This window comes from Oncorhynchus mykiss, chromosome 2 (assembly GCF_013265735.2).
Source record: "Oncorhynchus mykiss isolate Arlee chromosome 2, USDA_OmykA_1.1, whole genome shotgun sequence".
NCBI lineage: Eukaryota > Metazoa > Chordata > Actinopteri > Salmoniformes > Salmonidae > Oncorhynchus > Oncorhynchus mykiss.
This window is the reverse complement of record NC_048566.1, coordinates 90782988-90927166: the sequence shown is the minus strand read 5'-3', so window position 1 is coordinate 90927166 and position 144179 is coordinate 90782988. Positions and strand designations below refer to the sequence as shown.

Here is a 144179-nt window from a genome sequence, read left to right as displayed (position 1 = left end):
TCATTTTCATCATAGGTACACTTCAACTATGACAGACAAAATGAGAAAACAAAAAATCCAGAAAATCACATTGTAGGACTTTTAATGAATTTATTTGCAAATTAGGGTGGAAAATAAGTATTTGGTCACCTACAAAAGTTTATCTCAATTCTTTGTTATATACCCTTTGTTGGCAATGACAGAGGTCAAACATTTTCTGTAAGTCTTCACAAGGTTTTCACACACTGTTGCTGGTATTTTGGCCCATTGCTCCATGCAGATCTCCTCTAGAGCAGTGATGTTTTGGGGCTGTTGCTGGGCAACACGGACTTTCAACTCCCTCCAAAGATTTTCTATGGGGTTGAGATCTGGAGACTGGCTAGGCCACTCCAGGACCTTGAAATGCTTCTTACCACTCCTTCGTTGCCCGGGGTGTTAGGGATCATTGTCATGCTGAAAGACCCAGCCACGTTTCATCTTCAATGCCCTTGCTGATAGAAGGAGGTTTTCACTCAAAATCTCACGATACATGGCCCCATTCATTCTTTCCTTTACATGGATCAGTAGTCCTGGTCCCTTTTCAGAAAAACAGCCCCAAAGCATGATGTTTCCACCCCCATGTTTCACTGTAGGTATGGTGTTCTTTGGATGCAACTCAGCATTCTTTGTCCTCCAAACATGACGAGTTGAGTTTTTACCAAAAAGTTATATTTTGGTTTCATCTGACCATATGACATTCTCCCAATCTTCTTCTGGATAATCCAAATACTCTCTAGCAAACTTCAGATGGGCCTGGACATGTACTGGTTTAAGCAGGGGGACACGTCTGGTACTGCAGGATTTGAGTCCCTGGCGGCGTAGTGTGTTACTGATGTTAGGCTTTGTTACTTTGGTCGCAGATCTCTGTAGGTCATTCACTAGGTCCCCCCGTGTGGTTCTGGGATTTTTGCTCACCGTTCTTGTGATCATTTTGACCCCACGGGGTGAGATCTTGCGTGGAGCCCCAGATCGAGGGAGATTATCAGTGGTCTTGTATGTCTTCCATTTCCTAATAATTGCTCCCACAGTTGATTTCTTCAAACCAAGCTGCTTACCTATTGCAGATTCAGTCTTCACAGCCTGGTGCAGGTCTACAATTTTGTTTCTGGTGTCCTTTGACAGCTCTTTGGTCTTGGCCATAGTGGAGTTTGGAGTGTGACTGTTTGAGGTTGTGGACAGGTGTCTTTTATACTGATAACAAGTTCAAACAGGTGCCATTAATACAGGTAACAAGTGGAGGACAGAGGAGCCTCTTAAAGAGAAAGTTACAGGTCTGTGAGAGCCAGAAATCTTGCTTGTTTGTAGGTGACCAAATACTTATTTTCCACCATCATTTGCAAATAAATTCATAAAAAATCCTACAATGTGATTTTCTGGATTTTTTTTCTCATTTTGTCTGTCATAGTTGAAGTACCTATGATGAAAATTACAGGCCTCTCTCATCTTTTTAAGTGGGAGAACTTGCACAATTTGAGGCTGACTAAATACTTTTTTGCCCCACTGCATAGACACCATAAATACTCTGGCAAGTGCGCTAGTCTAGTGTCACTTTGATTATGCACATCATGGATCACCAGCAGCCCTAAACATCTAAAGAATAGGCTTCCAGCCAAACAAGCTTGTAAGAATTGTACTTAAACTTCCCACTCATACTCATCTGGAGGTTGAGAATTGTTTTGTCTATCTCTGTAATGTGTCTGTATCTATGTAATTGTATGTGTATCTATGTAATGTGTATCTCTGTAATGTGTCTGTATCTCTGTAATGTGTCTGTATCTCTGTAATGTGTCTGTATCTATGTAATTGTATTTTTATTTATTTCACCTTTATTTAACCAGGTAGGCAAAATGAGAAAAATGTCTCATTTACAATTGCGACCTGGCCAAGATAAAGCAGAGCATTTAGACACATACAACAACACAGAGTTACTCATGGAGTAGAATAAACATACCGTCAATAATACAGTAGAAAAATAAGTCTATATACAATGTGAGGGATAAGGGAGGTAAAGGCAAAAAAAGGCCATGGTGGCGAAGTAAATACAATATAGCAAGTAAACAAGGGAATGTTTGATTTGCAGTGGAAGAATGTGCAAAGTAGAGATAGAAATAATGGGGTGCAAAGGAGCAAAATAAATAAATAAATGCAGTAGGGAAAGAGGTAGTTGTTCGGGCTAAATTATAGATGGGCTATGTACAGGTGCAGTAATCTGTGAGCTGCTCTGACAGCTGGTGCTTAAAGCTAGTGAGGGAGATAAGTGTTTCCAGTTTCAGAGATTTTTGTAGTTTGTTCCAGTCATTGGCAGCAGAGAACTGGAAGGAAAGGAAGAATTGGTTTTGGGGGTGACCAGAGAGATATACCTGCTGGAGCGTCTGCTACAGGTGGGTGCTGCTATGGTGACCAGCGATCTGAGATAAGGGGGGACTTTACCTAGCAGGGTCTTGTAGATGACCTGGAGCCAGTGGGTTTGGCGACGAGTATGAAGCAAGGGCCAGCCAACGAGAGAGTACAGGTCGCAATGGTGGGTAGTATATGTGGCTTTGGTGACAAAACCGATGGCACTGTGATAGACTGCATCCAATTTATTGAGTAGGGTGTTGGAGGCGATTTTGCAAATGACATCGCCGAAGTCGAGGATCGGTAGGATGGTCAGCTTTACAAGGGTATGTTTGGCAACATGAGTGAAGGATGCTTTGTTGTAAAATAGGAAGCCAATTCTAGATTTAACTTTGGATTGGAAATGTTTGATGTGAGTCTGGAAGGAGAGTTTACAGTCTAACCAGACACCTAGGTATTTGTAGTTGTCCACATATTCTAAGTCAGAGCCGTCCAGAGTAGTGATGTTGGACAGGCGGGCAGGTGCAGGCAGCGATCGGTTGAAGAGCATGCATTTAGTTTTACTTGTATTTAAGAGCAATTGGGGGCCACGGAAGGAGAGTTGTATGGCATTGAAGCTCGCCTGGAGAGTTGTTAACACAGTGTCCATAGAAGGGCCAGAAGTATACAGAATTGTGTCGTCTGCGTAGAGGAGGATCAGAGACTCACCAGCAGCAAGAGCGACATCATTGATGTATACAGAGAAGAGAGTCGGTCCAAGAATTGAACCCTGTGGCACTCCCATAGAGACTGCCAGAGGCCCGGACAACAGACCCTCCGATTTGACACACTGAACTCTATCAGAGAAGTATTTGGTGAACCAGGCAAGGCAATCATTTGAGAAACCAAGGCTGTCGAGTCTGCCGATGAGGATGTGGTGATTGACAGAGTCGAAAGCCTTGGCCAGGTCAATGAATACGGCTGCACAGTATTGTTTCTTGTCAATGGCGGTTAAGATATCGTTTAGGACCTTGAGCATGGCTGAGGTGCACCCATGACCAGCTCTGAAACCAGATTGCATAGCGGAGAAGGTATGGTGTGATTCGAAATGGTCAGTAATCTGTTTGTTGACTCGGCTTTTGAAGACCTTAGAAAGGCAGGGTAGGATAGATATAGGTCTGTAGCAGTTTGGGTCAAGAGTGTCCACCCCCTTTGAAGAGGGGGATGACCACAGCTGCTTTCCAATCTTTGGAAATCTCAGACGACACAAAGGAGAGGTTGAACAGGCGTGGCAACAATTTCGGCAGATCATTTTTTAGAAAGAAAGGGTCCAGATTGTCTTGCCCAGGCTGATTTGTAGGGGTCCAGATTTTGCAGCTCTTTCAGAACATCAGCTGACTGGATTTGGGAGAAGGAGAAATAGGGAAGGCTTGGGCGAGTTGCTGTGAGGGGTGCAGTGCTGTTGACCGGGGTAGGGGTAAGCAGGTGGAAAGCATACCGTAGAAAAATGCTTATTAAAATTCTCAATTATTGTGGATTTATCGGTGGTGAAGGTGTTTCCTATCTTCAGTGCAGTGGGCAGCTGGGAGGAGGTGTTCTTATTCTCCATGGACTTTACAGTGTCCCAGAGCTTTTTTGAGTTTGTGTTGCAGGAAGCAAATTTCTGCTTGATAAAGCTAGCCTTGGCTTTTCTAACTGCCTGTGTACATTGGTTTCTAGCTTCCCTGAAAAGTTGCATATCACGGGGGCTGTCCGATGCTAATGCAGAACACCATAGGATGTTTTTGTGTTGGCTAAGGACAGTCAGGTCTGGAGAGAACCAAGGGCTATACTGTATCTGTTCCTGGTTCTAAATTTCTTGAATGGGGCATGCTTATTTAAGATGGTGAGGAAGGCATTTAAAAAAAAAAAAACTAGGCATCCTCTACTGACGGGATGAGATCAATATCCTTCCAGGATACCCCGGCCAGGTCGATTAGAAAGGCCTGCTCGCTGAAGTGTTTCAGGGAGCGTTTGACAGTGATGAGTGGAGGTCATTTGACCGCTGACCCATTACGGATGCAGGCAGTGATCGCTGAGATCTTAGTTGAAAACAGCAGAGGTGTATTTTGAGGGCAAGTTGGTTAGGATGATATCTATGAGGGTGCCCGTATTTACGGCATTGGGGTGATACCGGGTAGGTTCATTGATAATTTGAATGAGGTTATCAAGCTTATATTGTAGGATGGCTGGGGTGTTAAGCATGTTCCAGTTTAGGTCGCCTAGCAACACGAGCTCTGAAGATAGATGGGCGGCAATCAGTTCACATATGGTGTCCAGAGCACAGCTGGGGGCAGATGGTGGTCTATTGCAGGATATAGAGAGCATATGGAGCAGAGTATATGTATCTCTGTAATGTGTCTATATCTATGTAATTGTATATGTATCTATCTATGTATTGTGTCTGTATCTCTGTAATGTATCTATATCTATGTAATGCACATCAGCACATCTGCGCTGCAGCATTGTCATCGCTACCCCCCCTCTCCGGTATCTTGTAATGTGTCTGTATCTATGTAATGTGTTTGTATGTATTTAATGTGTCTGTATCTATGTAATTGTATATGTATCTTTGTAATGTGTCTATATCTATGTAATGTGTCTATATCTATGTAATGTTTCTATATCTATGTAATGTATCTATGTAATTGTATATGTATCTATGTAATGTATCTATGTAATGTGTCTATATCTATGTAATGTGTCTGTATCTATGTAATGTGTCTATATCTATGTAATTGTATATGTATCTATGTAATGTGTCTGTATCTATGTGCCTTGACACAACACTGTCTTTGAGCTCTACAAACAATTTGTTCGACCTCATGGCTTGATTTTTGCTCTGACATGCACTGTTAAATGTGGGACCTTATATAAACAGGTGTGCCTTTCCAAATCATGTCCAATCAATTAAATTTATCACAGGTGGACTCTAGTCAAGTTGTAGAAATGTCTCAAGGATGATCAATGGAAACAGGATGCAACGGAGCTAAATTTCGAGGCTCATAATAAAGGGTCTGAATACTTATGTAAATAAGGTATTTCTGTATTCAAATGTTATAAATTTGCAAACATTCCTAAAAACCTGTTTTCACTTTGTCATTCATTATGTGTCACATTCGTAATAAGGACGGAACCAAGGAGCAGCGTGTGTCGAGTTCCACATCTTTATTTGCAGTGAAACTTCTCAAAAAAACAATAACCAAGCAACGAAACATAACCTCAGTGGTGCTACAAGCACAAATAATATCCCACAAACACAGGTGGGAAAAATGGCTACCTAAATATGATCCCCCAATTAGAGGCAGCGAATACAAGCTGCCTCTAATTGGGAACCATACAAAACACTAACATTGAAATATTGAACTTGAACACCCCCTAGTCATGACCTGACCTACTACACCATAAAGAACCAAGGGCTCTCTATGGTCAGAGCATGACAATTATGTGTAGATTGATGAGGAAAACTTTTAATTTAGTTAATTTTAGAATAAGTCTGTAACGCAACAAAATGTGGAAAAAGGGAAGAGGTCTGAATTCTTTCTAAATGCAATGTATGTCTTTTTTTTTACTGACAAATCAGATCAATCAATCTATCCAAACTGTGCAGTGGCCAAACCTTCGATACTGGGTAAGCTTACAAGTTAGGGAGGGATGTAATTTATTTTTGTCGATAACCTTTAATCAGGTCTGCATATGTATTTTCCTATTTACTGTGTTGTTGAAAACACAAACCATGTAATTGAATTGACAAAAGTTGTTAAGCTTTATTTTGAGTTAATTCTATGAGGGGAGGGTGGTACATTTTATTTATGACACCTTGAGTTGAACTAGCACCCCCCCAGTACATGTCCCCAACTATTTAGCAGTCGTATGGCTATTTATCTGTCTTATTGGCCTGTTGGTATGAGAGCCGATGCACCGGTGCCATGTGTCAGACAATAGCAGAGAGAACAGTCTATGGCTTGAGTGGTTGAAGTCTTCGGCAATTTTTCGGGCCTTCCTCTAACATCGCCAGATATAAAGGTCCTGGGTGGCAGGGAGCTCGGACTCAGTGTACTGGGCCATCCGCACCACACTCTGTAGAGCTTTGCGGTTGGGGGCGGTGCATTTGCCATAACAGGCGGTGATGCAGCCTTGTCTTCTCACCTCTTGCTTTCTTAATTGCTCTTATTGACTCTGTGCTGTTGTTACGTTCCCCAGTTTCTGTGTTGTGGTTTGTGTATTTGTATGTATTTCAGGAAATGGCTTCCTGGAATCCCCCAAGCAGCTGATTGGTCGACTCCATGGCTAATTGGAGCTGACCCCGCCCCCTCGTCAGGATACAGCTGTATCCCATTAGACTCCTTCTCCAGCTATAAAAGCCAGTGTTCTGTTGCTCAGAGGAGAAGATTGCTGAGAGAAGAGGGTAGTATCATGTGTTGGGTGTTGGGTGTTGGGTGTTGGGTGTTGGGTGTTGGGTGTTGGGTGTTGGGTGTTGGGTGTTGGGTGTTGTTAGGCTTGAGCTGATTAGTGTGTCCTGTGTTGATTGAGCTGATTGGTTGTATGTCAATAGGACGCAGTGATTTGATTATACGTTGTTTTAGTTATTCTGTTTTTGTTCCCAGGGGGGAAGGGAAGGCACCTTGGGAGAGCTTAGGCAAGAGGCCTGCGGGCATACATATACCTGTAGTACATACTCTATGTACACTAGGTAAGACCCGGGTGGACCATCCCCTGTATTTTGGTTAGTGCACCAGGTGGTGCTAGTTTGGTAAGTAGTGGGTAGGCAGGTAAGGTAGGAGAGGGGGCTTTGATATTTACTTTCTTTGCTTAGGTTCCGTTCAGCTTCTTTTCCCCAACGTTACCATGTAATGGAATCAATTCCTAGTAAATGGTCAATTCTCTGCCTTTTGTCATCCTTACTCGCACCTACAGTCCCATACCTCTTTCACTCCATGGGGAGTTGAGTTGTAGCAGGGTGTTGCGTTCCCTCTTCCTAGAGGCATACGTAACAGCTGTCATGTTCGGTCAGCCCAGCAGACCATCGCTATCTGGTCAACATAAACAATCAAACACATTTGGAGTCAGCCTTTGGTTAATTGTTGCTCAGCCTCGAAACACATGAGGGCACATCAGGATTAGATGTGACAAGGATAGATTGTGGTTGGGGGGGGAGGGTGTTGTGTCCTTTCTTGCTGGTAATAGGCTATAGCTACTTCAATAGTTGTTCTTGATGCTGCAGCTTTTGAGGTCTTCCGGCACAGCCTCGTGCAGTAATGTAATCTTTAAGACCTGAAGTTGTCCTCTGTTTATTGGCAAGAATGGGGTAGTAAAGCTGGACAAGGAGCTAAAGTGTTCACCACTCAAATCAAATGTTTGTCACGTGCCGAATACAACAATCTTACAGTGAAATGCTTACTTCCAAGCCCTTAATCAACAATGCAGTTAAGAAATATAAGTAACAAAAAATGTAAGTGCAGCAGTAAAATAACAATAGTGGCTCCCGGCTGTGCTTCCCTTTGTAGTCTGTAATAGTTTGCAAGCCATGCCACATTCGACGAGCATGTAGTACAATTCGATCTTAGTCCTGTATTGATGCTTTGCCTGTTTGATGGTTCGTCAGAGGGCATAGCGGGATTTCTTATAAGCTTCCGAGTTAGAGTTCCTCTCCTTGAAAGCATCAGCTCTACACTTTAGCTCATTGTGGATGTTTCCTGTGATCCATGGCTTCTGGTTGGGGTATGTACGTACAGTCACTGCGGGGGCGAAGTCATCGATGCACTTATTGATGAAGCCAGTGACTGATGTTGTGTACTCCTCAATGCCATTGGAAGAATCCCGGAACACAGTCCAGTCTGTGATAGCAAAACAGTCTTGTAGCTCAGCATCTGCTTCATCTGACCACTTTTTATTGGCTGAGTCACTGGTGCTTCCTGCTTTAGTTTTTGCTTGTAAGCAGGAATCAGGAGGATAGAATTATGGTCAGATTTGCCAAATGGAGGGCGAGGGAGTGCTTTGTAGGTGTCTCTGTGTGGAGTAAAGGTGGTCTAGAGTTTCTTTCCTTCTGGTTGCACATTTAACATGCTGGTAGAAATGAGGTAAAACTGATTTAAGTTCCCCTGCATTAAAATCCCCGACCACTAGGAGCGCCACCTAGATGAGGGTTTTCCTGTTTGCGTATGTCCGTATACAGCTCATTGAGTGTGCCAGTCTCGGTTTGTGGTGGTAAATGGACAGCTACAAAGAATATAGATGGTGTGGTCTACAGCTTATCATGAGATACTCTCTACCTATGCGAGCAAAACCTTGAGACTTCCTTAGATATCGTGCAGACAAATCAAGTTTGTTTTTTCTTTTTACAAAAACGAACATGACATCAACAGGCATAACAATACTGTGGCTTCACTTGACTTCAATTGAACGACTAACTCATTGTCATTAGTCTGTCGCTGAGATGAAATGGGTACAAAATATCATTAATAAAGGCTCAAATACAGTGAAAGTATATTGAACCAGGAGGCTCCGACAGCACAGTGTAGTTAAGCGCTGCAAACTCTTTATTGATAAATTCTGCAAACTGCTTGCTCACTTTCAAAATCCGGGTTACTAGTACAAATCTATCAGAGAGACCAATAACAAGAAGGTTAGATTACAGAAAGAAACATAACAACTGATACCACAGCATAGAGATGTACACAGTTGGCTATGCTTAAGGAAACTTGTATAACCAGACTTCATGCCCTCCCTGTTAATGTTGATGGCAGTGGGCCGACTGCTTAACTGCTTAAGAATAATCTGATTTCCCCACAGGGGAAAAGTAACAGGTTACATTAGGGCAACAGTTTTATCATGAAATGTGAAATACATTCTTCTATGTTACATAATAACTGTGGGGTGCTGGAGGGATCTTGGTATTGAATCCAGGTAGGGATGGTAAATGGCATGCCACACCATGTCCCTCAAACGAAGAAAGTCTAAATGCCGGTGATGGTAAGACACAAGGAAATGCCTAGAGTTTTCAGTGGCAGCCTTGTCAAGCCTTGTCCAGAGTAGTAGTCTATATGACTCCATAGTAGGAGTGCCAAGTCTAGGACAAAAAGGCTTCTCAACAGTTTTACCCCCAAGCCATAAGACCCGGGCTATTTGCATTGTGTGCCTCCCCCAACCCCTCTTTTACACTGCTGCTACTCCCTGTTTATCTTATATGCATGGTCACTTTAACTATACAGTCATGTTCATACTACCTAAATTGCCCCGACCAACCAGTGCTCCCACACATTGGCTAACCGGGCTATCGGCATTGTGTCCCACCACCCGCCAACCCCTCTTTTTACGCTTCTGCTACACTGTTCATCATATATGCATAGTCACTTTAACGATACCTACATGTACATACTACCTCAATAAGCCTGACTAACAGGTGTCTGTATATAGCCTTGCTACTCTTTTTTTCAAATATATTTTTACTGTTGTTTTATTTCTTTTACTTACAGTACCTACACACACACACATTGTTTTTCTTTTTTTTTTCTTTGCATCATTGGTTAGAGCCTGTAAGTAAGCATTTCACTGTAAGGTGACTCCAGAGTAGGATTGCCTATGACTCCAGCGTAGGATTGCCTATATGACTACAGAGTAGGATTGCCTATGACTCCAGCGTAGGATTGCCTATATGACTACAGAGTAGGATTGCCTATATGACTGCAGAGTAGGAGGCGGCAGCGTAGCCTAGTGGTTAGAGTGTTGGACGAGTAACAGAAAGGTTGCAAGATCGAATCCCAGAGCTGACAAGGTAAAGGTAAAAATCTGTCGTTCTGCCCCTGAACAAGGCAGTTAACCCACTGTTCCCAGGCCATCATTGAAAATAAGAATTTGTTCTTAACTGACATGCCTAGTTAAATAAAGAAAAAATGACTACAAAGTAGAATTGCCTATATGACTCCAGGGTAGGATTGCCTATATGACTCCAGGGTAGGATTGCCTATATGACTCCAGGGTAGGATTGCCTATATGACTCCAGGGTAGGATTGCCTATATGACTCCAGGGTAGGATTGCCTATATGACTCCAGGGTAGGATTGCCTATATGACTCCAGGGTAGGATTGCCTATATGACTCCAGGGTAGGATTGCCTATATGACTCCAGGGTAGGAATGCCTATATGTGTATTTGTTGAAGCTAAAGCTACACCATATCTCTCAAGCAGTGGTGGAAAAAGTACTCGACTGACATATTCAAGTAAAAGTAAAGATACCTTCATAGAATATGACTCAAGTAAAAGTCACCCAGTAAAATACTACTTGAGAAAAAGTCTACAAGTATCTGGTTTAAAATGTACTTAAATACAGTACTCAATTCTCATACTTAAGTAAAAGTAAATGCTATTCATTAAAATAAGAAAAACAGAAGGCATTTCCTTGTTTTTTTTATTTATATACACACAGACAGGGGTACACCAACACTCAGACATCATTTGCAAACAGTATTTGTGTTTAGTGAGTCCGTCAGACATCATGTTTGCTGGTAGGTGCGGGAATTGGACCATACTTCTATTCTTTAAAGAGTACTTTTTGGTGTCAGGGAAAATGTATGCAGTAAAAAGTAATTTTTTTTTTTAGGAATGTAGTGGGGTAAAAATTGTCAAATGTAAATAGTAAAGTACAGATACCCTAAAAAAACTACTTAAGTACTTTTACTTAAGTACTTTACGCCACTGCTCTCAAACAAAATCAATATGAAAAGTGACAGAAAAACAGTACAAGTCAAAGCTCAGAGGGAGAAGGGTTGTCAAAATACTACACACACACACAGTAGGGTTGCCTAGGCCCTATATGTATACAAGGAAGTGGTGCATTAGAGTCTATTTACATTGAAGGTCCCGATATCACCTGTCTTAACCTAAGCAACCTAAGCCCAAACCTAGCACACAGAAAGCCCACAGTATAGCTGGCATGTTAAAAAGCACGAGTGACGATAGGCACCTGGATGCAAAGAGTAAACACTGAACACTCCTCAAAGACACAAAGACAAAGAGTTTTTGTGTTGCCCATCCCAAGAGGCTGGGTTGGGCAACAAAGCCTGACGCACATGTCATCCCAATGACCGTGAGGAGGAACTCTTCCTTTAACGTTTGTTTCAGAGGGCATTTCTCAAACATACTGTACTTCATATGTTTCTACTGAGCCATTTACTTTATGATGGTATTCTTATCTTGTATTATTTCTTATTGTTGTTGCATTGTCGAGAAGGAACCTGCAAGAAAGCATTTTGTTGGACAATGTATACCTTGCGTATCCTGCACATACAACTAATAAAACTTGAAACTTGCATTTGTATGCCAGGGATCATGAATGCATGGACTATGTAGAGATGACATGCACCCTAATCAGGTGATCAAAATGTGAGTGAGTTAATGAATGCACAAGCGGTTTCTGGGGGAGAATTCCCATGAAATGTAGAGGGGAGAGTTTCCGCCACAGGAAAGGACGATCCAGAATGACCTCTGCTGCGGAGGATAAGTTCATTAGAGTTACCAGCCTCAGAAGTTGCAGTCCAATTAAATGCTTCACAGAGTTCAAGTAAGAGACACATCTCAACATTAACTGTTCAGAGGAGACTGCGTGAATAGGCCTTCATAGTCAAAATTCTTGCAGAGAATCAATTACTAAAGGACACCAATAAGAAGAAGATACTTGCTTGGGCCAAGAAACACGAGCAATGGACATTATATCTGTCCTTCGGTCTGATGAGTCCAAAATTGAGATTTTTGGTTCCATCCGCTGTGTCATTGTGAGACGCAGAGTAGGTGAACAGATGATCTCTGCATGTGTGGTTCCCACCGTGAAGCATGGAGGAAGAGGTGTGATGGTGTGGGTGTGCTTTGCTGGTGACACTGTCTGTGATTTGTTTAGAATTCAAGGCACACTTATTAACCAGCATTGCTACCACAGCATTCTGCAGCGATACGCCATCCCATCTGGTTTGGGCTTAGTGGGACTATCATTTGTTTTTCAACAGGACAAGGACCCAACACACCTCCAGGCTGTGTAAGAGCTATTTGACCAAAAAGGAGAGTGTTGGAGTACTGCATCAGATGACCTGGCCTTCACAATCACCCGACCTAAACCCAACTGAGATGGTTTGGGATGAGTTGGACCGCAGAGTGAAGAAAAAGCAGACAGCAAGCTCTCAGCATATGTGGCAACTTATTCAAGACTGTTGGAAAAGCATTCCAGGTGAAGCTGGTTCAGAGAATGCCAAGAGTGTGTACAGTTGTCATCAAGGCCAAGGATGGATACTTTGAAGAATCAAAATATAAAACATATTTTGATATGTTTAACACTTTTTTGGTTGCTACATGATTCCCTATGTGTTATTTCATAGTTGTGATGTCTTCACTATTATTCTACAACATAGAAAATAGTAAAAATAAAGAAAAACCCTTGAAAGAGTTGGTGTGTCCAAACTTTTGACTGGTACTGTATGTAAACGTGTGGTATGCACGATCAAACTTTTGACTGGTACTGTATGTAAACGTGTGGTATGCAGGATCAAACTTTTGACTGGTACTGTATGTAAACATGTGGTATGCACGATCAAACTTTTGACTGGTACTGTATGTAAACATGTGGTATGCAGGATCAAACTTTTGACTGGTACTGTATGTAAATGTGTGGTATGCACGATCAAACTTTTGACTGGTACTGTATGTAAACGTGTGGTATGCACGATCAAATATTTGACTGGTACTGTATGTAAATGTGTGGTATGCAGGATCAAACTTTTGACTGGTACTGTATGTAAACATGTGGTATGCACGATCAAACTTTTGACTGGTACTGTATGTAAACATGTGGTATGCACGATCAAACTTTTGACTGGTACTGTATGTAAACATGTGGTATGCAGGATCAAACTTTTGACTGGTACTGTATGTAAATGTGTGGTATGCAGGATCAAACTTTTGACTGGTACTGTATGTAAACGTGTGGTATGCAGGATCAAACTTTTGACTGGTACTGTATGTAAACGTGTGGTATGCAGGATCAAACTGGACGGCAGTGGGTGAAGGGAGTTTTTTCAGGAGTTACAGAAATTGTTAACATGAAAGACATAAAGGACCACTTGAAGGAGGCTCTCTTATTGAGGCAAAACGCCTCCAGATGACATGAGAGTGGAAGTAGGTGGATAGCCTGTCAGTGCTACTAAACTTGAGGATCTGGTACAGCCAGAAAAAGTTAGGATTGGGTATATGAGTTACCATGTGCCAGCATATGTTCCGAAACCATTGTGTTGCTATAACTGTCAAAGGTTTGGGAATGTAAAGGCAAAAGGAGATGTGCGAAGTGTGGGGGAGAACATGCATATGGGGAATGTGGATATGGGGTCCAGTTAAAGTGTAGTAACTATGGGGGTTGTTCAGTGATGAAAAGACAGGTGGAAGTGCAGTAGGTGAGGAGTGAGTGAAAAATCTTGCATGCAGAAGCAGTGAGGGTAGAACACGCGGAAACAATCTGGGCACCTAGAAGAGCAGGCATTCCAGGGCAGGTCAGGATGCAGGTTGGACGTGATGTACAGAGAAGAATGGGGGAGAACACAATAATGGTAGTAGACATGAGGAAGGTTTGTTACATTTGGGACTGTTGCAATTGCATAGAACAATTACAATCAAAGACTAAGATACAGATCATAGTGGGGGAGGCAATGAGTTATTTTGGGATCACAGGACTGACAAAATGACCTCAATAAGATTGAGAATCAGTCCAGCCAGGAATCATGTACTGGTTCATTTTCATAATAATCAAATCAAATTGTATTTGTCACATGCGCCAAATACAACAGGTGTAAACCTTACAGTGAAATGCTTACTTACAAGCCCCTAACCAACAATGGAGTTTAAAGAAAAATACCCCCCAAAAATACAAAATAAACTAAACAAATAATTAAAGAGCAGCAATAAAATAACAATAGCGAGACAGAGTCAATGTGTGGGGGCACCAGTTAGTGTAGGTAATTGAGGTAATACGTACATGTAGGTTGAGTTATTAATGTGACTATGCATAGACAATAACAGAAAGTACCAACAGTGTAAAAGAGGGGGGGCAATGCAAATAGTCTGAGTAGCCATTTGATTAGATGTTCAGCAGTCTTATGGCTTGGGGGTTGAGGCTGTTTAGAATCCTCTTGGACCTAGACTTGGCACTCCTGTACCACTTGCAGTGCGGTTGCAGAGAGAACAGTCTATGACTAGGGTGGCTGGAGTCTTTGACCATTTTTAGTGCCTTTTGGACCTTTAGGGCCTTTCCTCTGACACCGCCTGGTATAGAGGTCCTGTATGGCAGGAAGCTTGTATTGCCTTGCGGTCGGAGGCTGTGCCGTGTTAATCCTTCAATGGAATGCCAGAAGTTTGATGACTAATGGGCAATAGTTCAAACAGTTTCTTGAGGAGTTACCAGCCAAACCTGATGTGATTTGTCTCCGGAAGACATGGCTTAAACCTACTCTAAATTTTGTAGAACAAGGTTATGTTGCAGTCTGTAGAGATAGGGTGGTAGGAGGAGGGTGTGCTACCTTTATTATGTGGGGGATCCCATATAGGTACACTACCTTTCAAAAGTTTGGTGTCACTAAGAAATGTCCTTGGTTTTGAAAGAAAAGCACATTTTTTGTCCATTAAAATAACATCAAATTGACCAGAAATGTTATAAATGACTATTGTAGAAATCAGCTGATTTTTTTTAATGAAATATCTACATAGGTGTACAGAGGCAGAGGTTTATAATTTTAAAAGGCTAATTGATCATTAGAAACCCCTTTTGCAATTATGTTAGCACAGCTGAAAACTGTTAATTAAAGAAGTAATAAAACTGGCCTTCTTTAGACTTGTTGAGTATCTGGAGCCAGTTTGCGCTGTTCTGTGAAGGGAGTAGTACACAGCATTGTACGAGATCTTCAGTTCCTTGGCAATTTCTCTCTTGGAATAGCCTTCATTTCTCAGAACAAGAATAGACTGATGAGTTTCAGAAGAAAGTTCTTTGTTTTGAGCCTGTAATCAAACCCACAAATACAGATACTCAACTAGTCTAAAGAAGACCAGTTGTATTGCTTCTAAAATCAGCACAACAGTTTTCAGCTGTCCTAACATAATTGCAAAAGGGTTCTAATGATCAATTAGCCTTTTAAAATAATAAACTTGGATTAGCTAACACAACGTGCCATTGGAACTCAGGAGTGATGTCACACCCTGACCATAGTTTACTTTGTATATTTCTATGTTGTGGTTGGTCAGGGTGTGATCTGAGTGGGCATTCTATGTTTCATGTCTAGTTTGTCTAGTTCTATGTTCGGCCTGATATGGTTCTCAATCAGAGGCAGGTGTTCGTCATTGTCTCTGATTGGGAACCATATTTAGGTAGCCTGGGTTTCACTGTGTGTTTGTGGGTGATTGTTCCTGTCTATGTGTTTTTCACCAGATAGGCTGTTTTAGGTTTTCGTTACGTTCATCACGTTCTTTATTTTGTAGTGTTTGCATTGATTCGTGTTTTACGTTTGTTCATTAAAACATGGATCGCAATCTACATGCTGCATTTTGGTCCGACTCTCCTTCACACCTAGAAAACCGTTACAGAATCACCCACCACCAACGGACCAAGCAGCGTGTCAACAGGCAAGAACAGCCCAAAGTGGAGTACAGTATGGACTATACTTCTTGGGAGGAGATAGACAGGTGGGCGGTCGACCCAGGGAGAGTGCCGGAGCCCGCCTGGGATTCGATGGAGCAGTGCGCGGAAGGATATAGGAGAATGGAGTTTGCGAAGCAAGCAAGGCGGCGCGGACGGAGGCCCCATAGTCAGCCCCAAAAATTTCTTGGGGGGGGGCTCAGGGAGAGTGTGGCAGAGTCAGGAGCCAGACCTGAGCCAACTCTCCCTGTTTATCGTGAGGAGCCAATGAGGAGACCAGAACCAGAGCCGGTGTTGGAGGTGAGCGAAACAGAGACTGTGAAGGAGTTAATGGGGAAATTGGAGGAGAGAGAAATGAGGGAGTTGCTGTGTTGGTGTTTTAAACATGGAATTCGCCCGACGGAGCGTGTCGGGGATTTGATGGCACCTGGGTCAGCGCTCCATACTCGTCCTGAGGTGCGTGTTAGTCGGCTGGTGAAGATGGTGCCAGTCTCACGTACCAGGCCTCCTGTGCACCTCCCTAGCCTTGCACGTCCTGTGCCAGCACCGCTCTCAAGATCTCCAGTACGCCTTCACGGTCTAACCCATCCTGTGCCACCTCCACACCCCAGCCCTCCGGTAGCAGCTCCCCGCACCAGGCTTCCTGTGCGTGTCCTCGGCCCAGTACCACCAGTGCCAGCACCACGCATCAGGCCTACAGTGCGCCTCGCCTGTCCAGCGCTGTCGGAGCCCTCCTCCTCTCCAGCGCTGTCGGAGTCTCCCGCCTGTTTAGCGCTGTTAGAGCCTTCCTTCTCTACAGCGCTGCCGGAGTCTCCCGCCTGTTCAGAACTGCCAGTTAGCATAGAGCTGCCAGTTAGCATAGAGCTGCCAGTTAGCATAGAGCTGCCAGTTAGCATAGAGCTGCCAGTTAGCATAGAGCTGCCAGTTAGCATAGAGCTGCCAGTCTGCAAGGAGCTGCCAGTCTGCAAGGAGCTGCCAGTCTGCAAGGAGCTGCCAGTCTGCAAGGAGCTGCCAGTCTGCAAGGAGCTGCCAGTCTGCAAGGAGCCGCCAGAGCTGCCTGTCTGCAGGATGCCGCCAAAGCTGCCAGTCTGCAAGGAGCCGCCAGAGCTGCCAGTCTGCAAGGAGCCGCCAGAGCTGCCAGTTAGCATGGAGCAGCCAGGGCCGCCAGTCAGCATGGAGCAGCCAGGGCCGCCAGTCAGCATGGAGCAGCCAGGGCCGCCAGTCAGCATGGAGCAGCCAGTCAGCATGGAGCAGCCAGTCAGCATGGAGCAGCCAGAGCTGCCAGTCAGCATGGAGCAGCCAGAGCTGCCAGTCAGCATGGAGCAGCCAGTCAGCATGGAGCAGCCAGAGCTGCCAGTCAGCATGGAGCAGCCAGTCAGCATGGAGCAGCCAGAGCTGCCAGTCATCATGGAGCAGCCAGTCAGCATGGAGCTGCCAGTCGACCAGACTCTCCCAGATCTGCCAGTCGATCAGACTCTCCCAGATCTGCCAGTCGACCAGACTCTCCCAGATCTGCCAGTCGACCAGACTCTCCCAGATCTGCCAGTCGACCAGACTCTCCCAGATCTGCCAGTCGACCAGACTCTCCCGGATCTGCCAGTCGACCAGACTCTTCCGGATCTGCCAGTCGACCAGACTCTTCCGGATCTGCCAGTCGACCAGACTCTTCCGGATCTGCCAGTCGACCAGACTCTTCCGGATCTGCCAGTCGACCAGACTCTTCCGGATCTGCCAGTCGACCAGACTCTTCCGGATCCGCCAGTCGACCAGGATTTTCCGGATCCGCCAGTCAGCCAGGATCTTCCAGAACCGCCAGCCAGCCAGGATCTGCCGGATCCAACCACCTGCCTGAGCTTCCTCTCAGTGCTGAGCTACCCATCAGTCCCGAGCTACCTCTGTCCCGAGCTGTCCTTCTGTTCCGAGCTTCCCCTCTGTCCCGAGCTGTCTCTTAGGAGGGTCACCTATCTAGGGACGCTAAGGAGGTGGACAAAGACTATTATGGAGTGGGGTCCACGTCCAGCGCCAGAGCCGCCTCCGCGGACAGATGCCCACCCAGACCCTCCCCTATAGGTTCAGGTTTTGCGGCCGGAGTCCGCACCTTGGGGGGGGGGGTACTGTCACACCCTGACCATAGTTTACTTTGTATATTTCTATGTTGTGGTTGGCATTCTATGTTTCATGTCTAGTTTGTCTAGTTCTATGTTCGGCCTGATATGGTTCTCAATCAGAGGCAGGTGTTCGTCATTGTCTCTGATTGGGAACCATATTTAGGTAGCCTGGGTTTCACTGTGTGTTTGTGGGTGATTGTTCCTGTCTATGTGTTTTTCACCAGATAGGCTGTTTTAGGTTTTCGTTACGTTCATCACGTTCTTTATTTTGTAGTGTTTGCATTGATTCGTGTTTTACGTTTGTTCATTAAAACATGGATCGCAATCTACATGCTGCATTTTGGTCCGACTCTCCTTCACACCTAGAAAACCGTTACAAGTGATGGTTGCTGATAATGGGAGTCTGTACGCCAATGTAGATACTCCATGAAACATCTGCCGTTTCCATCTACAATAGTCATTTACAACATTAACACTGTTGACACTGTATTTCTGATCAATTTGATGCTATTTTGATGGACAAAAAAATGTGCTTTTCTTTCAAATACAAGGACATTTCTAAGTGACCCCAAACTTTTGAACTGCAGTGTATGTGGGAGAGGGAGTTGAACAGGAGTATGTCAAGGTGTGGTTGGGAGGGGGGAATATGGTAATGGTGAACTTTTACAACCCGTGTAAAAGACTGGAGTTGATGGCCCTTGGAATGTAGAAGGTCAAGACAGGAGACGGATAATGTGGTGTGGGGATTTTAATGCTCATAGTACACTCTGGGGAGGGTTATGGACTGATGTAAATGGACAAGTGTTGGCGGAGCTACTGGATGAGAAATGTCTCATCAGTCTTAATAATGACCGGGGAACCAGGATTGACCCAGTAACTGGAATTGAAGCTGCTCTGGATCTTACTTTGATCTCAAGTTCAATGGCAGGCAGATGTAGTTGGGAGGTTTTGGAGGAATCTACAGGGGGTAGATTGAGGGTGGAAGATTCAGTAGGAAATCGATTGAGGAGATTGGTATTTGGGAAAGCGGAGTGGGGTCAGTTTCATGAGTTGAGTGAACAGGAGCTGTCTCAGGTTGATCTCAATTCAGATACAGCATATACAAATAGTGAATGATGGAGTAATAGTAGGGGCCGCAAGGTAGGTGATTCCTATTGGTACGGGGGAGAAAGAGTAACACAGTTCCCTGGTGGACTGAAGAGTCTAGAGAAGCAAGGAAGTGTAGGAACAGGGTTTTCAGAATGTTGAAAAGGTCCCACAAGCACAAGCAGTAGTATGGAGGATCATTAAGACAGCTAAGAGGGAGTATTGGCACCAGTTATGTGGAAACATAGGCAGGATCACTCCTGTGGGAGAGGTATGTGGAAAGATTAAGAAGATAGGTGGGGTCAGATGAGATTGGGATATCTCTATGCTGAAAAGTGTGGAAATTGCTGCAGTGAGAGATATAGAGAAGGCAGGTGAGACCTGATATTGAGAGATCATTGTTTGTGGATTATGGGGCACTGTGGAAGATAGTGAGAAATATTACCCATACAGCCAGAAGAGTTCATGAAGTGATTAGTGAAGTTGAGCAGTGGTCCCTCAGGTGGGGCTTGTTTTCAGTTGAGAAAACACAGACTGTGTTTTTTTTGTAGAAGGAAGGTTGGGAGGGGGGATATACTTGAAGGAATCTGGAGAGGGTGTGAGGGTTTAGGTTCCTGGGGGTCTGGTTTGACACTCGATTGACATGGGCGGCACATATTAACAGAGTAGTTGTCAAAGGAAAGAAAATACTGAATGTGATGCGTTGCCTGTCAGGAATGGAGTGGGGGGCAGATAGAATGGTGTTGAAAATGTTATATATAATGCTGTTAAGGTCAACACTGGATTATGGAAGTATAGCATATGGAACAGCAGCTCAGACATCTTTTAAAAAGCTAGATGTAATCCTGGCCCAAGCCCTAAGAACCTCTCCGCTCTCACGGCCTCCTCTGTGGCAGTGATGCAGGTAGAGTTGGGAGAGATGCCGATAAAATTAAAACAACAGCTAGCCATGACATATTCCGGAAATCTACAAGGACATAAGGTTACACATCCTACAAAAAAAGGTTATCTTAGAGTGCTGGGAAAATGAATGAAATCTGAATACAAGCTTCGGGTGGATAGGCAATGAAAGAGATGGGGTTGTTTGGGAGGGAGTTTATCCCTTCTGTGGTTCTTCCTGCTATCCCACCTTGGTTTCTTCCTCAACTAGTGATATATCTAGGGTTGCTTGAGAGGGTAAGAGATGTTGAGGAAGGAGTAGATTCAGTTGTATGTGAACATTTAACAACACAATACTATGCTTTCTTGAATATATTCACAGATTGATCTAAGGACCCTAAAACAGGGAGGACAGGTGCAGCTTTTAGTGTTTCTGAGTTTAAGGTGGCAGTGAGAAAAGAGCAACAGATAATTTATCTGTTTACACAATGGAATTGTTGGCCATACTATTGGCTGCAGAGTGGGTGGAGGAGGTGAGGCCAAAATGAGTAGTCATCTGGTCTGACTCCTGTGCAGCACTGATGAGCTTAAATTAATTTGTCTCAGAGCAGACATAATGTATTGTATGAGGTTATGCAGTGCGTGTATAGGGTGAGACAGATGGGGGTAATTGTGATGTTCCTCTGGGTACCAGCTCATGTGGGAGTAGAGGGGAATGAGGAGGTGGATGTTATCGCCAAGCAGGCTCTTAAACATCCTAATGTTGAGATTGAATTATCAATCAGTAAAGCAGAAGCCAAGGGTTTAAGAAGAATAGTGCTTAAAAACAAATGGCAAGAGCTGTAGAACAAGGAGAGAAAGGGAAGTCACCTGTATAAGATCCAGGAAAGGTGGTGGCAGGGAGGTCCTCAGGCCGAGAGAGAAGGGAGGAAAGTGTAGTCACAAGTCTGAGATTTGGACACACAAGGCTCAATAGTACATTGAAATTGGTGGGAAAACATCAGACTGGGAGGTGTGATCATTGTCAAGAGGAGATGGAACATGTTCTATTTCAGTGACAGAAATATGGGAGGGAAAGTGCGATTGTTATTAGATTTGATGAGTAATAGTGAACTGCTGGGGAAATCTTCAGGGGATGTAGTATTTAATTTTGTATTTAGTTTCCTTAGGGAGATGAGAATATTTGGTAGGATTTAGACCTTCACTGTCTCTGGTCCACACTCCAGTCCAGTTGGTGATGGTAATGCACCTTAAAGATGGTTGCCGACCGCCATATAAAATCCACAGAAGTAGAAGAAACCACACGCACGCACACACACACACACACACACACACACACACACACACACACACACACACACACACACACACACACACACACACACACACACACACACACACACACCGCCCTAAATAATTCCTTAAACAGCATCCATCATCTGAGGACCAGCAGTATGCGTCATTGACCAAAAGAGAGTTATTATCTGATGTTATTGTCTTACTTTTTACTTTAAGGACTCCCGAGTAGTGCAGCAGTCGAATTTGTTCTTAACTGACTTGCCTAATTAAATAAAAATGTCATTGTTCTATAGTTTCTAATTTATCAGATTGTGTTTGACCCTTGCTTTACTGCCCCAGTGTTTGCCTATTGCTACTTAGCCTTTAACATTTAGCATATTGTTGATTCAAGTAATGCTACTTATTTATTTGTTGTAGAATTATGTGAGATGTTATATTGTTGTAGCATTTAGCCTTTATCCTTTAAACTATTGGCCACTTACGTTACTGCAATTTACTTATAGCACTTTTGAGGTAGCATTACATGGGAAATGTGTATTGTTGAACTGTGTAAAGCCAGGATATTTGAAGCCTGATTGATGTTTTTGTGATTATGTTGAATACGATAAGTGCCACTTGTTTCCTTTCATTCTCAGAAGCATACATACAATTGTCCTCTGAAGATTGTACTGGCAAAATAAAGCTGATCAAAGTGATCAAAGAGAAGTCCTGAATTTGAGTAGCTCTGACAGGAGCCCTTTGGCGGCCATCACCATTCACACAACCAGCTATACAGTCCTTTCAAGCTGGACCATTTCTTACGTGGTACTTCAAGATCGATTTGGTGGCTACCAAAAAGGATAGATTCCGGACATTCACATTCAGCCGGCTCTCTGCTAGACTTATGGGCAGGACGTCCAGTTCAACGGCTCCAACCACCAAAGCGGTTAGGCTATGAGCACCTTCACCTGGAGGTTGGCAACCTCCTCAGAGCTGATGCACCTACCAGCTTACCACCAGTATGACCAGTGCACAGCAGGGAAGCTGAACCAGCCACAAGAGCTGACGGGCTAACCCCCTATGCAACAGGCAACTCTGAACATGTAGTCACTGAGTGAGCTTGTGGAGTCAGTGTCTAAAGTTGAAATGGAGGAGACGGCAAAGGCTAAGTAGCTTAGAAGCCAACTGCTCCAGTACGAGAGGCGCCAAAAAAGGTGTCAGGAGATGCTGGACCACATTACTTCATTCCTCTTGGAGGAGAGTCACAGTCAGTCAAACCCTGGTCATAGTCAGGCCCAAGCCTCAATGCCAGTACAGATAGCACAACCTCAGCCATCAGGCAACTCAACTCCAATACAGTTAACTTAAAGGGGAACTGCATCTGCTGATTTGACCTCGTTTTTTGGCTTGCTCCTCAAGAAATGCTGGCGGTCCTGACAGAACCCAAGAGTGAATTGCTTCGCTGTTGTGGTTTGATGTGGGTGTTTCTCGGGTGTGTCCTTGCCACCACCAAGACACACCCATCACACCCATCCTCGCTAGCATTGTCAAATGAAAACGTTACATAACCAGCATTATCTAGACAATACACCATAAACTTATATGAGATTCTACCCAAAATCGTATATTTTACTGAGTCATGGCTGGACTGTTCTATTAGTTATTCTGAATTTTAAATTGAGAATGACATGATTTTGTGGAAAGATGGCTTGAAGGGGGAGAAGTCTGTGTACATAAGAGCAGACATTTTTTTTAACCATACTTGATCTTAAACATGAACTTGTTGAGGCTGTTTCTGACAGGTCCATGATATCCCAGAGTGGGGTTGTGATATGAGCAACCACTATCATTTATTGCACAAGGAAAAGACAGAGAAAGTTGTTTAATCAACATAAAACAATCAAGGTCAAATCATTCAAGAATTACAACAAGGACAATTTCACCTGTTTAAATGAAGTTGACTGGTCACCCATACTGCAGTGTATGGGATGTTAAAGGATGTTTTTAAATGTTATTGACTTTGTTGCACCCATGAAGCAGATGTCTGGACCATGGATGAATAATGTCATTTTTTATGCTATCAACAAGAGATATAAGGCTTTTTAGAATTCAGGAAGTCTACAGATCAGTCTGATTTGATTTTTTTCAAGAAATTGAGAAATGAGGTGAGAAAAGTTAGAGGCAAAGAGGTTATACTTCCATGACAAAATTTAATAACACAGGAACAATCCAAAGACACTTTGGCACTCTCTGAAACAGCTGGGCAACAGCAAAAGGCTCAAAACCAAAGTAAGTAATGTCAGTCTGAGCAGAAATGGGGAGATTTTATCTGACAGGATCAAGGTTGCAGACAGCTTTAGGGGGTGCTGGAGGACTCATTTTATTTAGGTAAGGTTTCACAATGCAAAATAACTAAGCGCTTAGCTGAACTAAAATATTCTAAAGCAACTGGTCTGGACAATATGCCTGCCAGGTTTGTAAAATACACCGTTGAACATATGTTCCCTTGCATCACCCATATCATAGATCTCTCAATAGAACAAGTGAGGGTTCCATATGACCTGAACCTTGCTAGGGTTATACCGCTACACAAGAAAGGTAGTAAAGCAAAGCCTTAGATACTGTAGACCACCAGATACTACTCTACAAGCTAAGGGACCTAGGTTGAAGCAGCAAACAAATAAAGAATAAACGAACCGTGACGACCTATAGTGCTCACAGGCAACTATACATAACAACATCCCATAACCCACAGGTGGACAAAATTCTACTTAAGTATGATCCCCAATTAGAGACAACGATAACCAGCTGCCTCTAATTGGGAATCCTACAAATCACCAACATAGAAAATCAAACGTAGAACCCCACATAGAAAATATAAACTAGAACAACCCCCCAGTCATGCCCTGACCTACTCTACCATAGAGAATTAAAGCTTTCTATGGTCAGGACGTGACAAGTTGAGAACCAGCTCTGTGCAGAACTGACAAGTATCACTATCTGGCTATCAGGCAACAAGCTGTCTTTATTTGGGGAAAACAGAGTCAATTTGATTTGGCTCTGAGATTAGGTTAGGCAGATCACCAGGCTTTAGAGTCATGGTTGGTGACAGCAGTTACAGCCAAGAACTGTGTTAAATACTTAGGCTGTGAACTAGACAGGTTCCTGACAGGGGAGAGCATGGGGCAGAAAGTACCTGCAAAGGTCAACCAGAAAATGACATTTCTGGTTAAAAAAAGCCACATTTCTATATAAAATAACATTCAAAACACTTGCAGCTGTGTAAGTGCAGCCTCACTTTGACTATGCATGCATTACTTGGTACAGTAGCTCTTTCTAAATTAATCAAGAACAAGGTACAGACAGCTCAGAATAAAATGTCAAGGGTAATTCTGAATCTTAGCCCTCTGGCTCTTGTTTGCCCTTCTCAGCTCCGTGAACTCCATTGGCTACCAGTTTATAAAAGGGTCATTCAGCTGAAGCTGGGATTGGCCCATAAAAATCATGTATGATACCGTCCCCCAGTATCTAAAGATCCATCTTACTGCTGTTAGGGACTCTCATTCCTACTCCACGAGAGGCAGTGCCACAGATTTTGTGCCATGACTATTCAAGAGCGGTACTGGCCAGAAAACGTTTGTATATACGGCAGTGGTAGAGTGGACCAGTTTCAGCCCGTCTTAGGTTGAAACACTCCTGCAACGCTTGGTTAATGTTACGATAGACTCCTAGCCAAGTGTAAAGCCACTATGCGCTAGTGGAGTGATTTGTTAGATGTAAATATTTGCTTTTGATGTGTAAATCTAAGTATGTGGACATTGTGTATGATTGAACATATGGCACACAGTGCCCATGACATTTGTTTTGCCATGCAGCCACTTGCCTACTAATAGACGACCACAATCAAAGTCTGACTTTTTTTTATGCGTAATCCTATGCAATTTTGATACTGTATTCGTTCCCTGGTGTGGCGCCTTTATTATTTTTTAATTGTAAAAAAATATATATATATATATAATCAAACCTAGTAGGTAACCCTACTACAGGTACAAAAGACAATCCCCCTCTGAGAGCGGTCCGCCTGAAACTAGGGGCTTCCCACTTGGACTCTGAAGTCCTACAACTGGGTAAAACTCAACCACAAGTTAGCAGTCCTAACCTGGAAGTTGTTCCAACTTCCTACACCTTCAGACTCAGCCAGGCCTTCAAATGAGCAACCTGCCCTGTTGAGAACAGACCCCTTCACCCTATCCAGACTGCATATCCAGACAGAGGAAAATAGTGCAACAGGTGACAGTTCAGCAGAGTGCAACACTGACACTACAGCAGAAACCCAAGCCTATCCAACATACAGTGGGGAGAACAAGTATTTGATACACTGCCGATTTAGCAGGTTTTCCTACTTACAAAGCATGTAGAGGTCTGTAATTTCTATCTTAGGTACACTTCAACTGTGAGAGACGGAATCTAAAACAAAAATCCAGAAAATCACATTGTATGATTTTTAAGTAATTAATTAGCATTTTATTGCATGACACAAGTATTTGATACATTAGAAAAGCAGACCTTAATATTTGGTACAGAAACCTTTGTTTGCAATTACAGAGATCATACATTTCCTGTAGTTCTTGATCAGGTTTGCACACACTGCAGCAGGGATTTTGGCCCACTCCTCCATACAGACCTTCTCCAGATCCTTCAGGTTTCGGGGCTGTCGCTGGGCAATATGGACTTTCAGCTCCCTCCAAAGATTTTCTATTGGGTTCAGGTCTGAAGACTGGCTAGGCCACTACCGGACCTTGAGATGCGTCTTACGGAGCCACTCCTTAGTTGACCCAGCCACGACCCATCTTCAATGCTCTTACTGCGGGAAGGAGGTTGATGGCCAAGATATCGCGATACATGGCCCCATCCATCTTCCCCTCAATACGGTGCAGACGTCCTGTCCCCGTTGCAGAAAAGCATCCCCAAATAATGATGTTTCCACCTCCATGCTTCACGCACGGTTGGGATGGTGTTCTTGGGGTTGTACTCATCCTTCTTCTTCCTCCAAACATGGCGAGTGGAGTTTAGATCAAAAAGCTCTATTTTTGTCTCATCAGACCACATGACCTTCTCCCCTTCCTCCTCTGGATCATCCAGATGGTCATTGGCAAACTTCAGACGAGCCTGGACATGCGCTGGCTTGAGCAGGGGGACCTTGCGTGCGCTGCAGGATTTTAATCCATGACGGCGTAGTATGTTACTAATGGTTTTCTTTGAGACTGTGGTCCCAGCTCTCTTCAGGTCATTGACCAGGTTCAGCCGTGTAGTTCTGGGCTGATTCCTCACCTTCCTCATGATCATTGATGCCCCACGAGGTGAGATCTTGCATGGAGCCCCAGACTGAGGGTGATTGATCGTCATCTTCGTACATTTTCTAATAATTGCACCAACAGTTGTTGCCTTCTCACCAAGCTGCTTGCCTATTGTCCTGTAGCCCATCCCAGCCTTGTGCAGGTCTACAATTTAACCCTGATGTCCTTACACAGCTCCCTGGTCTTGGCCATTGTGGAGAGGTTGGAGTCTGTTTGATTGAGTGTGTGGACAGGTGTCTTTTATACAGGTAAAGAGTTCAAACAGGTTCAGTTAATACAGGTAATGATTGAAGAGCAGGAGGGCTTCTTAAAGAAAAACTAACAGGTCTGTGAGAGACGGAATTCTTACTGGTTGGTAGGTGATCAAATACTTATGTCATGCAATAAAATGCAAATGAATTACTTAAAAATCATACAATGTGATTTTCTGGATTTTTGTTTTAGATTCCGTCTCTAGCAGTTGATAAAAATGACAGACCTCTACATTCTTTGTAAGTAGGAAAACCTCGGCAGTGTATCAAATACTTGTTCTCCCCACTGTATGCAAGATGGACATCTGACCCACCATGGCACCACCATGCATGCCCACAGTGGTGCATTGGACTTAAAACTTCTTAAGTCTAGGTGGCACTATTTTCATGTCCGGATGAAAAGTGTGCCCAAAGTAAACTGCCTGCTACTCAGGCCCACAACCCAGGATATGGATATAATTGATAGAAAACATTCTAACGTTTCTAAAACTGTTAAAATTATGTCTGTGAGTATATCATAACTTATTTGGCAGGCGAAACCCCGAGGACAAACCATCCAGGAAAATGTTTTTTTGAGGTCACTCTCTTTTCAATGGATTTTCTATGTGGATCTAGATTTCTTTCAGGCACTTGCTTGCAGTTCTTATCGCTTCCGCTATATTTCAACAGTCTTTATAAATTGGTTAATGTTTTTCCTTTGAGAAATTAAGAAGTAGGGCTGTTCAGAACAAGGGTCGAGTCTAGTGTACTGTTGTGGTTGGGGCGCACGACCTGAAAGCTCACTTCACTTTGTTTTCGTCCGGTATACAGTTTATCCCGTCTTAAATTTGATTGATTATTTGCGTTTAAAAATACCTAAAGATGGATTAGGAAAGTTGTTTGAAATTTTTGGATCAAGTTTAGATACTTTGTAGTCATGTTGCGCGAGTTGGAACCAGTGTTTTTCTGGATCAAACGAGCCAAATAAATTTACATTTTGGAGATATAACGACAGAATTTATCGAACAAAAGGACCATTTGTGATGTTTGATGGACATATTGGAGTGCCAACAGAAGAAAATCTTCAAAGGTAAGGCATGAATTATATAGTTATTTCTGACTTTTGTGTCGTGCCTGGCGGGTTGAAATGTGATTTTCATGTGTTTGTTTGATGGGGTGCTGTCCTCAGATAATAGAATATTTTGCTTTCGCCGTAAAGCCTTTTGGAAATCTGACTTCTCAGAAAACTGTGATAGTATCTCGGGGACAGCTTCATAGAGTTCCGACTACTGAAGGGTAAACTAAACTCAACAAGCCTTAATCCCTACCACTTGAAAGACCTGTCAAGGTGGCTTCAAGATAAGGCTCAGCAGCAGCGAATCTCAACCAGACTTGTCCAGCACAATCATCAAGAACAGTGGTAGAGCACCCGCAGAGAGAGGCAGACCCCCAGGTTCAGCATTACATCCCCAGGTGTCCAAAGATCAAGGGAGAATTCAAGAGCAAGACAGGTGAGTGGATTAAAGAGGGCAAACAATGCTGGAGGAATGGCAAAACCCACTTGCCTGAAGAGTGTACCACGAAGAAGCCATGTCACGATTGTGGTGGGATACATTTACAGGTGCTTCATAGAGTGGCCCAGAAAGAATCCTCTGCTCCCCCAATAATTTATCTCCAATGGCAGCGTGTACCTCCCCATTCCAACCAAGTTGGTTGGGTTCTCCAGAATGTGGTTCCAGTGCTCTTGAGAAATGGTCACTCAAGACTTTTGCGATTCTGGACGATGGAGCAGAGAGAACAGTGTTACTGCCTGAAGCTGCCCAACATCTCCAACTGTCAGGAGACCAGGAGACCCTTATCCTCCCCACTGTCCATACAAGACTAGGGTGGAACCTACAAGGCTTTGAGGGCCTCCCTACCAGTCACACACGACGCCAGTGCAACAGTGCCATCTAACTTCCACTGTCATGCCCTTTTGGACTCGATACCGTCAAGTGGAGAAGCCAAGCTCATAGGTCCTTGATGACCCTGCAGATCTAAAATGACAGCTTTACTGTCACAGACTTAAAGAATCATATCCCAGATGCTGATCAGTGTGTTTCTAAAGGCACAAAAAACAGCTCCTCGGAGTAGCCGGCTCCGTAACCCTGTTCCTGAGCTGGATCACACAACTGGTCTCCAGAGAATGCAGGGAAGACTCAGCCGAATTGTGGAAAATAGCCTGGAGGAGTTACATTCAGTCATATTGGACTCATGCTGTTCAGCCACAAGGCTCCTTATCAAAGACTTTGATGACCAGTTGCTGCATCCAGGATCTGACCAGGTCTTGGCAGATATTTGTCGGCAGTATTGGATTTTACACGGAACACCACACAAAATCCAGATGTGCAGGTCTGGTCTAGTCTAAACTGTTCAGGTATCTGATGGTTGCCCCAGAGATGGGATTTAAAAAAAAATGTTGCTTCTATCTGCTTATTGTAACATGTTTGATTTTCTTTTCTTCAGCGTCGTTGTTGTGTGTTTTGTGTATGAGGTGTATGTGTTATGTTGTTATTGTTGATAACTGTGGTATGCTGAAAATATTAAATACGATGTTTGAAAAAAACGGTAGAGAAACAGACTGTACCATCGTCATTGTTGAAACCTCAAACTCAACTCTGGACCTCAAGCCAGTTCGACTGCATTTTTGCATTGTTCCCCTCTAATCAGGGACATTTAGACCAGGGACACCAGGTGTGTTCAATTAATTATCTGGTAGAACAGAAAACCAGCAGGCTCCGGACCTCGTAGAATTAGGTACCCATTAAATTGCACTTTTACTGTAGCTATACTGTAGCAAAATGATATCAGAAATCATGTTGTCTGCTATATATTATAATAATGATTACATTGAAATAAATGGTTGAAACATTTATAAAGTAAATTCAAGTTTATGCATGGTGGTTGAAAAGCTATGCACCACTGTACCCATAATGTCATGGCTAGCAGTACTTACTGTCCATAGTTCGAAAGAAAGTATTAAGCAGCTCTCAAGGTTCACAACCCTTCAGGTCATTGCATGGTACAAGGAAATAGATGAATCAATTAGATTGGATTAGTGAATGCTTTGTCTCCCCTGGACACTTTCAGTCAGAGCCAGTCTGTGTGGAGTCGTCTAGCTCTTAGTTGGGCCTGAGGCTGGCCTGGCCCATTGGGAGCGCTCCCGACTCCTGACTATATACAGTACCCTCTGGTGACAGGGATTCAAGACCCACCATTGCTGCTCACCTGTGAATAATTGCCTGTCTAATAGTACTACAGGTACTTAGCTCACTGCAGGTACGCATTCAGAATAGTAACATGTTGCCTTAGCTTCTCTGCAAATATGCGTTAAATTAAAACAGTGAAAGGTGGCAAAATAAACACCCATGACCTGATGCTGTTTAAGATTTGTCAGTAACTTCAAAAGCTTTATTTCTTGAGATGCTGGCTAAATTTGGCATAGTTCAGAGAAATGTGATTGACAACAGGAAAGTTCATTTACAACCATCAAATACGTTAGTTTACGGTGCACTAAGTGCCTGTAAATGAAACCTTCCTTTACAAACTGTAGAAAGGCTTCAAGGGTTCATCAGTTTCAAACATACCGTAATCCAACATTAGGCTTTCACTAAATTACCCTGGCATATGGAGCTAGTTTCCAAGTTTTTAGAATTATATTCACTACTACTGTGCTCCTGCCAAATGTCCACGTTGATGCATTCTGTATGTTACAGTGAGCAATACCATGTGTGTGGAGAGAACACGGTGAAGGAGAGGTACGATGAGGCAGCCAATAGAACAGGTCAAATCTAAGACTGGGTAACGCTTTACCATAAGTTGCTTTTTTCCCCGTGTGTATTTACACAGTAATGATTACAGTGAGCCTAGTTTGTGACACAGTGGTATTATGTTATTACACCAGTGGAATAAGCTTAAACTGCTCAACCCTTTAATTATGCAATTTTAATTAGATTACTAAGTAGCTACCATAACATGTTAACACTATGACGCCCTAACGACAGGATTAAGCTTGGAATGAAGTTTATGCTCCTCTTGCCTAACTGTAAACTGCTCAACTCCTTTATTAAGCAATAATAATGGGATTACTAAGTAGCTACCACAACATGTTAATACTATGACGCTATAGCGACAGACACAAGCCATGCACTCTGAACTTCCAAGTGAAGGAAATCCAATGCCCAACAGTACAGTTGAGATGGTTTCTAGGAGAGATCGTCCACTCTTTTTTTTTTTGCCTGTTCCAAAGTTCCGGACTTCATTTTGCCATCCAGACAGACATGGGAGTGGGTGAAAATATACACTAGACCACCACTTTCATGTATGGCCATCATTGTAAATAATAATTTGTTCTTAACTGACTTGCCTAGTTAAATAAATAAAGGTTAAATAAATAAAACATGAAACAAAATGTATGGGAGTTGCTATCATCTTTCCAGGAATCTACAATGACTATACTAGATAAGCAAAAAGTGAAAACCTTTAGTAACACCGGCCGACTCTCTTGAAAACAATTTCTTTGTTTTTGATCTATTTTATTATTTTTTTCTGAAAGTGATACACTAGTCAAATAACCCTAAACTATCATAATGCGTTCAAGACATTCTGATTACTGAGGACCTTTGTGGGGTCAAAGGTCAAACAATACACCCAGACATCTAGGTGGCAACTGGTCCAGCTGTGGGAGGACAGGTGACTTTTGCTCTCAGCATGTCTATTCACATACCGTAGTATTTGTTTTTTTCCTGAACCCAGTATTCTTTTTTTCACTTTTCCTTGCTTCATAATTGTAAAATGATAGTGTTATTTGAGATACATTATAGAACTGTTTCAGACATGCATACAGTCCAGTTGAGTCACACTGAAAACACTCAAGAGGCTGCGAATACATTAAAAAGGATAGCAAATTGCAACCCTGGGAAAGCAACATCAATGTATTGTATCTCATATTGTGAAAATCATCGCATCATCCATCTTTGCGGTCCCATTCACACACTCCCTCATCCTGCTAGCATGGCCTCTGGGAAATGTAGGAAAACCTATTGCCTGTCTAGGAAACTAATGGAAAATGGGAAAAAAATCTATATAGCCTCTAATATTTTATATTCCTGTGTGAATGGGGAGTGTTCCTTTGTACTCTTACTGGAAGCAGAGAATCCAGAGGCATTGATACATGACCACAACAACAATGTTTTCAGTTCATGGTGCTATTTCTTTAATTTTTTTTTTATAGCTAAGAGTCCTATAAGGGTCAATAAAGGGGGACTAATTAGGGTGTCATGCCCAACCATATGCGTCTCTGGCCAAATATTCCCAGTGTTTCATAAAAACAGATTAGTTTGTGGTGCATGTCCAAAAACCAACTGGTTATACTCATACTGTACCAGGACCTCTCCTGGTCATACCACTGGTTATACTCATACTGTACCAGGACCTCTCCTGGTCATACCACTGGTTATACTCATACTGTACCAGGACCTCTCCTGGTCATACCACTGGTTATACTCATACTGTACCAGGACCTCTCCTGGTCATACCACTGGTTATACTCATACTGTACCAGGACCTCTCCTGGTCATACCACTGGTTATACTCATACTGTACCAGGACCTCTCCTGGTCATACCACTGGTTATACTCATACTGTACCAGGACCTCTCCTGGTCATACCACTGGTTATACTCATACTGTACCAGGACCTCTCCTGGTCATACCACTGGTTATACTCATACTGTACCAGGACCTCTCCTGGTCATACCACTGGTTATACTCATACTGTACCAGGACCTCTCCTGGTCATACCACTGGTTATACTCATACTGTACCAGGACCTCTCCTGGTCATACCACTGGTTATACTCATACTGTACCAGGACCTCTCCTGGTCATACCACTGGTTATACTCATACTGTACCAGGACCTCTCCTGGTCATACCACTGGTTATACTCATACTGTACCAGGACCTCTCCTGGTCATACCACTGGTTATACTCATACTGTACCAGGACCTCTCCTGGTCATACCACTGGTTATACTCATACTGTACCAGGACCTCTCCTGGTCATACCACTGGTTATACTCATACTGTACCAAGACCTCTCCTGGTCATACCACTGGTTATACTCATACCAGGACCTCTCCTGGTCATACCACTGGTTATACTCATACTGTACCAGGACCTCTCCTGGTCATACCACTGGTTATACTCATACCAGGACCTCTCCTGGTCATACCACTGGTTATACTCATACTGTACCAGGACCTCTCCTGGTCATACCACTGGTTATACTCATACTGTACCAGGACCTCTCCTGGTCATACCACTGGTTATACTCATACTGTACCAGGACCTCTCCTGGTCATACCACTGGTTATACTCATACTGTACCAGGACCTCTCCTGGTCATACCACTGGTTATACTCATACTGTACCAGGACCTCTCCTGGTCATACCACTGGTTATACTCATACTGTACCAGGACCTCTCCTGGTCATACCACTGGTTATACTCATACTGTACCAGGACCTCTCCTGGTCATACCACTGGTTATACTCATACTGTACCAGGACCTCTCCTGGTCATACCACTGGTTATACTCATACTGTACCAGGACCTCTCCTGGTCATACCACTGGTTATACTCATACTGTACCAGGACCTCTCCTGGTCATACCACTGGTTATACTCATACTGTACCAGGACCTCTCCTGGTCATACCACTGGTTATACTCATACTGTACCAGGACCTCTCCTGGTCATACCACTGGTTATACTCATACTGTACCAGGACCTCTCCTGGTCATACCACTGGTTATACTCATACTGTACCAGGACCTCTCCTGGTCATACCACTGGTTATACTCATACTGTACCAAGACCTCTCCTGGTCATACCACTGGTTATACTCATACCAGGACCTCTCCTGGTCATACCACTGGTTATACTCATACCAGGACCTCTCCTGGTCATACCACTGGTTATACTCATACTAGGACCTCTCCTGGTCATACCACTGATTATACTCATACCAGGACCTCTCCTGGTCATACCACTGGTTATACTCATACCAGGACCTCTCCTGGTCATACCACTGGTTATACTCATACTGTACCAGGACCTCTCCTGGTCATACCACTGGTTATACTCATACCAGGACCTCTCCTGGTCATACCACTGGTTATACTCATACCAGGACCTCTCCTGGTCATACCACTGGTTATACTCATACCAGGACCTCTCCTGGTCATACCACTGGTTATACTCATACTAGGACCTCTCCTGGTCATACCACTGGTTATACTCATACCAGGACCTCTCCTGGTCATACCACTGGTTATACTCATACCAGGACCTCTCCTGGTCATACCACTGGTTATACTCATACTGTACCAGGACCTCTCCTGGTCATACCACTGGTTATACTCATACTGTACCAGGACCTCTCCTGGTCATACCACTGGTTATACTCATACCAGGACCTCTCCTGGTCATACCACTGGTTATACTCATACTGTACCAGGACCTCTCCTGGTCATACCACTGGTTATACTCATACCAGGACCTCTCCTGGTCATACCACTGGTTATACTCATACCAGGACCTCTCCTGGTCATACCACTGGTTATACTCATACTAGGACCTCTCCTGGTCATACCACTGGTTATACTCATACCAGGACCTCTCCTGGTCATACCACTGGTTATACTCATTCCAGGACCTATATATCAGGCGGTGTGAAAGGAAGGCCCGGAAAATCATTAACGATTCCAACCACCCAAGCCAGAGACTGTTCTCTCTGCTTCCTCACAACCAGCGGTACCGGTGCGTCAAGTCTGACACCAACAGGCTCCTGAACAGCTTCTATCCGCATGCCATAAGACTGCTAACTAAATAGCTAACAAAATGACTATCTGAGTTGACCTTTGTATTCTATTGTTTGTTATTTTTTTTTAAATCTATGCACACTCACAGGGCCCTACACACTACACACACTGATAATCCAACACACATACAAACACTCACTCCATCATTTGCTCACAGACAAACAATATGCACATACATTTATACTGACTCTACACACACACACACCCACTCACATACAATCATTATATATATATGCTGCTGCTACTCTCTTTATCATACAGTACATCCTGATGCCTAGTAACCTTACCCCTCTATGTATCTACCTCTATCGATCCAGTATCCCTCCACATTGTACTATCGTGTTCTTCTTCTTTCTCAATGTTATATCTTGTGTGTTTTTGTTCTACCCTGTTATTTTTAGTACTACATTGATATTGATTACTGCATTGTTGGGTTTAGAGCTTGTAAGAAAGGCATTTCACTGTACTTGTGCATGTGACATTACAACTTGAAACTTGGTACGTGTGGCTACTTTCCAACATATGCACTGTGATTATATGGCCAGAAATACATATACTGTATGTCTAGATGCAAGACAACCTAAAGATTTACCCTTTAAAATGGATATATCCGTTTTGAAGAGGCTGCACTGTTGTGAACTCCCAAGGTAAACAATGTTCAAGTACTGAATTAAAGATGAGTTCGCCTAAAGCAGACTGATTGGTTAGTGTACGAACTCGGGAAAACAGACAATTGCTAGCAAAAAGATAATGACAGAGAGCCAATGGTGTAATGCTCAAGAAAATAGGACTTGTTGCCTTCTCTCTGAATACTTTTTCTACTCTTCAAGGTCTGATTTTTATAAGAAATACATCTGATATGTGTGACGTGTAAGACTACATTCTTCTGATTAGTATAGGCCCATGACTGAATTCAAATTCAAATTTGTTTCGTACTGTGTAAGTATTGTTTTGTAGAGTAAATGTGCTTTCCTGCTCTCCACAAACAAGGTTGTTTTTCCACATTCTTTAAATCTTTTTATAGGCTTTGATTCAATAAAGTAGTGTACAACCAACAGTCCCTTTATTAATCTATTTACAGTTAGGTTCACTCAGTGTGCTCGGATCAATGCAAATGCCCATGTACACAGAATTTGAACAAAAGAATGACTTGTACACATTTGCACATTGTAAAATGTTCTTAATGACCAACATATGCCAGCGATTTCTTGTATGGTAATTTATGAGTGCTTGTCAAATGGTCAACTTGTGAAGGATGTTTTCTTTTGTCTTGTATTTTATTAGGATCCCCATTAGCTGTTGCGAAAGAAACATGACATAATACATTAATTTAAAACAAAAGGACAATTTAGGTTCACACATTGTGCTCTCTCTGATCTAACCAAAACTCTATGAGTATCGTTCTTAACGAACAACATACAGGGCCTATAGAAAGTCTACATCCCCTTGAACTGTTTTCACGTTTTGTTGTGTTACAAAGTGGGATTCAAATACATTTAATTGTCATTTTTTGTCATTGATCTACACAAAATACTCCGTAATGTCAAAGTGAAAACAAATTCTACACATTTTTACAAATGAATACAATTAAATAAAACAATAGTTGTGAAATAGTTATTCAACCTCTTTGTTTAGGCAAGCCTAAATTAGTTCAGAAGTTACATTTAGCTTAACAAATCACATAAGTTATATGGACTCACTCTGTGTGAACTAATAGGGGTTGACATGAGGTTTTAACTACCTCTTCCTCTGTCCCCCATACACACAACATCTGTGAGGTCCCTCAGTCAAGTATTGAATTTCAAGCACAGATTCAACTACAAAGACCTTGACAGAGCTTGAGGAATTTTGAAAGAATACTGGGCAAATATTGCAAAATACAGGTGTGCAAAGCTCTTATGAGACTTACCCAAGAAGACTCCAAAGGTGTTTCTTATTTGTATTGATTCAGGGGGGTGAATACTTATCTAATCAAGGTACTGTATATTAGTGTTTTATTTTTTCATTCATCTTTTTTTTTAAATGTTAAAATTTTTCTTCAACTTTGACATTACATAGTATTTTTGTGGATAGTTGACAAAAAAAGACAAATCCCTTTTAATCCCACTTTGTAACGCAACAAAATGTGAAGGAAAGAGGGGTGTAGACTTTCTATAGGCGGTTTAGGCCCGAGATTTCTCCACCAGTGTATGTGGTAATATATGCAGGTGTGTCAAATGGTCAGCTTGTGCTTCAGGATAATTTTCCTGCTCCATGTTAGGCTGTGAGCTTCAATGCTCTCCGAGGAGCTATCAGTCCAGTAGAATCTATCATCGGCTGATGTGTGCTAACCTTGCTACCTCCTTTATAAGCTGAATCACAGCCTGGTTCCTCTCTAGGTTTCTTCCTAGGTTTTGGCCTTTCTAGGGAGTTTTTCCTAGCCACCGTGCTTCTACACCTGCATTGCTTGCTGTTTGAGGTTTTAGTCTGGGTTTCTGTACAGCACTTTGATGTGTCAGCTGATGTACGAAGGGCTATATAAATAAATTTGATTTGATTTGAATCATTAATTTGTTGTCTTTAAACCTAAAAATAATTTATGACATGAAACGGACCACAGACATGTCCTTGTTTGATGGAAACCTGAATCTCTCCTAACTTTCTCCCTCGCTCAAAATTCTCTCTCTCCCCTTACCTCTACAGTATGTGATTTAAGTCCTCATTCGTTCTCATTCGGACCTACCAATCAACAAGATATTTGGGTATAACTTATGAGGGCTGTGAAAAACAGGTGTAGTAGACAGTACTAATCAATGCGTATGGGCAGATACTAGCGTGTGAAGGTTTTGGGAGGCGGTAAGAGATAATAGTGTGAATGTAAATCACTGAACCTGTTGGAGCAAAGCCAGATAACATTGTGCCTCTAGTGAAGTGGAAAGTTTCTATTCCACTGGGTGCATGCCAAAAGCCCCGCGTCTATGACACAGTGTGTATCCCAAATGCACCCTATTTATCATTTAGTGCACTACTTTTTTTTAAACCAGAGCTCCATTGGCACTGGTCAAAAGAAGTGCACTACAAAAGGAATAGGGTGCCATTTCAGATGCATACCATTTGTGCTGGATGGGTTAGCATTGATTTACAATTGCCCCGAAGTCTAATGTCTTTAAGGTGATGGTAACACAGCTCGTAAACTACGTTGATATCTTGACACAAGGAGAGATAGTGGAAAAAGTTGCAGCTGGATTTAAAGACCCAGTGCAGTCAAAATTCTGTTTTTCCTGTGTTATATATCCTATTGTACAACAGTTGATGAAACTAACACTGTAAAAGTGTGAAAAAAAATGTGTCAGTGTTATTTCCTGATAGTTTATGGGAAATTACAAAATACACAGGACCTTGTAATCAGCTTCGCATGGGCGGGAGGGGCGGGAGTTTCAGTTTTCCATGGTGACATCACCATGCGGTAAATTGGTTAATAACCAAGAGTTCCAAAACTGTCTGCCAATAACAGCTAGTTTTCAATTTCCCCTTCCCAACTCAGACCTCTCACTATCAACATTCTTGCTTGAGAAATAGTTTTTGGTACTTTTTAAGGTACTTAATTGTAACCCAGAAGTGATTTGATATTAATACTTATGTATGATCTTAATTGGTGCCAGTTTTCTACAGCAGGAAAATAATCCTGTTGCAACAGGAAATGTGGGAATGTGGATTTTTAGTAGAGGGTGATTATTGTTTTGTTAACAGCAAATTAAGTCCAAAATGGAAATTACAAACTTTAGAAACCTGTTTAAACCTCAAATAAACTACAAGTTAGCTTTTCCTGCTTAGCAGGAATATTCTCAGCAACCCAAAAAATGCCTAGTTAAATAAAGGTTAAAAAAAAGGAAAAAAAATCATAAAAAAGAGTGACCTTACTGGTTTAATGGGATGCGATGTACAGTGTAGTTTATAACACGCACATTCAACCCTTGGATTACTCCTTTGCCCTCAGTACACTGGGTCAAGGGTTAATTCCATTTGTATGTTGGTGTTCATCATTCACTCTGTTACATCCAAGACTGTAGACTAGATGTGGGTAAAGTAAGAACAGGCAAATCTTGGAGATCTGGTGCATTCCAAAAAATGTAGTCAAAGAAAATGACATTAGCGACATTAATGACATATTCCGTCCCCCTCCTCCCACCGGCTTAAACTTTTAGAACTTAATTATTGCCAGCTACCTTTGGAAATCCCCACATTTTACATGTTCACATTTTACTCGTTCCGTATAATACCCAAGTTCTTCCTTTTGGTGAACAGTGGAGGTTTGTCCTCAGCCCAAATCTAATAGGATCACTTACAGACAATTGAAGCCATGCCAGGAGCATCATGACTCGTTTAAGGAAGAAATTCCAGCTGCCAACCTCTAGGCCAGCGGCCAGTAATTCAATATGATGTACTTTTGGGCACAGTAAAGCTGGATAAAGGTGCTTAACATAGCCCAAGAGGTACAGTAGTTAAGGCAACAGCAGCCCAATGTTTTAAGTGTTGTTCTCCTGCCCTGTAAATATGTTGTTCACCTGCATTCGATGGCAGGTTGTCTTCCTCATTGTGGTTTTAGAGACATGTGTAATACGATTTATGTATAAACTCCTATTTGAATATTTATGAAATGCACATTCTTATAATTGGCAACACGGTTCTTTTTACTTTTGGCTCCAGACCTACTGTATTCGCTGCACTAAACGGATGTGGGTGGAGCAATACCTACTTATGGGTGCAAATAAGAAACACTCACAAAAGCTCAGACGAATGCCAAGAGGCTGACATATACATTTTTAATAAAATAAGTGATACTAGTAAGAGTAGTGTGCAGGTTTCTCTTTTCTTAGAAGTGGTCCTATGTGTACTGTACATAACAATAAGGTGGAAATGGTAACTTATGACATGCTCTGTATTATTGATTGGTATGGCATGTAACAATTGTTTGATTGCTGCCATCCCGGAAATAGGTATTTTATATGACAGATATATTTCAATGTAACATATTGAAATTGCTTAATTCAATCTAATATTCATGATGAACTTTCTCTAATACCTCATGTTCCGAACTCTATTTTCATATCGTGGCAGGAGCTTCTTCACTTAATGAACCTATGCATATGTCGATAGGGCACAATCTATTTGTGATTAGGATGGCTATAATCCTGTTAGATTTGTGCCAGCACTGTTGCTAGGCTGGACAACCAGGCACCACCATGAAGTGGAGCGAGGCTAAGACACACACTAGCCACGTAAATCAAGGCAAATTGTCTAATCTGTATAAGCGTTGCAGAGAAAAGCTGAGAGAACTAAGAGAAGACTGAATCCTAAAATGCACGTAACTCTAATGTTTCACCATTTTCCCACAATATCCTACATAATATACACAAAAGTCAGATACAACACAATATATTCCTAAATTGTCCAATGTAGCCATTTTTATCTCAATATCAAATCACTTCTGGGTAACAATTAAGTACCTTACTGTGATTGTTTTCAATTAAAATGTTCAAAAATAAACAGAAATATACTAGGACTGTCTGGGAGTGGTCTGAGAGAGGGGCCTAATTGAAGGAGCCTAATGGGGGGGATGTGTAACCTGAAAAGGAGCTGTAATCAAACCTTTTCAAACGGCTACTGCACTAAAAGTGCATTATCATAATTTTCACAATTTCACAGTATTATTCCAACCTCATAGTGTGGAAATAAATATAAAACACAGGGAAATCGTGTTTTTGACTGGACTGCTCCTTTAAACAATGAATTGGCAATGTAAGACCTCACACTTCATCCCTTTGCCAAGCATGCGTTGCAAAATCTGTGTGTATGCTTTTATGACAAAACCAATTAAGCAATATTTATCGGTGACCTGGATAGATTGTAGAAGGGTGTGCACTCTTGATTGCATGTTCATTGATATTTTTTTGTGCCAGTTTATTCATTGTAAAAGGAATAAGTAAGATATAATAATTGGGTCGCTTATAAGAAATCCCGCTACGACGATCCATTCAACAGGCAAAGTGTCAATAGAGGACTAAGATCGAATCTTATTAAGCTGGCTCTGACACTCAACGGATGTGGCAGGACTTGCAAACTATCACGGATTACAAAGGGAAACACAGCCGTGAGCTGTCCAGCAATCCGAGCCTACCAGACGAGCTTAATGCCTTCAATGCTCGCTTCAAGCATGAGAGCACCAGCTGTTCCGGATGACTGTGTGATCTTGCTCTCCGTAGCCGAGACCTTTAAACAGGTTCAAATTCACAAGACAGCGGGGCCAGACGGAATACCAGGACGCAAAGTCAGAGCATGCGCTGAACAGCTGGCAAGTGTCTTCACTGACATTTTTAACGTATCCCTGACTCGGACAGTAATAACGACTTGTTTCAAGCAGACCACCATAGTCCCTGTGCCGAAGAATGCCAAGGTAACCTGTGGCCGCACATGATTCCAACACCATTATCAAGTTGCTGACGATACAACGTCGGTAGGAGTGAGCACCGATGATGATGTGGCAGCTAATATAGAGGAGGTCAGAGACCTGGTAGTGTGGTGCCAGTCAACCAACTTCTCCCCCAACGTCAGAAAGACAAAGGAGCTGATCGTGGACTACCGGCAATGGAGAGGCAAGCACGCCCACATTCACATCAATGGGGCTTTAGTGGAGCGGGTCGAGTGCTTCAAGTTCCTCAGTGTCCACATCACTAAGGAATTAACATGGTCCACACACCCACACAGTTGTGAACACCGCCTCCTCCCCCGCAGGAGGCTGAACAGATTTGGTATGGGTCCTCAGATCCTCAAAATGTTTTACAGCTGCACTATTGAAAGCATATTGACTGGCTGCATCATCGCTTGGCTCTGATGCCGAGCTCCCTGCCTTCCAGGACCTCTATACAAAATTGTCAAAGACTCCAGCCACCCAAGCCATATCCTGTTCTCTCTGCTACCGCAAGGCAAGCGGTACCAGTGCACCGAGTCTGGAACCAACAGGACCCTGAACAGCTTCTAGCCTCAAGCCATGAGACTGCTAAACAAGACTGCTAAATAGCTAATCAAATGGCTACCCGGACTACCTGCACTGACCTTTTTGTGCGCTAACTTGTGCACAAACAGATCAATAAAAACAATGTTATCTGATACAAAATAAAAAATTGGCGAAATAGCCAATTGTTTTTTTGGGGCATCATGTATTAATTGTGATAGGCTCACGTTTTACCAGTACCTCGTTCCCCCCTATTTATTTTGATGGGAGGCCATACCGGACAGTACAGCCTTACTTTCACCCCTGACTAACTCTCTTGCACTGACTCTATGCACACACACTGGACTCTACCCACACACTCATACATACTTACACGGACACCCCAACACACACATACACACACACACACACACTTTCACACTCACCACATATGCTGCTGCTACTGTCTACTATCTATCCTGTTGCCTAGTGACTTTTCCCCTACTATATGTACAGTACATAGCTAACTCAATTACCTAATATCACTGCACATCAACTCATACTGGTGCTCCCGGTATATAGCCATGTTATTTGTACTCGTTATTGCTATTCGTTATAGACTCGTGTCACTCTTTCTATTTTAATTTTATCTTTAACTCTGCATTGTTGGAAAAGGACCTATAAGTTAGCATTTAATTTTTAGTCTACACCTGTTGTTTACAAAGCATGTGACAAATAAAATATGATTTGATTTGGTAATTGCATTTTGTAAGATAATTTGTTCCATATCTTCAACACACACACATTTTTTCAATTTTTTTGTTTTTTTATTTCACCTTTATTTAACCAGGTAGGCTAGTTGATAACAAGATCTAATTTACAACTGCGACCTGGCCAAGATAAAGCAAAGCAGTGTGACACAAACAACAACATAGAGTTACACATGGAATAAAGAAGCAAACAGTCGATAACACAATAGAAAAAAAGAAAGTCTATATACAGTGTGTGCAAATGGTGTGAGGAGGTAAGGCAATAAATAGGCCATAGTAGTGAAGTAATTACAATTTAGCATTTTTTTTATTGATACCCAATGGTAGAAAGGAACCCCACATGTGCCAGTAAAAGAATGGAACAGCCTAAAATAACCTTACACTGTATGGTAGATTGTGTGAAGGCTAGAGACCTGTGGGGTTTAAGTCCTGCATAGAGTTCAGTTCACCAGAATAATGTAATGAGGACAGCATGCAGTCAGAAAGATGTTTTGTCATTTGAATTACACTATATATACAAAGTATGTGGACTCCCCTTCAAATTAGTGGATTCCAATATTTCAACCACACCCATTGCTGACATTCGAGCACACAGCCATGCAAACTCCATAGACAAACATTTACAGTAGAATGACCTTACTGAAGAGCTCAGTGACTTTCAATGTGGCACCGTCACAGGATTCCACCTTTCCAACAAGTCAGTTCGTAAAATTCCTGCCCTGCTAGAGCTGCTCCGGTCAACTGTAAGTGCTGTTATTGTGAAGTGAAAAGTCTAGGAGCAACAATGGCTCAGCCGTGAAGTGGTAGGTGCAGCGCATAAAAATTGTGTGTCCTCGGTTGCAACATTGACTATCAAGTTCCAAACTGCCTTTGGATGCAACTTCAGCACAAGAACTGTTCGTCGGACGCTTCATGAAAGGGGTTTCCATGGCTGAGCAGCCACACATAAGCCTAAGATCACCATGCTCAATGCCAAGCGTCGGCTGGTGTGGTGTAAAGCTCAGCTGGCCATTGGACTCTGGAGCAGTAGAAACGCGTTCTCTGACATTATGAATCACGCTTCACCATCTGGCAGTCCGACCGGCGAATCTGGGTTTGGCGGATGTCAGGAAAACGCTACCTGCCCGAATGCATAGTGCCAGCTGTAAGTTTGATTGAGGAGGAATAATGGTCTGGGTATGTTTTTCATGCTTTAGGCCACTTAGTTCCAGTGAAGGGAAATCTTAACGCTACAGAATACAATGACATATCAGATTATTCTGTGCTTCCAACTTTGTGGCGACAGTTTGGGGAAGGCCAATTCAGCGAGGTCAATACAAATATTGTTTGTTAAGATCAGTGTGGAATAACTTGACTGGCCTGCACAGAGCCCTGACCTCAACCCCATCAAACACTTTTGGGATGAATTGGAACGCAGACTGCGAGCCAGGCCTAATTGCCCAACATCAGTGCCTTTTCTCACTCATGCTCTTGTGGCTGAATGGAAGCAAGTCCCCCCAGCAATGTTCCAACATCTAGTGGAAAGCCTTCCCAGAAGACTGTTATAGCAGCAAAGGGAAACCAACGACCATGTGTCCATATACTCTTGGTCATGTAGTGTATCTGTAGGCCCCCGTCTCTCAGGAAATTAGCCTCTGCATCTACAGGTTCATTTACAGTAATAGATCCTGCTCCCTGCTGGCTGCATTTCCTCCCTTACTGGTTCCTATTAGCTTGAAAAATGCAAAACCTACAGGAGTAGGTCATAAAGCCTCAGGAAGCAGTAGCTTCTTTAGGAAAGGCAAAACATGACTGAGGAATGGGTGCGTTGTAAGCCAAAAGAAGACAAGTCTACTGATTGCAAACCTTGAGTCGCTAAGTTCTCAGGCTTCAGGATGAATCATGTATCTTTTTTGGGGGGTCCAGTGACGTCAAGTGCAAACTTCAAGGATCCACATTGAATTTAGAAATTTGACACAGCTGCACTCAACAGCCACATTAAATTTGTTGTGATGTTTATTTTTTCTGGAAACAATATAATCATAGTTCTTTTAGAAGATTTTACCTACCTACTTGGGTCTGTCAGAAACCCCTAAATGCTTTTGTTGCTGTTGTTTTATGCGGTCAATGTCAAGAGTAGATATCAGATGCCAGTGCTAGTAGGGCCTGCCTTTTGGGATGTTTTATTAGCTCTATTGATGTTATTATTGTGACCTGACTAACTTTGCTTTGTTACATATCTTCCCGTTATGCCCTATGAATCAACTTTAGTTGAGTTTAGCCTTGTGATACTGGAGGCCTATGCAGGCACAAAATCAGACGAGTCAAGAGACCTTCTAAAAATACAATTGTGCATTTGTCTTGAGACAGAGATGAAAGGTTTTGCAGACTCTCGGATGTCACACTAGATTTTGGGATCAGGGACAAAATATTCCATTGCATCCAAGAGCGCTTGTTTGATACGTAACCTTGCCTAAGAGCTGAAGCTGTGCGCTAACGCAAACTCGCGCCTTGACATACAGGAGAGCCAAATTGTGTCTTCATTATAAGCTAATATAGTTTTGATAAATTGGTACAGTATGTATGATTACTGCACCATAATGCAATATATCAGCACAGATATCCTATTTAATCATAATTCATGTAAAATCATGGCATGATTCTATATGTAATTCTATCCCTATCAGTTTTAAATAAAGCTAGCTTATTCCTATGGTTTACGACTGAACTGCTGACAAGGTAGGCCCACTGAATGATGTGTGTCTTGATAAATCCCTGGTTTTCATCCTCATAACTGTTCCTAAAACCAAATTCATTTTGCTAGGCTCATAGGCCCCAAGCCGAGTTGATGGTGCTAGAAGATAAATCCTTTGAAATCCAAATTTCTTCCTGCAGCTTAAAAAGCATTGGAAAGCATGGAAGAAAGTCTTAAATACCTGTGAAGATTGAGGGATGTGACTTGAATGGGCTACATGTTGTAACAAATACTGTCAACACCTCATTAATACTTTTCAATGATATTAAACAAGAGTGGCACTTATCTTTTCTACAGTCTCATGTAAAAACAGAGATTTGTGAAGAACCCTTGTCATGACATAATGCCAACTCGGTGGCTTTGTGGTTAGAGTGTCTGCCCTGTGATTAGAAGGTTGGGAGTTTGATTCATAGCCAAGTCATACCAAAGACTGTCAAAATTGGTCCTAATTTGTCTCTTCCTGGCACTCAGCAAAAGGAGATGGATTGGGGGTGTACTTGAACATCATGCTACAGTTGTGTCAAGTTGGCAAGATGTCTTTTGGGTGGTGGACCATTCTTGATATTATATAGGCTCTGGCTTGTGCAATGCTACTTACTTACTTTACTTGTCATAACATAAGGAATATATAGTATATCAGGTTTATTGATGACACATGCATTAGTCAACCAATCCCCTTCCATCTTGTTAGTCTCAGTTCAAAAACATATACAAAAGGTCATTTGGAAGAGTAAAGTAAAACGGTATAAGAACTCAACTGTACAAAATAAGCTGCAATGATAAAATCCACAATGGAATGTTTAGAGCAGTGTTTATTATGGTTGGATTCAACCCTTATCGCAGAAGAACCGCGTTAAAATGTAAAGCTAATTTATGATTGAGCTGACATATGCAGTGTTTACCATGAATGCAGTCTGTGCGAACGTGGGAACATTGCCTTTATATTTCAAGCTATAACGTGGATCTTCCGCAATACTTCTGTGATACGGATTGAATCCCGTCCTTAATCCTGGTCCTGGGAACCCAAAGAGGTGCACATTTTTGTTTTTACCTTAGCACTACATACCGTGCTGACAAGATACAAATCTGTCGTTCTGCCCCTGAACAGGCAGTTAACCCACTGTTCCTAGGCCGTCATTGAAAATAAGAATTTGTTCTTAACTGACTTGCCTAGTTAAATAAAGGTAAAATAAAAAAATTAAAAATTTGAGACATGAATACTCTTAATACACATTTCAGATGCACCAATCTTAGCCCTTCATGTGACTTGAAAGTTCGTTTGAATGATGATAATGGATACATCTGTCTTCAAGTCACATAAAGGGCTAAGATTGGTGCATCTGAAATGTGTATTAATAGTATTCATGTCTCAAATTTTTAATTTTTACCTTTATTTAACTAGGCAAGTCAGTTAAGAACAAATTCTTATTTTCAATGACGGCCTAGGAACAGTGGGTTAAATGCCTGTTCAGGAGCAGAACGACAGAACAGCTCGGGGATTTGAACTTGCAACCTTTCGGTTACTAGCCCAACACTCTAACCACTAGCTACCCTGCCGCCCCAAATGGACTTGACATTTGTGTACAGGATGCAAATCCTGACATCTTGGTATTGTTTGAAACTTGTCTAAATGATTTGATTGCTGATAATGACAGCTAAATTCTTATAATGAATTTACATGTTACAAGATAAAAAGTGGGTGGAATGTCCATCTATACTAAGTGTACAAAACAAGCTCTGTCCAAGACATAGACTGACCAGGTGAATCCAGGTGAAAGCTATGATCCCTTATTCATGTAACCTGTTAAATCCACTTCAATCAGTATAGATGAAGTGGAGGAGACAGGTTAAAGAAGGATATTTAAGCCTTGAGGCAGTTGAGGCATGGATGTGTACGTGTGCCGTTCAGAGGGTAAATGAGCAAGACAAAATATTTAAGTGCCTTTGAACAGGGTATGGTAGTAGGTGCCAGGCGCACCAGCTTGAGTGTCTCAAGAACTGCAACGTTTCTGGATTTTTCACATTCAACTGTTTCTCGTGTGTATCAACAATTGTCCACCACCCAAAGGACATCAAGCCAACTTGACACAATTGAGGGAAGCATTGGAGTCAACATGGGCCAGCATGCCTCTTGAACGCTATCGACACCTTGTAGTCCATGTCCAACAAGTTGAGGCTGTTCTTGGGGCAAAAGAGCGTGCAACTCAATAGTAGCATAGTAGCAAGATGTTCCTAATGTTTTGTACACTCAGTGTGTTTTATATATTGTTGAGAAAACATTCCATTAAAGAGGACTGAACTGGCTGATTTAGCCTCGGTTTCAATCATCCTCAATGAGAAATGCAACTGTGAACGAGATTTGGGACAGTATTTTCTATAAATTCTCTCATTAAATGCTTTCAATATTTGTATACGAAATCTTACAATTTATAGTTGGTTTGATGTTTTAATATTGTCCCATGTACATTGTGTAATTTACTGCTCGTCCCGAACTAGCCACATAGGGATATCCAAAGTCAAACCAAATTTACCACGGGCATTACGATCGGGTTGCTTGCAGCTGTGCTCCGAAATCATATAAAAGTTTATTGGTAGCGTACCCAGTTTAGAAGGTGTTATAGTGGGTGCAGCGAAATGCTTATGTTACTAGCTCCTAACAATGCAGTAGAATGTCAAACAAGTACACAAATAATTAAAATGTTACAAAATATATAATACAAAAGAAACAAGAATCAAGAACGGTGGGATGAATCCAATTAACAACGCAAATAACACTGTAGCAGTTGTCAAAATGCAATCTACACATACAGTGGGGAGAACAAGTATTTGATACACTGCAGGTTTTCCTACTTACAAAGCATGTAGAGCAAAGCAATTTTTTATCATAGGTACACTTCAACTGTGAGAGACAGAATCTAAAACAAAAATCCAGAAAATCACATTGTATGATTTTGAAGTAATTAATTAGCATTTTATTGCATGACATAAGTATTTGATACATCAGAAAAGCAGAACTTAATATTTGGTACAGAAACCTTTGTTTGCAATTACAGAGGTCATACGTTTCCTGTAGTTCTTGACCAGGTTTGCACACACTGCAGCAGGGATTTTGGCCCACTCCTCCATACAGACCTTCTCCAGATCCTTCAGGTTTCGGGGCTGTCGCTGAGCAATACGGACTTTCAGCTCCCTTCAAAGATTTTCTATTGGGTTCAGGTCTGGAGACTGGCTAGGCCACTCCAGGACCTTGAGATGCTTCTTATGGAGCCACTCCTTAGTTGCTCTGGCTGTGTGTTTCGGGTTGTTGTCATGCTGGAAGACCCAGCCACAACCCATCTTCAATGCTCTTACTGAGGGAAGGAGGTTGTTGGCCAAGATCTCGCGATACATGGCCCCATCCATCCTCCCCTCAATATGGTGCAGTCGTCCTGTCCCCTTTGCAGAAAAGCATCCCCAAATAATTATGTTTCCATCTCCATGCTTCACGGTTGGGATGGTGTTCTTGGGGTTGTACTCATCCTTCTTCTTCCTCCAAACACAGCGAGTGGAGTTTAGTCCAAAAAGCTCTATTTTTGTCTCATCAGACCACATGACCTTCTCCCATTCCTCCTCTGGATCATCCAGATGGTCATTGGCAAACTTCAGATGGGCCTGGACATGCGCTGGCTTGAGCAGGGGGACCTTGCGTGCGTTGCAGGATTTTTATCCATGACGGCTTAGTATGTTACTAAAGGTTTTCTTTGAGACTGTGGTCCCAGCTCTCTTCAGGTCATTGACCAGGTCCTGCCGTGTAGTTCTGGGCTGATCCCTCACCTTCCTCATGATCATTGATGAGATGAGATCTTGCATGGAGCCCCAGACCGAGGGTGATTGACCGTCATCTTGAACTTCTTCCATTTTCTAATAATTGCGCCAACAGTTGCTGCCTTCTCACCAAGCTGCTTGCCTATTGTCCTGTAGCCCATCCCAGCCTTGTGCAGGTCTACAATTTAACCCTGATGTCTTTACACAGCTCTCTGGTCTTGGCCATTGTGGAGAGGTTGGAGTCTGTTTGATTGAGTGTGTGGACAGGTGTGTTTTATACAGGTAGCGAGTTCAAACAGGTGCAGTTAATACAGGTAATGAGTGGAGAACAGGAGGGCTTCTTAAAGAAAAACTAACAGGTCTGTGAGAGTCGGAATTCTTACTGGTTGGTAGTTGATCAAATAGTTATGTCATGCAATAAAATGCAAATTAATTACTTAAAAATCATACAACGTGATTTTCTGGATTTTTGTTTTAGATTCCATCTCTCTCACAGTTGAAGTGTTCCTATGATAAAAATTACAGACCTCTACATGCTTTGTAAGTAGGAAAACCTGCAAAATCGGCAGTGTATCAAATTCTTGTTCTCCCCACTGTATGTACACCGGGAGAATTTACACAAGATATACAAAGAATAATAGGTACAGCTACAGTATGTCAAGAATCCAGTATATAAATAAATAAACAGTGTAACTAAAATACGATGTACAGTAGTAGAAATATTATAAGCAGCTTTGTCGGGATGTAGTATTTTAATACACCATGTGAAACAGGAAGTGTCCAGTAGTTCAATGTCTCTATAATATGTGACACGAGCATCGGCTGTGTGTGTGTGTATGTTAGTGTGTTTGTGATTATGAGGTGTGTGTGTGTGATAGTTTGTGTGTTTTGTGTGAGTGAGTGTGTATGTTAGTGTGTTTGTGATTATGAGGTGTGTGTGTGTGTGATAGCTTGTGTGTTTTGTGTGAGTGAGCGTGTATGTTAGTGTGTTTGTGATTATGAGGTGTGTGTGTGTGTGTGTGTGTGTGTGTTAGTGTGTTTGTGATTATGAGGTGTGTGTGTGTGATAGCTTGTGCGTTTTGTGTGAGTGAGTGAGTGAGTGAGTGTGTATGTTAGTGTGTTTGTGATTATGAGGTGTGTGTGTGTGTGTGTATATGTTAGTGTGTTTGTGATTATGAGGTTTGTGTGTGTGTGTGATAGCTTGTGTGTTTTGTGTGAGTGAGTGTGCATCACCTGGCTAGTGATGGCTGTTGAAAAGTCTGATGGCCTGATAATAGAAGCTGGTTTTTGTCTCTCTGTCTTGGCTCTGATGAACCTGTACTGTCTCCGTCTGTCAGACGGTAGCCGAGTGAACAGTCCGTGGATCAAGTCATTGAGGTCCTTAATGATGTTCTTGGCCTTCCTTTGACATGAGTGCTGTAGATGTCTTGGAGGGCAGGCAGAGTGTTCCTGGTGATGCGTTGGGCTAATGGCACCACCCTCTGGACAGCCATGCGGTTGTGGTCTGTCTACTGTGGTCCACAATAAGCTCCTTTGTTTTGCTGATTTTGAGGGAGAGGTTATTTTCCTGGCACCACTCCGCCAGTGCTCTAACCTCCTCACTGTCATGTCGTCAGTAAACTTGATGATTGAGTTGGAGTCGTGCGTGGCTATGAAGTTATGGGTGAACAGAAAATACAGGAGGGGGCTGAGCACACACCCCTGGTGGGCCCCCGTGTTGAGGATCAGTGTGGCAGAGGTGTTGTTGCCTAACCTCACCACCTGGGGTCGGCCTGTCAGGAAATCTAGGATCCAGTTGCACAGGGAGGTTAGTGCTTAGTGACGAGTTTGGATGGGAACTATGGTGTTAAAAGCTGAGCTGTAGTCAACAAACAGCATTCTCACGTAGATAATCCTCTTGTCCAGGTGAGATAGGGAGGTATGCAGTGCAACGCTGATTGTGTCGTCCGTGGATCTGTTTGGGTGGTATGCGAATTGTAGTGGGTCATGGGTGTTGGGTACGGTGGAGGTGATATGGTCCTTGACTTTCAAATATCATGATGACAGACGTGAGTGCTACAAGGTGATTTTATTTTTATTTTATTTTATTTGGATCTCTTTTAGTCCCCATTTGGGCTAATCTTCCAAGAGACCTTAAACATTAAAATACAATGTATAATACAAACACACTTTCACATTTAAACACACTATTACAAACATACATAATATACTAGCATAATGACCCCAAAAATATTGATTCTTCATCTACTATAGTCCCACAACATTTCTATATACTATATTTAAATTGTTTTAAAATAATGTTGAAATTTATATATTGAAAGGTTTCTAGTTTGCTCAGTTAATTTATTCCATTTCTGTATTGCTCTAAATCTAAATGTTATTTTGCCTATTTCTCTTTTCAGTCTGGATAACGCATAGATGTTGGACAATCTATTCCTAGTATTTACGGAATGTCTGTCTCTTACCAACTGAATACCGTTGTGAATAGAACTTGGCCGTTTTAAATGATGTATATGATAAAATAAAATAAGCATGTTTTTTTCAATGACCTTGTCGATTGATGACCAACCAAGAACACTGCGCATGACTGCAACAGAAGAACCATATCTTCACATTAAAACAATCCTTGCTGCTTTATTCTGTGCATTCTGCAGCCTACTAACTTTACTTGATGATGCATTTCCCCAGACCACCGAACAGTAGTTCACCTGACTCTCAATTAATGCTTGTGTTATTTGCTGAAAATTTTTCCTGGTAGATATTTAGCTATCCTTCTGATTATGCATGCTGTTTTATTTTTTAAAGATTTTTTTTTACATAGATTAGTTATTTGAGACGACCATGATAAACAGTTGTCTAGCTGCACTCCCAATAGTTTGGTTTCTGCCACTTCTTCAATTTGTACTCCTCCCATACTTAATTGTATCCCATGCTGTTTTAGCCTTTTCCTAGTTGAACAGACCAACATAACTTTGGTTTTCTTGGTGTTTAAAACAAGTGTGTTTTGGCAAACCCACTTCCTGATATTCTCAAAATGTCCTTGTAAAACCTACTGTACCTGTTGAACTGATTGTCTTGCTGCATAAATTGTAGTATCATCTGCAAATATAGTAGAATGAGTTTCAACCAAGGCATAGGGAAGGTCGTTGGTATATATTAAATGGAGAAGTGGTCCAAAGCAGCTGCCCTGCGGTATTCCACAGTTTAACACATTAGGGGAAGAAAATGAACCATTGATATAGGTGGACTGTTTCCTGTCAGTTAGATATGACTGTACCTCCTTAAAACCATAATGCATTAATTTTGTCAAAATTATTTTGTGATCCACTAAATCAAATGCTGCACTGAAATCCAAAAATAGTACACCTACATAGTACATTTTCCATTATCCATAGCATTGAGCCACTGGTCAGTCATGTCAACCAATGCAGTGGAGGTGGAATTGTTTTTGCGATAAGCATGCTGATTGGCTGTTATCAGATCATTCTTTTCCATGTACTCCCACAATTGTCTACACACAATACCCTCCAATATCTTACTGAGTGTAGGGAGTAGACTAATTGGTCGACAATTGGCAGGAGTAATGGGTTCTTTGCTGTCTTTCGGAATAGGACACAGTTTCGCATGCTTCCATACATTTGCAAACATCCCCTTTTCCAGTGACCAATTAAATATGTATCTCAGTGGAACTGCAATCTGGGGAGCAGCAGAGCGAAGCAAAAAAATGTCCATAAGACCAGGTGATAGTCATTCAGTTCAGTTACCTTAGCTTGCTTGGGTACAGGAACAATGGTGGCCATCTTGAAGCAAGTGGGGACGACAGACTGGGATAGTAATAGGTTGAAAATTCCCATAAAGGAAAAAGAGGACCGAGCACGCTCCCATTCTCATCGACGGGGATGTAGTGGAGCAGGTTGAGAGCTTCAAGTTCCTTGGTGTCCACATCACCAACAAACTAACATGATCCAAGCACACCAAGACAGTCGTGAAGAGGGCACAACAAAACCTATCCCCCCTCAGGAGACTGAAAAGATTCGGCATGGTTCCTCAGATCCTCAAAAAGTTATATAGCTGCTCCATCTAGAGCATGACTGACTGGTTGCATCTTCTGCCTGGTATGGCAACTGCTCGGCCTCCGACCGCAAGGCACTACAGAGGGTACATCACTGGGGCCAACTTCCTGCCATCCAGGACCTCTATACCAGGCGGTATCAGAGGAAGGCCCTAAAAATAGTCAAAGACTACAACCACCCTAGTCATAGACTGTTCTCTCTGCAACCGCACGGCAAGTGGTACCGGAGCGCCAAGTCTAGGTCACAGAAGCTTCTAAACAGCTTCTACCCCCAAGCCATAAGACTCATGAACATCTAATCAAATGGCTACCCGGACTATTTGCATTGCCCCCCCTCTTTACACCACTGATACTCTCTGTTGTTATCATCACTTTAATAATTCTACCTACATGTACATATTACCTCAATTACTAACCGCTGCCCCCGCACATTGACTCTGTACCAGTACCCCCCTGTGTATAGTCTCGCTATTGTTATTTTACTGCTTCTCTTTAATTACTTGTTACTTAAATTTTTTATTCTTAATCATATATATTTTTTTAACTGCATTGTTGGTTATGGGCTTGTAAGTAAGCATTTCACTGTTGCATTCAGCGCTTGTGACTAATAAAATTAGATTTGAAACACTCCAGCCAGCCGGTTTGCTCATGGTCTGAGAACGCGGCTTGGGATGCCGCCCGGGTTGAGAAAAAGTTGTGCATGGAAGTGCAGAGCAATGTCGGCGGGTGAATTCAGATGTAGTCCTTGGAAAAATGATAGGATATAAAGACGACACTGTATAAAAAAAAACGTATTGCAACTTGCAAAACATGCGGGAAGAAAATTATAGACGGAGGCGCAACAATTTCTAACTTTGTTCGACATTTGAAGCTGCACAAAGAACATTAAGTCATGGCTCATATAGCCGACAGCTATATAATTTATAACTTTGCTAGTGTAGCATGTAGGCTAACGTAATGTTAAATCAATGAGCCTCCACACAGTCAGTCAGTGCAGGAATGTGATCATTGCACCCAAGATTGAGCTACAACTGGCTAGGCAGTTGGTAGCCTAAATCCTGCCTGATGTTACTGCTGTTCCTAAAACCATTGACATACGTTAGCCTACTGTAACCACACACAGAGATTGTGTGTGTGTGTTAAGGTTGGGCGATTGTGTACAAGCCTACATCGCCCGATTGCGCCCCATAGCGATCCTCGATAGTCGATCACTATTGGGTGGGGGGTATGGGGTCTTTCTCAAGGCTACCCATGTATTTCCATGGAAATATAACATTTATTTGGAAAGTAATAAATATATTGATATTTTTTAAATCATTCATGATTTGAGTAAATGTAATAATCAGACTATTACTCTTGTTAAAAATGTGAAATGGTATTACATTTGGCGAAGAGCACATTATGACTTGTTTAGGACTCGAAACTCAAAGTTTAGGACTTGAGAATTGACTTGATACTTGCCTGTCTTGACTTGGGACTTGACTTAGGACTTGAGTACTAAGATTTGAGACTTCCTTGTCACTTGTAAAACAATGACTTGGTCCCTCCTCTGCACTTGCGGGGGATTTACATGGCTGTGACGATAACCGCGGAGAGTTCTCTTGGGAGATAGTACGATCGACATTGATTGTGAGGAATTCTAGGTCAGGTGAACAAAAGGACTTGAGTTCTTGTACGTTGTTACAATTACACCATGAGTCGTTAATCATGCAACATACACACCTGCCCTTCTTCTTACCAAAGAGATGTTTGTTCCTGTCGGCATGATGCACTGAAAATCCCGTTGGCTGTACGGACTCCGACTGCATGTCCCCAGCTAGCCATGTCTCCGTGAAACAGAGTATGTTACAATCCCTGAATGCTGGATGTAACTGAGACAGATGCTGGATGTAACTCTGAGCCGGATGCTGCATACTGGATGGAACTCTCAGTTGGATGCTGGCTGTACCTCTGAAACAGATGCTGGAATGTAACTGTGAGCGGGATGCTGGATACTGGGTGTAACTCTGAGCCGGATACTGGGTGTAACTCTGAGCCGGATGCTGAATGTAACTCTGAGCTAACTGCTGGATGCTGGATGTAACTCTGGCTGGATGCTGGATGTAACTCTGATCTGGATGCTGAATGCTGGATGTAACTCTGAGCCAGATACTGGATGTAACGCTAAGCTGGATGCTGGATGTAACTCTGAGCTGGATGCCTGATGTAACTCTGAGCTGGATGTTGGATGTAACTCTGAGCTGGTTGCTGGATGTAACTCTGAGCTGGATGCTGGATGTAACTCTGAGCTGGATGCTGGATGTAACTCTGAGACAGGTGTTGGATGTAACTCTGAGCTGGATGCTGAATGTAACTCTGAGACAGATGCTGGATGTAACTCTGAGCTGAATGCTGGATGTAAATCTGAGACAGATGCTGGATGTAACTCTGAGCTGGATGCCTGATGTAACTCTGAGCTGGATGCCTGATGTAACTCTGAGCTGGATGCTGGATGTAACTCTGAGCTGGATGCTGGATGCAACTCTGAGCCGGATGCTGGATGTAACTGAGACAGATGCTTGATGTAACGCTGAGCCGGTTGCTGAATGTGTCTGAGCTGGATATAGCTCTGAGCTGGATGCTGGATGTAACTCTGAGCTGGATGTTGGATGTAACTCTGAGCTGGATGCTGAATGTAACTCTGAGACAGATGCTGGATGTAACTCTGAGCTGAATGCTGGATGTAAATCTGAGACAGATGCTGGATGTAACTCTGAGCTGGATGCCTGATGTAACTCTGAGCTGGATGCCTGATGTAACTCTGAGCTGGATGCTGGATGTAACTCTGAGCTGGATGCTGGATGTAACTCTGAGCCGGATGCTGGATGTAACTGAGACAGATGCTCGATGTAACGCTGAGCCGGTTGCTGAATGTGTCTGAGCTGGATATAGCTCTGAGCTGGATGCTGGATGTAACTCTGAGCTGGATGTTGGATGTAACTCAAAGCTGGATGCTGAATGTAACTCTGAGACAGATGCTGGATATAACAAGGCTCTACTCTGAGACAGATGCCGGATATAACTCTGAGCTGGATGCTGGATGTAACTCTGAGCTGGATGTTGGATGTAACTCGGAGCTGGATGCTGGATGTAACTCGGAGCTGGATGCTGGATGTAACTGAGCTGGATGCTGGATGTAACTCTGAGACAGATGTTGGATGTAACTCTGAGCTGGATGCTGAATGTAACTCTGAGACAGATGCTGGATGTAACTCTGAGCTGAATGCTGGATGTAAATCTGAGACAGATGCTGGATGTAACTCTGAGCTGGATGCCTGATGTAACTCTGAGCTGGATGCCTGATGTAACTCTGAGCTGGATGCTGGATGTAACTCTGAGCTGGATGCTGGATGCAACTCTGAGCCGGATGCTGGATGTAACTGAGACAGATGCTTGATGTAACGCTGAGCCGGTTGCTGAATGTGTCTGAGCTGGATATAGCTCTGAGCTGGATGCTGGATGTAACTCTGAGCTGGATGTTGGATGTAACTCTGAGCTGGATGCTGAATGTAACTCTGAGACAGATGCTGGATGTAACTCTGAGCTGAATGCTGGATGTACATCTGAGACAGATGCTGGATGTAACTCTGAGCTGGATGCCTGATGTAACTCTGAGCTGGATGCCTGATGTAACTCTGAGCTGGATGCTGGATGTAACTCTGAGCTGGATGCTGGATGTAACTCTGAGCCGGATGCTGGATGTAACTGAGACAGATGCTCGATGTAACGCTGAGCCGGTTGCTAAATGTGTCTGAGCTGGATATAGCTCTGAGCTGGATGCTGGATGTAACTCTGAGCTGGATGTTGGATGTAACTCTGAGCTGGATGCTGGATGTTACTCTGAGACAGATGCTGAATGTTACTCTGAGACAGATAGTGGATGTAACTCTGGATGTAACTCGGAGCTGGATGCTGGATGTAACTCTGAGCTGGATGCTGGATGTAAGTCTGAGCTGGATGCTGGATGTAACTCTGAGCTGTACAAGGCTCTATGTGATCTCTAGTCTGCCTTAAGTGATTTTGAAAAAACTATTAATGACCTTAAGTTTGTATTGAACGTGGGAAAAACTAAGTATATGTTGTCTTCCGGACCGCATAAAAAATGACAAACTATTATCTCGGATGGTGCCCATTGAGATTGTGTCCTTGCTTACAAATATCTGGGCATCTGGATAGACAACGGGCTGTCTTTTAGAAAGCATATTGATGAGTTAGTGAAGAAATTAAGAATAAAAATGGGCTTCTTCTATATAAATAGGTCCGCCACTCACTTAACAGTAGAAAGAAGGTCATTCAATCGACATTCCAATCGGTTCTAGGCTATGGTGACATCATCTATATGAATGCAGATGCCACTTCATTAAAGCCATTAGATGCAGTTTACCATAGCACACTTCGTTTTATTACGGGAGACAAATTCAGTACACATCATTGCATTCTTTACCAAAAAGTAGGCTGGCCCTCTTTGAAGTCACGCAGGTTGATTCATCGGCAGGCTGTATCACATCCAACCGTGATTGGGAGTTCCATAGGGCGGCGTACAATTGGCGCAGCGTTGTCCGGGTTTGGCCGGGGTAGTAAATCATTGTAAATAAGAATTTGTTCTTAACTGACTTGCCTAGTTAAGAAAGGTTAAATAAAAATACAAAAATCGCCCTATTTTTATTTAAAAGCGCTCTTACAAAAACTCCTGCCATACCTTAACTCCGTCTATAACCATTAGACATACGAGTTACCATACTCAGTATCAGGGATGGCTAAATCTAGAAAGGCCTCCAGTCTCCTCAGAGTTAGGTACAACTGCTTTTAGTTTCTTTGCACCCCATGTATGGAACAATCTACTGAGTTCCCCACAACTGAATGTTATGGTACCTCAAATGTTGATTGGGGACCTGAATGTGATTGTTTTTCTTTAATAAATGTGTATTTTTAAAATTTGTATTAGCAGGTGATATGGACCTTGTTCCCAATGGGAATCCCTGTTAATATCAAATTAAATAAATGAAAAAAATGAGTTTAATATTTGAATCAACGGTGTAGTGTCAGGGCAAAATCAGTCTGAGCCCTTTACGTGGTTTGAAGACAGATGGAATATCCGTGATCATCATCAAACGTTGATCATCATCAAGCTGGTATGGTATCCAAATGGTATCCATCATCATCATCATCATCATCATCCTCATCAAGCTTTGATGATTTGAATCAGGTGTGTAGTGCTAAGGGTCCCCAGGTACAGGGTTGAGAAACATTATTTAGAAGAATAGCCCTTTATCAGCGAAGTTGATCAATTGCAGAAATAATGTGCAATGTCAAGGTGACTAGTACATATAATATCCACACTAGCATATTACTAAGTATACTTGTCCAACACATCACTTAATACTTTGTAGTGAATGAGTTTGGATATTGTGAGAGTATCTTTTTTTTGTGTTTCAGGTTCAACAAGGTTCAATTAGTTGGCAGACGCCTTCTTTTCACAAAGATTTGGCTGATAAGGCACATTCATTTTGAGGTATATGACAACCAACATAACAAAATGAAATTGACAAAGGACCAAAGTCTTGACTTAAATATGTAATTTATTTGCATTTGCGAATTGCATTGGATTTTGACAAATAAGAGAGAAGAACCAGGTGTGTGACAGTTCCAAGTCTGTACCCACCACCCTGTGTTATGATGCCATTGGCAGTAAAGCCACAGCTGCTGGCAGACTCAGTCTAAAAGTGTGGTGGAGAATACTAGTGATGCAAACAGTGTGCTAATCACAAGTTCTTTGTTCTTTATTCTTCAGATCTCCATTAGTTGGCACCTTAGCCACCGCTAGTCTTCCTGGGGTCCAGTTAAGTCTGGAGACATTCTTATGTTCTAAGTTCTGGAGACTTGTAAGATGGAAGGAAAGGCAGGTACCGGAAGAACTTGAACCTCTGTAAACAGTTAGTACAAAAAGGTATATCGTAGCAGGACCGTTCTGTCATCGTGCTGCCTTCCTCTGTCACTTTCTTACGCCAACTTTTAATGCCCCTCTCTTTTTCAGTGCCTGTAAAAATTAAAATGATTGCAACTTCCTCATGAATCCATGTAAATCCAATTGTGGCCATAACATGACTGTGAAATCAGTGTCTGGATGATCTTTTAAGCTTGCACATGTGGAATGTAATCATATGGATGTATACTGTTGTTGTATTGGCTCACCTGGAATCGTATTGTCCAATACAAATCCAAAGAACCCACCGATGAACATATGCGTAGTGAAGAGAACAACTATAACTTGGTCGAGTTCTTTTACCCCTGTGAATACAAAGATATGGTTAACTACAGTACAAACCAGCTTTGTTTCACCTATCATTGCATGGTTCTCCGCCTTACTGGTTTCAATAGATGATTTTGGAACAAGAGAACCAGGATATTGCTTTGGGGGCATTTGTGCCTTACCTGGAAATCAATCTAGCAGAATGTCTAATGTGGACAACATGTTCAGTACCTTCAGAAAGTATTCACACCCCTTGAATTTACTGCCTGAATTTCAAATTGATTCAATTGAGATGTGGTGTCACTGGACTACACACAATACCTCATAACGTAAAAGTGTAATTATGTTTTCAGAAACGTTTACAAAATAATTAAAATGAAAGCCGAAATGTGTTGAATCATAAGTATTCAACACCTTTCTTATGGCAAGCCTAAATAAGTACAGGAGTAAAGATTTGCTTAACAAGTCACATAAATGGCATGGACTGACTGTGTGCAATAATACTGTCTTAACATGATTTTTGAATGACTACCTCATCTCTGTACCCCACACATACAACTATCTGTAAGGTCCCTCAGTTGAGCAGTGAAATTCAAATACAGATTCAACCACGAAGACCAGGGAGGTTTTCCAATGCCTCGCAAAGGGCACCTATTGGTAGATGGGTAAAAATAAATAGAGAAAACATGGAATATTAATTTGAGCATGGTGAAGTTATTAATTACATGTTGGATGATGTATCAACACACTCAGTCACTACAAAGATACAGGTGCCTTTCCTAACTCAGTTGTCGGAGAGGAAGGAAACCACTCAGGGATTTTAAAACTGTTACAGAGTTTATGGCTGTGATAGGAGAAAACTGAGGATGGATCAACAACATTGTGGTTACTCCATAATACTAACCTAAATGGCAGAGTAAAAAGATGGAAGCCTGTACAGAATAAAATATTCCTAAACATGCATCTTGTTTGCAATAAGGCACTATAGTAAAACTGAAAAACATGTGGCAAAGAAATTAACTTTATGTCCTGAATACATATAATTGTGTTTGGGGCAAATCCAACACAACACATCGCTGAGTACCACTGTTGATATTCTCAAGCATGGTGGTGGCTGAATCATCTTATGGGTATGCGTGTCATTGGCAAGGACTAGAGAGTTTTGTAGGATAAAAAGAATAGAGCTAAGCATAGGTAAAATCCTAGAGGAAAACCTGAATGTCTGCTTTCCATCAGACACCGGGAGACAAATTCACCTTTAGCCAGACAATAACCTAAAACACAAGGCCAAATATACACTGGAGTTGTTTACCAACATGACATTGAATGTTCCTGAGGCACCTAGTTAGAGTTTTTACTTAAATCGTCTAGAAAACCTGTGGCAAGACTTTGCTGTCTAGCAATGATCAACAACCAACTTGACAGAGCTTGAAGAATTATTTTAAGAATAATGTGTAAATATTGTACAATCCTGGTTTGCAAAGCTCTTAGAGACTTATCTAGAAAGACTCACAGCTGTAATTGTTGCCAAAGGTGATTCTAATATATTGACTCATGGGTGTGAATACTTCTCTATTTAACTTTGAAATAATTTGCTACAAAAAAAAATGTAAACCATGTTTTTTCTTTGACATTTTGGGTTATTGAGTGTAGATGAGTGAGAAAAAAACCCACATCAAACGGATCTGTACAGTAAACAATAATCCGGGAAGGTGGTGAGGCATCAGTCAATAGTTCAGATACACGGCTTAGCTCCTGTAATTCCCAGGGGTGTACTTTGTGCATGTAACAAGATCCTGTATAATAACCACCATGTTTAACCAATGCAGCAGCTGTGCTGTGAGAATCCTAACAGGATGGTGAAGGGGGTGGGAGGTGAGGACAGGTGAAGTCAATAAGTAGCACTAGTAAGCCGGCTGGTCGTCGTAGCCGACTGTCCAGGTGGCGCCTAAACCGAGTCAACTGCCAGATTTTTGTCACGCAGTGACACTGAGGTTGGCCAAGAGGATTTGGAGGTAAGCAGTCCTGACCTGATGAAACCAGACAAGACTGGTGCGTATGTGTGTCATCGCATACAGTCAGCTTATCCCATATATTAATCCTATATACTACAGTGATAAGATGGCGCCAAAGAGGATGGCTGACTTTTTACATGCCCGTAACAAATTGTGCTATTTTTGTGATTTTTGTATGTTGCTGCTACCGTCTCTTATGAGCAATAATAACATCCGGACATCAGAACTGGAATTACTCACGAACTGGAAGAAGCTTTTTCCTTTAACGAATCCGACGAGAAGGATATACTGCTTTCCTGGGAACAGACCCAGATCCCCGTCATTTGCGTGAAGAAAAGACGGAGGAAAAGAGGATACTGATCGGGCTGCCTTTTGAGAATCCGTAGGCAAGCGAGTAAACTCCCACTGCTATCAATTCTACTTGCTAACATGCAATCATTAGAAAATAAAATTGATGACCTACAATTCCAATTATCCTAAAAAAGGGACATTAAGAACTGTAATATCTTATGAACGACGACACGGATAATATAGAGCTGGAGGGATTTTCAATGCACCCCCTGCAGAACAGAGAAGCTACGTCTGGTAAGACGAGAGGTGGGGGTTTTCTGTCTTTCTGTCAATAACAGCTGATGTAGTGGTCAGATGACGCGAATGTTACGCTACAGGACAGTTTTGCTAGCACAGTCTGGAATACGTTCTGGGATTCATCCAATGGCATTGAGGAGAATACCATCTCAGTAATCGGCTTCATCAATAAGTGCATCAACGACGTCGTCCCCACAGTGACCGTATGTACATATCTCAAACAGAAGCCATGGATTACAGGCAACATCCGCATCAAGCTAAAGGCAAGAGCTGCTGCTTTCAAGGAGTGGGACACTAATCCAGATGCCTATAGGAAATCCCTCTATGCCCTCAGACAAACCATCAAACAAGCAAAGTGTCAATACAGGAATAAGATTGAATCCTACTACACCGGCTCTGACGCTTGTCGGTTGTGGCAGGGCTTGAAAAATATTACGGACTACAAAGGGAAACCCAGACACGAGCTGCCCAGTAACAGGAGCCTACCAGATGAGCTAAATGCCTTTTATGCTCGCTTTGAGGCAAGCAACACTGAAGCATGTACAAAAGCACCAGCTGTTCTGGATGACTGTGTGATAACGCTCTCGGTAGCCGATGAGAGCGAGACCTTTGAACAGGTCAACATTCACGAAGCCGCGGGGCCAGATGGATTTTTTTTCTTCAACTGACTGAGTTTGACTGAGTCTGACCATAGTCCCTGTGCCCAAGGAAGCAAAGGCCACCTGCCTAAATGATAAACCGCCCCGTAGCCATAAAGTGCTTTGGAAGGCTGGTCATAGCTCACATCAACAGCATCATCCTGGATACCCTAGACCCACTCCAATTCGCATACCACCCCAACAGATCCACAGATGACGCAATCTCAATTGCAGTCCACACTGCCCATTCCCAACAGGACAAAAGGAAGACCTATGTGAGAATGCTGTTCATTGACTACAGCTCAGCGTTAAACACTGGCATCTGATCATAAGGTGCTACAGAGGGTAGTGCATAGAGCCCAGTACATCACTGGGGTCAAGCTTCCTGCAATCCAGGACCTATATAACAGGCAGTGTCAGAGCAAAGCCCATAAAATTGTCAGAGACTCCAGTCGCCCAAGTCATAGACTGTTTAAACTGCTACCGCACAGCAAAGCGGTACCGGAGCGCCAGGTCTAGGACCAAAAGGCTCCTTAAAACAGCTACTACCGCCAAGCCATAATACTGCTGAACAATTCATCAAATGGCCACCGGACTATTACATTGACACCCCCCCCCCCCCCCATTTCTTTTGTACACTTCTGCTACTCTCTGTTTAATATCTATGCATAGTCACTTCACCCCTACCTACATGTACAATTTACCTCAACTAACCTGTACCCCCGCACACTAGACTCATTATTGTTATGTTATTGTGTTACTTGTTTTTATTTTTTACTTTAATTGATTGGTAAATATTTTCTTAACTCTTCTTGAACTGCACTGTAGATTAAGGGCTTGTAGTAAGCATTTCACGGTAAGGTCTACACTTGTTGTAGTCGGCACATGTGACAAATAAAGGTTGGTTTGATTTGATGCGACATAATCACCTGTGTCAATGATGCCTGGGTTTGAGTGGAACCAGGTAGGCAGCACCAGGCCACTGAAGGTTGAGAAGCCCAAGATGAGTAAGTTCCTGGAGGAGTTCAGGTCCACGTACTGTGGGGAGCAGAGTAACCCATTAGATTTGTATCTACTTCAACTTTAAGTTAAGTTCTTGAGAAAAATCATATTCTCTTAAGCAATAACGACTTGACCAAGAGTTGTCTGATTTTACATCAGCCTTATCCTGGCTTCCTGATCATTTCACCACTCTACTGAATTAGTGACAGGTCAGCTTCTCCGGTATCACTTGCTGTGCGGTAGCAGAGAGAACAGTCTGTGACTTGGGAGGCAGTGATGCTCTCGACGGTACAGCTGTATAACTTTGGAGGATCTGGGGACCCATGCCAAATCTCCTAAGGGGGAAAAGGTGTTGTCTTACCCTCTTCACAACTGTCTTGGTGTGTTTGGACCATGATAGTTTGTTGGTGATGTGGACACCAAGGAACTTGAAACTCTCGACCCGCTCCACTATAGCCCCGTTGATGTTAATGGGGGCCTGTTCAGCCCACCTTTTCCTGTAGTCCACGATCAGTTCCTTTGTCTTGCTCACATTGAGGGAGAGGTTGTTGTCCTGGCACAACACTGCCAGGTCTCTGACCTCCTCCCTATAGGCTGTCTCATACTTTTTTGGTGATCTGGCCTACCACTGTTGTGTCATCAGCAAACTTAATGATGGTGTTGGAGTCGTGTTTGGCCATGCAGTTGTGGGTAAACAGGGAGTACAGGAGGGGACTAAGCATGCACTCCTGAGGGGCCACAGTGTTGAGGATCAGCGTGGCAGATGTGTTGTAGCCTACCCTTACCATCTGGGGGCGGCCCGTCAAGAAGTCCAGGATCCAGTTTCAGAGAGAGGTGTTTAGTCCCATGTTCCTTAGTTTAGTGATGAGCTTTGTGGGCACTATGGTGTTGAACGCTGAGCTGTAGTCAAGAAAATTCTCACCTAGGTGTTCCTTTTGCTGAGGTGTGGAAGGCTAGTGTGGAGTGTGATTGAAAATGTGTCATCTGTGGATCTGTTGGGGCGGTATGCAAATGTCAGTGGGTCTAGGGTTTCCAGCATGATGTTGTTGATGTGAGACATGACCAGCCTTTCAAAGCACTTCATGGCTACCGACGTGAGTGAGGGCGGTAATCGTTTAGTCAGGTCACCTTCACTTTATTGAGCATAGGGACAATGATGGTCTGTTTGAATCTTAGTCCTGTATTTACGCTTTGCCTATTTGATTGTTCATCTGAAGGCATAGAGGGATTTCTTATAAGCGTCCGGATTAGTGTCCCGCTCCTCTAGCCTTTAGCTCAGTGTGGATGTTGCCTGTAATCCATAGCTTCTGGTTGGGATATGTATGTACGGTCACTGTGGGGATGACGTCATCAATGCACTTATTGATGAAGCCGGTGACTAAGGTGGTATACTCCTCAATGCCATTGGATGAATCCTGGAACATATCACAGTCTGTGCTAGCAAAACAGTCCTGTAGCATAGCATCCACTTCATCTGACCACTTCCGTATTGAGCGAGTCACTGGTACTTATGGTCAGATCTGCCAAATGGAGGTCTAGGGAGAGCTTTGTATGCATCTCTGTGTGTGGAGTAAATGTGGTCTAGAGTTTTTTATCCTCTGGTTCCACATGTGACATGCTGGTAGAAATGAGGTAAAACGGATTTAAGTTTGCCTGCATTAAAGTCCCCAACCACTAGGAACACCGCTTCAGGATGAGCATTTTCTTGTTTGCTTATGGCTTTATATACTGTAGCTCGTGGTGAAGAAGGCGCAACAGCGGCTCTTCAACCTCAGGAGGCTGAAGACATTTGTCTTGGCCCCTAAGACCATCACAAACTTTTACAGATGCACCGCTGAGAGCATCCTGTCGGGCTGTATCCCCGCCTGTGTATGGGGGAAGTGTCATACTGAAACAGGAAATGGCCTTCCCCAAACTCACAGTTGTAAGATAGCATTCTACTGGCATCCTCTAAACCCAGATTCATCCGTCAGGCTGCCAGATGGTGAAGCGTGATTCATCACTGCAGAGAATGTGTTTCCACTGCTCCAGAGTCCAATTCTTGGCAAGCTTTACACCACTCCAGCCGACGCTTGGCATTACGCATGGTGATCTTAGGCTTGTGTGCGGCTGCTCCACCATGGAAACCCATTTCATGAAGCTCCCGACAAACAGTTATTTGCTGACGTTGCTTCCACAGGCAGTTTGGAACTCAGTAGTGAATGTTGCAACAGATGATTTATATGTGCAACGTGCTTCAGCACTCGGTGGTCCCATTCTGTGAGCTTGTGTGGCCTACCACTTCGCGACTGAGCAGTTGTTGCTCCTAGACTTTCCACTTCACAATAACAGCACTTACAGTTGACTTGTTGGAAAGGTGTCATCTTATGACAGTACCACGTTGAAAGTCACTGAGATCCTCAGAAAGGCCATTCTACTGCCAATGTTTGTCTTTGGAGATTGCATGGCTGTGTTCTCGGTTTTATACACCTGTCAGCAATGGATGTGGCTGAAATAGCCGAATCCACTAATTTGAAGAGGTGTCCACATACTTTTGTAGATATAGTCTATTTATACTCCGGACTCTGACATTGCCGTCCTAATATTTCTATATTTCTTAATTCCATTTGTTTGCTGTTTAGATTTGTGTGTATTGTTGTGTATTGTTAGATATTACTGCACTGTTGGAGATGGGAACACAAGCATTTAGCTAAATATGTGTATACGACCAATACAATTTGATTTGATTTGTGGTCCACAGGAGACCCAGGTTCAAACTCATCAGGTCATAACGGCTTACAACTGGATCCTGGATCATAAAAATATAATTTATGTTTTCTTGGAAAGACTCAATACAAGTCCATAAGCTTTGGGTCACAGACAGTACAGAATTCTTTGAGGAACCACTGCTCTAGTTTGCCTTATAGCAGCCACGCAGCTTGACAGCAAGCGCACAGCAGCCCCAGACCCCTGTTCAGGTGCTAATGCTTTATCAGTGCTTCGTGGATGAGCTGATTAGAATAATGGTTAGAAAATGTTTCAGTGTGAGAGGCTGCCCTCCCTAAACTCGCTTGCCAGCGGCATACCATCCTGCATACCGCTGCTGGCTTGCCTCTGAAGCTAAGCAGGGTTGGTCCTGGATGGGAAACCAGATGCTGCTGGAAGTGGTATTGGAGGGCAAGTAGGTGGCACTCTTCCCTCTGATTTAAGGAGATCCCAGGGCAGTGAAAGGGACATTGCCCTGTGTAGGGTGCCATCTTTCAGATGGGATATTACACGGGTGTCCTGACTCTCTGTGGTCACTAAGATCCCATGGCACTTAACATAAGAGTCCTGGCAAAATTCCTTACCTGGCCCCATTCCATCATGGCCACCTAATCCTCCTTCCTAATTGGCATATGTCACTGCTTACCTCTCCTGCTGAGGGTTGAGGCTTACCTCTACTCATGGTTGCCATGAGGTGAGTTTCCTCCTTACTATGCAAAGCACTTTGAGTACCTGAGTTGGTAGAAAAGCTCTATATAAATGCAATCTATTATAACCTCTTCATGACGCTTCTGTGATGTTTGATAATACAGTCAGATCTAAAATGATTGGCACCCTTGATAAAGATGAGCAAAAAAGACTGTATAAAATAAATAATATAAATACTGAGCTATAATTTGTAAGCTAAAAAAAATTGTGGAATTATATTATTTAAAACTAATATAATTAAAATTTAAATAAGTTTGTTTTCAAAACTATTGGCGCCTCTAAATATTGTTATAAATGAAATCAAACAAAATCAAATCTGCATTACAATTAAACTTTTTTAAGTTGTAGCTTAAAGAAGCTTAAGGGACTCTATTGTGGCCTTCCATGGCTTCCTGTTTCACTGGGGAATAAAAATGAGGTAACACGCATGTAAAATCCCTTTGTCATTCATCACCATGGAAAAAGGGAAAGAACTCATAAATGAAAAGAAGGAAGTCACCCCCCTCCACAGACAACATATAATTATGAACACATAAGTTACGGCAAAAACATTTTTAGAATTACACGACGCCACTGCCTGACAAAGGACAGAAGTCTTGTAGAGATTTATGATTCATAATGATATTTTAAGCATAAACATATATCTATGCAGGTGTATTTTATCCTTGATGATACTTCATCAATAAACAGATGTATTGATCTAAACAGAACTTCAGTCAACCCATTTTTTCTATTACATGTTTTTTACCTGAAGGTTGGAGATTCCCACAGCTGCAATCATTCCAAACATGACGAGGAACATGCCTCCGATGACCGGGTCTGGGATGGTGATGAAAACGGCCCCGAACTTCCCAACGAGTCCTAGGATAATCATCAGGAGACCAGCGGTCTGAAGGACCAGTCTGCTGCCAACCTGGCATGATGGACACAACGAAGAGGGCACAGCATTACAAGTCATTAATCATTAAAGTATGGGGGCTATCAGTCATGATATCTGTGGCAGGCTGACAGGCTGGCAGACTTATTTGGGCCCTGAGACATCAGGGCCCAAATAAAAAAGCTTAGATAGTCCTGCATGTTTTATCAAGTCATCATCACATTCCTATACTAAACGTGGCACAAAATAGTCTATGGAGGACATACTTTAGTGATGCCCAGTGCTGCAATGTTCTGGCTATAGGATGTGGTGCCGTTCCCGCTGCCCCACAGCGCTGCCAGGATGCAGCCAATGCCCTCCACAGCGATACCCCGGTTGATTGCGTGGGTGGGCGGAGGAGGGGCACCGGACAGACGGGCACAGGCATAGTAGTCCCCAATGGACTCCATGGTGGAGGCAAGGACGCCAGCCATCATGCCTAACACCGAGGACACACTCACTGTGGGCATGCCCCATTGGCCTAAAGGGACAGAGAGTAGACAGATTATCACACACACATTCATCTGCACACACATACACACACAAAATATGTATGTTTTCAAGCACATACTGTACATATCCTTTTAAGGAAAATTATTTGGTGACACTGACAGAAATATTACAGTTGTCTACAGTTTTTTTGTTGTTGAGACTTTCAACATTGTAATGTATTCTTTGACAGGTGCAAATGCTACAGAACAGAAGAGGTGAACTGAGAGAGATAAACTATGAATTCCTTGCTCTTTGTGTGGTTTGCTCACAAATTCTTTGAGGCTGGGACACATAAACATATACTGCATGCTAATTAAACTGTGTAAACAACTGCCAAATGATGAAAACCAATAATTAGTTGGAAGTCATGTTCTATTCAAAAAGGTTGTGGTAGGCGACAAATAGTTTATTTTTGTTCCATCCAATACTTTCATAGCATTTGTATCACTTGCAGTTGCAGGAATGCTTGTTTAATGAGCTAGGTTATCTTGTTTGGCAGGTTCTAGGTTTGCGTCCAAAATGGCACCCTATTCCCTACATGGTGCCCTACTTTTGACCACTAAGGGCCCTTGTCAAAATTATTGCAGTATGTAAGGTAAAGGGTAACATTTGGGACACATACCTAGATGAAAGAGGCTAACTACAGTAGGTGAACTGACAGACAAGCCTCGATTACCTACCCTATTTTATGCAACAATCTCTCACAGTGTCACCGCATAATTTTTCCTATCCAGAAGTCACATTTCAAAGTGTTTTTGACACTTTTGAGTTGCTCCCTCTGCTCAGTATCGTTCTGTTTCTCCAAACGTCAAATTTTGAAGTTGCTCCAATCGTGAAATTTAAAAGTTTTAAGGTTTAGGATAGGGTTAAAACTTTAAGATTAGGCATTCATCCCAAATGGTTAAAGAAGGGTTAAAGGCCCAGTGCAGTCAAAAACATGATTTCTCATGTTTTACACACTATGAGGTTGGAATAATACTGTGAAATTGTGAAAATTATTATAATGCCCTTTTAGTGTAAGAGCTGTTTGAAAACATTTCTGCCTGTTTTGGTGGGATAGAGTTTTGGCCTAGCTGGATACATTACCAGGCAATAAAATGCTTAATAGAACAATAAGAAAGTGTTCCAAACTTCTCTGCCAACAGAAATTCTTGCTTGAGAAATTGCTCTTGCTAAGAAGGTATTTTTGCTTCTTTTTGACCAATTTAATTTAAAACAGTCACAGTAAAATACTTAATTTTATATTGAGATTAAAATTAGGCCTTGAAGGTTTGGGATATATATACACACACAAAAGGAGGGGATGGTAATAGAGGGGAGGTACGTGAGGCGACGTTGACTCTCTCTGCTGGGAATACGGGACCTGGGAACCACGATACAGACAACTCTAAGTGGAGGTAATTAGAAGAAAGTGCCAACCAGCCGTGGAAAAGTGATTTTCTTTGTTATGTTTATTTTCTGTCTTAGTAAAGTTGTTTTTGCAGACTAAAACCTCGCTGTCTCTGTGTCAATCTCTGCAAGCTCAACCAAACTCCCCACGGTTTACCAGATTTGGTGGAGAATGCGGGCATCTCAGTAGCTTTGGGTGCCGTGGGGTTGAGTGTACGGAGATTACCATGGAGGAGCTGGTGGCTCAGTTCATCCTCAGCCAGCAGAAGCAACAGGCTCTCCAGGAGCAAGCACTGGAGGAGCAGCACCAACAAAACCGCAGACTGGTTGCGGAGGTAGAGTGCCTTGCGAAAGTATTCGGCCCCCTTGAACTTTGCGACCTTTTGCCACATTTCAGGCTTCAAACATAAAGATATAAAACTGTATTTTTTTGTGAAGAATCAACAACAAGTGGGACACAATCATGAAGTGGAACGACATTTATTGGATATTTCAAACTTTTTTAACAAATCAAAAACTGAAAAATTGGGCGTGCAAAATTATTCAGCCCCTTTACTTTCAGTGCAGCAAACTCTCTCCAGAAGTTCAGTGAGGATCTCTGAATGATCCAATGTTGACCTAAATGACTAATGATGATAAATACAATCCACCTGTGTGTAATCAAGTCTCCGTATAAATGCACCTGCACTGTGATAGTCTCAGAGGTCCGTTAAAAGCGCAGAGAGCATCATGAAGAACAAGGAACACACCAGGCAGGTCCGAGATACTGTTGTGAAGAAGTTTAAAGCCGGATTTGGATACAAAAAGATTTCCCAAGCTTTAAACATCCCAAGGAGCACTGTGCAAGCAATAATATTGAAATGGAAGGAGTATCAGACCACTGCAAATCTACCAAGACCTAGCCGTCCCTCTAAACTTTCAGCTCATACAAGGAGAAGACTGATCAGAGATGCAGCCAAGAGGCCCATGATCACTCTGGATGAACTGCAGAGATCTACAGCTGAGGTGGGAGACTCTGTCCATAGGACAACAATCAGTTGTATATTGCACAAATCTGGCCTTATGGAAGAGTGGCAAGAAGAAAGCCATTTCTTAAAGATATCCATAAAAAGTGTTGTTTAAAGTTTGCCACAAGCCACCTGGGAGACACACCAAGCATGTGGAAGAAGGTGGTCTGGTCAGATGAAACCAAAATTGAACTTTTTGGCAACAATGCAAAACGTTATGTTTGGCGTAAAAGCAACACAGCTGAACACACCATCCCCACTGTCAAACATGGTGGTGGCAGCATCATGGTTTGGGCCTGCTTTTCTTCAGCAGGGACAGGGAAGATAGTTGAAATTGATGGGAAGATGGATGGAGCCAAATACAGGACCATTCTGGAAGAAAACCTGATGGAGTCTGCAAAAGACCTGAGACTGGGACGGAGATTTGTCTTCCAACAAGACAATGATCCAAAACATAAAGCAAAATCTACAATGGAATGGTTAAAAAATAAACATATCCAGGTGTTAGAATGGCCAAGTCAAAGTCCAGACCTGAATCCAATCGAGAATCAATGGAAAGAACTGAAAACTGCTGTTCACAAATGCTCTCCATCCAACCTCACTGAGCTCGAGCTGTTTTGCAAGGAGGAATGGGAAAAAATGTCAGTCTCTCGATGTGCAAAACTGATAGAGACATACCCCAAGCGACTTACAGCTGTAATCGCAGCAAATGGTGGCGCTGCAAAGTATTAACTTAAGGGGGCTGAATAATTTTGCACGCCCAATTTTTCAGTTTTTGATTTGTTAAAAAAGTTTGAAATATCCAATAAATGTCGTTCCACTTCATGATTGTGTCCCACTTGTTGTTGATTCTTCACAAAAAAATACAGTTTTGTATCTTTATGTTTGAAGCCTGAAATGTGGCAAAAGGTCGCAAAGTTCAAGGGGGCCGAATACTTTCGCAAGGCACTGTAGCACAGATGAAGGTTGTGAGGGCTCAGGAGTCTGGCCCAAATCAGTTCCTGGTTCCGGTAAGGGAGGAAGATGATGTGGAGTCATATTTGTGCACCTTCGAGAGGACGGCCCAGAGGGAAGGATGGCCCCAGCCCAAGTGGATCAGTCTGTTGACACCCTAGCTCTCTGGGAAGGCCGAGAAGGCCTACTTTGATTTGAATATTGACCAGGACACGAATTATGAGGGACTCAAATGGGAGATACTGAGCCGTTATGGGTTCAATCTCGCACGCCGTGTACAACTGGTCCACGACTGGGCCTTTGACCCCACCCTTTCCGCCCATGCTCAGATGAGCGACCTGGTGCGCCTGACCAAGGGCTGCCTACTGACAGAAGTACCGTCCCTCCCGATGCTCGACAAGATCCTCCTGGATAAATACCTTCGGGCCCTGCCATACGAGATGAAAAAGACGGTGAGCATGCAGAACCCCCAGAACCTGGAGGAATTGCTGACCACTGTGGAAATTCATCAGAACACCCAGGACCTGCTGAGAGGGGCCCGAGCAGAGAGAGGAGACGCAGGGCCCGCAGGGCCCGCCCTCAGTCGAAGTTGCAATGGGGGAAGACCTCAGCCCGACCCAACGACAAGAGCTCAGAGAGTTGGTCCAGGATAATACGGCCGTGTTCTCCGAGGTGCCGGGGCGCAAGGATCTCGTGAAACATCATATCCACACCCATCCAGGAGAAAAAGTACGTAAACGGCCATACCAGATACCAGGGTGGCGGTCCAGCAGGAAGTGGCGACAATGCTAGAAATGGGGGTACTGGAGGAGTCACATCGTGAGTGGTCTAGGCTCATAGTGCTGGTTTTGGACGGAACCGTCTGCTTCTGTAATGACTTCCGGGGCCGAACAAGGTCAGTTATTTCAATGCCTAACCCATGCCCCGGGTGGACGAACTGATCGACCGCTTGGGGATGGCGAGATACGTCAGCACCTTGGACCTGACGAAAGGGGTACTGGCAGGTGCCACTGGCCACTGGCAGCCACTGGCAGCGGCCTCCCGGAAGATTTCTTCACCCCGGGGGGGCTATACCACTACCGGGTTCTGCCTTTCGGGCTCCACAGGGCACCAGTGACCTTTCAGTGACTCATGGACCGCGTCCTGCAGTCACACAGTGAGTATGCTGCTGCTTATCTGGATGACATAATTGTGCACAGTGACAGTTGGGAGTCACATCTTTGCAGGTTACAGGCAGTGGTGGATGCGCTAAGGGATGCAGGTCTGACCGCGAACCCCCACAAGTGCAACCTGGGCTACGCCGAGGTGGAGTACCTGGGCTATCAGATCGGGAGGGGAAATGTGAAATCTAAAAAAAAATCGCTGCCATTAGGGGATGGCTGGACCGCCGAACCAAGAGGCAGGTGAAGTCATTCCTGGGGTTAGCAGGGTACTACAGTAGATTTGTACCTACATTTTCAGCAATAGCTTCTCCCCTCACAGACTTAACTTCTCTAGGGTAGGGGGCAGCATTCGGCATTTTGGATGAAAAGCATGCCCAAATTAAACGGCCTGCTACTCTGGCCCAGAAGATATGATATGCAGATAACTGGTAGATGTGGATAGAAAACACTCTGACGTTTCCAAAACTGTTAAAATAGTGTCTGTGAGTATAACATAACTGATTTGGCAGGCGAAAACCGGAGAAAAATCCAGAGTTTCAAGCTCCTTGGTGTCCACATCACCTACGATCTATCATGGTCCAAACACACCAAGACAGTTGTGAAGAGGGCACGACAAAACCTTTTCCCCCTCAGGAGACTGAAAAGATTTGGCATGGGTCCCCAGATCCTCAAAAATTTGCCACAAAGTATTCTGCATTCTGACCGGTTACATCACAGCCTTGTATGGCAACTGCTCGGCATCTGACCATAAGGCGCTACAGAGGGTAATGCATAAGGCCCAGTACATCACTGGAGCCAAGCTGCCTGCGATCCAGGACCTATATAATAGGCTGTGTCAAACGAAAGCCCATAAAATTGTCAAAAACTCCAGTCACCTAAGCCAAAGACTATTTTCTCTGCTACCGCAATCATGGTACATAACTGATTCTAATACAACATATGTCTGTCCTTGAAATCATTATTTTAAAATCGCACACAGAAGAAGTTATAAGGATAATTTAGTTGCTAATGGCAGCCTACAGTACTCTGGTCAGCCTTCAACTTGAGTTACTCAATGAGAGGGGGCAGCACTAAACTAGCCTGCAACAATATTTCCATCTTAACCGACATAATTTGGCTTTTGCGCTATTGCGTCTTCACATAGGAATGAATGGTGTCACATGATCAATGTCTTTGTTTATCCATTCGCTAGCCATATTCAGTCAATGGATTACACCTATCCACCACCCCGTCCATAACGCCCTAGAAAAACCCAAGCCTACTCAATGGTGCTTTTCTGCTGTTTTGTTTTACATTGTATTGTTTTTTGCGTTACTGGGATTAGGGCAGTATTGGGAATGAAACCCTGGTCTCAATGGGTTTTCCCTGAATAAAGAAAGAACACAAATAAAAAATAAAATAATGAATGATATTGCTCCATCTCACCTGGATATGGGACGTGGAACCATGGTGCGCTGGTGATGGCATCCAGGTTCACGTCAGTCCTGGCTGTGTAGCCATACTGGTCCGGCTGAGAGGGAAGGGCTTCAAATATGGTTAGCAAAAAGCAGACCAACCAGGCACCACACATCCCAAACAAAGCCTGTGGATGAACAGAAAGGAGAAATGTATTGTTTAGTTTACTGGTCATGCTCTAGATTGGTTTATAAATTACCTATCAAATCGTACACAATGTATAATGGCGGATGGTTGTAAATCTGAGTCCATAGAGGTGTACTCAGGTGTTCCGCAAGATTCTATTTTGGGCCCAGTGTTTTTCATTTTGTATATCAATAACATTGGGGATCTTATTGAAACAGCAGATGTTCATTTTTAGGCAGATTATACTGTTCTGTATTCAAGTGGTAGTAGTTTATCTTTAGCTTTTGAAAATGCCCAAATAGCATTTAACATCATACAACAGAATCTGTGTGATTTAAAGCTGATTCTAAATTCGGGTAAAACAAAATGCATGGTATTTTCAAATGCCTGGCATGTTGCAAATCATGTCATTGCTACATTGGCTGGACATACTATAGAGCAAGTTAAAGTGTGCAAATATTTGGGTGTGTGGGTTGATGATAAGCTGAGCTTCACTGTGCATGTAGAGAACTTGATAAGGAAGCTCAAGCTGAAAATAGGATTTTATTACTGGCATAAGGCTTGTTTTTCTTTTGAGGCCAGGAAGGCGCTGGTATGATGTACGTTACTGTCGGTTTTAGATTTTAATGATGTTATATACAGTGGGGCAAAAACGTATTTAGTCAGCCACCAATTGTGCAAGTTCTCTCACTTAAAAAGATGAGAGAGGCCTGTACTTTTCATCATAGGTACACTTCAACTATGACAGACAAAATGAGAAAAAAAAATCCAGAAAATCACATTGTAGGATTTTTTCTGAATTTATTTGCGAATTATGGTGGAAAATAAGTATTTCGTCAATAACAAAAGATTATCTCAATACTTTGTTATATACCCTTTGTTGGCAATGACAGAGGTCAAACATTTTCTGTAAGTCTTCACAATGTTTTCACACACTGTTGCTGGTATTTTGGCCCATTCCTCCATGCAGATCTCCTCTAGAACAGTGATGTTTTGGGGCTGTTGCTGGGCAACACGGACTTTCAACTCCCTCCAAAGATTTTCTATGGGGTTGAGATCTGGAGACTGGCTAGGCCACTCCAGGACCTTGAAATGCTTCTTACGAAGCCACTCCTTCGTTGCCCAGGCGGTGTGTTTGGGATCATTGTCATGCTGAAAGACCCAGCCACGTTTCATCTTCAATGCCCTTGCTGATGGAAGGAGGTTTTCACTCAAAATCTCACGATACATTCATTTTTTCCTTTACACGGATCAGTCGTCCTGGTCCCTTTGCAGAAAAACAGCCCCAAAGCATGATGTTTCAACCCCCATGCTTCACAGTAGGTATGGTGTTCTTTGGATGCAACTCAGCATTCTTTGTCCTCCAAACACGACGAGGTGAGTTTTTTCCAAAAAGTTATATTTTGGTTTCATCTGACCATATGACATTCTCCCAATCTTCTTCTGGATCATCCAAATGCTCTCTAGCAAACTTCAGACGGGCCTGGACATGTACTGGCTTAAGCAGGGGGACACGTCTGGCACTGCAGGATTTGAGTCCCTGGCGGCGTAGTGTGTTACTGATGGTAGGCTTTGTTACTTTGGTCCCAGCTCTCTGCAGGTCATTCACTAGGTCCCCCCGTGTGGTTCTGGGATTTTTGCTCACCGTTCTTGTGATCATTTTGACCCCACGTGGTGAGATCTTGCGTGGAGCCCCAGATCGAGGGAGATTATTGGTCTTGTATGTCTTCCATTTCCTAATAATTGCTCCCACAGTTGATTTCTTCAAACCAAGCTGCTTACCTATTGCAGATTCAGTCTTCCCAGCCTGGTGCAGGTCTACAATTTTGTTTCTGGTGTCCTTTGACAGCTATTTGGCCATGGCCATAGTGGAGTTTGGCGTGTGACTGTTTGAGGTTGTGGACATGTGTCTTTTATACTGATAACAAGTTCAAACAGGTGCCATTAATACAGGTAACGAGTGGAGGACAGAGGAGCCTCTTAAAGAAGAAGTTACAGGTCTGTGAGAGCCAGAAATCTTGCTTGTTTGTAGGTGACCAAATACTTATTTTCCACCATAATTTGCAAATAAATTCATTAAAAATCCTACAATGTGATTTTCTGGAACTTTTTTTTCTCATTTTGTCTGTCATGGTTGAAGTGTACCTATGATAAATTACAGGCCTCTCTCATCTTTTTAAGTGGGAGAACTTGCACAATTAGTGTCTGACTAAATACTTTTTTGCCCCACTGTATATGCAGGCTTCAGCCACTACCCTGAGAGCACTTGATTCAGTGTATCATGCAGCCCTCAGGTTCATTACAAATCAGAAACATCTAACACTTCATTGTGATCTCTACAGCGCTGTTGGCTGGTCGTCATTGAACTTGCGTAGGCTTAAACACTGGTATACACTGATTTATAAGGCCATATTGGGTAAAATGCCATTGTATCTCTGTTATTTTTTAGTCAGGTCAGTAAATAAATACTAATTACGGTCCCATTCTGATTTGCTTCTAACAGTTCCAAAAATTAGAACAGGTCATGGTAAAAATAGTTTTGGTTACTTAGCACCGTGGTCCTGGAATTCCCTCCTGAACATTTTAAAATGTGATGATCTAGTGTCGTTGGTGGAGTTTAAACACTTGATCGATGTATATATCATAGAAGAGTGTAATTGTTTTTAGGCCAGCTGTCTTTTAGTCAAGATGTAAGTGTTTTTAATGTAATATGTAATTGTTGTACTGTATGTGTATAGTTTTGTTTAATGTTGTGTTAGTGTATGTAAGTTGTTTTGTCTGGAACGTTGTTCCCCCTGCTGCTATTGGACCAGGTCTTTCTTGGAAAATAGATATTATCTCTGAGAAAAACTCTGCATAAATAAAGGTCAAATAAAATAAATAAATAAAGTTTAAACTTTGTTTCAACATATTGTTTAGTTTAGACATCTCATTAAGACATCGTTTAGACACATAATTTAGAAACATTGGTTAGTTTAGACATCTCAATCATTTAAAAATACAATTTAGATACATTGTTTAGACATATAATTTAGTTTAGATGTCGTTTAGACATCGTTTAAAGACATAGTGTTTATGCTGCTACTTTGTGGCATGTTTTTGTTTGTATTCATTGTGTCATTTCCATCAGACGTCAAGTTGAAATGTGAATGGTAGGTATCCATGCAGAGAGGTGACAACTCTAAAGTGCTGCTAAAATGTAAATGTAAGGTGTGTGCTTGTCTTGACATACAGTACCTCTTCCACATTATCACAAGTGAACTCCAGAAGTTCCCTAGCTGCAGGGTCGAACATCATCATTCTGATACTAAACTCTAGGCTTGTTAGGCTCTCTTACAAGCTTTTTGTTGTGATGTTGACACCTGAGTGACACTTCCCACCTGGCAAAATTTGAGTTCTATAGAGGTGCATTGAGGAGTAGATCGGTGTGCAAATAAGAATGACTAGACCCTGCTGTGAACTCCTTTTCATCTATGGTTTAGCTTTTTTTCTATCCCATCCTTTTTTAACTTGCCTTTGGCATAGACTGTCCATTAATCATCACTCCCAAAGGAATGTATTGCTACTAAATTGGTGTTAAAAGAGAAGGCACTGAGAGTGACATTCATATTATGCTTGGCTCCAAAAGTGTTCTGTTCCTGTAGCGCACAGTGGGCCAGTTTCCTGGACCCAGATTAAATGTAGTCCTGGACTAAACAACAAGCTCTCACATCAGAATCAGACGTTCATCCATGTTTCTCAAACGTCAAATTTAGACGTTCTTTAAACACGTCAAATTTCAAAGTGTTTAAGGTTAAGTTTAGGCATTAACTCCACATTTTTAAGGTTAGGGTTAGATTTAGTCATTAACACCTATATCTTAAGGTTAGGTTTTAAATCAGAATGGTTAAGGTAAGGGTTAAGGTTAAGGATAGGCTTAAACCAAAACTCGAAAAAACTACTTTCTATCGCTGGATTTGAACATGCAACTTTTAGCACCAGAGGCAGATGCTTACACCCATCCGCCACGTCCTAGTAAAACTGAAACCTGCAGTGGTCTAAGGCACTGCATCGCAGTACTAGCTGTGCCACTAGAGATTCTGGGTTCTAGTCCAGGCTCTGTCACAGCCGGCCGCGACCGGGAGACCCATGGGGGGCGCACAATTGGCCCAGCATCATCCGGGTTAGGGGAGGGTTTGGCCCTGTGGTGGGCCCGGCGCAGTGCACATTGACACAGTCGCCAGGTGTACGGTGTTTCCTCTGACACATTGGTGCGGCTTTGTTGGGTTGTGTTTCGGTGTTTCCCCTGACACATTGGTGCGGCTTTGTTAGGTTGTGTTTCTGAGGACGCACGGCTCTCAACCTTCGCCTCTCCCGAGTCCGTACGGTAAGATATTTCTGGTTTAAGTATACATTTAATTTGGAACAATATAGTTTTTATGGTAACAGATGTGTGAATGGTAACAATGTTCATACATTTTCTTGTAAGAAACGCATTTTCTTTAAACAGAAGTTGTATACTGCAGGTGTTTATGCAAGGGCTACGAACGTCTACGAAGGGCTACGAAGGGCTGTGAAGGGCTACGAAGGTCTACGAAGGGCTACGAAGGGCTGTGAAGGGCTACGAAGGTCTACGAAGGGCTACGAAGGTCTACGAAGGGCTACGAAGGGCTGTGAAGTGCTGTGAAGGTCTACGAAGGGCTACGAAGGTCTACGAAGGGCTACGAAGGGCTGTGAAGGGCTACGAAGGTCTGCGAAGGGCTACGAAGGTCTACGAAGGGCTACGAAGGGCTGTGAAGGGCTACGAAGGTCTACGAAGGGCTACGAAGGTCTACGAAGGGCTACGAAGGGCTGTGAAGGGCTACGAAGGTCTACGAAGGGCTACGAAGGTCTACGAAGGGCCACGAAGGGCTGTGAAGGGCTACGAAGGTCTACGAAGGGCTACGAAGGGCTGTGAAGGGCTGTGAAGGGCTACGAAGTCTACGAAGGGCTACGAAGGGCTACGAAGGTCTACGAAGGGCTACGAAGGGCTGTGAAGGGCTACGAAGGTCTACGAAGGGCTACGAAGGGCTGTGAAGGGCTGTGAAGGGCTACGAAGTCTACGAAGGGCTACGAAGGGCTACGAAGGGCTGTGAAGGGCTACGAAGGGCCAAAAAGTACACGCAGTCTGTGTCTGAAACGTTGTAACGTGTGCAGAATTAAAGTGTGATTTATAAAACGGTGATGTACTGTATATATGAAGCGAGTATCTTTCAGCACAGAAAACAGGTATAGTAACTTACTGAAAACAGCTTAAAGAGAGGATACTGGAACACTTCCCACTTCTTATCCTTGTAAGCAATCAAAGGAACTTCAACTTTGCTCAGGTACTGAGAAAACAGAAGGATGAGGCACACTGTCCTGTGGGAAGGAAAGACAAACACAAGGATTCTCACGCACATTGGACCACCTTAAGCCAGTGGTTTCTAACCCAGGGCCAAAATAACTTACACATTTGAGTAATTTAGCAGACACTCTTATCCAGAGAGATTGCAGTAGCAATCGGGGTAAAGTGTCTTGCTCAAGGGCACATCAACAGATTTTTCACCTAATCAGCTCGGGGATTCAAACCAGCGACCTTTCGGTTACTGGCCCAACACTCTTAACTGCTAGGTTACCTGTCGCCCCCATATATAGACTTGACATGTTTTCATACACATCAACTTGGAGTGAATTAGCTCGAAGAATAACATGTCATTACATGCGGTTGTGCGAGTGTGATCCCACCCTTTATTTAAGACATTAAGACGTTGCTTAAAGCTCACAACAAAAGGGAGATTACGGCTAATCCTGGGTGATAAAACTAACTGAAATTCATAGTGTATTAAAGATAAACCCCAGAACATATTATGACAATCAAATGCATGTTATCTTATGTAATTGTGGGATACTGATGGTAACTATTTGTAGATTGATAACAGCGCTCAGATGAGTGATAACCTGTTCACTAAGTTTGCATCCCAAATGGCACCCTATTCCCTATGCGGTGCACGGGCAAAAGTAGGGCACTATATAGGGAATAGGGTGCCATTTGGGGCATATTTCCTAACACTACACTGCCTGGCCTTGGGTGCTATCGGTGCCGTCTAATATTGTGACAGCTGTATGAAGCCGGTCAAGGGTGTTCCCCACGATGCAGATCCTCACTTCAACTCCCAGCACTGTTTCCAGGAATAAAGCCTATCTAATTCACTATCGATACATCCAACCATGCAACCACAGTTTTTGCCTCCATAGCAAACCTTCCCAGAACACAGGCTAGATATGTGACCCCTATTTTCATTATTTACCTTTATTTCAACATGGAAGTCATGTTGAGACTAAAGTCTCTTTTTAAAAACGAGCACTGGCCTGCGCATTACAAAACAAGTCCATCAATAGGCAAGTATAGATAAGCATAAATATACACAATACACATATTAACATACAAAACACAGTCAATTAAAACAAACACATTCTTGATTATAAAAATCAGTCAGTTGTCAGTTGTCAGATTTGCCTTAGGGACACTGAAGCATCCAGTCGAAACGTACTGTATTTTGGAGATTATTCCAAACATAGGGTACAAGGAAATTAAAAGCTGATTTACCTAACACTCTAGACACACCTGTGAATGGGTTTGATAACTTGTAATTTGATGTTAGGTAAGTCGGAAGTTTGTGGAGCAGAGCTTTGTAAACAAAAATAGCTTGTGACTTGAAAGCGGTCCAGCCAACCTTTGGTAAAGAATGCAGTGATGAGTAATTAAAATGTTTCCTGTGATAAAACAAAGGACGCTATGATAAACAGCATCCAGGGGTTTGAGAGTAGTGGCAGCTTTGCTTCAGAGATTGACAGTTTTCCAGAATTTAGACGGATTCCCCTTACTACCAGAAAGAGTGGTTACATAATAATTTCCCCAGCATAAAGGGCACTTGACAGAGGTTCCAAGGAAGGGTGTGGATGCCTGTCTGCCAGCAGTGGAGGCAGGTGAAGGAAATGAGGATGGCTGGAATGGAATTAATGGAACGGTATCAAATGTAGACATTGGTCTAGAAGCTCAGTGGTCACTTTTGCAGCTTCCATTCATAAACCGACACTGTCTGGCACAGCAACAACAACAGTGGCCTCCCCGTGACTCGGCTAAGCTCCTGAGCATGCAGGAGGACTCAAGATGGTAGGAGAGAGGGAGGAAAGGGGCACTAGGCTAAGTGGGATGTGGCTGATTAGTAGCCAGACATGGAGACAGGATCCCACAAGATTCTCTCACCGTAATGCATTTAGTTATGACATTATCCAGAGACGCCCACCCGCCAGCCCCTTTGTAAATAAAGATTAAACATTTCACAGGGGTTGGGGTGGGGTTGGGTGGGGGGGGGGGGTAAGAGTTGAAGGAGAGGCTGAGCGAGGGGTGCAGTGAGTTGGCTGGTGACAGTTCTGTCTGCAGGGCACTTTTTAAGATCTGAGGCAGTTGGAGCTTTGTCAGATTAACTGGTAGGGAGCAGATGTCGTCCGTTCGCTGGGCAAAGAGCCTGTACAGACGGGCATTTAGGACAACACAGATCAATAAATCGGAAACATTTGCTTAAATTGTCATTTGGGGATGAGAGTTGAATAGCATGACTACTGAAGTCGGGACTGAAGTTGTGTTACTTGAATCAGAACCAACTATTGTGACACAGATAAAGCCTGAACATTGGGTCAATTGAAGCTCCTGGGAAAATCTTTTGTTTTCTCCTTGCTTACTGTGAGTTACCTCTTAGAAGAGACTGTCACATGTTCTACTGGCTTGTTTGTTAGACCACACGGATCATATGTGACTCATTTTAGGAAACTACTTCACAGGAGAGGCATTTGGAAGTAAACATTTGTTTATCAAAATGCGTTTTTTGGCAGAAATGCCTTCTGGAACATGTGCCTTAAAAACAAACTTGTATGCCATCTGTAAATACTGTGGTAAACCACAGGGTGTTGGATTTGAGCGCACAGGGATGGACACAGAGACAGGGAGATTCTAGTCAGAAGGCACGCCTTTATGACTAGAATCTCAACTTAAAACATACATTTCAACATAAAATAAATGTAACAACAAAATAACTTTCTGGGCCACCTCCTCGTATTTGGTTCCGTGCCCCGGGAGCTTTGTTCCCGCCTCTTGGCTCACTCTCTGCCTCTCTTTTTATCTCCTACGGTGTGCCATGGTGCTCCCTATATGTGGGCTGCACTGCTGGTTGGCATTCTCCCCTAATTGCCCCTAATTTGTGCCATCAGCTTAGTGACCTGCAGTGTTTGCCATTATAATATACCCTGATGAAGACAGCTTGTCTGTAGAAATGTTGGTTATTAGGTTATTACATTATTGCATCTGAGCTCCTAAAGTGTGCGGCTCACATTTTCTTTTTTGAGTGTTCTACTCCACTAACCAGAACCTCGCCTAAACGGGTGTGCATTTCTTTCGCCTCCAGACCTCCTGGGATACCATAATACAAATAAAATTGTTAAATTATGAGCCTAGTTGGTTTAGCCACGGAAAAAGTCAGGAACCTTCACCCTAGCCATACATGATTAGCTGAGATAAAGGATGGGCTGGACATGCCGGGAGATGAGTTCAGATTGGTCTGCCATGTCTATAACATGAGCTGCTCAGTATGTGTAGGTAATCCTTTCTAACACAGCTTTTTTTAAAGATATCACGAAGAACTACAAAAAAACACCTGTCTCCGGATTATATTTATGAAATAAGGGCAACCGTGGCATCCGTAACAGAGAGGGAGAAGCGTTCATCCATGTATACAGGTAAGAGAGTCTAGTTAGCTACATTTTCAGATATTATACGTTATTACTTTTGCCAGAAAGTTATTTTCTTTGCAGGTTAAGGTGTACTGTTAGCTAGCTAGCTAAAGTTAACTGGCTGGCTGGCTCACTAGCTAACGTTACGTGTATGATCTGTGTAGTAATATTATTCGTATCTCAGAGACATTTGCATTGCTAGTTAAAGCCTAATGTTAGCTAGCTAGCTAACATTGAACCTAGTTGGTTAGCTTTAGCTACCTGTAGATTCATGCATGGTAGTAACGTTATGATTTGGGATTATGGCTCATTGTCTAGCTATATGTCTAAACAAAAGACCCCACTATGCAAGGAACCATTTCATTGTACAGTTTACGCCTTCTGTGTTCTGTGCATGTTACAAATAAACATTGATTTAATTTGATATGGTGTGTGTTTGTCTGGAGAAATAAATGAAAGGTTTCATCGCTGTAGGAGCTGTATCTATTATGCTTTGTTTCAGGGCAAACTGGATCACTCAGAGTTCCATTGCGGCAATTGTGTGACCGTTCCTGGTGCAAGAACAATGTCCTATCCCGGAGCTTGGGTGAATGACATTACAAAGCTGCTCCTGAATGTACCACGTCAGAACTTGGAAATCAATTCTATCGTAGTCCACGTGGGTTTTAATGACATTATGAAGGGCAGCTCTGAACAGTTGAAACTGGATTTGACTCTGCTACTGTAGACACTAATAAAAGACCCATCATATCTGTCCCCGTGCTCTCTCTGAATTGTGGCATTGAACGCTTTAGCGAGATTTTTTCTCTTCCCAACTGGCTGCGTGATTATTGCAGCTCCATGGGTGTAACTTTTGTTGACAATTTTGATGCCTTTTGGAAACAAAACACGTCTTCTAAGTAGTTTTGGATCCACCCAAATCATTTGGGTTCCTGGATCCTTTCACAGCATTATAGAGACAATGAATGATCAATGACCCGAGCCCAGCTCAGTTAATCCCTATCATTGTGACACTGAGTTGTCATGAATCTTCAGCAAATGTACATTATACCATGGGCATTGGTAGACACAATGTAAGTACCCTAATTTATGTCCCTCTAACTGCCCTGAATGCCTCTGCTGATCCTACAGCTATTGTATGCAATAATCATGTGCCTATGAACCAGATGTATACTGTTAACACTGAGGTGGTGTGCCCTAGTAGGAAGTCCACTGTGTGCAGCTCACCCTGCACAAACATAAATAACATGAACATATCTACATCTGCTAAGCTTCCTAGTAAAGCAATGAAAATAAGCAAGCATCCCAGAAGAAAAGTGCGCAAAATAGCCCACATTAACACAGCTTAAGAAACAAGGTTCATGAAATCAATTATTTCATAGTAACAGATTAAATTTATATTCGGACTATCTCTGAAACTCACTTAGATAATACCTTTGATACAGTGGTAGCAATACATGTTTATAAGATCTACAGAAATGCCAAAGGTGGAGGTGTGGCCATTTTATATTCAGAACCACATTCCTGTAAAGCTTAGAGAGGATTTCATGTTAAATACTGTTGAAGTAATATGGGTACAAGTTTATCTACCTCGCCTAAAACCCATTCTTGTGGGAAGCTGCTATAGGCCACCAAGTGCTACCAGTCAGTATCTGGATAAAATGTGTGAAATGCTTGATAATGTATGTGATATCAACAGAGAGGTATATTTGCTGGGTAATGTAAATATTGACTGGTTTTCATCAAGCTGCCCACTCAAGAGAAAGCTTCAAACTGTAACCAGTGCATGCAACCTGGTTCAGGTCATCAGTCAACCTACCAGGGTAGTTACAAACAGGAATGAAATCATCAACATGTATTGATCACATCTTTACTAATGCTGCAGAAATTCGCTTGAAAGCAGTTTCCAGATCCATCAGATGTAATGATCACAATATAGTAGCCATATCTAGGAAAAATACAATTCCAAAGGCTGGGTCTAATATAGTGTACAAGAGATCATACAGTAAGTTTTGTAATGATTCCTATGTTATTTGTCAAGAATATTTGTTGGTCTGTTGTGTGTAATGAGGAGCAAACAGACGCTGCACTTGACACATTTATGAAATGCTTATTCCAGTTACACACCCATTAAGAAAATGTCTGTAAAAACTATTAAATCTCCATGGATTGATGAGGAATTTAAAAATTGTATGGCTGAGAGGGATTAGACAAAAGGAATGGCAAGTAAGTCTGGCTGCACAATGGATTGGCAAACGGATTGCAAATTGAGAAATCATGTGACTAAACTAAATAAAAAGAAGAAGAAACTACAAAAAAACTAAGAAACTATGAAACAAAGATAAATTACATAAAGAATGATAGTAAAACACGTTGGAGCACCTTAAATGACATTTTGGGAATAAAGGCAAACTCAGCTCCATTATTCATTGTATCAAATGGCTCATTCGTCACAAAACCGACTACTTAATGATTTTTTCATTGTCAAGATTAGCAAACTTAGGCATGACATGCCAGCAATGAGTACTGACACTACACATCCAAGTATATCTGACCAAATTATGAAAGACAAGCATTGTAATTTTGAATTCCGTTAAGTGAAAAAATGATTGTTGTCTATCAACAATGACAAGCTACCGGGGTCTGACAACTTGGATGGGAAATTACTGAGGAAAATAGCGGACAATATTTTCAATGTAAGCCTACTAGAAAGTGTGTGCCCTCAGGCCTGGAGGGAAGTAAATGTAATTCCGCTACCTAAGAATAGTAAAGCCCCATTTACTGGCTCAAATAGCCGACCAATCAGCCTTTTACCAACCTTTAGTAAACTTTTGTAAAAAATTGTGTTTGAGCAGATACAATGCTATTTTACAGTAAACAAATGTCCTTCCGTTTCAGCATGCTTAAACGGAAGGACATTCAACATGCACAGCACTTACACAAATGACTGATGATTGGCTAGAGAAATTGAAGACAAAAAGTATTGTGGGGCTGTTTTTTTATACTTCAGTATGGCTTTTGACATGAATTGATCATAGTTTGCTGATGGAAAAACGTATGTGTTATGGCTTTACACTCCTATCTATCCACTATATTGTGGATAGATAGTTACCTGTCTAAAAAAACACAGATGGTGTTCTTTAATGGAAGCCTCTCCAACATAATCCAGTTAGAATCAGGAATTCCCCAGTAAAGCTGTCTAGGCCCCTTACTTTTTTCAATCTTTGAGTAAAGCCAGTGTGTCTATGAATGCGTATGACTGAACATTATACATTTCAGCTACTACAGCAACTGAAATGACTGCAACACATAATTAACAAAGAGCTGCAGTTAGTTTCAGAATGGGTGAAAAGGAATAAATTAGTCCTAAATGTTTCTGAAACTAAAAGCATTGTATTTTGGACAAATCATTCACTAAACCTCAACTAAATATTGTAATAAATCATGTGGAAATTAAGCAAGTTGAGGTGACTAAACTGCTTGGAGTAACCCTGGATTGTAAACGGTCATGGTCAAAACATATTGATACAACAGTAGCTAAGATGGGTAGAAGTCTGTCCATAATAAAGCGATGCTCTTCCTTCTTAACAGCACTATCAACAAGGCAGGTCATACAGGCCCTAGTTTGGTCGCACTTGGACTACTGTTCAGTCATGTGGTCCAGTGCCACAAAAAGGGAGTTAGGAAAATTGCAATTGGCTCAGAACAGGACACCACGGCTGGCCTTTGGATGTACACAGAGCGCTAAAATTAATGATATGCATGTCAATCTATCCTGGCTCCAAGTGGTGGAGAGATTGACTTCATCCCTACTTGTATTTATGAGCGGTATTGACATGTTGAGTGCACCGAGCTGTCTGTTTGAACTTGTGGTGCACAACTCGGACACCCACGCATAGCCTACAAGACATGCCACAAGAGGTCTCTTCACAGTCCCCAAGTCCAGAACAGACTATGGGAGGCGCACAGTACTACATAGAACTATGACTACATGGAACTCTATTCCACATCAGGTAACTGATGCAAGCAGTAAAATTTGATTTAAAAAACAGATAAAAATACACGTTATGGAACAGCGGGGACTGTGAAGCAACACAAACATAGCCATAGACACATGCATACACACACACAATAACATACGCACTATACACACATGTACACATGGATTTTGATTGTAGATATGTGGTAGTGGTGGGGCAGGGGCATGAGGGCCCACAGTGTGTTGTGAAACCTGTGAATTTATTTTAATGTTTTTGTAACGTCTGCTTCCAACTCCCACAAACACGCAGATCCCCTGAACGCAGGCCACTTTCCAGCCCACTTTCCAGCTCACACTCTCAAACACCTAGATCCCCTGAATGCAGCTCACTCTCCAGATCCCAATCACCTGAATTCTAATCACCTGTTCACACACCTGTATGTCATTATCACACCTTATTTAGTTCAGTTCTTTGCACCCCATCACTGAGGTATTGTTTGTTTTGTGACACACGTCTTTCAGAGCGCTGGGTTTCCTGTGATTTACACCTGTGTATGATAGATTTTGCCTGCCTCACTAATGATGCCTTTTTGCCTATACTTTAGCCTATTGGATTTCCTGTTATCTTCCTATTGCCTGATCTCCCGGACTACGTTACTAGCCTTTTCCCTGCCTGTACTGTTGCCTTTTTGGACCCCCTGTGTATGACCTTTTGCCTGCCCCTGGACCCAGCTACCTGCCTTCTCCTGTGTATGACCTTCTGCCAGCCCCTGGACCCAGCTACCTGCCTCCTCCTGTGTATGACCTTCTGCCTGCCCCTGGACCCAGCTACCTGCCTCCTCCTGTGTATGACCTTCTGCCTGCCCCTGGACCCAGCTACCTGCCTTCTCCTGTGGGCCTTTGCAATAAACACCTACTGCGCCCTGCGCTTGAAACCAGCTCTCTGTCTCCCCTCTGTGTTTTACAGTTTTTAAAATTGTATAACTGCTCTAATTTTGCTTTATACCGGGAAGAGTAGCTGCCTTGGCAGCAGCAAATGGAGATCCATAATAAATACAAATACCAGAGACGTTGTTCTTCACATTACCATGACCTGCATCAATGTCAAATTAGGATATAACGTTAGGCCAACGAGACAGTATCCAAGTTCTAAAATTCTACAGTAGAAAGGCCTGCTTTAATTTTGTCACACTCACAACCGTAAGCTATTTTCTGTAATTAGCTCGCCATTAACTTGTAAATAATAATCTTGTAGTGAGTTTATTTTCCTGTAATAATGAATACAAATGAGCTAAAGTTAAGACATTGTCAGCTATATGATATAGCCATTATTTGAACTGGCTATCCAGCTAACTTAACGTTGGTTAGCTAGCGAACAGGCTAGAAATAAGCCAAAACATTGTTTAGAATGTTGCTTTCAGTTGCCTGGTTTGCTAGATTTACATAATACTAAATACATTTTGAAACGGATGGGTTTATTGGTGTTAAAATACACCAGTCATGCAATTTTGGACCACCAGGCTGCTGATGTAATGTAGCTTGTTTTTGTGTATAATCTTTCATAACGACAAGTTTGATGTCAATATCATTTTATTTTACTTTTATTTAACTAGGCAAGTCAGTTAAGAATGCATTCTTATTTAACAATGACGGCCTACACTGGCCAAACCCTCCCCTAACCCGGAAGGTGCTGAGTCAGTTGTGTGCCACCTTATGGGACTCCCAATCACAGCCAGTTGTGATACAGTCCGGGATCAAACCAGGGTCTGTACTGACACCTCTAGCACTGAGATGTCGTGCCCACTCGGAAGCCCTAAAAACATTAATGATGTGAATGAGACAACTGTATACAGACATGTCGATAGACAAAGTATAAACCATTCTTGAAGGCTTTGGTTGTTTAGTGTCACACCCTGATCTGTTTTACCAGGCTTCAAATCAAATCAAATTTTATTTGTCACATGCACATGGTTAGCATTTCGCGAGTGTAGCGAAATGCTTGTGCTTCTAGTTCCGACCATGCAGTAATATCTAACAAGTAATCTAACAATTTCACAACAACTACCTTATACACACAAGTGTAAAGGAATTAATAAGAATATGTACATAAAAATATATGGATGAGCGATGGCCGAACGGCATAGGCAAGATGCAGTAGATGGTATAGAGTACAGTATATACATATGAGATGAGTAATGTAGGGTACATAAACATTATATAAAGTGGCTAGTGATACATTTATTACATCCAATTTTAAATTATTAAAGTGGCTAGAGATTTGAGTCAGTATGTTGGCAGCAGCCACTCAATGTTAGTGATGGCTGTTTAACAGTCTGATGGCCTTGAGATAGAAGCTGTTTTTTAGTCTCTCGGTCACAGCTTTGATGCACCTGTACTGACCTGACCTCACCTTCTGGATGATAGTGGGGTGAACAGGCAGTGGCTCGGGTGGTTGTTGTCCTTGATGCACTTTTTGGCCTTCCTGTAACATCGGGTGGTGTAGGTGTCCAGGAGGAGGTAGTTTGCCCCCAGTGGTGCGTTGTGCAGACCTCACTACCCTTTGGAGAGCCTTACGGTTGTGGGCGGAGCAGTTGCCTTACCAGGCGGTGATACAGCCCGACAGGATGCTCCCGATTGTGCATCTGTAAAAGTTTGTGAGTGTTTTTGGAGACAAGCCAAATTTAATCAGCCTCCTGAAGTTGAAGAGGAGCTGCTGCGCCTTCTTCACCACACTGTCTGTATGTGTGGACCATTTCAGTTTGTCCGTGATGTGCACGCCGATGAACTTAACTTTCAACCTTCTCCACTATTGTCCCATCGATGTGGATAGGGGGCTGCTCCCTCTGCTGTTTCCTGAAGTCCATAATCGTCTCCATTGATTTGTTGACATTGAGTGTGAAGTTATTTTCCTGACACCACACTCCGAGGGCCCTCACCTCCTCCCTGTAGGCTGTTTCGTCATCGTTGATAATCAAGCCTACCACTGTATTGTCATCTGCAAACATGATGATTGAGTTGGAGGCGTGCATGGCCACGCAGTCATCGGTGAACAGGGCGGCCAGTCAGGACGTCCAGGACCCAGTTGCACAGGGCGGGGTTGAGACCCAGGGTCTCAAGCTTAATGACAAGTTTGGAGAGTACTATGGTGTTAAATGCTGAGCTGTAGTCGATGAACACCATGCTTACATAGGTACTCCTCTTGTCCAGATGGGTTAGGGCAGTGTGCAGTGTGATTGCGATTGTGTTGTCTGGGGACCTATTGGGGTGGTAAGCAAATTGGAGTGGGTCTAGGGTGTCAGGTAGGGTGGAGGTGATATGGTCCTTGACTAGTCTCTCAAAGCACTTCATGATGATGGAAGTGAGTGCTATGGGGCGATAGTCATTTAGCTCAGTTACCTTAGCTTTCTTGGGAACAGGAACCATGGTGGTCCTCTTGAAGCATGTGGGAACAGCAGACTGGGATAGGGATTGATTGAATTTGTCCGTTAACACACCAACCAGCTGGTCTGCGCATACTCTGAGGATGCGGCTAGGGATGCCGTCTGGGCCGGCAGCCTTGCTAGGGTTAAACACGTTGAAATGTTTTACTCACGTTCGCTGAAGTGAAGGAGCGTCTGCAGGTTTTGGTAGCGGGCCGTGTCAGTGGCACTGTATTGTCCTCAAAGCGAGCAAAGAAGTTATTTAGTTTGTCTGGGAGCAAGACATTGGGGTTCGCGACGGGGCTGGTTTTCTTTTTGTAGTCCGTGATTGACTGTAGACCCTGCCACATACCCCTCGTGTCTAAGCCGTTGCGACTCTACTTTGTCTTTATACTGACACTTAGCTTGTTTGATTGCCTTGCGTAGGGAATAGCTCCTCTGTTTGTCTTTAGTCATGTTTCCGGTCGCCTTGCCCTGATTAAAAGCAGTGGTTCGCGCTTTCAGTTTTGCGCGAATGCTGCCATCAATCTATGATTTCTGTTTGGGGAAGGTTTTAATAGTCGCTGTGGGTACAACATCACCAATGCACTTGCTAATAAACTCGCTCCACGAATCAGCATATTCTTCAATGTTATTTTACGACGATATGCGGAACATATCCCAGTCCAAGTGATCGAAGCAATCTTGAAGCATGGAATCTAATTGGTCGGACCAGCGTTGAACAGACCTGAGCACGGGCGTTTCCTGTTTTAGTTTCTGTCTATAGGCTGGGAGCAGCAAAATGGAGTCATGGTTAGATTTTCTGAAAGGAGGGTGGGGGAGGGCTTGTATGCTGATAAAATTTAGGGAGCCTTGTTTTCAGATTAGCCTCCCAGCTACAATAAATGCAGCCTCAGGATATGTGGTGTCCAGTTTACACAGAGTTTGTCTCCACCCCCCTCCAGGTGTCGCCAATCTTCCCCATTATCCCCCAGTGTATTTATACCTGTGTTCTCTGTTTGTCTGTTGCCAGTTAATTTTTTTTTCGTGAAACCTACCAGCGGTTTTTCCCTTGCTCCTGTCTGGTCTAGTTCCTGTTTTTCTCGGTTTTGATCATTCTGCCTGCCTGCTTACTTACTGACTTTATTGTCCCCATAGGGAAATGTTGTTGTTGTGTCATGTACACATTTCAAGTTAAATACAAAACAAAATTGACAATACAACTTTCATAACAGTTACATAGCAATAAAAAAATTATATATAATAATAATAAAAAAATAAACAAATAAAATAACAAGACTAGCCTGGTGGCCTTACGGAGTCGATAGGAACATTAGCCCGAGCTATTTAGGAGGGATATCACACCTGGCACAAATGATTGTCTAGTTCTGTTTTTCCTGCTCAGCGGTGCCCTATACCTGCGCCCAGAGAGGAATAGTTTAAAGTCCAGGTACAGAGGGTGGCTTGGGTCTAAAATGTTTATGTGAGCATTACGGAGGGCCCTGACCTTAAAGATCTCATCCAGGCCTGACTGTTTGACTCCAATTATCTTGCTTGCTGTGGTAATAATCCTTCTCAACATATTTATCTGGCTGACAGTGGCATTGCCAAACCAACAAACAATACAAAAGTTAAAATACTCTCAATAAAAGATTTGTAAAACAGAGTCAATATAGTACAGTCTACATTAAAAGATCCCAGCTTGTAGATCAGGTCTGTACATTTACTCCACTGAAGCTTATTGTCCAAAAGGACATCCAGATATTTGTATTCCTCAAAAATGTCAATATTCTGACATCTGATAGATGTTGCAGAGGTAGGTGTTGTACGCTTCCTGAAGTCTATGCACATCTCTTTGGTCTTGTTGGTATTGAGGACCAAGTGGGATTCCTCACACCACTCTTCAAAGTCATCTAGGACCGGGCCATGATGTTCCTCGTCATCATGCAACAGGCTGATCAAGGCAGTGTCATCAGCGAACTTAACAAGGTTTCTGTCAATATGGGAACTAGTACAACTATTAGTGTACAAGATGTACAGGAGTGGGGACAAAACACATCCCTGAGGAGAGCCTGTGTTGTTATTGCGTATATCCGACACGTGGGGACCTATTTTGACTCGCTGTGAGCATGGCTCAGGAAGTCCAACAGCCACAAAACCAGCCCCCCATCTAAGGAGAAGTTCCAAATGAGTCACTGTGCCAGGAATGTAAGGCTGGTTTGTATTGAAGGCAGAAGAAAAGTCAACAAACAGAACCCTGACATGGGATTTGGCACCCTCTAGATGTCTATAGACCATATAATGGAGGGTAAGAATGGCATCATCAACTCCTCTGGTAGGCTGATATGCAAACTGAACTGGGTCGAGAAGCTTCTGAGTGACACTGAGAATATGACTTTTCACAATTTTCTCAAGGCATTTCATTACTAAGAATGTCAAGGCGACAGGGCGGCAGTCATTCAGCACAGAGGGATTAGATGCTTTAGGAATTTGTATAATTATTGAGATTTTCCACAATACTGGCACGTGTTAATGGTTCTATACTTTGCCACACTACACTAGATTATTAACCCCTGCCTGCTCTGACCTTGAGACTGTCTGCCGTTCTGGATCTTTTGCACCCTATCTGGATTACCAACCTCTGCCTGCACTTGACCTGTCATTTTGCCTGCCCCTGTACTAGTAATAAACTGGTGTTACTTCAACACTGTCTGCATCTGGGTCTTACCTGAAATTTGACAGTTTAGTACACTACCGTACTCACTCTGTTTAGCACATGGCCTTATATGTGAAAGAGATGGGTGGGGTTAAGGCTTAAGAGGGTGTGAACAATTGTCATGCCCTGACCATAGACAGCTGTTTATTCTCTGTTGGTTGGGGCATGATAGTGACTAGGGTGGGTCATCTAGGTGATTAATGGTTTATGTTGGCCTGGTATGGTTCCCAATTAGAGACAGTTGTTTATCGTTGACTCTGATGGGGGATCATATTTAGGCAGCCATTTCCTCATTGTGCTTTGTGGGATCTTGTCTACAGATAGTTGCCAGTGTGCACACCAGTAGCAGCACGTTTCGTTTGTGCTTGTTTGTTTTGTTAGTGAGTTTCTATTAATTAAAATATGTGGAACTCTACGCACGCTGCACCTTGGTCCAATCATTATGACTATCGTGACAACAATGCTGAATGGGTGTAGACAAAGAGCTCTCCAGTAGGTGTACTCAAATATTCACAGGCAATTTTCTCAAAGTTTATCAACCTTTCAAGCAGAATTACTTTCCCATTGTTCCTCAACTGTAGTGTATGATATACAATTTTCTAGCTCTGAGTCTCTACTTTTATCCAATGTAAAAAACACTATTTAAAATTTTGCTACATAAGACAGAATCGAGCCAGTCGGTCACATATTTGGTTTAGCATTCAAAAGGCTACAAAAACAGAGCGTATTTAGACCTACAAGAAGGCTTGGTCATTGTCAGGCCCCTCTTATTATTAATGGTTTGCTTGCCTCAAGGTTGCATTGGTCACAGAACAAGTGTCATATTATCTGAACATTGAGTGTTGTGGCGCCAAGTGAAGCCTCAAGCAACCTGTTCAAAACCTCTGCAAACCTCCATTGAATATACAACAACAGTGAAAGTCAGTTTTCACAGGAATATTGCAAAATGCCTTTTACTCACAGGGCAGCTATTCCCCAGTGGGCCCCAGATTTCTTCCCAGCTTCTATGAAGAGTGAGAGGCCAATGAGGTTGATGGTGGGAGCGATGGCCAGGGGCCCGATAAACTTCAGCACCAGACCAACTAGACCTGACAAGCCCAGTACTAGCTGGAGCATGGAAGACACCAAGATGGCCCCCTGGATCTGTGAATGACAAGGCAAAGAGATTAGCGTGAGACTGGATTAGCTTTATTCTCTGGAAGCTAATATATTTCCTATGTAAGAGGGTTGGTTATGTTTCAACTTGCCACTGCAGCAATAAACTTAGGGTACAAAACATTAGAAACACCTGCCTTTTCCATAACATAGACTGGCTAGGTGAATCCAGGTGAAAGCTATGATCCCTTATTGATGTCACCTGTTAATCCACCTGTTAATCCAATGTAGATGAAGCGAAGGAGATGGGTTAAATAAAGATTTTTAAGCCTTGAGACAATTGTGAAATGGATGGTGTACAGTATGTGCGCCATTCAGAGAGTGAATGGACAAGACAACATATTTAAGTGCCTTTGAACGGATATGGTAATAGGTGCCAGGTGCACTGGTTCGAGTGTGTGAAGAACTGAAAAGCTGCTGGGTTTTTCCAGCGCAACAGTTTCCTGGTTGTATTAAGTATGGCCCACCACCCACTGGACATTGAGCCAACTTGACAACTGTGGGAAGCATTGGAGTCAACATTGGCCAGCATCCCTGTGGAACTCTTTCGCCATTGGTCATGCTTACAGATAGGGGGCAAACTTCAATAAATCCCAGTCTGATATTGACATGCAAGTGGTAGGTCACGTTCTAAAATAGTGCATTCTAATTACGTATTTACAATGTGTACGAGTTCACCATGTACATGTCCTGATGTATATACAGTGCCTTCAGCAAGTAATCCCACCCCTTTACTTTTTCCACATTTTGTTGTGTTGTTACAGCCTGAATTTCTATTATATTGAGATTTTGTGTCGTCGATCTACAAACAATAACCCATAATGTCAAAGTGGAATTTTGTTAGTATATCTCTTTTTTTATTAATACAAAATTAAAAGCTGAAATTTCTTTAGTCAATAAGTATTCAATCCCTTTTTCATGATAAGCCTAAATAAGTTCAGGAGTAAAAATGTGCTTAAAACAAATCACATGATAAGTTGCATGAACTCATTCCGTGTTCAATAATAGTGGTTAACATGATTTTTGAATAACTACCCCATCTCTGTACCCCACACATACAATTATCTGTAAGGTCCCTCAATCAAGTAGTGAATTTCAAGCACAGATTCAACAACAAAGACCAGGGAGGTTTTTCAATGCCTCGCAAAGAAGGGAACCGATTGGTAGATGTGTTTAAAAAATGTAAAAAATAAGTAGACGCTGAATGTCCCTTTGAGCATGGTGAAGTTATTAATCAGGCCTTGGATGGTGTATCAATATGGGGTGGCAGGTAGCCTAGTGGTTAGAGCATTGGACTAGTAACCAAAATGTTGCAAGATCAAATCCCTGAGCCGAAAAGTTAAAAATATGTCGTTTTTCCCCTGAACAAGGCAGTTAACCCACTGTTCCTAGGCTGTCAATGGAAATAAGAGTTTGTTCTTAACTGATTTGCCTAGTTAAATAAAAATAAATACACCTAGTCACTACAAAGATACAGGCGTCCTTCCTACCTCAGTTGTCGAAGAGGAAGTAAACTGCTTTGGGATTTGACCAATGTTGATTTAAAAACAGTTACAGAGTTTAATGGTTGTAATATGAGAAAACTGAGGATGGATCAACAACATTGTAGTTACTCCACAATACTAACCTAAATGACAGAGTGAAAAGAAGGAATCATATACAGAATAAAAATATTCCAAAACATGCATACTGTTTGCAACAAGGCACTTTGGCAATACTGAACAAAATATTGGACAAAGAAATTAACTTTTTGTCCTGAATATGAAGTGTTTTGTTCGGGGCAAATCCAACAACAAATCACTGAGTACCACTCTTCATATTTTCAAGCATAGTGCTGGCTGCATTATGTTATTTGTATGCCTGTCATCGGCAAGGAATAAGGATTTTTTTTTGGATAAAAAGAAAAAGGAATACTAGGCAAAATCCAAGAGAAAAACTTGATTTCAGTCTGCTTTCTAACAGACACTGGGAGACTAATTCATATTTCAGAAGAACAATAACCTAAAACACAAGACCAAATGAACACTGGAATCACTTACCAAGACAACATTGATACCGGAGCGCCAAGTCTAGGACCAAAAGGCTCCTTATAACAGCTAGAACCCCAAAGCCACAAGACTGCTGAACAACTACTCAAATGGCCACTGGACTATTACAGTTTTGTACACTGCTGCTACTCGCTGTTTATTATCTATGCATAGTCACTTCACCCCTACCTACATGTACAAATTACCTCTAACCTGTACCCCGCATACTGAATCGGTACCGGTACCCCCTGTATATGTTCTCATTGATGTTATGTTATTGTGTTACTTTTTATTATTTTTTTATTTAGTTTATTTGGTAAATATTTTCTTAACTCTTCTTGAACTGAACTGTTGGTTAAGGGCTTGTAAGTAAGCATTTCACGGTAAGGTTTACACTTGTTGTAGTCGGCGCATTGTGACAAATTAAGTTGGATTTTATTTGCTTTTATTTGATTTGAATGTTCCTGAGTGGCCTAATTACAGTTTTGACTTAATTAGGTATTGGCAAAACTTGAAAATGGCTGTCTAGAAATGGTCAACAATCAACTTGATAGAGCTTGAAGGATAAGAAATAATGCTCCAAAAGACTAACAGCAGAAATCAACACCGAAGGTGCTTCTATAAAGTATTCACTCAGGGGTCTTAAGAATTATGTCAATTAGCTATTTATTCCTTAAATTATCTAGAAATGTTCAAACATTTCTAAAAACGTGTTTTCACTTTGTCATTATGGGGTATTGTGTGTAGATGAGTGAGAATTATATATTTTTTCAATCCATTTTGAATTCAGGCTGTAACACAACAAAATGTGGAATAAGTCAAGGGCTACTGTATGAATACTTTCTGAAGGCTTCGGAAATTATTCAGACCCCTTGACTTTTTCCACATGTTGTTAGGTTACAGCCTTATTCTAAAATTGATTAAACTGTTTTTTGTCCTCATCGATCTAAACTCAACAAAAAAAAGAAACTTTCTTTTTTCAGGACCCTGTCTTTCAAAGATAATTCGTAAAATCAAAATAACTTCATTGTAAAGGATTTAAACACTGTTTCCCATGCTTGTTCAATGAACCATAAACAATTAAGGAACAAGCACCTGTGGAACGGTGGTTAAGATAATAACAGCTTACAGACGGAAGGCAATTAAAGGTCACTGTTATGAAAACTTAGGACACTAAAGAGGCCTTTCTACTGACTCTGGAAAACACCAAAAGAAAGATGCCCAGGGTCCCTGCTCATCTGTGTGAACGTGCCTTAGGCGTGCTGCAAGGAGGCATGAGGACTGCAAATGTGGCCAGGGCAATAAATGGCAATGTCCATTCTGTGAGACACCTAAGACAGCACTACAGGGAGACAAGAAGGACAGCTGATCGTCCTCGCAGTGGCAGACCACGTGTAACAACACCTGCATAGGATCGGTACATCCAAACATCACCCCTGCGGGACAGGTACAGGATGGCAACAACAACTGCCCTCCATCAGTGCTCAGACTGTCCGCAAAAGGCTGAGAGAGGCTGGACTGAGGGCTTGTAGGCAACAACGTCGCCTATGGGTACAAAACCACCGTCGCTGGACCAGACAGGACTGGCAAAGTCCTCTTCACTGACAAGTTGCGGTTTTGTCTCACCAGGGGTGATGGTCGGATTCGCATTTATCGTCAAAGGAATGAGCATTATACCGAAGCCTGTACTCTGGAGCGGGATCGATTTGGAGGTGGAGGGTCCGTCATGGTCTGGGGTGGTGTGTCACAGCATCATTGGACTGAGATTGTTGTCATTGCAGGCAATAGCAACGCTATGCGTTACAGGGAAGACATCCTCCTCCCTCATGTGGTACCCTTCCTGCAGGCTCATCCTGACATGACCCTCCAGCATGACAATGCCACCAGTCAATATAACTATTTGTTCAGCACTTATGAAATTTAAAAATTATACTAATAATTTAAGCTATATTTAACTAGGCAAGTCAGTATCTCAGACAACTGAGATAGGAAGGACGCCTGTATCTTTGTAGTGACTAGGTGTATTTATTTTATTTTATTTTAACTAGGCAAGTGAGTTAAGAACAAATTCTTATTTACAATGACAGCCTACCGGGGGAACAGTGGGTTAACTGCCTTGTTCAGGGGCAGAGCAACAGATTTTTACCTTGTCAGCTCGTGGATTCAATCCAGCAACCTTTCGGTTAATGGCCCAATGCTCTAACCACTAGGCTACCTGCCACCCCAAAATGTACAGCGACACTATTTATACAGTATTCTCCTTGTATACCAAGTCAGAACCATGGGATAAATTAAGGGGGCAAATAAGCAGACCATATTTGATGATGACATTTCTCTAAAACAGGCTATAGGCTACATCAAGTCAGAACAGTAGGCAAAGTTCTGCGGGGAAAGGGACCAAATTATTAGGGTTAGGCACATGGCCTACTAACAGCTTTCTACACAATATACACTTAGCATTAATTTCTTAGCTACAGTATACATATCTCCCTGGCATATTACATAATACACTGCTCAAAAAAATAAAGGGAACACTAAAATAACACATCCTAGATCTGAATGAATGAAATATTCTTATTAAATACTTTTTTCTTTAAATAGTTGAATGTGCTGACAACAAAATCACACAAAAATTATCAATGAAAATCAAATTTATCAACCCATGGAGGTCTGGATTTGGAGTGACACTCAAAATTAAAGTGGAAAACCACACTACAGGCTGATCCATCTTTGTAATGTCCTTAAAACAAGTCAAAATGAGGCTCAGTAATGTGTGTGGCCTCCACGTGCCTGTATGACCTCCCTACAACGCCTGGGCATGCTCCTGATGAGGTGGCGGATCGTCTCCTGAGGGATCTCCTCCCAGACCTGGACTAAAGCATCCGCCAACTCCTGGACAGTCTGTGGTGCAACGTGGCGTTGGTGGATGGAGCGAGACATGATGTCCCAGATGTGCTCAATTGGATTCAGGTCTGGGGAACGGGCGGGCCAGTCCATAGCATCAATGCCTTCCTCTTGCAGGAACTGCTGACACACTCCAGTCACATGAGGTCTAGCATTGTCTTGCATTAGGAGGAACCCAGGGCCAAGCGCATCAGCATATGGTCTCACAAGGGGTCTGAGGATCTCATCTCTGTACCTAATGACAGTCAGGCTACCTCTGGAGAGCACATGGAGGGCTGTGCGGCCCCCCAAAGAAATGCCACCCCACACCATGACTGACCCACCGCCAAACCGGTCATGCTGGAGGATGTTGCAGGCAGCAGAACGTTCTCCACGGCGTCTCCAGACTCTGTCACGTGCTCAGTGTGAACCTGCTTTCATCTGTGAAGAGCACAGGGCGCCAGTGGCGAATTTGCCAATCTTGGTGTTCTCTGGCAAATGCCAAACGTCCTGCACGGTGTTGGGCTGTAAGCACAACCACCACCTGTGGATGTCAGGCCCTCATACCACCCTCATGGAGTCTGTTTCTGACCATTTGAGCAGACACATGCACATTTGTGGCCTGCTGGAGGTCATTTGGCAGGGCTCTGGCAGTGCTCCTCCTGCTCCTCCTTGCACAAAGGCGGAGGTAGCGGTCCTGCAAAAACATCAGCCAGGAAGCATAGGAACTGAGAAGTGGTCTGTGGTTACCACCTGCAGAACCACTCCTTTATTGGGGGTGTCTTGCTAATTGCCTATAATTTCCACCTGTTGTCTATTCCATTTGCACAACAGCATGTGACATTTATTGTCAATCAGTGTTGCTTCCTAAGTGGACAGTTTGATTTCACAGAAGTGTGATTGACTGTGAGTTACATTGTGTTGTTTAAGTGTTCCATTTATTTTTTTGAGCAGTGTATATGTTGCAGCATACAAGACATTTCTGGACTCGTTGTTGTGCTGTGCTTACTCAAATAGGAAGGTGGAGCGACGGTTCTTTTTGTGGGCAAATTTTGTCATCAAACTTTGTCATCAAAGTCTGGCATCCTCTGGATTTATGGTGCTTTCAAGACAACTGGGATCTTGGAAAAAAACTAGGTTGAATCATGACATCAGTGATCTTCAGGTCAGAGGTCTAGAATGAGGCTTGAGTTCCCGACTTGGAATTCTGGATGACCATCCAAAACGTATTTTCCCAGTCAGAGCTAATTTTTTCCCAGTTGACTTGGACTCAGTGAAGTCTGAGATTTTCCAGTTCCAATTTTCCAGTTGTCTTGAACGTGGCAGAAGTCATGCTGGATTGACAGCATGGCCACCGTATTCAACCTTTTCTGGCGCATGGTGTTGCGTGTGAATGTTTATCCTTTTAAGAATGGAAAAAATATCCTTTCAGATAGATGTTTTAAATCCTTTAACCCAAACTTGGAACACACTCCCGCTCCACTGAATAGCAGGCATGGGACGCAAAATAGTGATTGCTTTGCAACGCTTGCAGCCACTGTTTCCTTCAAAAACCAATCACTGTTGAATTTGTTATTTCCGATGAGCACCGATACATTTAATCTAGAATTTATTTTCATATGACAAGGATTGAAAAGGATTTGCCAGTAGATTTGGCAACATGATTCATGATGATAACTGCTTGTCTAGCTTGCTAGCTAAGGTTTGAAAATATGATGTTGACAAGATCAGTCCAATCAAAGCTATGGTAGATATAACGTGATTTGACAATTTTATCTGTGGCCAATGACCTTGAGCCTTCTTGGATGGGCACTTCTAATTTACATCTATTGCAGCATCCAAGGGGGCTTGAACTGCCTAGCTCGCCCTGTAGATTCTGCAGTGACGTAGTGTCCCCATGAGTGACAGTACACTGCGCCAATCACAGCGCAACTAGTGAAGATTACCAATATATACACTCTGTATTTTCTGCTGGATGCCCCTCCACCACAGAAAGCACTGAGATAGGCTTGAACACCTGCACTTTGGAGCTGCCTTACTCAATATAGCAAGAAAGAGACCATGGTTGTATGAGGCTTTATTCACTCAATTAATTTTCTTTTTACAGTGTTCGCAAACTGATATGTGACTCATTTATTTATTTTTCTTTAGCTAAACAGGTGGAGCTCTGAATGACGGTTTGCCACTGTATTGGGGGCATCCTGGGATGTGCTTTTGTATGTAATTGCTGTAAGAGCAAGTTAGCTAGCACGCTCTAATTGTAATGATCACATTATTTCATATTTGTCAAATTCAACTCCATCTTTCATCGAATCAGATGGCTTATTCATCAAAAAACGATTTGATGTTGCCATTTATTTTATGATTATTTCATTGGCAAAGTGGGCAAACTTAGGCAGGAAATGCCCACAACGAACAGTAAGCAATTGTATTCATGAGTAAAAAAACAAATAATGAAAGAAAAGCATTGCAAGTTTGAATTGTGTCAAGTTAGTGTGGGAGAGTGGTAAAAATTATTGTTATCGATCAATAGTGACAAACCTCGCATTGACGACTTAAATGGAAAGCTACTGAGGATGGTAGCTGATTATAGCCACTCCTATCTGTCATATTTTTAATCTGAGCCTAGAGGAAAGTCTTTGTCCTCAGGCCTGGAGGGAAGCTAAAGTAATTCCGCTACCCAGGAGTGGTAAAGCGGCCTTTACTGGTAGACAACTGGGACCTCGCTTAATACTTTGTAGCGCCACCTTTTGCTGCGATTACAGCTGTAAATCGCTTGGGGTATGTCTCTATCAGTTTTGCACATCGAGAGACTGAAATTTTTTCCCATTCCTCCTTGCAAAACAGCTCGAGCTCAGTGAGGTTGGATGGAGAGCATTTGTGAACAGCAGTTTTCAGTTCTTTCCACAGATTCTCGATTGGATTCAGGTCTGGACTTTGACTTGGCCATTCTAACACCTGGATATGTTTATTTTTGAACCATTCCATTGTAGATTTTGCTTTATGTTTTGGATCATTGTCTTGTTGGAAGACAAATCTCCGTCCCAGTCTCAGGTCTTTTGCAGACTCCATCAGGTTTTCTTCCAGAATGGTCCTGTATTTGGCTCCATCCATCTTCCCATCAATTTTAACCATCTTCCCTGTCCCTGCTGAAGAAAAGCAGGGCCAAACCATGATGCTGCCACCACCATGTTTGACAGTGGGGATGGTGTGTTCAGGGTGATGAGCTGTGTTGCTTTTACGCCAAACATAACGTCTTGCATTGTTGCCAAAAAGTTCAATTTTGGTTTCATCTGACCAGAGCACCTTCTTCCACATGTTTGGTGTGTCTCCCAGGTGGCTTGTGGCAAACGTTAAACGACACTTTTTATGGATATCTTTAAGAAATGGCTTTCTTCTTGCCACTCTTCCATAAAGGCCAGATTTGTGCAATATACTGATTGTTGTCCTATGGACAGAGTCTCCCACCTCAGCTGTAGATCTCTGCAGTTCATCCAGAGTGATCATGGGCCTCTTGGCTGCATCTCTGATCAGTCTTCTCCTTGTATGAGCTGAAAGTTTAGAGGGACGGCCAGGTCTTGGTAGATTTGCAGTGGTCTGATACTCCTTCCATTTCAATATTATCGCTTGCACAGTGCTCCTTGGGATGTTTAAAGCTTGGGAAATCTTTTTGTATCCAAATCCGGCTTTAAACTTCTTCACAACAGTATCTCGGACCTGCCTGGTGTGTTCCTTGTTCTTCATGATGCTCTCTGCGCTTTTAACGGACCTCTGAGACTATCACAGTGCAGGTGCATTTATACGGAGACTTGATTACACACAGGTGGATTGTATTTATCATCATTAGTCATTTAGGTCAACATTGGATCATTCAGAGATCCTCACTGAACTTCTGGAGAGAGTTTGCACTGAAAGTAAAGGGGCTGAATAATTTTGCACGCCCAATTTTTCGGTTTTTGATTTGTTAAAAAAGTTTGAAATATCCAATAAATGTTGTTCCACTTCATGATTGTGTCCCACTTGTTGTTGATTCTTCACAAAAAAATACAGTTTTATATCTTTATGTTTGAAGCCTGAAATGTGGCAAAAGGTCGCAAAGTTCAAGGGGGCCGATTACTTTCGCAAGGCACTGTATGTAGGCTACGTGTACCTTTTAAGAAAATGGAAGTAGTTCTGTCCTTGAGCTGTTCTTGACTATTGATGTTCTGTATTATGTCATTCTGTATTATATTTCATGTATTGTGTGAACCCCAGGAAGAGAAGCAGCTGCTATTGCAACAGCTAATGGGGATCCTAATAAAATACCAAAATACCAAATACCAAATCTCCCTGCTAATGCACAGTTATTTCCATGCTAACAGACTAATCATGAATCTACAACCATCAACATACTGTTGTCTAATGTGCCTCCTGGTGTCTATCGTCAGGTGTTTACATTTATTGTATTTTTAAATGTTTTGTCATTGTTATGACATTTGATTACAAAATACCTAGTCTGATATTGACATGGATGCGACGAATCACAAATCTACAGCCATCAACATCCTGTTGTCCTGCACATCTACACTGCATTCAGAAAGTATTCAGACCCCTTGAATTTTTCCACATTTTAAGTCACAGCCTTATTCTAAAATGTTTTTTTTAACTCTACAATCTACACACTATATCCCATAATGAAAAAGCGAAAACAGGTTTTTAGAAATGTTTGCATATGTATTTAAAAAAAAGAGATACCTTATTTACATAAGTATTCAGACCCTTTGCTATGAGCCTCGAAATTGACCTCAGGTGCATCCTGTTCCCATTGATCATCCTTGAGATATTTCTACAACTTCATTGGAGTCCACCTGCGGTAAATTAAATTGATTGGACATGATTTGGAAATCCACACACCTGTCTATATAAGGTCCCATGATTGACAGTGCATGTCAGAGAAAAAAACAAGCCCAGAGGTCAAAGGAATTGTCCGTAGAGCTCTGAGACAGGATTGTGTCGAGGCACAGATCTGGGGAAGGGTATCAAAAAAGGTCCGTAAGTACACATTCTCCCTAATTTTGATCTTGTCTCATCGCTGCAAATCCCCAACAGGCTCGGGAGGCAAAGGTCGCGTCATGAGTGCTCCGAAACATGACCCGCCAAGCCACGCTTCTTAACACTTAACCCAGATGCCAGCCGCACAAATGTGTCGGAGGAAACACCTTTCAACTGACAACCGTGGTCAGCCTGCAGGCGCCTGGCCCGCCCCAAGGAGTCGCTACAGCGCGATGAGCCAAGTAAAGCTCCCTGTCCAAACCCTCCCCTAACCCGGATGATGCTGGGCCAATTGTGCACCGCCCTATGAGACTCCCGATCATTTCCACCTAAAGGACTCTCAGACCATGAGAAACAAGAATCTCTGATCTGATGAAACCAACATTGAACTCTTTGGCATGAATGCTAAGCATCCCATCTGGAGGAAACCTGGCACTATCCCTAACGGTGAAGCGCGGTGGTGGAAGCATCATGCTGTGGGAATGTTTTTCAGTGGCAGGGACTGGGAGACTAGTCAGAATCGAGGGAAAGATGAACAGAGGAGAGAGATCCTTGATGAAAAAAGAGAGATCCTTGATGAAAACCTGCTCCAGAGCGCTCAGGACATCAGACTGGGGCGAAGGTTCACCATCCAACAGGACAACGACCCTAAGCACACAGCCAAGGCAACACAGGAGTGGCTTCAGGACAAGTTTCTGAATGTCCTTGAGTGGTCCAGCCAGAGCCCAGACTTGAACACAATCAAACATATCTGGAGAGACATGAAAATGGCTGTGCAGCCTTGCTCCCCATCCATCCTGATAGAGCTTGAGAGGATCTGCAGAGAAGAATGGGAGAAACTCCCCAAATACAGGTGTGCCAAGCTTGTAGCTTCTACCCAAGACTCAAGGCTGTAATCGCTGCCAAAGGTGCTTCACGGTGTACTGAGTAAAGGGTCTGAATACTTGTGATATTTAATTTTATAAATATATTTATGTATTTGAAAAATGTCAAAAAAATATTTTTGCTTTGTCATTATGGGGCATTGTGAGTAGATTGATGAAGAAAAAAAAACAATTTAATACATTTCAGTATAACGCTATAACGTAATGAAATGTTGAAATAGTCAAGGGGTCCGAATACATCCCGAATGCACTGTAATGTGCTTCTATTGTCAGAATAAATACCAAGCAACTGGGGCTGCTGGCTGGGCATTGTACGATCACATCTGTTACACCTATTAAAATCAATCAATATTCCCTATGAACATCCATCAACATTCACTATAAACATCTATCAACATGTTTTAGGGTGAACGTTTTAGGTTGAATGTTTTAGGGTGTGTTGTGAATTGTAAAACAAAAAAAAACACATAAAACCTGTCTTGTCAATGTGTAAAAGATGTATTGGGTGGAATTACTGTCCAGACTTGTCTTCGCTAAACTACCAATGTTTTCAATCAAATATTTTGGGTGAAGCAGTGAACACACAGCACACATGCAATGAATTGCAAACTATTTAAGGTAATTAATCTTACCTAAGCCCTAAAATCGTCAATGTCAAGTATATTTGTAAGGGCCTCCCTTGAGGACTAGGTGTAGTTTCTAATGACTTTTAAGGCTTATATAAGAGGCAGTGACTCATACCTGATGGGGGCTAAAATATTTGAAGTGCTCTGTGACAAGTTGCAGCTGAGGATACATATTGAATTTTTAAAGTCTTACAGTCAGAAGTGTAAGCATGTAAACAACAGAAACTTAGTGAAAGAAAAGACAGTTTGATTTAGAGTCCTGGGTTTCTTGGATGTGAGTAATTTCAGACAGTTGGTTAGCTTTTTAGCACTCACTATTGGATATAGACACAGTACATACAGAGTTGCAGTGGGGGATATACGCAGGGATATTAAGATGTACAGTATACCCCCAAAAATGTCATTGGGCATTGCAAATACTCATACTCATATTCTTAATCTCCACTGATGCGTATACAAGTAGTATAGCGGAAGTATACCCCGTATCAATTATGTAATTCAATAGAGAAATAATGTACAAAGTAGCCTACACAATCGCAAAGCACGTGAACTATATTCACATGCACCAGGCACACATAGCTAGTTTCACCGGAATATCAGACAACAAGAGCCTGCAGCTCTCAACTGGTTGTGGCATGGAGCAGCTCACAGAATTAAACGACATCGGTAGCGGTAGGGTAGGAAAGACGTTTCAATTATGATATCTACCAGTAAACGCTAACTAAGGCAACAATGGGTATGCAAACCAGGTATTCAAAAATGTTGGTCTGAAGTATTCGTTAAATCTTTGCCATGCGCAATTCAGTCGTCATACACTGTAAAATAATATATATAGTTTCAACGAATTATTATTAAGTAACTGGTTCCACAGCCTTGTTTTGATCACTTAACTTTTCGGTCCAAGTATTACCATTGTTGGCACAAATTTAGCTCCAACTTGAGAAAACGTAGGCAAAATATTCAGTCAATTTAAAATGATTTGTTTGCTCAATCTGTCTCATATGCTCATTCAACTAGAAATTATAATTTGTGAATTTTACCTACAAAAGGCTGTGGAATTAGTTAAACACACAATGCGTTTAACATATAATGTTTTCAACGTACATATTTGACACACGTTAACGTACAGGATTACATTGTGCATGTTCATTTACACACTTAACTATTATGCATCATGTCTTCACCTGGGATTTGAACTTCAAACCTCCAGCTACACCACCATGTCTGTGTCAATCATCAGTTAATCTGACTATTCTCTCATCATTGATTTGATTTACACTACCTATTTCAGCTATTTTCGTTGTTTAGTTATGGTTGTCTAATGTTGGTGGGGCATATTACTCTGTTTAAATTGTACTCCTTAATCACAATGCTAAATAAAATAATCATGTTGAACATGAATTACTTTATAAATGAACATGCACAATGTAATCATGTAAATTGAAAATGTTGTATGTTATTAATAGCACTGTGTGCTACTTCTGCAGCCTTTTTTTAGGTAAGATGCTCAGATAATAATTTTGAGTTAAATGAACATATGAGACAATTTGAGCAAACATAATTTTAAATCGACAGATTTTTCTGCCTATGTTTTCTCAAGTGGAGCTAAATTTAGGACATTTTTTTTAGGTAACACTAGGACCAAAAAGTTGAGTAAACAAAAAAAAAGCCTGTGGAACCAGTTACTTAATAATAATTAGTTGAAACAACTACATTGTTTTTTTTTTTACATTGGGTGCTGTTTGAGTGAACATTTCTAAAGGCTTTACCCCAAAATCTTCCCAATTAATTATTGACTGCAAAGTCTGATATCATGATGATTCGTATCAATCGGGAGGGCATTTGTTTAGCAAATTCTGCCATCCCATGTAGCCAAGGTGGAAAAATCTGCCTTTCTGGCCCTGAGAAAAGGCAGTTAACCCCAACAACAACTGCTCCCCGGGCACCGATTATGTTGTTTAAAGAAGCCCTTATGTTGATTAAAGAAGCCCTTATGTTGATTAAAGAAGCCCCCCCCCCACCACTCTGATTCAGAGGGGTTGTATTAATTAATTAACACACATTTCAGTTGGCTGCATTCAGTTATGCAAATGACTAGGCACCCTCTTTCCTGACATTGTAAAGTTCAGAAACATCGCAAGCCAAACAATATTTTGCTAGGTGCACAATTTAATGAAAGTGCACCCAACTATTTTATTTTACTAGGCAAGTCAGTTAAGAACAAATTCTTATTTACAATGATGGCCTACCCCAGCCAAACCCACGCTGGGCCAATTGGGCCCAGCCAAACCCACGCTGGGCCACGCCAGCCAAGCCCACACTGAGCCACGCTGGAGCAATTGTGCGCCGCCCTATGGGACTCCCAATCACACCAAGTTGTGATACAGCCTGGAATCAAACCAGGGTCTGTAGTGATGCCTCTAGCACTGAGATGAAGTGCCTTAGACAGCTGCACAACTCAGGAGCCTCAGTTTGAGACAGTTGACAATTTCATGCATGGAGAGAAGTAACATATTCTAACAAGTCATAAGTCAAATCATTATACCTGGATGCTGGATGTAAGGTGCTATCGACACTTAGTACAATTGATTTAGTGTACAGAGTGGTATGTACATGAGTTCAGACAGTGTGTTAGCAATATATCACTTACTCCCGACAAAAAAATGCAATTTTATTTAGTCTTGATTTATATTGCTATGTGATATTAGTTCAGGAAGTTTTTTGTATATCACTTGTTGGTTCTAGACCGCAAACATACCTCTCTCATGCGTAACTTCCACACCTCATCAGAGTCCATTAGCAGGGAGCCAGTGGCATTTTGAAGCTGCTGGGACATTGCACTGGGGGCAGGGCACTGCCACTTAGGCAGAGCAAGTATGGCCAGAGTGGGGGTGATGAAGCTAAAGGTACCCCCCTGGAGGATTGGCAACCTGTGGAAAGAAAGAGGCAACCAGTAGCATGCATGGGTTATGGAATGGTCTGGTTCATCTACCAGTGGTCTGCCTGGTAGCAAATACGTTTTAAGATTAAAAGAGTACAACTACCCTGGGCTTTTTAGATGAGTTTAGTTAACCTTTGACCTAAAGGTGTAGATGCAGATTGTCAAAGAAGCTCAAGTTAACTCGATCACGACATACCCAATATTATCCCAATGTCGTCTCAATGGCCACGGAATGATTCCTGATATCTGGAGCCAAGAAATTATGTTTAGTAACGATAAGCTTAATTGAAATGGGTAGGTGGTTGGGTCGCTAGTAAGGTAGCTGGTTGGGTCGCTAGTAAGGTAGCTGGTTGGGTAGCTAGTAAGGTAGCTGGTTGGGTAGCTACTGTAGGTGCCTATTTGCCTGATTTCTTCCACTGGATGCATCCCTGGTCCAGTAGTTTTAGCCCTATACAACCAACCCATTTTGGTCTTACAACAGTTGAGATACACTGAGTGCAAAAAACATTAAGGACACCTGCTCTTTCCATGAAAGACTGACCAGGTGAATCCAGGTGAAAGCTTTGATCCCTTATTGATGTCACTTGTTAAATCTACTTCAATCAGTGTAGATGAAGGGGAGGAGACAGGTTAAAGAAGGATTTTTAAGCCTTTAGACAATAGAGACATGGATTGTGTATGTGTGTCATTCAAAGGGTGAATGGGCCAGACAAATATGCTTTTAGACAAGTGCTTTTAGTAAGTTCCAGGCGCACTGGTTTGTATCAAGAACTGCAACGCCATACTAAGAAGGTGTTCCTAATGTTTAGTCTACTCAGTGCATATTCAGTGTCATTACTGTATACTACTACAGGGTACACGTATTAGTTCAAACCAGCTTGAATAAATAAGGTTGCAATTAGGTTATGTTTATGATACATAACTGCTGGGCTGTGATAGACTCATCTGGGTGATTGTCGAGTCTTATAGTGATATAATACCATACTGACCAATCCTGCACCTGGGCTCTTCAGCTCTAACTCATGGAAACTCAACATAAGGCTTTGGACAGGAATCATTCTTAAACTGTGGTAGGCCCAGGCCCTAAACCTGTCTTCACTATACTGTACATTATGGCATTAAGCTGTCGGGAACTTTACTTTACTTAGAACTGGAGACAGATATTTCCAAAAGGATTACCTAGATGGAAATAAACTCAGCCAAAAAAGCAACGTCCCTTTTTCAGGACCCTGTCTTTCAAAGATAATTCGTAAAAATCCAAATAACTTCACAGATCTTCATTGAAAAGGGTTTAAACACTGTTTCCCATGCTTGTTCAATGAACCATAAACAATTAATGAACATGCACCTGTGGAACAGTCGTGAAGGTCACAGTTATGGTCAGAGTTATGAAAACTTAGGATATTAAAGAGGCCTTTCTACTGACTCTGAAAAACACCAAAAGAAAGATGCCCAGGTTCCCTGCTCATCTGTGTGAAAGGGCAATAAATTGCAATGTCTGTACTGTGAGACGCCTAAGACAGCGCTACGGGGAGACAGAATGGACAGCTGATTGTCCTTGCACGGGCAAACCATGTGCAACAACACCTGCACAGGATCGGTACATCCAAACACCACACCTGCAGGACAGGTACAGGATGGCAACAGCAACTGACAGAGTTACACCAGGAACGCACAATCCCTCTATCAGTGTTCAGACTGTCCGCAAAAGGCTGAGAGAGGCTGGACTGAGGGCTTGTAGGCCTGTTGTAATGCAGGTCCTTTCCAGACATCATCGGCAACAACGTCGCCTAAGGGCACCAACCCACCGTCGCTGGACCAGACAGGACTGGCAAAAAGTGCTCTTCAATGACAAGATGCGGTTTTGTCTCACCCGGGTGATGGTCGGAGTCGCATAGATCGTCGAAGGAATGAGCGTTACACCGAGGCCTGTACAGTAATCTGGAGCAGGATCGATTTGGAGGTGGAGGGTCCGTCATGGTCTGGGGTGGTGTGTCACAGCATCATCGGACTGAGCTTGTTGTCATTGCAGACAATCTCAATGCTGTGCGTTACAGGGAAGACATCCTCCTCCCTCATGTGGTACCCTTGCTGCAGGCTCATCCTGACATGACCCTCCAGCCCGACAATGCCACCAGCCATACTGCTCGTTCTGTGCGTGATTTTCTGCAAGACAGGAATGTCAATGCTCTGTCATGGCCAGCGAAGTGCCCAGATCTCAATCCCATTGAGCACGTCTGGGATCTGTTGGATCGGAGGGTGAGGGCTAGGGCCATTCCCCCAAGAAATGTGTGGGAACGTGCAGGTGCCTTGGTGGAAGAGTAGGGGTAACATCTCACAGCAAGAACTGGTCAATATGGTGCAGTCCATGAGGAGGAGATACACTGCAGTACTTAATGCAGCTGGTGGCTACACCAGATACTGACTGTTACTTTTGATTTTGACCCCCTTTGTTCAGGGACACATTATTCCATTCCTGACAGTCACATGTCTGTGGAACTTGTTCAGTTTATGTCTCAGTTGTTGAATCTTGTTTTGTTCATACAAATATTTACACATGTTCAGTTCGCTGAACATTAACGCAGTTGACAGTGAGAGGACGTTTCTTTTTTTGCTGAGTTTAGAGAAGGATTTATGTTAAGTTCAGATCGTTGTTTGGGTTCAGATCTCTGTTTCGGTTCAGATCTCTGTTTGGTTTCAGATGTGTGCACGATTGCGTGTCTACTCAAGCATGCATGCACACAGCCTTGTCTGTGTGTTCTTCTAAGCCTCTGTGGGTTTAAAGTAGGCTCCTACATGTGTTTGCATTTATACATCCTTGTGTCTATACACTGAGGCCTATACACTGAGTGGACAAAACATTAAGAACACCTTCCTAATATTGAGTTGAATGCCCCCCCCCCCCCCCCCCCCCCCACACACCCCCCCTTTTTGCCCTCATAACAGCCTCAATTCCTCGGTGCATGGACTCTACAAGGTGTCGAAAGCATTCCACAGGGATGCTGGCCCATGTTGACTCCAATGCTTCCCACTGTTTCAAGTTGGCTGGATGTCCTTTGGGTGGTGGACCATTCTTGATACACACGGGAAACTGTTGAGCGTGAAAAAGCCAGCAGGGTTGCAGTTCTTGACACAAACCGGTACGCCTGGCTTCTACTACCGTACACATTTCAAAAACACTTGAATATTTGTCTTGCCAATTCACCCTCTGAATGGCACACATACGCCATCCTTGTCTCAATTGTCTCAATGCTTAACAATCCTTCTTTAATCCGTCCCCTCCTCTTCATCTACATTGATTGAAGTGGATTAAACAAGTGACATCAGTATGAGATCAAAGCTTTCTCCTGGATTCACCTGGTCAGTCTAAGTCATGGAATGAGCAGGTGTTCTTTTTAAATCATTTATATTTATCCTTTATTTAACTCGGCAAGTTATCACAGGTTAGGGTTTCTACATGGAGTGTACTACCTGTGGTTGGCACTGGAGAGCACCCGTGGGTTCCCTCTAGTATCCAGGTGACCCTGATTGGGCTTATTGGGATCACCTGCTTGATGACTATTTAGGTTCCTCTGTGGACTGGGCCAGCTGCTCAAGTCTCGTTCAGTGTTCCCTTGCGTTGTTGTTTTGATATGAAGCCCTTAAGTAAATATTCTGGATTTACTCTGCCTGCTGTGAATCTGTGCCTGGGTCAAAGTTCATACTAGCACTAATGTCAAACAAGTCAGTTAAGAACAAACTTTTATTTTCAATGACGGCCTACCCTGGCCAAACCCGGACGATGCTGGGCCAATTGTGCACTACCCTATGCGACTCCCAATCACAGCAGGATGTGATTCAGCCTGGATTTGAACCAGGGACTGTAGTGATGCCACTTACACTGAAATGCAGTGCCTTAGACCACTGCGTCACACCGGAGTCCGAGTGGTGCAGCGGTTTTGTACAATCAGTGTATATATAAGTCGGAAGTTTACGTACACCTTAGCCAAAAACATTTAAACTCAGTTTTCACAATTCCTGACATTTAATCCTAGTAAAAATTCCCTGCTATAGGTCAGTTAGGATCACCAATTTATTTTAAAACTGTGAAATGTTGGAATAAAAGTAAAGAGAATGATTGATTTATTTCAGCTTTTATTTCTTTCATCACGTTCCCAGTGGGTCAGAAGTTTACATACACTCAATTAGTATTTGGTAGCATTGCCTTTAAATTGTTTATCTTGGGTCAAACGTTTCGGATAACCTTCCAGAAGCTTTCCACAATGAGTTAGGTGAATTTTTGGCCCATTCCTCCTGACAGAGCTGGTGTAACTGAGTCATGTTTGTAGGCCTCCTTGCTCGCACACGCTTTTTCAGTTCTGCCCACAAGTTTTCTATAGGATTGAGGTCAGTGCTTTGTGATGGCCACTCCAATACCTTGACTTTGTTGTCCTTAAGCCATTTTGCCACAACTTTGGAAGTATGCTTGGGGTCATTGTCCATTTGGAAGACCCATTTGCGACCAAGCTTTAACTTCCTGACGGATGTCTTGAGATGTTGCTTCAATATATCCACATAATTTTCCTGCCTCATGATGTCAGCTATTTTGTGAAGTGCACCAGTCCCTCCTGCAGCAAAGCACCCTCACAACATGATGCTGCCACCCTCGTGCTTCACGGTTGGGATGGTGTTCTTCGGCTTGCAAGCCTCCCCCTTTTTCCTCCAAACAGAACAATGGTCATTATAGCCAAATACCTTTATTTTGTTTCCTCAGACCAGAGGACATTTCTCCAAAAAGTACGATCTTTGTCCCAATGTGCAGTTGCAAACTGTAGTCTGGCTTTTTATGACGGTTTTGGAGCAGTGGCTTCTTCCTTGCTGAGTGGCCTTTCAGGTTATGTCGATATAGGACTCGTTTTACTGTGGATAAATATACTTTGGTATAGTAGATGTCCTAACCGACTTGCCATAACTATAGTTTGTTAACAAGAAATGTGTGGAGTTGTTGGGGTCATTAAAACTCATTTTTCAACCTAAGTGTATATAAACTTCTGACTTCAACTGTATGTGTGTGCCCTTATGTGAAAGGTAAGCTATTAAGGAAATGCCAAGAGGACTAACTACCTGGTTCCGATAGTGGTCTGGAGCAATGTGCACACACCCGACACAAAGAATATGGTGGAGATGAGTAGGCTCTTGGCGGCGTTGTTGTTTCCAATACAGAGAGGCTCGGCCAGGATCAGAGGCACTGCAATTATGCCACCGAATGCCAGGATATAATGCTGTTGACAGAAGCAGAAGAAAGACCGAAAGGCATACGCATGAAATGTCATGGTCCGAGTCACAGTATATTGTAAACAGATAACCCGTAACAACAGAACAACCCCTGAAAGACACATTGACATACCTGTCATGACTTGACATCACACACAAATACAAATGTCAGAACACACTGTTCTAATACTATTATGATAAGGCTACATTCACCTTTACTATTTTCCCCATTCTTTTTCAGTCCAAACGTTTAAAGGGATAGTGAATAAGCCCTTTTTCTAGCTAACCAAAGTCAGAGTAACTCATGGATAACATTTATATGTTTATGGTACGTGAAGACTTCCAGCTGTTGCGCTCAAGCTAGTTAGCGATGGCTCACAAAACTACCTCCAAATTCCTTCAATCTGCCCTCAATCAGAGACATAAAAATGGTATCCATATGTTCATCTGACTCTGGGTAAGTAGAAAAAGGGCTTCATTGCCTAAATCTATCACTATCCCTTTAAAGCTCTTCACAGGTTTTGGTTTAGCCTAGATCTCCCTTGGCCCAGGCCAAAACCACATTTCGCACATAACTTCCGCATAATGCGTTAATTGAAGTTGGATAACACCAACATTGGCCCAGGTCTTAGCTGGCCCTCCTCTTTTCAGTGATAGCCTTAATCACCCTAAACATCCGCCTGACCTTACAAACACATTGTTGAAATCAGTAGTGTGAAAACATATTTGCTGAATGACTACAGGATATGCATTTAATTGTCCCCTCAGCTCCTCTGTTACTTTCTTTGAAATGTTAGCCCTGGGCTTTAAGCATGTAGGTGTGCCAATGCTTGTGTTATACTAGCATAACACAAGCATGGCAAAACATTTTAGTGGCCTCCCTCTTGACGGTGTAGAGATTTTTTTTAATGTTTTACAGTTAATTTCCTGCAATTCTACTCATTTTGCCATGGGGTAGAAAGCAAAAATGTGCTGTTTTGCAGGTAATTTCCTGCAATTCTGCACCTTTTGTAATGACTTATGCCATGTTAATATAATATGAGTGAGAATGACTAACAAAATCAATGGGGGCTAGGGCCCTGCATGCCCAGTTGGTATTCGGCCATGGTTAATACAAGTTTAGATAGCTGGCTAGACTAACTACCAATCTAAAAATTGGCAAAACTGCTGATGCACAACCAAATTTTGAATTTGCACCTGGTGTATTATTACTGCCAAGAGACCCCAACTGGGGCCCTAAGTGACCGATTATGTCGCTTATGCCTGGAACTGGATAGTCCAGTGTTGACACAGTGCAGTGGGAAAATACCCTATTAGTCGATAATGACATTTGGTTTAAAGGGATAGGTCAGGATTTTGGCAATGAAGCTACATTAACAGCAACAACAAAAATGTAAGCACAAAATAAGTTGTTAAATTACTAATAGGCCTACAATTAATATAACTACCGCTACTATTAATAATATAAGTTACTACATACATACAGTGGCGTCCAAACTTATTGACACCCTTGATAAAGATGAACAAAAAGTATGTATAAAATAAGTCATTCAAATACTGAGCTATATTGTATGCTAAAAATACATATTATTTTATACTAATATAATTGCTCAGAGAGTCATATTTCTTTTATCAAAAAGGTAGGGTTCAAAATTATTGTCACCCCTGTTTTCAATACCCATCAATGTCTAACCTTGCGAGGATAACGACACTGATACTTTTTCTAAAATGTTTTATGAGTTGGAGAACACATTGGAAGGGATCTTAGATCATTCCTCCATACAGAATCCTTCCAGATCCTTGATATCGTTTGTCTGCGCTTATGGACTGTCCTCTTCAATTCAATGGGTTTTAAGCCCGAAAACTGAGATGGACATTGAAAAATTATAATTTTGTTGTCAATTAATCATTTCTTTGTGGATTTTGATGTGTGTTTGGTGTTATTGTCTTGCTGGATGATACTGTTCACTTACTGTCAAGTTTCAACCTCCTGGCTGAGGCAACCAGGTTTTTGATTAAAATGTCCTGGTACTGGATAAAGTTCATGATGCGGTTGACCTTAATAAGGGCCTGAGGACTAGTGGAAGCAAAATAGCCCCATAACATCAAATATCCACCACCATATTTTACAGTAGGTACTGGGTAATTTTTTGCTCATGCATTCTCATTTCGATGCCAAACCCGCCCCTGGTGTGCGTAGCCAAAGAGCTCTATTTTCATGCTGTCCAACAAATGTAAAAACCTGGACTTCACTAATGACATTGGCACTTAGATTGGAACCGGTGCTTTGGTCAGATGACATGAAATTAGAGCTTTTTGGCTCTTTTGGAGCTTCTCCCATGTCCTGTTGTAAGGTGAACTTTCGCCCCAGGCTGATAGGTCCTGAGTGCTCTGGAGTAGGTTTTTATCAAGGACTTTTCTCCGTTCATCTTTGCCTTGATCCTGACTAGTCTCCTAATCCCTGCCGATGACATCAGTCTGGCTACTCTACCATAAAGGCCTGATTGGGGGTTGTCCTTCCTTGTCCCATCTCCACAGTGAAACTCTAGAGCTCTGTCAGAGTGACCATCGGGTTCTTGGTCACCTCCCTGACCAAGGCCCTTCTCCCCCGATTGCTCAGTTTGGCTGGGCGGCCAGCTCTAGGAAGAGTCTTGGTGTTTCCAAACTTCTTTCATTTAAGAATGATGGAGGCCACTGCGTTCTTAGGGACTTTCAATGCTGCAGAAATGTTTTGCTACCCTTCCCCAGATCTGTGCTTCAACACAATCCTTTCTCTGAGCTCTAAGGACAATTCCTTCAACCTCATGACTTGGTTTTTGCTCTGACATGCCTTGTCAACTGTGGGACCTTATATAACTTGTCAACTTGGGGATTCGATCTTTTGGTTACTGGCCCAACGCTCTAACCACTACACTAGGCTACCTAGACAGGTGTGTGCCTTTCTAAATCATGTCCAATCAGTTGAATTTACCACAGCTGGACTCCAATTAAGTTGTAGAAACATCTCAAGGATGATCAATGGAAATAGGATGCACCTGAGCTAAATTTTGAGTCTCATAGCAAAGGGTCTGAATACTTATGTAAATAAGGTATCTGTTTTTTATTTTTAATAAATTAGAAAAAAAATCTAAAATCCTGTTCTCACTTGGTCATTATGGGATATTGTGTGTAGATTGCTGAGGATTAATGTAAGGTAACAAAATGTGATAAAGTCATGGGGTCTGATTACTTTCCGAGGGCACTATATACTATATATCCTGACCTTATGCTGAGCCTTTGAGCTTATGCATCCTTGATGTCTGCTCAGGTCTTCCAGAAAGTGCTGGTCGATGCTATACACCAGAACTTCATGTTAAAGGGTCTGTCCAACCTCCTCATTATGGGAAATGTAACCCTATCAGTCCCGAGACCCAAGCAAAAATCTGCTTTTCATTTATCGAGTAATATTTATATTTAGCCTCACAATTAAGTATTTCACCATTTTATTTTCAGGACAACCAGGGCTACAGGTAGAACACAGAACAATTTGATACAAACATTAGCATTAATGAGTGGTATTGTCAATTTAACTAATGAGTGGTAATGTCAATTTAACTAATAGCAAAAACCTGATAAGACAATGATTTTATATGAATGCTGTCAGTCTGGGATGGGCGACTTTTGTAGGCCTGCAAACCAATGTTTTTTTGTGGGGGGGGCTCAGTCGGTCTAAACTTATTGTTCAGAGTTAAAATAATAGAATACACAAGGTGCAATTTCGAAATGTGTTCGTGCATCAGCAGTCACTCAATAGGCCCATGTCAGCTAAATTATTTTAGATAGAGGCCAGCTATCTGAAATTGTAGTAAGCATAACCGAATTACCGACTGGGGTGGACCCATTGATCATCAGTTGTCATATTAAAAACCGTAAACATTTGCCTCCACCCCCTTTGGCAAAATGTGTAGAATTGAAGGAAATAGTGGCCCCACCCAATAAAACGTTTCCCCTCCCGGCTGGAAGTACAGAAATGGTTTGCTCTGTGGGAAATTCATATCCAGTGACAACTGTGTGAAGTTTGGAGTTTTTGACAGCAACTATGTGAGCTTATTACAGTATCATAGACACAATGTCCTGGGATTTCCTATGATCTTCTGTGTAGAAGAACCCCTTACTGTAACGATTCTCTTCTTGTGAAGTAGAGGCGGACCAAAGCGCAGCGTGGTGGTTGTTCATTGTAATTTATTGACGACACTATACATGAACAAACTAACGAAAAAACAAGAAACGTGAGAACTCAAAACAGCCCTGTCTGGTGCAAACACAAAAACAGGAACAATCACCCACAAACACACAGTGAAACCCAGGCTACCTAAATATGGTTCCCAATCAGAGACAATGACGAACACCTGCCTCTGATTGAGAACCATATCAGGCCGAACATAGAACTAGACAAACTAGACATGAAACATAGAATGCCCACTCAGATCACACCCTGACCAACCACAACATAGAAATATACAAAGTAAACTATGGTCAGGGTGTGACAGTACCCCCCCCCCAAGGTGCGGACTCCGGCCGCAAAACCTGAACCTATAGGGGAGGGTCTGGGTGGGCATCTGTCCGCGGAGGCGGCTCTGGCGCTGGACGTGGACCCCACTCCATAATAGTCTTTGTCCACCTCCTTAGCGTCCCTAGATAGGTGACCCTCCTAAGAGACAGCTCGGGACAGAGGGACAGCTGCTCGGGACAGAGGGACAGCTGCTCGGGACAGAGGGACAGCTGCTCGGGACAGAGGGACAGCTGCTCGGGACAGAGGAACAGCTGCTCCGGGCGGAGGGGCTCTAGCGGCCCCTGGCTGACTGGCGGCACTGGCGGCCCCTGGCTGACTGGCGGCCCCTGGCTGACTGGCGGCACTGGCGGCCCCTGGTTGACTGGCGGCGCTGGCGCTGGGCTGACTGGCGGCACTGGCGGCCCCTGGCTGACTGGCGGCACTGGCGGCCCCTGGCTGACTGGCGGCACTGGCGGCCCCTGGCTGACTGGCGGCACTGGCGGCCCCTGGCTGACGGGCGGCACTGGCGGCCCCTGGCAGACGGGCGGCATTGGCGGCTCCTGGCAGACGGGCGGCACTGGCGGCGCTGGGCAGACGGGCGGCACTGGCGGCGCTGGGCAGACGGGCGGCACTGGCGGCGCTGGGCAGACGGGCGGCGCTGGCGGCGCTGGGCAGACGGGCGGCGCTGGCGGCGCTGGGCAGACGGGCGGCGCTGGCGGCGTTGGGCAGACGGGAAGCTCCGATGGCGCCGGGCAGACGGGAAGCTCCGGCAGAGGCGCCGGGCAGACGGGAAGCTCCGGCAGAGGCGCCGGACAGGCGGGAGGCTCCGGCAGAGGCGCCGGACAGGCGGGAGGCTCCGGCAGAGGCGCCGGACAGGCGGGAGGCTCCGGCAGAGGCGCCGGACAGGCGGGAGGCTCCGGCAGAGGCGCCGGACAGGCGGGAGGCTCCGGCAGAGGCGCCGGACAGGCGGGAGGCTCCGGCAGAGGCGCCGGACAGGCGGGAGGCTCCGGCAGCGGCGCCGGACAGGCGGGAGGCTCCGGCAGAGGCGCCGGACAGACGGGAGACTCCGGCAGAGGCGCCGGACAGACGGGAGACTCCGGCAGAGGCGCCGGACAGACGGGAGACTCCGGCAGCGCTGGAGAGGAGGAAGGCTCTGGTAGCGCCGGAGAGGCGGGAGACTCCGGCAGCGCTGGAGAGGAGGAAGGCTCTGGACGGATGGGCCGGAGAGACAGCCTGGTACGGGGAGCTGCCACCGGAGGGCTGGGGTGTGGAGGTGGTGACGGATAGACCGGGCCGTGCAGGCGCACTGGAGCTCTTGAGCACCGAGCCTGCCCAACCTTACCCGGTTGAATGGTCCCGGTCGCCCTGCCAGTGCGGCGAGGTGGAATAGCCCGCACCGGGCTGTGCACCCGCACTGGGGACACCGTGCGCTCCACAGCATAACACGGTGCCTGCCCGGTCTCTCTAGCCCACCGGTAACCACAGGAAGTTGGCTCAGGTCTCCTACCTGGCGTAGCCATACTCCCTGTTAGCCCCCCCCCAGGAAATTTTTGGGGCTGACTCCCGGGCTTCCATCCACGACGCCGCGCTGCCTCCTCATACCAGCGCCTCTCCGCTTTCGCCGCCTCCCGTTCTTCCTTGGGGCGGCGATACTCTCCTGGCTGAGCCCAAGGTCCTTTACCGTCTAATTCGTCCTCCCATGTCCATACCTCCTCGCGCTGCTCCTGCTGCTGCTTTTTCCTTTGCCCATTACCACACCGCTTGGTCCTGTTGTGGTGGGTGATTCTGTAACGATTCTCTTCTTGTGAAGTAGAGGCGGACCAAAGCGCAGCGTGGTGGTTGTTCATTGTAATTTATTGACGACACTATACATGAACAAACTAACGAAAAAACAAGAAACGTGAGAACTCAAAACAGCCCTGTCTGGTGCAAACACAAAAACAGGAACAATCACCCACAAACACACAGTGAAACCCAGGCTACCTAAATATGGTTCCCAATCAGAGACAATGACGAACACCTGCCTCTGATTGAGAACCATATCAGGCCGAACATAGAACTAGACAAACTAGACATGAAACATAGAATGCCCACTCAGATCACACCCTGACCAACCACAACATAGAAATATACAAAGTAAACTATGGTCAGGGTGTGACACTTACAGTATCATAGACACAATGTCCTGGGATTTCCTATGATCTTCTGTGTAGAAGAACCCCTTACAGTATCATAGACACAATGTCCTGGGATTTCCTATGATCTTCTGTGTAGAAGAACCCCTTAGAGTATCATAGACACAATGTCCTGGGATTTCCTATGATCTTCTGTGTAGAAGAACCCCTTACAGTATCATAGACACAATGTCTTGGGATTTGCTATGATCTTCTGTGTAGAAGAACCCCTTACAGTATCATAGACACAATGTCCTGGGATTTCCTATGTTGTTCTGTTGAAGAACCCCTTACAGTATCATAGACACAATGTCCTGGGATTTCCTATGATCTTCTGTGTAGAAGAACCCCTTACAGTATCATAGACACAATGTCCTGGGATTTCCTATGATCTTCTGTGTAGAAGAACCCCTTACAGTATCATAGACACAATGTCCTGGGATTTCCTATGATCTTCTGTGTAGAAGAACCCCTGACAGTATCATAGACACAATGTCCTGGGATTTCCTATGATCTTCTGTGTAGAAGAACCCCTTACAGTATCATAGACACAATGTCCTGGGATTTCCTATGATGTTCTGTGTAGAAGAACCCCTTACAGTATCATAGACACAATGTCCTGGGATTTCCTATGATCTTCTGTGTAGAAGAACCCCTTACAGTATCATAGACACAATGTCCTGGGATTTCCTATGATCTTCTGTGTAGAAGAACCCCTTACAGTATCATAGACACAATGTCCTGGGATTTCCTATGATCTTCTGTGTAGAAGAACCTCTTACAGTATCATAGACACAATGTCCTGGGATTTCCTATGTTGTTCTGTTGAAGAACCCCTTACAGTATCATAGACACAATGTCCTGGGATTTCCTATGATCTTCTGTGTAGAAGAACCTCTTACAGTATCATAGACACAATGTCCTGGGATTTCCTATGATCTTCTGTGTAGAAGAACCCCTTACAGTATCATAGACACAATGTCCTGGGATTTCCTATGATCTTCTGTGTAGAAGAACCCCTTACAGTATCATAGACACAATGTCCTGGGATTTCCTATGATCTTCTGTGTCGAAGAACCCCTTAGAGTATCATAGACACAATGTCCTGGGATTTCCTATGATCTTCTGTGTAGAAGAACCCCTTACAGTATCATAGACACAATGTTCTGGGACTTCCTATGATCTTCTGTGTAGAAGAACCCCTTACAGTATCATAGACACAATGTCCTGGGATTTCCTATGTTGTTCTGTTGAAGAACCCCTTACAGTATCATAGACACAATGTCCTGGGATTTCCTATGATCTTCTGTGTAGAAGAACCCCTTACAGTATCATAGACACAATGTCCTGGGATTTCCTATGATCTTCTGTGTAGAAGAACCCCTTACAATATCATAGACACAATGTCCTGGGATTTCCTATGATCTTCTGTGTAGAAGAACCCCTTACAGTATCATAGACACAATGTCCTGGGATTTCCTATGATCTTCTGTGTAGAAGAACCCCTTACAATATCATAGACACAATGTCCTGGGATTTCCTATGATCTTCTGTGTAGAAGAACCCCTTAGAGTATCATAGACACAATGTCCTGGGATTTCCTATGATCTTCTGTGTAGAAGAACCCCTTACAGTATCATAGACACAATGTCCTGGGATTTCCTATGATCTTCTGTGTAGAAGAACCCATTACAGTATCATAGACACAATGTCCTGAGATTTCCTATGATCTTCTGTGTAGAAGAACCCCTTACAGTATCATAGACACAATGTCCTGGGATTTCCTATGATCTTCTGTGTAGAAGAACCTCTTACAGTATCATAGACACAATGTCCTGGGATTTCCTATGATCTTCTGTGTAGAAGAACCCCTTACAGTATCATAGACACAATGTCCTGGGATTTCCTATGATCTTCTGTGTAGAAGAACCCCTTACAGTATCATAGACACAATGTCCTGGGATTTCCTATGATCTTCTGTGTAGAAGAACCCCTTACAGTATCATAGACACAATGTCCTGGGATTTCCTATGTTGTTCTGTTGAAGAACCCCTTACAGTATCATAGACACAATGTCCTGGGATTTCCTATGATCTTCTGTGTAGAAGAACCCCTTACAGTATCATAGACACAATGTCCTGGGATTTCCTATGATCTTCTGTGTAGAAGAACCTCTTACAGTATTATAGACACAATGTCCTGGGATTTCCTATGATCTTCTGTGTAGAAGAACCCCTTACAGTATCATAGACACAATGTCCTGGGATTTCCTATGATCTTCTGTGTAGAAGAACCCCTTACAGTATCATAGACACAATGTCCTGGGATTTCCTATGATCTTCTGTGTAGAAGAACCTCTTACAGTATTATAGACACTATGTCCTGGGATTTCCTATGATCTTCTGTGTAGAAGAACCCCTTACAGTATCATAGACACAATGTCCTGGGATTTCCTATGATCTTCTGTGTAGAAGAACCTCTTACAGTATCATAGACACTATGTCCTGGGATTTCCTATGATCTTCTGTGTAGAAGAACCCCTTACAGTATCATAGACACAATGTCCTGGGATTTCCTATGATCTTCTGTGTAGAAGAACCCCTTACAGTATCATAGACACAATGTCCTGGGATTTCCTATGATCTTCTGTGTAGAAGAACCTCTTGCTGTGAAAAATTATTTGCCCCATTCTGATTTTCTCTGTTTTTGCATATTTTTATGATACTAAATGTTGTCAGATCTTCAACCAAAACCTAATATTAGATCAAACGAACCTGAGTTTACAAATATCAACAACAATAAATATATATATTTTTAAATGTAATTAACAAAGTTATGGAACACTCAATTCCCCTGGGTGAAAAAGTCATTTCCCACATACGCTCAATAACCAGTTGTGCCACCTTTAGGTGCAATGACAGCAACCAAATGCTTCCTGTTGATCAGTCTCTCACATCGCTGTGGAGGAGTTTTGGCCCACTCTTGCATGTAGAACTGCTTTAACTCAGCAACATTTGTGGGTTGTCAAATATGAACTGCTTGTTTTAAGTCCTGCCACAACATCTCAATTGGGATTAGGTCTGAACTATGACTAGGCCATTCCAAAACTTCAAATGTGTTGCTTTTTAACCATTTTCATGTAGACTTGATTGTGTGTTTTTAATCATTGTTTTGCTGCATGACCCAGCTGTGCTTCAGCTCACAAACGGATGGCCTGACATTCTCCTGTAGAATTCTCTGATACAGAGCAGAATTCATGGTTCTTCTATTAAGGCAAATCATCCAGGTCCTGAGGCAGCAAAACATCCCCAAACCATCACACTACCACCACCATGCTTGACCGTTGGTATGAGGTTTTTACTTTGGAATGCAGTGTTTAGTTTTCGCCAGACATAATGGGACCCATATCATCCAAGAATTTGACTCAAGATTGCAAAAACACGCGGGGAAGCACCTGGATGATCATCAAGACTCTTGGAAGAATGTTCTATGGACAGATGAGTCGAAAGTATAACTTTTTTTTTTGCAGCTCAAACCATTCTGACTACAGACGTTTTTGTAAAATATAACCGGCCCCTGGCTTCTTCGGGGTCCACCCTTGTCTCACAAACATCAGATGCAGAAGAAATAGAAGAAAAAGACTAATCCAATGGTACAACCCAGAAGTCTGTAGCTCAAGCAAACAATGTTTAAAATGTATAAAAGTCTTAAATCACTCCGGCACAATGGTGGTACTTATTAATTAAGATATGGGCTGTTTCCTGTACATTATGTTTTTTACCTTTGAGGAATGGTGACATCAAATATGGGGTGACTTCGAAGTGAGTAAGGAAAGGCAGAGCAGGAGTGGCATGAGATGGGGACTTACAGTATATGACTGCTAGGAACCAGCATGCAGAACTATTTCCAAGAAATGCTAGATGGGAAATGGTTATAAGAGGGAGACTTAACTGTAGACTAAGATATATACAGTGGGGCAAAAAAGTATTTAGTCAGCCACCAATTGTGCAAGTTCTCCCACTTAAAAAGATGAGAGAGGCCTGTAATTTTCATCATAGGTACACTTCAACTATGACAGACAAAATGAGGGAAAAAAAACAGAAAATCACATTGTAGGATTTGTAATGAATTTATTTGCAAATTATGGTGGAAAATAAGTATTTGGTCACCTACAAACAAGCAAGAATTCTGGCTCTCACAGACCTGTAACTTCTTCTTTAAGAGGCTCCTTTGTCCTCCACTTGTTACATGTATTAATGGCACCTGTTTGAACTTGTTATCAGTATAAAAGACACCTGTCCTCAACCTCAAACAGTCACACTCCAAACTCCACTATGGCCAAGACCAAAGAGCTGTCAAAGGACACCAGGAATTTTTTTTTAGACCTGCACCAGGCTGGGAAGACTGAATCTGCAATAGGTAAGCAGCTTGGTTTGAAGAAATCAACTGTGGGAGGAATTATTAGGAAATGGAAGACATACCAGACCACTGATAATCTCCCTCGATCTGGGGCTCCATGCAAGATCTCACCCCGTGGGGTCAAAATGATCACAAGAACGGTGAGCAAAAATCCCAGAACCACACGGGGGGACCTAGTGAATGACCTGCAGAGAGCTGGGACCAAAGTAACAAAGCCTACCATCATTAACACACTACGCCGTCAGGGACTCAAATCCTGCAGTGCCAGACGTGTCCCCCTGCTTAAGCCAGTACATGTCCAGGCCTGTCTGAAGTTTGCTGGAGAGCATTTGGATGATCCAGAAGAAGATTGGGAGAATGTCATATGGTCAGATGAAACCAAAATATAACTTTTTGGTAAAAACAACTTGTCGTGTTTGGAGGACAAAGAATGCTGAGTTGCATCCAAAGAACACCATACCTACTGTGAAGCATGGGGGTGGAAACATCATGCTTTGGGGCTGTTTTTCTGCAAAGGGACCAGGACGACTGATCCATGTAAAGGAAAGAATGAATGGGGCCATGTATCGTGAGATTTTGAGTGAAAACCTCCTTCCATCAGCAAGGGCATTGAAGATGAAACGTGGCTGGGTCTTTCAGCATGAAATGATCCCAAACACACCGCCCGGGCAACGAAGGAGTGGCTTCGTAAGCATTTCAAGGTCCTGGAGTGGCCTAGCCAGTCTCCAGATCTCAACCCCATAGAAAATATTTGGAGGGAGTTGAAAGTCCGTGTTGCCCAGCAACAGCCCCAAAACATCACTGCTCTAGAGGAGATCTGCATGGAGGAATGGGCCAAAATACCAGCAACAGTGTGTGAAGACCTTGTGAAGACCTACAGAAAGCGTTTGACCTCTGTCATTGCCAACAAAGGGTATATAACAAAGTATTGAGATAAACTTTTGTTATTGACCAAATACTTATTTTCCACCATAATTTGCAAATACATTCATTAAAAATCCTACAATGTGATTTTCTGGATTTTTTTTCTCATTTTGTCTGTCATAGTTGAAGTGTACCTATGATGAAAATTACAGGCTTCTCTCATCTTTTTAAGTGGTGGCTGACTAAATACTTTTTTGCCCCACTGTATATACAGGGGAAGAGGAAGTAGGTAAAGGATGTACATTTACATTTTAGTCATTTAGCAGACAATCTTATCCAGAGCAACTTACAGTGTATTCATCTCAAGGTAGCTAGGTGAGACAATCACATATTACAGTCGTAGTAAGTCCATGTTTCCTCAATAAAGTAGATGTCTGGTTCACAGCAGGTTTTGGGTCCATCACATTTAAATTCAGTCAATTCAGGAAATAAATTGACATTCAAATTCCAATTTTCCTCTAAGCTTCTTAATTTTCAATTGGAAGGGGGATTTCAGTTCACTTCCTGAATTAACTAAATTAAAATGAAATTGAGCCCAACCCTGGTGGTTAATACAGGGTACAACCTGCACTGTGTTGTTCCCTTACCTGGAAGCCCAGCAGGATGCAGAGATACCATGGTGGCCTATCATTGATGGAGTAGACCAGGTCCAGGCCTTTGTTCTGGTCCTCCTGACCTTCTTCCAGACCCTCCGTGTGAGCCCCATCCATGTCAATCCTCTCTGACTGACCACTGTCTGGGCCCTGTGGAGGAAAACTGTCTTTAGAGGGGAAGTTGAAATGTGCGGTTTTGTTCGTTGTTCCATATAGTTCAGAGCCTAAAATTGACAATCTACAGTTGAAACATTAACGAACTGTCTCCCACCACTATTTCGGTAAAAAGCTGAGGGGTGGGGCTGGAGAAATGATACCACTCTCAAATTCATAGACACAGCTATGGGTGTAAGGACTGACCATCAATGATATCAAAATGATAGTTTTAACTACGTTTTGAGGCTATATGGTGTTTGTTTATATTTACAAATATTTGAGTAAAACGCGCTTATATTTTGGTATTTCTAAGTTAAATTCTTCAAGAATCAATACAATACTGTACATACTTACATAAGCTTACATGCTTTGACATACATTTTGTGACCTACAAATAACCCTCTGAGGCTACCCGTCAAGCTAGAAAAATAGACATCAAAGTAAATTATTATTATTATCATAAGAAATTCCCAAAACAATCTAAAAATTTACAATTCTTGATGAATTAGTTCACTGACCATTCACTTCCATGACGCCATACAGTACAGTATACTTCAGCAATAAGGCCAGAGGAGGTGTGGTATATGGCCTATATACCATGGCTAAGGGTGTTCTTACGCACAACGCAACGCGGAGTGCCTGGACCCAGCCCTTAGCCGTGGTATATTGGCCATATATCACAAACCCCCTCGGTGCCTTATTGCTATTATAAACTGGTTACCGATGTAATTAGAGCAGTAAATATAAATGTTTTGTCATACCAGGGGTATACCTGGTATACTGTACCACGGCTGTCAGCCTATCAGCATTCAGAGCTCGAACCACCCAGTTTATAATCTTACATATACCATTTCCTGGAGAAGAAAAGTTAACGAGAAAAGTATAGCCCTCTTCAAAGACTAAGAATCATTTTTAAAGTAAAACATATATCTCAAGATACAGTTTTTAGTGGTTTTCTGAGAAAAACAGAAACAGTCCTACGACAACCACACAGGATTGTGTTACCTCCCTTTAACATTCTTCTCTGATGTCAAATTCATTCTAAAAGAACAGTATGCCAAAGACTAAAAGAGAAAACAAGAAACATCTGCCTGTGAAGGAAGTCTAAGTGGTATTCCTACTATCCCAAAATATTTGTATTTTACCACAAAGAAAAAGGGTATGTCTAATATGTGCTAGTGCTACTGTGTAATGGCCACAGTGCTTGTTTAATCATTGAAATGACCCGTAGGAATCCATATCCATGTCACTATTATGGCCTGAGCTATGGAGCCCATCTTCTGTCCCATGTACCCTGTGACCGTGAAAGGGAAATCTATACGGAGTCTGATGGGAGCATGTGATTGGCGATATGGTAGAAAATGGCACCGGTGTGGGCAGCTAGTAATCCATTCTGACAGTAAACAAGGCCATATAACCCACCGAAGCTACTTCAAACCAGTCAGTGTCCTGAAGATAAAGAGGTCAGGTACATGTTAACACGTATCCCACAAGATGTATTACCTTCCCTATGCTCTGTGTGTTCTTCCGCAATGTTTTAACTAATTCACTATGGATTAAATCTTGTTTAAAAAGCTCAGTCTTTGTTGACTGAGCTCAAGTAATGTTAGCAATGTTTAATCGGGCAAGAAGTTGATTTGACCAATTATACAGTAGCAGGTATAGATATTCCTTGCATTCTAGAGACACGCACATGATAACGCTTATGTTCAGTCATACACCTTATTTGTGTCTACAAACACCTGTATCTACAAACAGCTGTTACATCTTCTTTTGTAACTATTGCTAACATAGCTACCTTCATCATGATGCCTAATCTCTCTTTGAGGTTAATGATACGTATCAAATGTGTGGTATGAATATGTTTTCACTGGCAAGAGGTGGAGAGGAAGCAGGTGCTGTATTGGGGAAAAAGGTTCAAGCAGAAATGGATAGCAATGTGTTCAACAGGTACAGAAATCTTACAACTGTCACAAGAAAAGCCTTAAAACCACTCTGAAAGCCTTTAATCTGAGAACAGTACCTCCGATGCTTCATCACATGAACACAGTCAAATAATTCAACAGGATTTCTCAGAACCAATCCATGTGTCTTTGCTTGTTTGAGCCACAAAAGGTAGACTTATCCAACAGCTGATTTCAACGGGATGCTCAGGCTACGATCTGCTAATCTTTTGCTGCCACCTAATGGATTTCCCCTCCACCTCCACCATGTGGCCATCCCAAAACCAGGGATGGGCAACACCAGTCCTCAGGGGCCGGAGTGGTGTCACACTTTTTCCCCATCACTAGCAAATACAGCTGATTAAACGAATTGCATTTTAAACTGAAGATCTTGATTAGATGATTATTGGAGTCAGGTCTGCTAGATGGGGCTGGGGAAAAAGTGTGACTCCAATCAGGCCAACGAGGATTGGAGGTGCCCATCCCTGCCATAGACATTGATAGAAATGTTCTAAAAGCTTGGTAGAAGGGAGTTTTTCACTGCACGTGGGTGTGTAGCCTACTGTACAGCATGACATGAGCATAATGACCCTCTAATCTCGAATCATAACCATGTGCCTTCCCACTAGAACTTCCTTCACTTCCCTCATTCCATTTTAGAAGTATAAGAGTCCAGAGTCTTGGCAATCAGTTACTAATTTGCCACATTACTAACACAACCAACTGTGGCTTTTCAACAACCTCAATAACCATATATGGGCAAATTACACTACATGACCAAAAGTATGTGGACACCTGCTCATCGCACATCTCATTCCAAAATCATGGGCATTAATATGAAGTTGATCCCCCCTTTGCTGCTATAACAGCCTTCACTCTTCTGGGAAGGCTTTCCACTAGATGTTGGAACATTACTGCGAGGACTTGATTCCGTTCAGCCACAAGAGCATTAGCGAGGTCGGGCAATGAATCGGCCAACAGGTGTTTGATGGGGTCAGTGCTCTGTGCAGGCCAATCAATTTCTTCCAAACTGATCTCAACAAATGATTTCTGTATGGACCTCATTGTATACTGTAGCGTTAAGATTTCCCTTAACTGGAACTAAGGGGCCTTGCCCGAACCATGAAAAACAGACCCAGACCATTATTCCTCCTCCACCAAACTTTACAGATGGCACTGTGCATTGGGGCAGGTAGCATGTCCTAGCATCCTCCAAACCCAGATTTGTCTGTCGGACTGCCAGATGGTGAAGAGTGATTAATTACTCCAGAGAATGCATTTCCACTGCTCCAGAGTCCAATGGTGGTGAGTTTTACACCACTCCAGCCAACGCTTGCCATTGCACATGGTGATCTTAGGCTTGTGTTCAGCTGCTCGGCCATGGACAACCATTTCATGAAGCTCCCGATAAACAGTTATATATCTGACGTTACTATGACGGTGCCACGTTGAAAGTCACTGAGCTCTGGCCATTCTACTGCCAATATCTGTCTTTGGAGATTGCATGGCTGTGTGCTCAATTTTATACACCTGTCAGCAACGGGTGTGGCGGAAATATTTTAATCCACTAATTTGAAGGGGTGTCCACATACTTTTGTATATATAGTTTATTATGGATATTTCTCTTTTTTAAGTAGACAACATCACTTCCATTTCTGAGCACAGTATTTAGTGCAGATCAGATGTGGAATGCAACATTTACATTCATGTTTAATGCATCATGCTGTTGCTGAATTGATACTGAATACACCATATTTGTTATTTCAAAACTTGGGAACTTGGGGACTTGGAGTCTGTCCCCCGGACCATTTAGCTCTAAATGCTGGGATCTATCTCGGACACACAAGCTGTTGGTTCAGATACTTTCCACTTGTTGTCATGAAGTCGGAAAAACATTCCAAACCTTAATTTAAACATTATCTCCAGACAGTCATGGACTCTAGTCATGGTCTCAATGTTTATCTTTTACACTTGTGAGACATTTTTACTCTGTGAGATTTTGATCCTGGTAAAAAATATTTGACCAAATGTTATTTATTCACAGCAAAGAGCAAAAGTCATTGTTGGAAATACTGCAGTGGAGATACAGTGTAGGAATTAAAAAACATTCTTCAACGTATACATTTCTTTATTTTTTTTACTCAGATAATTGTAAAATAATGTGCTATTCATGATTTAGCTGATTTGATTTGACAATGTTAATGTGTGGTACCTGGTCTTAGGGTTATTAACGGTGGGATTTGCCTGTTCTTGGCATTTTCCCAACTCAATGTGCTGGGAAAATACCACGAGATGAAGAAAGATGTATAACACTGCAGTTTAGTCCACGCATACATTTATCATGAACGTTTGCTTTGGCTCAGCCAATTGTTGCTATTTAGATTTTGTGCAGGCAGCTGTTATTTTAGTTGTCTTGTTAGGTTGAGGAGAAATATGCTTGGAGGGGTGAAAATAAATACAGTCTCAATCCAGCTGTGTACACTAAACGCTCCATTCAGTCTGAAATAAATACAAATTGTAATTCAGCAACATATACTTTAGCTCCATAACTATAATGCATTTTTAAGCGATTGCAAAACATTTTAAGACTTGTTTGTCATAAGTACGCACAGTACAACCACTTTATCATGTCTTATTATCATCTTATAATTCAGCAATAAGGCCTGAGGGATGTGGTATATGGCCAATATACCATGGCTAAGAGGCTGTTCTTATGCACAATGCAACGTGGAGTGCCTGGACACAGCCCTTAGCCGTGGAATATTGGCCATATACCACAATAGCCTTACTGCTATTATAAACTGGTTACCAACATAATTAGAGCAGTAAAAATAAATGTTTTGTCATCGATGCCTTTGTAGCGTGAATGGAGAAGTTTTTATGTGCGAACCGGTCCACAGGGGATACCAGTGTATAGCCGGCTGCATGTATTTCCCTTGGACGTTAAGATGAAACAATTCAATATCACAAGCTGCCGGCCTTAGGGTTAATTATAAGGATGATTATAAACTAGGTGGTTCGAGCCCTGAATGCTGATTGGCTGACAGCTACTAGCATGGTGGTGGAAAATGGTGTTTCATAAAGAAAGTATGCATATTTTCCCAGTTTTTCCCTTCTCCTCGCCATTAAATTGAGGAAAGGAAATGAACTCCTTTGCAGCCTGAATGGAGAAGGTTTTATGTACGAAACGGTTACCGGTGCATGCATTCGCTTTGGACGGTAAGATGAAACCACTCAATATAGCTATCTGATGGCCTTTTGTGTACCTTATAATCATCCTTATTGTCATCTTAATTCATCCTGGCTAACTGCTTTTCTGAGTCACTTTTCTAGACATTGATTACCATTAAGGCTTTGCAGTGGGAGAGAAAACGTACGCATGTAATTAAATAAAAAGGCCAATTGTATGGAGAGAATATTTCAATGATTCCTTATGAGTCAAACAAACAGTTTATAGGTTAGAACTGTGTTATTACCATTTTAATGTCATTTCTTGTCATATCTATATATATATATATGTTGGTTTTGGATTGCATGACTGTATTTGATAACAACATATCTATGCTACATGCTGTGGTATCAAACAATGTCTTCCATTGAGCTACCCAGTCTGTTCAGTATGCTCTGGGAAAATTACATTCCACAGTAGCTTAAATTCAGCTCTAGTTTCTAAGATGAATAACTCAGCCCTTTGTTTTTCTCCTGCACCGAAGTAAACCAGCATGAATGCATTGGGAAAAAGTTCCCACATCCCACTAAAATTGTGTTCAATTGAGACCCAACTTCATGAAATTCAGCTTAAGAAACCAAAGATTTCAAGGAACCAATGAACACTGAACTGAAGGCATTCACATACATTTGAGATTCTGTGATACTAAAGGCAGTGTGATTTGGCAGTTCTTCAGTTGTTTTGAGAGAGTGACGCAGCACTTACCCCAAAGGCAGGGTTGACCGTCCCCTGATCGCTCAATCCTATCTCAACTTTCGGGTCCTGGGTAAGATGCATGCTGGTGCGTAGGCACAGAGACAGTGGTGGCTGGACGCTGAGGCTCACAGGGACCCCTCAAACTTCTCCACACACTACACACTCACTGGAAAACTCAGAGAAACTCTGGACCTTAGGAAAGCATGAAGAGTCCCGTCATGTTGTCAAGGGAACCAAAGTTGAATCACTAGCAAAAAGTTGTTGTATAATCCCTCCAAACTATTTGTTGTTTTAGCCTATGACCTTTTGTCATGTGTCTATTGTGATGTTGTAATGAGTAATATTTGATATATATGCATATTATATACACCTCACATGTGGCTATTCAATTAATATGTTAACAAAGTCTATTAAATTAAGAATCTGACTCCACCAGATGATCTATCATTATGCAAGAGACTGTAGTTCAGTGACAGTAATAGGCAATCAATAAATGTCTGAGAATGGAATTCTAAATACAAGTATATTTAATTCATTTGTAAATTGAATGATTACATTTACAAGGCATAAAGCTGAAGTTACAAAGCATTAATTAACAAGCATTACAAAGCATTATTCTAAGCATGACCAGAGTGGGAGAGAGACAAAGAAGCCAAGGCCCATAGCTCATGGGAGAGGGAGAAAGAAAGAAAGAGTATCTCACCACAGCAGTTCAGGAACAAAAAAAGAGAAAGATACAATGAATCTGAGACCCCTTTACAACATCTGAGTTGTTGACCAACAGCATTACTGTAAAGTTAACCTCCAATCAGATATGAGACGTACAGACCTGTAAAGACAACATAACCTTTGCTACCCAGAGGTGTTACAATGGGGGTTGGTGAGATCAACACTGAGGAATCCTTGCACACAGTTGATAAGAGTCACTTCGGGGGCTGGGCTGTGTGATATATTTGCAGACCAAACCCCTTCCTTTAATTCATTGATGTGAGATGATGATACACTATACACAGGCACATGCTAACACGTGCCGGAGAGCACACACACACACACACACACACACAAGCATGCACACAACACAAGCAGGAGCACACACGCAGTCTTGTACAACTTGTACAACTAACTTTATGGACACACACAATTTAATCCCATTTAAAAAACCTATTTTTCCTAACCCTTCTTACCCTAATTCTAACACTAATTCTAACCCTAACCCTAATTATAACACTAATTCTAACACTAATTCTAACCCTAACCCTAATTGTAACACTAATTCTAACCCTAACACTAATTCTAACACTAATTCTAACCTTAACCCTAATTCTTTTTTTATAATTTTTTTTTTTTTTTTTTTTGAATTTTTACCCCTTTTTCTCCCCAATTTCGTGGTATCCAATCCAAGCTACTATCTTGTCTAATCGCTACAACTCCCGTACGGGCTCGGGAGAGACGAAGGCTGAATGTCATGCGTCCTCCGATACACAACCCAACCATCCCTAGAGGGTCCTCAATCAGCTTTCTGAATTTCCCTAGAGGGTCCTCAATCAGCTTTCTGAATTTCCCTAGAGGGTCCTCAATCAGCTTTATGAATTTCCCTAGAGGGTCCTCAATCAGCTTTCTGAATTTCCCTAGAGGGTCCTCAATCAGCTTTCTGAATTTCCCTAGAGTGTCCTCAATCAGCTTTCTGAATTTCCCTAGAGGGTCCTCAATCAGCTTTCTGAATTTCCCTAGAGGGTCCTCAATCAGCTTTCTGAATTTCCCTAGAGGGTCCTCAATCAGCTTTCTGAATTTCCCTAGAGGGTCCTCAACCCGCTTTCTGAATTTCCCTAGAGGGTCCTCAATCAGCTTTCTGAATTTCCCTAGAGGCACCACAACATCATATTTAAGAACTGAATAATCTGCTTCCTACTATTTAGCGAGAGGCGAGACCAATTTCTATAGAAGAAGCCCATTTTTATTATCAACTAACTCTTTTTAAAAGACAGCTTTTTATCTATCCAGATGCCCAGACACGATCAATATAGACACCAACCAAAATACATATGCTTAAATCATCAGACTTGTTATTTTACCAGGTAAGTTGACTGAGAACACGTTCTCATTTACAGCAACGACCTGGGGAATAGTTACAGGGGAGAGGAGGGGGATGAATGAGACAATTGTAAACTGGAGATTATTAGGTGATCGTGATGGTTTGAGGGCCAGATTGGGAATTTAGCCAGGACACCAGGGTTAACACCCCTACTCTTACGATAAGTGCCATGGGATCTTTAATGACCTCAGAGAGTCAGGACACCCGTTTAACGTCCCATCCGAAAGACAGAACCCTACACAGGGCAGTGTCTCCAATCACTGCCCTGGGGCATTGGGATATTTTTGTAGACCAGAGGAAAGAGTGCCTCCTACTGGCCCTCCAACACCACTTCCAGCAGCATCTGGTCTCCTATCCAGGAACTGACCAAGACTAACCCTGCTTAGCTTCAGAAGCAAGCCAGCAGTGACATGCAGGGTGGTATGCTGCTGGCATAACTTGTTTTTTAGCGCTCTAGAGAACAACATATACTTAGTTTTACCTGAATTTAGTACTAATTCCAGGTCAATAAAGTTTTTCTATTTTACAATGCATGTAACACCTATGAAAAATGGATCCAATATAATGACACTACATATTGTTGTTAAATTGTTATTTCAACTGATCTCCCAAGATTACAGAATTTACTTTGAATTGACGCCAACACAGTTTAAGTATATCAATCTGATGTTCATCAAATGGGTAACAACATAATTTGAGCTCACACAAAAAACATTGACTTAAAATAGAGCCTAGGCAATGTCAACTTAGCCCTAGCGCTTTGCCTTGGTTTCCAGAAGTTGTCCTCTCTGTTCTGTTGTCTATTGACATTTGGAATAAAACATCATTTTAACTTTGAAATGTTAACAATCAATGAAATCTATCATACCAGTTGTTACTTCTGGGTATTATTCTGACTTAAGATCTGCGCAAAAAGCTCGAGACGTTGGCGTTTATTGATCCTGGACGTCAAGCCAGTTTCAGGATTTGGCCTTAAGATACTAAACATAAAATATATTACAACCACCAGTTCTCTAAATAGGCTGGCTTTCCCAGTAAGTACATCCTCTCCTCTTTGCTCTCCTCCAAACCTCCTTGACCCAAAAACACACGTTCCTCCCTCGTGGTTCTGTAGTCACGGATGCTCAAGTATCAGACACGCTTTAGAGAGACATGGATATTAGACAAAGGACTTAGAAACACTATGTATGTGTTCCAAATGGAACCCTATTCATTATATGCAGTAGTGCACTACTTTTGACCAGGCCCCATAGGGCTTTGGTCAAAAGTAGTGTACTATGTAGAGAAATGGGTGGCAATTGGGATGTAGCCTAGATCTAGTATGTTCCACCAAACTGTATGCATTTACTTGAAAAGGGGATGTAAAATCCCTTCACTGCCATGTTAAGATATAGATTGGTGGTCATTGTTCTGAGCTGTGTCGGAAAATTGAGATTAGATCTAGTGAATCATATGAAACTCTCACATGTTTTGGAGAGCCACACAGATGTGAATAGGTACCTTTCAGATGTCTAGAATAGTTGTTTAAAACATTACAACATAATCATTCAAGCATGTGTATGTTGTCTCGTGTGGCTCAGTTGGTAGAGCATGGCGCATGCAACATTAGCAGGGTTGGAAATGAATACCTGCCACCAGCCAAATGAGGATAGTTTTTTAAATTAGTGGTAAGAACGCCTATTTCATCAGCCATGTTGGTGGGTGGTCACACAGAGCATTTGGGAACCCTTTTTCTTCTCCAAAGGTCACATGTAGAATTTGAGAGTGTGTTTACAGTCAGATACACCGTCAGTCCCCAGTGACAATAAATTCATAAAACCAAAAGCTTACTTTGGCTTGGAAGAGTTCCAGTGTTGGATAGCCATAGCCAGCTACTTAACATAGTATCCCTCTCTGTTTGCGCCTGGTGTTTAAGTAGGCTAGAATTTGAATAATTAATGCTATAGGTTCGTAATTTATGAAAATGAACCATGTGTCAACATCACAATGTTGCGCAACCACAATATTTTCCCTTACAATATTAATCGGACTAAATTGGATCACATAATAGCTGCATTAACTATCATTTTCTCATCTCACTTTAATGGGAATGTGGTAGGAGATCTTTCTCACCCTTTTCAATGACTTCATGCTTAGCCCGACCAATCAGGTTCGCTCCAGCTGTCCTTGTCATGCGCGCTCCTCGTGCCTTGATAGAATAAAAGTCTTCATTCTCTTCGCAAATGGAAAACTCATCATGCTTATCACATTTCCATGGCATAAGGTAATTGACCACCAGAATAATAAAGATAAAAACATAAATGCAACATGCAACAATTTCAAAGATTTAAAGTACATATAAGGAAATCAGTCAATTTAAATAAATTAATTAGGTCCTAATCTATGGATTTCACATGACTGGGAATACAGATACGCATCTTTAAAAAAAATGTAGGGCCGTGGATCAGAAAACCAGTCAGTATCTGATCTGACCAAATAAAAAACAAATCAAACAACACCTCACGGCACAAAGCCTCTCCCCCATGTGACCAACTTGTTGTGTGTATGTACTGACATGTATGTGTAACTGATGCACACACACTACATGTTCATGTTTTTAAATGCATGTAATTGTAAAGTCTTGTCTGTAATGTATTTTTCGTTATATGTCGGACCCCAGTAAGACTAGCTGTTGCCATTGGTGTCGGCTAATTGGGATCCTAGTAAATCAAATCAAATTTGTCTCATGCAGCTCTTTCATGTAGAGTTAATCAGGCTGTTACTTGTGGATTGTGTAATGTTGTCCCAGTCCTCTTCAACAGCTGTGAGAAGATGCTGGATATTGGCAGGAACTGGAACGCTCTGTCGTACATGTCGATCCAGAGCATCCCAAGCAGGCGCCATGGATGACATGTCTGGTGAGTATGCAGGTCATGGAAGAACAGGGACATTTTCATCATGGTATCTCTGTGCATTCAGGTTGCCATTGATAATAGTTTATGTCAATAGTTGTCAATAGTTTATGCCTGCCCATAACATAGCCCCACCGCCACCATGGGGAACTCAGTTCATAACGTTGACATCAACAAACTGCTCGCCCATAAAACGCCATACACGCAGTCTGCCATATGCCGGTACATTTGAAACCATAATTTATCCATAAAGAGTGTTAATGTATACAGATATACATTCAATAATGCCTTGAACACTCTTGCCTACATCTTGCTAATCTAGGGTGTAATCATTATTTTAACAGTTGCAAACGAGAGTTTCTATATTACAAATTCAGATATGTTGATCCCTGTTTAGTTCGGTTTGCTTACGTTTAAGAAACGTTTTTCAACAGAAACGTCAGAATGAATACAACCCTGATCACACGCAAACACAGTTCACTTTCATAGCAGCCACATACAAACAGCATGATCACTTTGTTCATTGTATGATTCTTTCTCGCATCTACGCGCTCTCTTCCTCTCACCTTTACCCTTTGTTTGTTGACTTCAGTGTGCAACACATCAGCTGTCTGTGACCAGGCGAAAAAACCTTTCCAAACCAAACCTTCATATCATACTGTAAGCGTTAACCGTTACACACAGCCTACATTGTCGTCACCATATTAGATAACGTCATAGTCAACATAGCTAATAGAGTTAACGTCATAGTGAACCCTCTTCAATAATGCAGTAGAGTGAGTGTACAGTCAGCAAGCAGTTTAGCAGATACACCGTTGGGCCCCAGTGACAATAAATTAATAAAACAAAAAGCTTACTTTGGCTTGGAAGAATTCCAGTGTTGGCTAACCATAGCCAGCTAGCTAACATAGTATCGCTCTCTGTTTGAACCTGGTGATTAAGTAGGCTCAACTATTCACTAGAGGTTAGAGTGGTGGGCCAGTAACCGAATCCCCGAGCTGACAAGGTAAAAATCTGTCGTTCTGCCCCAGAATAAGGTAGTTAACCCACTGTTCTCCGGTAGGCCGTCATTATAAATAATAATTTGTTCTTAACTGACTTGCCTAGTTAAATAAAGGTTAAATAAATTAAAGCTAGCTGCATTCACTAGCTTAGTAAGAGAAAGTGAAAAAAAATACAACGATATATACACTATATATACAAAAGTATGTGGACACCCCTTCAAATTAGTGGATTTGGCTATTTCAGCCACACCCATTGCTGACAGATGTATAAAATTGAGCACACAGCCATGCAATCTCCATAGACAAACATTGACAGTGGAACGTTTATAGTTTTTTTGCAGGGAGGTCGTCCTCCAAATTAGGAACGTGCTGACTTCACTACGTCATTCAAGCTTCGGAGTTATCTGAGAAAATAGGCGTTTAGATTTTTTATTCAATTTTTTTAGAGGCTTTAATATTCCATCAATCCCAAATATTGTATTATGTAAATATATACCGTTCACCTACTCTGCGTTCACCTACTTTGAGTCTCACAAAGGCAGTTGGAACCAAAAATCTCAAATTTGGACTCATCAGACCAAAGGACAGATTTCCACCAGTCTAATGTCCATTGTTCGTGTTTCTTGGCCCAAGCAAGTCTCTTCTTCTTGTTGGTGTCCTTTAGTAGTGGTTTCTTTGCAGCAAATCAACCATGAAGGGCTGATTGACACAGTCTCCTCTGAACAGTTGATGATGAGATGTGTCTGTTACTTGAACTCTGTGAAGCATTTATTTGGGCTGCAATCTGAGGTGCAGGTAACTCTAATAAACGTATCCTCTGCAGCAGAAGTAACTCTGGGTCTTCCCTCCTGTGATGGTCCTCATGAGAGCCAGTGTCATAATAGTGCTTGATGGATTTTTGCGGCTGCGCTTGACAAAACTTTCAAAGTTCTTGAAATTTTCCAGTTTGACTGACCTTCATGTCTTAAAGTAATGATGGACTGTCATTTATCTTTACGTATTTGAGCTGTTCTTGCCATAATATGCACTTGGCCTTTTACTTAATTGGGCAATCTTCTGTATACCACCCCTACCTTGTAAACACACAACTGATTGGCTCAAAAGCATTAAGGAAAGAAATTCCACAAATTAACTTTTCCCCTTGGGGGGACGATCATCTCTCTTTCTCTCTCTCTCTCTCTCTCTCTATCTCTCTCTCTCTCTCTCTCTCTCTCTCTCTCTCTCTCTCTCTCTCTCTCTCTCTCTCTCTCTCTCTCTCTCTCCCTCTCTCTCTCTCCCTCTCTCCCGCTCTCTCTGTCTCAATTCAATTAAACTAAATTCAAGGGGCTTTATTGGCATGGGAAACATATGTTAACATTGCCAAAGCAAGTGAAGTAGATAATATACAAAAGTGAAATAAACAATAAAAATGAACTGTAAACATTACACTCACAGAACTTACAAAATAATAAAGACATTATAAATGTCATATTATGTACATATACAGTGTTGCAATGATGTACAAATGGTTAAAGTACAACAGGGAAAATAAATAAGCATAAATATAGGCTGTATTTACAATGGTGTTTGTTCTTCACTGGTTGACCTTTTCTTGTGGCAACAGGTCACAAATCCTGCTGCTGTGATGGCACACTGTTGTATTTCACCCAAGAGATATGGGAGTTGATCATAATCGGGTTTGTTTTCAAATTCTTTGTGAATCTGTGTAATCTGAGGGAAATATGTGTCTCTAACATGGGCATACATTGGGCAGGAGGTTAGGAAGTGCAGCTCAGTTTCCACCTCATTTTGTGGGCAGTGTGCACATAGCCTGTCTTCTCTTGAGAGCCAGGTCTGCCTACGGTGGCCTTTCTCATTAGCAAGGCCATGCTCACTGAGTCTGTACATAGTCAAAGTTAGTTTGGGCCAGTCACAGTGGTCAGGTATTCTGCCACTGTGTACTCTCTGTTAAGGGCCAAATAGCAATTTATGTTTGCTCTGTTTTTTTGTTAATTCTTTACAATGTGTCAAGTAATTATCTTTTTGTTTTCTTGTGATTTGGTTGGGTCTAATTGTGTTGCTGTCCTGGCTCTGTGACGTGTGTTTGTGTTTGTGAACAGAGCCCCAGGACCAGTTTGCTTAGGGGACTCTTCTCCAGGTTCATCTTTCTGTAGGTGATGGCTTTGTTATGGAAGATTCGGGAATCGTTTCCTTTTAGGTGTTTGTAGAATTGAACGTCTCTTTTCTGGATTTTGATAATTAGCAGGTATCGGCCTAGTTCTGCTCTGCATGCATTATTTGGTGTTCTATGTTGTACACAGAATATATTTTTTGCAGAATTCTGCATGTCTCTCTCTCTCACCACAGTTTTATGACTTCATGACAGGTCGTAAATTCCTTACAGAAACTCTCTTCACTGGACATGCAGTATTGAGAGAGGATTTACTCTGTAGAACAAAGGCATTCCTCCCACCAAAACTTTAAAATAAAGAGGTTGAATAATGAAACAATATTTCTGTATTCCAACCAGTTGAAGTGGTCCGTGGATATTTAAATACAGTCCAGTTACGTGCAGCGCCAGCTGAATACGTTACATATGGTTAAGAAATCTACCACTCTATAGACCAATATACGAACGGTGTGAACCAAATATTACAAATATTACATACAAATATTTACAGATGTTAAGTTTGCTGAAAATGAACGCAGTTGACAGTGAGATGACATTTCTTTTTTTACTGAGTTAATATATAATATATATATATATATATATATATATATATATATATAAAATATATTTTCCTTCATTATTTCCCCCTAACCCTACCACCCTTCCCCTAATTGGAGTAAACGAATGGACCCGTAGACTTCTACTTACACCTTTAATATACTATATCCATTTTATGGACACAGTATATTTTACAATAGCTCCACCCAACCCCTCCCATCTTCCATTTTTGATTTCTATTTTTAAACTGTGCTGTGATGTTTCACAAAAGTTTTGAAATGTTATATTCTCATAGATTCTACATATTGTAATTTAAAGACAAACCTTTTTGCTAAGAGTATTATTATATTATTGATCGATTGACTATGACTTTTTAAATCACCTAGCAGTGCTATTTGCAGAGTTAGCTCCAGGTAAATGTTGGGCATGTTACTTTCGGCATGTGTTACTTTGGTCCAGGCTCTCCCCTACTAGTGTGATTTTGTCCTCGTGTTTCTTGGCCAGTTCGATTGTTTTGTTCACACGCTAGGTTGTTTTTCAATGTTTTTCAACTGTCTGCTGTTAGGATGACATCTGCAGTCTGAGATTTTTTTTCATCACTGACAAGAAAGTTCCCAAGTTACCACAGTAATGGCCAGTCCCTTAAAGGGGCAGCTGAACATTTTTGTCTCAACCTAATGATTATGCTTGATTGAGCATGGATCACTCCTAAAATCGTTTATTCATGAACTTTTAGTAATTTATTATCATGAAGACACTCAAGTACTTTAATTGTTATCCTAGATGTATGTGTGCTCCTACATTTCCACTTAGAAGCACATCATATAGGCCTACTCCTTATAAAAAATGTCAGCATAGAGTTCTGAACTACTATAATTAAAGAACACGACACGGGGGGGTGTGGTATACAACCAATGGTGAAAATAAAAAGATTAACACATTTTTAAAAGGGAACAAAGTCTTCATTTTAACTGTGAATATTCAGTCTACAATATTTTAGAAATAATAATATACAAGTTGAGAATATTAAGTTGGTGCCACGGTGGCTGGTGGACGAAAAAAGTACATTTCCCACACTGAACGCCATGGTTGTGGATTTTGATTCCCACAGGGGAAACGTACAAAAATGTATAAACTCACTACTTTACTCACTCACTACACAGAAGTAAGTCGCTCTGGGTAAGAGCATCTGCTAAATTAATTCTAAACAAGTTATGAAAGCAATCAGATTCCAGGCATTCTACAGGTCACAATAAAACAGAATGTTAATACTTAACCAATCACATAACCTGCCAGTGCAATAAAGACCCTTTTCCAAGCCCCATCCCTCAGCTTTATACCAAACCAAGTGGCGGGCTGCTGGTTAACGTTGATTGTGAGATACAAAAGAATGAGAAGAACATACAGAAGAAGAAGAGATAATATTTCCACAGCTCCACGAGCTCTTTTCACGATTGGCGAAAGCATCAGATTTGAAGTTTTAAGGTTTAGCATTGGGTTTAGGTTTCCTGAAAAACTTTATGAAAGTTGAGTCGCTGTGTAAGTTAACGTTAGACCTTTGGCTCCATTAACAGAGTTAATCAGATAAGAGAGATCGGTTCCCAATTTAGCCTAACATTATGTTTACATCTGTGCTAGTAATACACACATACAGTGCAGTGTCGCAAGTAGCAGTATACGAATGTTTAGCTTATGTGGGGTAACTAGTAGGCTACAGCTGTCAGTATTCGGCAAGTTAACATTCAGCAATTTGAAATCCATTAACTCAGTTAAATGTTCGTACTTGAACTCAAAACGAACAATTGTTATTATCAATCTGTTAACGTTACTCTAAAGATTACCACAATTTTCAGATAGCCTGTTTGCTATCGTAAAGGTGTAAGAACTTATAGCTAGCTAAGTTACTTACTGCAGAGTAGGGCTAGCCATGATCTAACTAGTAACTTAGGCTGGTAGTTGATTTTAAGGTATAGTCATGATAATGGGGATGTGTAATTAAGGTTGAGATTGGACTAAAGTGTGGGTAATTGGATGCTTAGATGTAACCATAGACTATCTTATTCTTTCATAGGGTCAATTAAACATGAAAAGAAAGGGAGAGATATCAGACTTCTTTTTAAAGAAGCACAACCAGCCAGATCAGGTGCAAACAGACCCCAGCCCGTGCATCACCACCAGACCCCAAAGTAGCTCCATACCTGAGGCTAGTCAGAGTCTATGTGGTCAGACTCTGAAGAGCATTATGGCCTTTCTCTTGCATTTCAAAGATGATGATACAAAAAAACAGTTTTTTTTTCTTTTCTTTTTTTTTCTTGTTATATTCTCCTACATTAATTTCACAATACCACAAACTTCAAAGTGTTTCCATTCAAATGGTATCAAGAATATGCATATCCTTGTTACAGGTCCTGC

The 144179-nt window shown here is 42.4% G+C and overlaps 1 protein-coding gene across 2 annotated transcripts; it reads right to left on the bottom strand.

The window, feature by feature from the left end:
• Positions 1 to 58841: 58841 nt before the first annotated feature.
• Positions 58842 to 133919, bottom strand: si:dkey-106n21.1 (solute carrier family 23 member 2). Of its 2 annotated transcripts, XM_036958890.1 has the most exons (13): positions 133777 to 133919; positions 133083 to 133265; positions 127044 to 127199; positions 114259 to 114416; positions 108973 to 109144; positions 94570 to 94751; positions 79990 to 80107; positions 74573 to 74729; positions 68370 to 68623; positions 67975 to 68139; positions 63701 to 63809; positions 59473 to 59568; positions 58842 to 59317 (listed from the first exon to the last, which is right to left on the bottom strand). In XM_036958890.1, exons 2-13 carry the CDS (start codon positions 133152 to 133154, stop codon positions 59139 to 59141), a joined length of 1818 nt encoding a protein of 605 aa, XP_036814785.1. In that variant the 5' UTR covers positions 133155 to 133265; positions 133777 to 133919; the 3' UTR covers positions 58842 to 59138. The 2 variants fall into 2 exon arrangements, with proteins under 2 accessions (XP_036814785.1, XP_021432371.1); XM_021576696.2 differs by lacking the exon at positions 133777 to 133919 and having other exon boundaries at positions 133083 to 133341.
• Positions 133920 to 144179: the final 10260 nt, after the last annotated feature.

What these genes read in the sequence shown, in the direction of transcription:
- si:dkey-106n21.1 (XM_036958890.1), bottom strand. Translation starts at nt 133,154, where the DNA reads ATGCATCTTACCCAGGACCCGAAAGTTGAGATAGGATTGAGCGATCAG. An exon ending in TGGGAATCTCCAACCTTCAG is followed by an intron (nt 63,810 to 67,974) that starts GTAAAAAACATG and finishes TGCTCCCCACAG; the next exon opens with TACGTGGACCTGAACTCCTC. An exon ending in ATTGGACAATACGATTCCAG is followed by an intron (nt 59,318 to 59,472) that starts GTGAGCCAATAC and finishes TAATTTTTACAG; the next exon opens with GCACTGAAAAAGAGAGGGGC.